The sequence below is a fragment of the Anser anser genome (assembly GCF_964211835.1).
Source record: "Anser anser genome assembly, chromosome: 1".
NCBI classification, from domain to species: domain Eukaryota; kingdom Metazoa; phylum Chordata; class Aves; order Anseriformes; family Anatidae; genus Anser; species Anser anser.
Window position 1 is genome coordinate 26,787,488 of NC_139720.1, and position 144,179 is coordinate 26,931,666.

Sequence of the window (144,179 nt, forward strand, 5' to 3'; positions counted from 1 at the left end):
CTAATGGAGGGAATGAGCAGTGTTCAGCACAGCAGCTGCATCCTGTGAGTTGTGGACATCCCACCTCTGTGTGCCAGGTCTCTAATCATAGGAGAGGAACACATTTAAAGCTCAGCTCTAAGGCCTGCTCCTAGGCTTGGCCTTTCTTTCTGCTACTCAACACAAGAAAACTGGAGCAGCAGAAAAAGAGTAAATTACCTCTAGTTTGCCAGAGAAAAGCAACTCCTTTGCCCTACTGTAGTGATAAAATTATCTGTAAAAACCACTGGCAATTTCTCCTGCTAGCAAGGCTCTGGCTTGGCCACGCATTAAGATGTTCTATTCCACATAGTACAGGCATAGCAATGATAGTGCACTATGGGAGCAGTCACAATGTCATGCTGTCCCTCTCTGAATTCGCGTGTTATGTGTGCAGATGTTATACTACTGAAGGTGTAAAGCCAGTTCTGAGAGAAAAGATGTCGGTAGCACAAACAGAAACCAGAGAATAAGTGACACCTTGTCCAGTGATGCAGCACTAACAATAAAGAAAAAAAACACTTCCTAATAGAGAGTTGGTCCCAAGTCCGAAGCCATTCTTCATGCAGAAAAATCTCAAAGACTTTAGGGCCCCACTGCCATCACTGACGCAGCAATGATTGCTACACTGCATGAGAATCTACTCTCAGTAGCAGCTAGTAATATTCAATATGGATTTTAGTGCTCTCATGCCACCAGTATGTCTTGTTGCTGTCATTAGGGGAAAGAGTTAAGAAATACAAACATCCAGTAGAGGCTCATACAATTACAAAAATCAATAATATTTTCAAAATGTTGAGATGATTAATTTAGTGGCATAAAGAAATCTAGATCATTCCTCCTTCAGAAGCACGCCTGTCATCTTTTCGACCACAACAGTAGGTCAAACTACTTCCAACACTTCGACGATGTGCTGGATATTAGTTGTCTGGGGGCGGACTTTTAGTTGAAGTGTTGCTGGTCCATCTATCCTATTAATTTTTGTTGGATGAGATCTGAGTCTTCCACCCCCTTCTCTCTCAGAAATCATTTCTAAATTTATCTTCAGATGAGGAAAGAGAGAACAGTTTTCAAGCCTGAGATGGTAAGCTGTGACTAATCTAATATGCATTGTTATTTTGATAAATGTACACTCAGTAATTGATAAAATATCAGTTAAACCAGAGTTTATGATCTCAGCAGAGCAAGAGATAAATGATGCATCCTTTGCTACATTACTGCTGTGATGCAGATGGAGTTAAAGAATATAAAACTTACATGGTATGTCGTGTGAATGCTTTGTACCAGCTCAGACAGAAAAACACTTAGGTAACTGTGATGGCGAGCAGATGATTACAACACAAGTTAAACAACAGGGAAATATTGGCCATGATAATGGTGGACAGGATTCAATAAAAGATACTCTCAAACCAGTTAAAAAGCTAAAAATCATTTTGGAGTGGAGTAAATATGATGATATCCATATGAAACAAGTGACTTTTCAATGAGATTCTCAACGGCAAAGCACCACATACTCTTAGAACTTTATATAAATAATTAGTAATGTATGGTACTTTGCTCTCAATAAAGTAAGCAGTGGCAATATATTATGAAACCAACTAAATGGTATTAGAGTTCTGGGAACTGAATAAAATAAGTAGGTTTAGGCTCTGTCATCAATGGAGTTTCTCTGCTTCAGCAGTGAAAGGGATGTGAGCACTCACCACAGCTATAGAAAGTGAAAAACTTGAGTAGGAGGAAAGCTGTATGACTTTTAAGGAAAAAAAAAAAAAAACAACCAAAAAAAAAAAACCTAAAAAACTCCTAAACCCAGGGTGCATCTATTTGACTGGAGAGTTTCTGTGCACTGTAATGGATCCTGTACAATGAATTCTGCACTGTTCAGCCTACATTTGTATCACGGTTGTTTATTCCTCTTGTTGCTCTTGGTTCCCCTTCCAGCTATGCAGCTATGTATAGGGGAAAGTTCATATATGTTTTTACATATATCCTCAAATGCAGCATTCTTAGAAGAACATTTTTGCTGACTTTGATCAAGGGAAGTCATCAGTCTCTTTCTCCTGGTCATGGTGCCAAAGGAATTGGAAATAAACCTGAAAGTGAGGTGTCCCTATTAGACAAGGAGACCAGCAAGGCTCCTTGGAATTACTTGTGTTATATGTGGAAGTTATATGAGGTTGTAGAATAACCAGGTCCCAAGTTTGGCTTGTCACGGATTTGTTTCTTCTAGAGAAGAGTTCATTTAGATTTGGCCTATAGCTAGGCAGGTGGGTTCTCATTGAGGGGGAAAAGAGCTGAGGCAAGGCTTTGAGGAACATCTCCTGGAGGAAGGCATATGTTCTTGGGGGGCAGACATGCAGATAGCCTATGGGGTAGTGGGCTTAACATGATGGCCTGAAACTTCCTCTGGAGGGGTTAAAGCAGGCTTTGACTTAGGTACTGGTCTGGAAAGGCAAAAGGCAGCCCCAAGCCAGGATGAGCTCTAGGGCTGCTGCAGGGATGCTTTCTTTAACCTGGCCTCAAAGCACTAGGCCTGCACGAAGGTCCACCTCACAGAGGCTCTGAAGCCACTCCGGCTCGAAAACATGTCTGTAAACAAGGGCTGGTGACAGCCATGTGTGTCCCCCCCTCCACAGGGGAGGCGGTGGGAGAGGTGCTCTTTCCTGTCAGGCCCCCCAGAAAGAGAGAGGTGCCCTTCCCTGAAAGACTTCAGCTGGATCTAACCGGCCAGGTGAGCCAAGCCCACCGCACCGGATCTTCTCTTTCTTTCCCCCCTCTACCCTCTCTTTCCACTCTCCTCCTCCCAAGCCACGGCGGAGGCAGGGAAGGGAAGGAGGCGAGAGGTGCCTGCGCGGGGCCCGGGCCGCGCCGTGCCAGGGGCACTCCCCTCAGCCACCACCGCGGGCGGGCAGCCCGCCGCGGGGTCCCGCTCCCCCCTCCTCCGCCCGATGGCGGGGGGCGGAGGGGAGGAGGGGAAAGCGGAGCTCCCGCTGGCCCAGCGCCGGGATTCGCTCGCCCGGGGCGGCTCGGAGCGGCGGCGGAGGGGTTAAGCTCCCCGCTGCCGGTGGGCTCGGTGCCGGCGGGGAGGGGGTTAAGCGCCTTGGCGGCGGCGGCGGCGGCTGCCACAAGGCTCCGCGCCGCGCTCCGCGCCGGAGCCGTTCCAGCGGGAAGATGGCGACGGAGGGAGCGAGCGGCGAGCCGGGCTCCGGCGCCCGGGACGACTCGGCGGCTACGGCGGCGGTAACGGGCTCGGCTGGGCCGCGGGGGGTTAGAGCCGGCTCGGCCGGCCGAGGGGGTGCTGCGGGGATGGGACGAAGCGGCGCACGGAGACCTGCCTCCCCCGCTCCGTCCCTCCGCCCTCCTTCTCCCCCCCGGGGCGGGACGGGGCTCGGCTGCGGCCGAGGGGCGAGAAGAAGGGAGAGGCGCTGGGGGTCCCCCCGTCCTCCTTTCCCCACCCGAGGGGCTCCCCCCATTGTTCCTTCCCCGCTGTCTGAGAGCGGGGCTGGGCAGGGCAGGGCGCCGGGGTCCCCCCGGGGTCCCCCCGCTGCCTTCCCGCCGCTCCCCGAGCGGGCTGAGGCGGTGACAGCGCCCGGGGCCGGGAGAAACGTCGATCCTATAACCCTCCCCGGGCTGCCGAGCCCGCAGGAGCCTTTTTTTCTCCTTCCCTTCCCTTCTAGCGCCCCCCCCCACGGCAGCCGGGCAGAGCCCCCCGGGGGTGCGGGACGCCCCGGTGCCAGCCGGTGGCGGGGCGCGGGGGCTGCCCGCTCCGCTCCTTTCAGCGCGGGGCTGAGCCCCACACGGTGCCCCCAGCTCCCTGGGGCTCCTCACCCCCCTGCGAAGCCCTCCTTGGGTTGTGGGGGGGCTGCCGGGGGGCTCAGCTCCTGGGCATCGCCCGGCAGAGCCCGGGGTGAGCCCCCCGGCAGCGCCCAGCCCTGCAACCGAGCGCCGGGTCGGGGGCAATACAGCCGAGGAGCTGCGAGGTTTAGGCTGGGTCTTTTCTGAAAGCAACAACCCCAGAAGGCAGGATGGCGCTAGTTTCTGGGAAATTGAGGGTACTACTAGTGTGTGTGTGCCTATATACCCCTATATACCCCTATATACCCCTATATACCCCTATATACCCCTATATACCCCTATATACCCCTATATACCCCTATATACCCCTATATACCCCTATATACCCCTATATACCCCTATATACCCCTATATACCCCTATATACCCCTATATACCCCTATATACCCCTATATACCCCTATATACCCCTATATAGATACATATTCTTTTCTTCCAAGTAGGCACAAATTCTTATCTGAAGCCATGTTCCGGCTCTCCAGTTAATTTCACTTGCACATTTTAACTCCTGCGCTGTCACAGAAATTGAGTTTTACTTTAAAAAAATAAAAAGGTAAACCTTACGAAGTGAATCACATCGCTGTCTTTTAAAACAATGACATGGCTTTGATTTAAAAGAATATTGAGGTGATGATTCATAAAAGCAAAATATCAAATACTTTCAAGTCCTAGTTCTGAGTAAAAATTATACTAAATTCTTTAGTGTTTCATGTTCTTACTACCTTCAGAATTCAAAAAAGTAGCTTAATCAAGTACTGCTTTAATATTGTCCTGTTAGGCAATGCAGTATGAGCTGCTCATGCAATCTGATGTTCTCATTGTCATGAAGGAGTGACAGCTCTACACTGCACGCTTTTTCCCCTTACTATTAGAAATGTTAAATTGTCGATTTAATTTTATCCTTGGTATAGGGAAGTAAAAAGAACACTTACGGGCAATGAAAAGATTCCTAAAAAATATTTATACAGTACTCCAGTGTTCCTTTTGAAGGGTTACTGTGAGTAGCTTATTTTCTGTCTTCAAATTCAAGATATAAAATTATGAATTGGATCATCTTGCTTACATTTAGGATGACAATAAACATCTAGGTGGCTGTCTTGTAAGTCATGCTAAACTCAAGTTATAGTGAAATACTGTTTTCTGTACAGTTTTAGATTTAGTTCTCAGAATCCTGATTGCACAAATGGTGCAATGGAAAACTGTAGGAATAGCATTTGTAATAGTAATGCACTAATGTGCAATTTTTATGGTATAATCAGGAACTGTACACTGCAGGACAATACAGTAGGGTATCTTCATGCTGTAACTCTTGTATCTTCGTACACTGTCAGGTACACCATCAGTAACATCACTGGGGGAAAAGAAAGACTTGGTTTTTACTGTTTTTAGAAGCACTGTAGAAAAGGACAGAATGTGTCACCCAGCTTTCCCCCCCCCCCCAACCCATCCAAGAGAAAGTGATAGAAAAGCCTAGGCTGTTCTGTAGTGTTACATTTAGGAGCAAAGCTGAGAGTCTTGTCCTTCTGAGTTCCCTTGGATGGAGCACAGCTCTTGGTAAGCCCACCAAGTGGGCTTTCTTTCTTGCAAAATATTGGTATTTTTATTGTGATAAGGATGACAAAAATGGGATGGAAATGGTTTGGTCCTTTTTCATACCTGTACAGCTTGATTGGCTGAGCCAGTGAAATTGTGGTGGTGCAATTTGGACTAGAATTCAGGGAAAATATGCATGTGTTTTAAAACATCTTTGAATAACTTCCATCTGCATAATATCTACCAGTAATAATTATATAAGAGCAAGAAATAATTCAATTTGACCGTCTGTTTGTTGAAACATTGAACACCAGTCTGCTGTGCATGGAGGGCTGTCTTGTCACACATTATTGCTTCAGTGCAGGTTTAACAAACAGCATGAAAAGCCTCTTATAAATCAGAGAATTTGTTAAAGTTATTCAGTAAAATCTCTGGTTTTGATTTTGCTTGACCAGTGATCAAAAGCACAAACGGTATTTTTCTCCAGAAGGCAGTAGTGTCTGCTGGCTGTAAGGCTGTATGTATAGAGCACATTGGTGGAATGATATCTTGACTTCTCTAAAATGAGTAGGGATCTTTCTGTTGCCTTCATCAGTTAAAAGTTCATTGAGAATGATGTTTACATACTTGAAAAAATCATTCGGGGTCAGTCTGGGTTGCTGTGGATCAAGTAACAGCATAAGAAGTTGCACTACAGAAAAAAATTGTCAATATTAAGTGGATTAAAAATTGATGACTAAACAAAATAAATGGAGAGAAGTTCCATGACACTTTATGGTGACATGTTAGGAGGATTTTATACTTAGCTTGGTGTATTCAATATCTATCGATCTGCAAGAACGTTTGTAGTAGAATTGCCATTGTGGGCAGTGTAGTGACATGCTAAACGATGGTTTGATCAGGTCAGTTATACTGGCTGATGTAGATAAGTTGGAAAGATTCTTAGCTGAAAAATACTGCATGTAGCAGAAAATGAGACCATAACCCTTGAAAAGCAAAGACTGAGTCTCTTAGTAGGGACTGCACCCTGGAAAATTATTTCTTCCAAAAGGATTTTGATTAACTACCACGATCCTCATCTGACTACAGTGCAGTGGCAATGTTCAGAGAAGTTATTTTCCTCTGGTCAGATGCACAGTGCTGTTGGGGTGTTCCAACAGGTAGGTGAGATGCAGACACAGCACGGTCTGTTTCAGTCCTGCTACTGCTTTGCATCTCTACTGTAACGAGTGGCTGGTAACGATCCATCCATCGTGCAGTGGTAAAGTTCAAGCCTTGCTCCACAACCTCTTTTCTGCTCTGCCTCCCACTAGCCCTGCCTACATCCTGCCTTTTCTGTGCTGCTCAGCTCCACGGCTGGCAGCACGGCCTCTCTTCCCTTGTTGCAGGGGTCTGGGGGAATGGAAAAAGAAAGCCAGTGAATGTCGTCCACTTTGTAAATGCTCCTTTCTTTTCCAAACATGGGCCTGTCACGTTGCCTCTTGCTAAAGGAGAAGTGCAGAGGGGCAGTGCTGTGAGCCAGGTAGCGGTGTGGAGGGGCAAATCTGTGGGATTTAATACATCCTGCTTTTTTTCCCAGCTGCTTGGATGTTTGTGCAAGCGTAGGGAAGAGAGGCGTTGCTTTGGTCTCAGAGGTGGTATAGCAAGACAGGATGAGATGGAAATGAAGAAGCAGAAAAAGTAAAGAAAGAGCTCATTTTCGGAAGACAACAGCTGGAGGTCTGCCTCTGCACCCACTCCTCCCCAGAAAGGGAGCTGTAGATTTACAAGACCAGTGTCATCCTTGAATATGTAAACAGGAAGGAGTCAAGTAGGCTTAGGGAGGAGGCACTGCCTGTGTGGTGTGTGAATTATAGGTTTCCTGGGCATTGGGGTTTGGTTCTAACATAGCACAGGGAAAGGTGTGAAATTCTGAAAGGTTTAAAAATAGTTCTAAAGATAACTTGAAGAATGTGAACCTGTACCTGGATCAAATCATGCTATTTGCCTTAGAAATGGCCTTCAAGTACGTGACTTTCTGAACAGGAATTCCCTGTCAAGTTTAGTACCAGTTTAAGCATGGTCATCGAAGGACTGTTGTAAGCCTAGATTGATAAAAAAGACTTAGGCATCTCTTTCAGATGATTCGATTTCAGTGCAAGTTAGGTATCTAAGTACCTTTGTGGCTGTTCATAGATTGAAACATGTTTTAACAGCTATGAGAATATTTGGGTATGTGTAAAGGTCAGTGTCTTACTAATTTTGGAGGGGCTGTGGGCTGTTTGTTTTTTTTTTCTGTTGTTTGTTTTGTTTGTTTCTAAAATACAGTTCTCAGTTCTGAGGTATATTTATGGTTAATGCTGGAGCTGTTAAAAGTTTTGCAGTTAGCCCAAGCCAAAAAAAATCCACAGCAGCTAAACAAAACCTCCCCCATGCCTTTTAAAGAAAGCCTTTGAAAAAAAAAAAACAGAAAGCAAGGGAGCTGTGCTTGGAGAAGAGAGGAGCAGTATAAGCTGGTAACTTTGTGTGCTGAACAGTCCAATAAGTCAATGAACTAATGGATGGGCGTAATTAAATGCATTTAAAGTACCCTCAAGGTCCCTGAGGTGTGACTGTATGACATTTTGTCTAAGTCCTGGATGTTAAAGTTGGGTGATATTCTTTTCAGGAAGAAACTTGGTCTGAGTTTAGGAGCAAGTTCCACAGTATTGCTTTTCCTTGAAAGATATTTCTCTGCCTTCATATTATTTTTTTGTTGTTTTTGTTGCCAAGATCATTCCTATAGGTCTCATCTTACTTCTTAAGTTCATTTTGGATGGGGTGGGAAGCGGACATGTATTCTTCCATCAGATAATTTCTGGAGAAGCATGGCATCACTCTTACTCTGGTTTCAGCCTAAAGAACAGGCCTTCCACAGCCAAGTCAATAAATCGTGCTTTCTCTTAAGTATCTGTGAATGCTGTATGGATTTTGTAACTACTTCTTTCACATTTTCTGTTTGCAGAGTTTTCTTTGCTACAAGAGGGTTAGGATTCATTTGAGCGCATCGCCGTGTTTGCATTGAGCTAGATCTTGAAACTTCCATTTATAGTTGGTGGAAAGAATTAAGTGGTTACAAGGAATGATCTGTTTTGGAAACATATCTGTGAAATTTCTCTGGCTTTAAGTGAAGTGGCTTGACGGATGACTCTTGGAGGTATTGGTGGGATTCAAGGCACTTAAATTTAAATGTTTACATGTACGCACAGTGTTAATTATCCTATTACAGCGAGTGGAAATCCGACCGATACTGCCAGTGGAGCCTTGAGCAAATAGTTCTGGTGGCTGGTAAGCTGAACAGCTTTCTTGGCTGTTTTGACTGGGCTGATCGGTTTTCTGTTGGCAATAACGGGAAATTCATCACCTCACTCACATACTGACACCTGCCTTTCGGTGTCTCAAACCTGTCTCAGGGGCTTCCTTAAGTGATCCACAAGCATGCTCTGGGTATCCCAGCTGACTTTCTACCAGCCCAGATGGTGTGGGTGATTCTTCTAAGTTCTGTATCATATCTACCTGCCTCCAAAAGAATCTCTCTGATCCCCAAGATACCTAAAATTGCACCAGATACTTACATGTAGGTAACAAAGTAGAATCAGTTGAAATGTGCTTATACTTGGTCAGGTGAGTTCTACCTGGTGGACATCAGGGTAGTTGGCAAATTTGTCATCAAATGTGTGAATCAGGGTTGTGTTTCCCTGGTACAAGTATTTCGTGGGTCTGACAGCTGTGAGGCCGTCACGATATTAAAAGTTTGCTTTGTACGACCTGATAAGTAATAGGAAATCCTTTTATTTTTAGAAGCTCGTCTTGGAAGTCTGCTTTGTGAATCCTCAGGAGGATTCTTGTGTGTATTTAATGGAACACCACATAAAATATGTAACAAATGTGGATATGTACCTTTTCCCTCCCTTCTGAAAGGGCTCCCTATGTGTTTTCCTATACACCATTTTTTCTTCTTGTCTTTTTAACTTTTCTTCCCCTCCTGTCGTTCCACCTCAGCCCTTAATCATGCTTCACAGTTTTCTTTCCCAAGTCCTGGGCTACTACCCATCTCCATCTCTAAAAAGGCCACCCAGCTGCTTTCTGAGCAGGAAGGAGATTGTTTTCTCTGGTCATCTGTGATTAATCCACAGCTTCTGTGCTTTTTGCCCTGGTTCTGCTTAGGGAAGGTACAAAGCTGTGTCTTTCCTGCTGCCCCTATTCACACTTGTGCTGAAGGCAGCACAGTTTGGAGCAGCTGCCCTGGTAGCACAAGGAACGACACCTTTAGCTCCTGAAATTGCCAATGGTATCAGCTGGGCTAGGTCAGTAAAACCAAGATATTGGTACTGCCAATCCCTCACGAGAAACGTTGTTGTTCTTGGGGCATGGTGGGGATAAATCTAACATTAAAGACTTTTTTTTTTTATCTCTGGTTTAAATAGCTCTGTGTGTGGGAAGGAGTCCCTTCTGTTCTTGTCTCTTGGTGCTCTTCCCATTCCATCCCTTTCTGAGTTTTCCTCTCCAGTTCAATCCCTGTGTCCTAACTCAGCCTTCTCTTGTTTGGAGGTTATGCTTATGTCATCTTCTTGGCTCATAGTAGAGCTCAGTTTATCTTTAGATGGTGCAGGTTAGCATTTTCCCTATACTCTTGTGATGAGTACACGGGTATTTGAGTTTTAGCTAATTAGCAGTTTTCTCTGTTGTCAGTGTGCTTGCTGCCAGGCAACACAAACCCCTTACAAAGTTGGTCTGAAAAAATAACACGAAGTTTTAGAGACATAGAGAACTGAAAAGGACACAGTGTTTTTCAGATATTTTATCCTTATAAATCAAATAAACCAGACATTTTAAAATCTGGAAGAAGGAAAGAAAAAAAAAAAGGCTATGTTCTGGTTGTGTATGCCAAATTTCACCCTGGGGCAACATATTCATGTATCTCTGTTGTAAAACAAATATAGTGGATGGCTTGGTTATATAGTTGTTAAATTGTTGGTTAAATTGTTACAGCTTGGCACTCTACCAGAGGTATTGTAGCTAAACCCCAGATGACACATAAGCCATGAGCTACTAATGGAGTCTTTCTTTTCTGGAGATGTAAGTGTTACTGCTCCTCTGGAAGATGTTAGGAAGATTACTTTCCTAGGCCTAAACAACAGTTTTCTCTGTAATACAGGCCAAAAATGTTCCATCTGGATGAGAGAACTTCACGCAAGCCTGCCATGACTGACACCTTGGTCCCCAGAAGGTGGCAGGGAAGTGTTTAAGAGGAAGATTAGTTTTATTTCATCATATGCCAAAAGTATGTTTAATAAATCAGAAAGCATCCAACAAAAGTGGCTGATGGCAGACGCAGCAAAGTTGGTGGTTCTTCACACAAGCTATGCAATGAGCTGCAGGAAGGCTGTGGATTCGAAAATTACATAAAGATTCAAAAAGCAAAGGGGCAGATTCACAAAATCTATGTCCTTCAAGGGACTACTATGTGCAAAATAATAATTTATGGCTCAGAAGGTGAAAACTGCTGGAGGCTGGAAGAGTATTTCTGGGAAGTATCATTATGTGCTTGTCCTGCTCTGGTGCTGATTTCAAGTCATCCACTATTGGCTGCTTCTGGAGACAGGACGCGAGGCTAAGTGGGCTTTTAGTCTGACGTGCTAGAGCTGTTCATGTATAAAGTGGCTTTGCTAGTTCTTATTTTTCAAGTCAAGTTTTCAAAATGAAAAAAAATATAAAAATTAAGCTGTGTACGTCATTGGTATGACTTTCTCTTAAAATTTTTTGTCTATTTATATCTAACTTTAAATTAACAGAGAGCACTTTTGAATGGGGCAGCCCTGAGGGATGAGAGGCTGGAGAGCAGCCTCGTGGAAAGGGGTCTGGGGGTTCTGGTTGCCAGCAGGCTGAGCATGAGCCAGCAGTGTGCCCTGGCAGCCGGGAGGGCCAACCGCACCCTGGGGTGCATCAGGCCCAGCGCTGCCAGCCAGGCGAGGGAAGGGATTGTCCTGCTCTGCTCTGCTCTGTGCGGCCTCACCTCGAGTACTGTGGGCAGTTCTGGGCACCTCAATATAAGAAGGACATAAAACAATCAGAGAGTGTCCAAAGGAGGGCCACAAAGATGGTGAAGGGTCCAGAGGGGAAGACATATGAGGATTTACTGAGGTCCCTTGGTTTGCTCAGCCCAGAGCAGAGCAGGCTGAGGGGAGGCCTCATGGCGGCCTGCAGCTCCCTCACGAGGGGAGCGGAGGGGCAGGCGCTGAGCTCTGCTCTCTGGGGACAGCGACAGGACCCGAGGGAACGGCATGGAGCTGGGACAGGGGAGGGTCAGGCTGGGGGTTAGGGAAAGGTTCTGCACCCAGAGGGTGGCTGGGCACTGGGACAGCCTCCCTAGGGCAGTGGTCACAGCACCGAGCCTGCCAGAATTGAAGAAGTGTTTGGACAGTGCTCTTAGACGTAGCGTCTGATTTTTGGGTGGTCCTGTGTGGAGCTGGGAGTTGGACTCGATGATCCTTGTGGATTCCTTCCAGCTCAGGATATTCTATGGTTCTACGATTTTATGAATTGCTCATTGTTGCTGTCTTTTCACATGCTCTAGTTTGTGGTATGTACTTGAGTAAGATTTACTTTAATTACTTGATCAGATGGTTAGTTTAAAAAGCTCATCTTGCATCACATATGTTGAATTATGCCTCTGGTTTGTAAAGAATGTAAAGGTCTTTTCGTTTATGTCTTGTGGAAGACTGTAGGAAAGAAATGTTTCACCTGTGATGTACAGTCGGTCTTCTGACAAAGAGCTGCCCTGGGCTTTACCTCCTGACAAGCAGAATTTACTGACTCAGAGAAAAGAGTAGGGTCATGTTTCTTGCACTGTGCTTTTGTGGATGCCCCTCTTAACTTTGGCTGTGCCTATCAGAAGTCTTGGGTGCCTTTTATTTTTTTGTCAGAGGAGGCAGGTATTTTTTTGAAAGGGAAACCACTGAATGGAGACTTAAGGCTTTTTTACATTGCTTTCTGTGTGGTTTGGAAAAAGTACTTGATGTCTCTGCATCAGCTTTCCATCTGAAAAACAGAGATGGTTTTTCATGTATTAAAGGAAGTTATATGAATAGATCCATTGTTGTCCTTCAGCCTTTAGATATTATGAAGTAGTCCATACAAGAAGGAGGGTGGATAAGTGGGTCTTGCTATCTGACAAATTTAGTGGTTAGAATTGCAGAGAGTGAAATCTGCTGCAGCCTATGAGGCAAAATCTAGTCAAATTTCATGAGGAGCTGCATGCTTTCAGTAACTGCACTTCATGCACATCCATTGATTGCTGGGCCATGTGGAGCACTGTGAGAGGCTGCTGCAGCATATGTTGGGAAAAAGCCTTCAGAGAAAGAAACTGGTTGTTTTTCTTAAACATGGGCATGAAGGATCTTTTGTATCAGCAGAATAGCTGAGCCAGGCAGCAAAATTGGAGGATAATTGTTGGTGGAGGATAATTGCTGGTCAGTCTAGAAATATTGGTTGGAGTGGATGGCTCTGTCCCAGAAAAAGTTATATTTGATAGAAATCATCGGTCTTCTCTTGATCCATGTGGTTCAAGTAGATGAAGAAGCTTAGCCCACTGTACGTTGAATATGAACAGCTAATGTTCTGGCACACAGTTCTCACTAGCCATTTGTGCACCTGTGTTTTAACTGCAAAGTAAAAAAAGGGAACCCGGAGTAAATCTAATATAGTTAGGGCTTTGGGGTACTTTTGATCCATCCCTCTAACCAGAGGGAAAGACGACTGTTTTCTCTCTTCTTGCCTTGAGAAAGAGGAAATGGTACCTTAATTTTTATTGGATTTTCCTGAGAGGAAGCTAAGCTCCTGGGTAGCTGAACTCTTACATTTGACTTCTTCCTCCAGGGAGAGTAGACTCTATACCCAGATAGGCAGTTAGCTAATTTGGCAGCTGATTACTTCAGACTGAAGATAGATGAGTGTCCTCATCTCGGGGCTTCACTAGAAGACACGTCTGTGTCATAGCAAGGACTGTAGTATTTCCCTCGCAGTGAACAGCGTATGGGAGATCACAATGGTCAGCTGAATCTAACACATGAACTAGATGCTGTTTTTTTTCTCCCTTAAAATGATCTCCTTCTAATTTCACTGTTTCCTTCTGTTAGCATTGTGGAGTTTGGTGAACAAAACCAATTCGTATTCACCTTATCCCCTACCTTTGTAATTTGTATCAAGAGCAGATCACTCAGAGATTGCGTGGGGGGATACAAATCTTGAAGATTTCCACCCTTGTGGTCTTTCCTCATACAATAGTTACTCCTCCTCTCGTAATCCTTTTACCTGTCCAATTCCTTTCCTGTGGGTGAGAACTTCATGCAGTAAAGGATCCCCTCTACCCACCTGTCTGTTGACAGCCTTTCAGGACCCTAGCAGTATGAGGCAGGAACTTCATTTTACAGGAGCCATGCTGACTTTCCAAGCAGACAGTGTTTACACGTGCTCAGTGATCTTATAAACTCATTCTATTGCCTTTTCAGAAGTGGAAGTCAGGCTTATAGGAAGCTTGATAACTGCAGAGTGAGGAGATAATTGTTGCTATAAACTGTTGTTTGTCAGTGCCTCTTAAACCTGAACTATATCCTCCAGTCAAAAAAAGGGGACTGTGAATTAAGTGTACAGATAAGATTTCACGTCTTTTCTCAAGCTGTGCTTCGAAACTTCACATACAGTCCTGTAATTTGGTTCTGTCATCTTCTCTTGCCTTCATTCTTGATGTGTTATTTCAGGTCTGCTGAAATGTTTCTGTCACTGTAAGGCTGTATATAGGAACAAAGTTAATTTTTTTATCATTTCACCCTTATCAATTATGAGACTTTCAAGGGTCAGTTTCTTGCAACAGTATAGGATTTGAAGCAATGCCATGCTGGTGGGCTTTTAAGTTCTTCACCTTAAATGAAAAGAAACAGACTATTTATTTTGACTTTGTGTGCTACAAAGAAAGCCACCTCAACTTTGACAGTCACGGATGTTTGAGTAACCCATAATTAGGATGCTGATATGTCTTCATTTCATATCTACAGTAACCATTACAAACATTTAATTAGTGTGTTCATTAGTGTTTTGTTTGTTACAGAAAAAAGAGTTTGATGTGGATAACTTGAGCAAGCCAGAATTGCGGATGCTTTTGAGTATAATGGAAGGAGAACTAGAAGCACGAGACCTTGTAATTGAAGCTTTGCGGGTAAGTTACAGGGTTGTTGTGGTTTATATATATATATATATTTTACATTCTCTTTTGCCAATTCTTTTGTACTGAGCATAGAATGTTATTAGTGGAAGAATAAATTATGATTTCTAAGCTTTAGGTTGACTAAATCTCAGTAATCACAAAGCATGTTCTTGTTTAATTGTTGTCATTCAGTAATTCTGTATAATTTTGGTGTAAAATACCAATAAAGTTTCAGTGAAAGAAGTGCAAAAATGTGAAAATGACTTCCTCTATAAACTCTTTTATGCTGTAGAATCTGTTATTTGTGAAACGAAGGAATGACTTCAACAGAGAATTCAGTCCATTCTTTGTTTGTTCTGATGTTCTATATATTTGTACATCCAATCATTCTGTGAGACAGGAGGAGTGACAAAGTTGGATGGTTATGTCCAATTAAGAAAAAGCTTTTTTTTTTTTTTTGGTTAAAAAAAGGGAAATTACAGGATATGTATTCTAGCAGCACTCACAGGTGCTTGATTAGGTGTTTTTTTGTGTGTGCTAGGCACATGTGAAGGTTGGTTTCTGCTTTGAGAGGATGCAGTCTGAAAGTCAGCTTAGAAAGCTGACTGGAAATGTACAAACAACTGTATTTTAATAATAAGATGATACATTTTTTGACTGTAACAAATTTAAATTTTATTCTGTTACCGATCAATTTAAGCAGAGCTGCCAAACAGAGTGCAGGTTTAGGGGGAAAACAGTCTTACATGGATTGAAAATACTTATAGCTTCACAGTTGGATAGAAGCAAATTATGCCCTTTAAGGTCTCTTAAAGGAAAAGCTGAATGTAATAAAATATATTAATACTAAATATTAGTAGTATATGCAATGATAACCAGGTAACGTGGGAATGTTTTCCATTTGTAATGTCACAGTAACAATTGCAAATGCATTTTTATTCAATTTTAATTTGTTTTGTGGTGGCTTCACATCGTGATGCAAATGGACCTTTAAAGTAGCTGTCACTGATGCACCTGCATTAATAACTAAAGACTTTATAAGTATAAAACTCTATTATAAAATACAATTTTCACTTTGTACTGACAATAAGGTGCTGGAAGCAATATGATTCTGGGGGATTACTGCACTTTGAATTCATTGGTGTTGGGCCTTCATGTGTGTGCATACATTGAAATGTATTGCCTTTTCATCAAGCTGCTTTACAATTTCACATCTCAGTTGTCCAGATGAGAACCTTTTCTTTTCTGTGACTGCCAGTTAAGATTTTGTAAAAGAGGGAACAACGTGTACACCTCCATTCAGAATGGTTGTTTTTTTTTTGTTGGTTGGTTGGTTGGATTTGGCTGCAGGAATGCAAATATAATATTCAGACAATTTTCTTTACTACATGTTCATGGCCAAGCTACTACACTGCACACCAAATAATGGATGTATTGAGATTCAATAAAATAAATAAAAAAATAAAAAACCAAACAAACACATTTAATGAGAGTAAATGCTAAAAATGTGGAGTGCAGTCTCCGGAGAGAAAAAGTCTACATTGGATTCCCATGTACCTGCTGAAATGGGCAGTATATTAGTATGTACATGGTAGTTCTTGATAGCTAATACAGATCAATATTAAAAATTGCTCCATTTCACATATGGTATATAAATGTTGAAAAACGGTGGTGTTTCTTTTCTTTTATTCTCCTGCATCTCAATTTCCACTTCCCGTGTGTCATACTAAAATCCTCTAAACAAAATCCATATGGAGCTCAGTCTTCCAGGCAATGTGCCTGGTTAACTGTACCAGTACTGGGAAACTTGGAAGTTGTACCTGCTGAAGATCTGTAGCCTGATATCTTGGAATATGATACTTTGGGATCCTCTGGCTTCTTGAGAATCATTTACCACAAGTCAGCAATACTAGTGGATAGAGCCTCTAAGGGACCCTCCAAAAAAGCTGCTAGATAGTCAGATATAGTTCCTTTTTTTTTTTCTTCTAATTTTTAAAATAGAATAACGAGATAATGCTATTGGAATTGTGTTGAATTTAGTACTGACTTTGGTTCATTTTGACAAATGGGCATACATTGTGTATCCTTAAAGCCATAAGGAAATGCAAATGACTTTCTGTTATTTCAGAAGCTGATAAAGCTCTATTTTAAAATTAGTAATGTTTGGGGGTGGGTCTTTTTCTGTGGTTTTCTGTGTGTGTTTTGTTGTCTGTTTTCTTTTTGTTTTTATTCTACTAATACTGCAAGGCTTTTGTTTGAAAGACTAATTTCTTGGATAGGTCAGAACTGGTTAATTTCAAGCCATATAGTAGACAATGTAAATTGTCTTTTACTCGTAGGTGATTTTCCTGTCAGTTTTTAGTTTCTGTGATGTATACATTTATTACGCTATTTCATATGTTATTGATCTTTTTGTAAGACTAAAGAACTGGGTCTTTTAATCTCCTCTTAGAAAGTAACTTCATCTTTGTGGTTGTCATATCAGATTTTTTCTCTATAATCGCTAAAGCTTAAATACATTGTTCTTAAATATATGTGCCCTTATCCATACACATTTTGCAGGGTTTCACTGAGCATTTGTAAAATTCGTGCAATCAATAGTGTTTGTTTATACATCTATTGGAAATGTCTGTCCTGGAAGATTCGGACACTGGAAAGAACTGTTTTTGACAGATCACAAAAGAACTAGTAACACTGAATATAATTAAAGACTGACTCAGGTGGTACTACTCATAACCTGCCTCTAGCATTAAGATGAATCCATTTTAACAGGACCTGCTTGAGGCATCTGTTAGTCTGTCCTTTCCCCATTGTATGTGTTCTTACGCTGACCTCTTGTTTCCTGCTTCACTAATTTTGTGTGAAGCCATATCATGTGCTTTACTGAAAATCTGAGACAGATCTAATGCACTTTCTCTGTCTACAAGGCCAAGTATGTTTAAAATAGATAAGTTTCAAAAAACACCTTCAACATCCATAGGTGGAATTTCTTGTCAAGCTGACTCTTACAGGAGCACAGTGCCAAATGGTTTCTCTTGGTATACGCATCATATCATCACAATCAACACCTTATCCACTGTATTCCCTGGTGGAAAGGAACAGAGGTTTCTTTCAGAGTTAAGGGGTAAGATCTAAGGAGCAGAAAAAATCTTCTTGGATAAGATATGGGTTGGAATTTGTGCCTTGCTGTTTTTTCTTATTGATGCGTTTATAGTTTATATGTGTTAGGGAGCTATCGCTTAAACCACTTAAAATCTTGCTTTAAGTGATTTTTTTTGGCTTATTTTGGAAATTTCCTTTTCATGATTGCAGGTTAATTCATATTATGTTGTAAAAGTGTAATTTGCTTGTGTGGGTTCTGCTGGATTAAGCAGAAAACATTACTGACTTTGTTTTTTGTGGACTGAGCCACAGTCATGTATGGAGAAAACTCTACTACTGAATAGCTCCTAGAAACCTAAAATAATAATCTTTTGAATGTGTTCTGTTTTCATAACTTCTGTTTTTTCTTGGTTTCTCTTGTTTTAATGAAAATAGCTGTAAAATTATGCATGATTTGAGGAGTCAGTGAAATAAATTAAACTCCAAAATGATATCGTGTATCTGTTAGTGCTGCTGTAATATTGCTTTTTGAAAGGGAGGAAATGCCCTTGGATTTCAGGATTGTGCTGTCTTCAAATGCTTCTTTTTTAACTGTTCATTTACACATACTCATTGTATCACAAAAGAAATTCATATTTTATGAGTTTCAGTTTAATTTCCTATTGGTATTAGTAGGCGTCAGAGAAGATGGCTACTAACTCCTCATTTAACACTTATGTTTAGGATGTTGCATAGACTTTTTTTCCAGAAATTTTCAAAAAGGTCTAATCAGTGGAAAATTAAAAATTAAAAGTGAGAAAGGGCAATAGTTTGGGATCATGGGAAGAAATCTTATTAAATTAACTACTCATCCCACTGGGAAAAAAAAAAAGGAAATTCAGTAAAGTTAATATTATTGGTGTAATAGATTTTATTAAGGCACTTGAATTTTTGCCACATGATTAATTAGAGAGAACCAAACCCAAGGTGTCATATATAATAATTAAGTCCTTTTATGGCATCTTTGTGCATAATATCTTGTTTAATGTTGAGCTTCCATTGTGTTTTATATAAAGTTTTGATATTTGAAGTCTGTTTTGAAATGAAAATCAAACTTCAAATCCAAACTGCATTCATAAGAAATAGGCAAATGACATCTGTATATGTCTGCTTTTACAATACATTGTTGTTTTTTTATAATATACATAACTGCAGATACATAATGACACATAGCATTCCTATTTCTAAAAAAAGGGCTGTTGTTTCAGTTGGTGAAGCAGGAAGCATTATCTAACTGGGTCAATGTCTCCTATTATTGCTGTAATAAAGTAGACTGGTGTTTTGATATAAAGAAAAGCTATGGGGTTTCTTTGTTTGTTTGTTGTTTTTGCCCTTAACATGTATAGTATAGTTGTTGTTAGCATAGTATATTCTGACTTTTACAATACAAAAGCCTTGGTATTTTGCTCAATCAATCTCTATTAGAACCCTATTTCTTTTCTGGGGAACGTTTTTGGGGAACTCTGGAAGCTGGAAGTCAAAAATTCAGACTTAAAAACAGTTATAGTTACTATCATCTAGCACAATTTAGGTTGCTGTAGAAGGTCAGTGCTGTGAGGACCAGCATCCTTGGAACAACAGACCTTTGTGACACTCAGGTCAAATTTCCAGATTTATTCTCCAAGTGAACAGTTAATTTTCTGTGTAGGGCAACATCAGGATTCACCTCAAGGGAGGTGATCTTTCTATAAATCTTTCTAATTAGCTCTCTGGCTTTGTAATAACTACTACACTGATAGTTCTTTTTGAATCTGTAATTTCTTTATTTTAATAGGTCCGTGGTGAGGTTTGCACCGCGATTAATGGTTTAAAAGATAATCTGATCTTATTTTTAAAGTTATTTTGTTAATAAGAAATAGCATAGTCTAATTGCCATTGTAAATGCATATAGTTAAAAAAAAAAAAAAAAAGAGGAAAACTTGACTGTAGCTGCTTCCTCCATCTTTGTCAATTATCCAAATAAATGGTCTGCTTTAACAAGGGGATAATAGGGATAATATATTCCTAATGTGGAGGTGGTAAAGTGGTCACATACGGCGTGGCACTGGCCACACACAGCTGTGACCTCAAATACAGCATTAATTTGTGTGGTTGGTTTTGTGTTTGTGTTGTTTTGTTTTTTTTTTTTTTTCCTCCAGCCATAATATGGTTACTGCATCTTCCTGCTTTCCAGAGGAGATTTTTAAAGTGCACTGACCTTCGTATGACGAAGTGCTCATGTTAGCTGTCGAAATGGACTTAGAAAGTCCGGATGCTGTTTTTGATGGTGACTCTCATGAAGTTAAATCAGTAGTAGTTTGTTTGGTTTTTTTTAATTTTAAAACCCATCATAGTTGAGATTTTTACTTAATGTTATTCTTTTAATTGTTTTATTTGGATATGTAAAATTCAGTAGGTAGTGCATGGTAAAGTGAAAAATGTTTATCTTGCTTCTAAGGTGTGTGCTAATTAGTGTGACAAAAAATGCAAATACTAGATACTCTGGGGGAAAAATCCCTGTTGAAATTCAAAAAAAATTGACTATAAAGTTTGTCAACACCAACAACAGATATATTTTTGTTTAATCAAAGGTGACTACAGTATCAGTGACATTGGTTTGGGGCGGTGTCTTTTCTCCAAGCTTAAGTGAGCACCGAATGAACAGGTGCTATGTATGTGACGGCAGGATCAGGAGGGCAGTATGAGAATAGCAAGGTGAATTTGGTTGTAGGTGTTTCGTCAGTATTATAAAGCCCTATTGTGTTTTCTTCTTTTCTTTCATGTGTGGAGTTCAGACAATACCAAAAAACCTTAGTGTATCATATTTTGTTTGTGATGACAGTATACTAACAACTTTTGGGTTTGGTAGGTAATCTAGATTGATAGTAGAAAATTTGATACTTATAATTATGCTTAGTATGGAGACTTTCATGCATGGTTCTGCATTTCAGTAACGAATGAGCTATTCCTTGAAGGGGTGGAGGTGCACCTCAGGTAAGTAATAAGCAAAAGTTTTGGAAAGGGAGCTGCAGAAACTTGCAAACTGTGTTTACATAATTTGATCTGTCTGCTTCCTGGTAAATTCTGTCCAGTACAAGAACTTCCTTCAATTGGCCAAGGCAGACTTTTGCCTATTACAGGTTGAGGTTTTAATCAAGATTTTTTTTTATTTTTTTTTTTTAGCTAGAGATTTTGCATCCTTTTTACGTTAATTACCTTCTGCATGTTGTGATGGGGTGGTACTGCTTTTTGTCTATGCTCTGTAAATTAAATGTTAAAATAGAATTGTCACTTGCATTTGAATAAAGTTTTGATCATGGACTACTGTGCAAAATCAAAGAGTTGTACTATAAGACAACACTTCTAGAATGAACTTTGGAGTTAGAGGAGAAGAAATCTGGGAGCTCTAAGAAAAGGGGGAGTGAAACCATATAGAGTTTGGTTGTTCACAAATAGGCTGATAGGGAGGAAAAATTACATTTATATTAAGTGTGATCTGCCAAGGGAAACTATGCCACATATACATTTTGAAGAATCTTACTTGCACTGATTGTGATAAGTTGTTGCAAATTTAAAATTCAAAGGTGAACTTCCACGTGAATCCCACTCTTCTGTACCAAAGAATGGAGCTGGGAGCACACAGGAGGCAGCCTCAGAGGTTTCTGGCAGCCAGTAAGACAGACTGTTTTGTAGCAGGTGTCTTTGAAAAATGGTGATTAGCTAGAAGGAGGAGCAGATGATTTTAAATTGTGTGTAACAGAAGGTTATTGTTGTAGACAGTATGATGGTAATCGTTGGCCTTGGTGGCAAAAGTGAACTGTAGAATAATTAGGTAATGCCTTGCTTGTATTGTCATTTTTGCGTGTTTGAATTTCTTTTCAAAAATTTAATTTTTACTGAATATTTAGGATGTAGTGATCTGTAGTTTGTGTCCTTACTCATCGGATTGTTACTTTTAATAAGCAAGCATAATTAAAGTTTCAGTATTTCAAGCTATTTCAGATTTCTTGATTGTAAGAAAACTATGAAGTATGAATAAATCTCAGGTTAATAGATGAGATGGTTTTCAGTGCTTAGTTTTGAATGTTTTCTTTATCTGTTATTTATTTAAAGAGGCCAGAGGAAGTGCCCGCTTCCCAGAGGAGGGCCACGAAGACGATCAAGGTGCTGGAGCACCTCTCCTATGAAGACAGGCTGAGGGAGTTGGGGTTGTTCAGCCTGGAGAAGAGAAGGCTCTGGGGAGACCTTAGAGCAGCCTTCCGGTGCCTAAAGGGGGCCTGCAGGAAAGCTGGGGAGGGACTCTTTGTCAGGGGGTGTAGTGACAGGGCAAGGCGTAATGGCTTTATACTGAAAGAGGGAAGATTTAGATTAGATATAAGGAAAAAATTCTTTACTGTCAGAGTTGTGAGGCCCTGGCACAAGTTTCCCAGAGAAGTTGTGGGTGCCCCATCCTAGAGGTGCTCAAGGCCAGGCTGGATGGGGCTTTGGGCAACCTGGTCTAGAGGGAGGTGTCCCTGCCCATGGCAGGAGGGTGGAACTGGGTGGTCTTTAAGGTCCCCTCCAATCCAAACCATTCTGGGATTCTATGAAACAATGCAGTGTGTTCTTTGTTCACCTAATTTAAAAAGTGTTGTTATACACAGCCTAAAAGATGTTCAAATCTCCCAAATCATGGGTTATGTCTTGTATCTTTTGTAATTTATACTATGCAAGATAAACTTTTTTTAATATAAATTTAAGTTTTGATACTCTGCTGTATTGCTAAATATTTCAAGAAAGTAGCTATCAATTAAGTAGTTATCTATTAAATAGTAGTTAATAGTAGTAAAAAGTAGTAATCTATTAAATATCTATGTGAGCCTCATTTTTTAAGAATTGCATGACTGGGTACAGTGCTAGAAAATAGCTTTTGTTTGTCTCATTTAAAGAAAATAATCAATATGCTTTGGACAGCGAATCCTAACACTGTAGTTCAGGAAATGTGTAAAATGTTCGAGATTTTACATTTTTATAAAATGTGTTTGTTTGTTTTTAAATCAAAGGACAGCCTTATACCTTATTCTTGATATTGCCAGAGTCTGTGTTTCAATAGTTTGAAAATACTGTTTCCAGTATTTGTAGGTTGGCTTTAAATATTAATATCCTAGGTAAAAGATGAGATATTGGAAAAAAAAAATTTGTTTGCCTGTCAAAGTATTTACTTTTCTTATATTCAGTGGTTGTGGTTTTTTTTTTGTATTTTTTTTTTGGTAGTACTGGCTTTTTAAGTGTAGATAATTAACAGTAAATGCTTTTCTTTTCATCGTGAAAGGTATCAAGTGGATTTTCCCTTCAAGTATCAGCCTTAGATTTGGCACTTCATTATGAATGGAGCCACGTTATGCCTTTTCCAATAGATGTTGGGGATGTAATAGCAGCAATTACAGGATTCATTAGCTTTGATCTGAGGGATCCTGGGTGTTGGTTTTTTGTTTGTTTTTGACATCTACAAAGGCCTCTTCTGGAAGCCACTGACAAAATAAGTTTTTAGTAGTGTTACATTACTTCTTCAGTTATTTGCCCTTAGCCAAAGGGAGATAGTAAGCACTGAACAAAGAAAAACAGTTGTTAAATGATACAAAAATACTACTTTCAGTGCGTTGTTACTAACCTTAGCTTTACTACTCAGGCAGACACCCTTATTCCAGGCTCTCCTAAAATTGGAGACTAATAGTATGAAAGTAGTATAAAATTGCTAGAAACTGTCTTTTTCCAGCAATGACTGTTAAACTGATAATATTCTCTTTCTGTTTTTGACATAAGATCTGAATAACTTTATTGTTGCCAGGCATGTAACTACTGATTTAGCTGAAAGTGTTCTGCTGGTTGCTTATCTGGGTAATTGCTTTACCTTTCCTACTTGATTTGCCCTATTCCCATTTGTGGGCATGTGTAATCCAACTGACTCTAGCAAGTAGAGATGCACACATTTTTAAAAATAATAATAAAAACATCTATCATTGTGTTGAAGTAACTGTTGGTTTCTGTGATCTTTATAAATAATACAGCTGAGCCTTCATTGTTACAGTGACTTATTTAACTATGTTTTCTCTGGCTGCCATCATTACTCTCATTGCTGACAATGAGAAATGTAACTGGGACAGCCTATCTGTATTGTTATATTAACTGTAATTTTCCGTTTTTAGTTACGTGGACATACACAGGATGTTTCCTCTATGCCAATAAACGGCACAGTTAATTTTGTTGATGGCAATACTAAAGTGCAACTGATACATAATGCTTCTTTCCTTTCTGTGTGCATCTCTCATGTGTGCAATTTATTTTAGTGCTTCTTCCTGTTACTGTTGCTGAAGAAAAATATATAGGGTTTGTTCTTGGATCTTTCAAATTAAATTATGATACTTGTTTATAAAAGTATTTTCATTACTGTGAATAAGAGATTTGAGTGGGGTGACTTTCAAATATTCGGAAATATTCACAAAACATCAACTACTTCTGTTACATTTGGGTCTATGTGTCCCTGTGCTTTTTTCCCTTTCGCTCTGTTTTGATGCTGTTCTGCCTGGTGGGTAGGTCTTTCCACCTGCAGTTCTCCCAGAGAGACATCTGTCTTAGCAGCTCTGGCAGAGTGCTAAAAATACTTCGCGCTAGGTCTGTTATAAAGGCCAGCATTCCATTTGTTTAAATAAATGGAAAAATTGAGAAAACAGAGCAACAGTGATTATAGAGTTCTCTATGAAATAGCAGAGAAAATTTTAGCTAGGTTCTGCGGAAATATAAGCTGTTATATGACTAATTTAAAATCAATAGTTTAAGTATCGATAAAGAGAGTACTAGCTGGGAAGGTGCCTTAAATTTTTAATAAAGGGTGTCAAATCCAGAATGCAGATAAGGATTCTGTTTACTTTAAAATGTTCCGTTCAAGAAATCAAATGGATTTAGTTAGGTGTATTCATTCATTCAACCTCTTCTCCAGGGATAGTGGCAAAAATAAAATTGTCCTTGGATGTAATACACATTACTCTCCAAATTTTTTTTTTCCAAATGGATGCTGGAAATCACTTCAAAACTCTGAAATCTTATACTTTACCTCAAGTAAATCCATACTGTTAAGCATTGTAAACACACAGTTTGCTGACCTTTTTAATTAATTAGTCTTGTAATCAAGTAATTGCCATGCAGTAATATAGGATGATATTTTTACTAATTGCTATACAGTAATAAGAGTTATATTTTAACTGAGATTTTGATAATCTGAAAATATTAAAATCTAAATAGGAAAAGAAACAGACTGATTTTAGTTACAGCATTTCGTTATATCTTTAGTATGCTTTGTCTGTTGCTGTGCGAAGGAAACTTCTACCTGCTAAGTATGGAGGTTGAAGTCCTGTTTTCTTTGGTAGAGGTGAAATCAGAGTTCCTTCAGTACTTCAGAAAAATGACTGTCAGATTTCCAGACAAAGAATTCTGAACTGATTTGCATCAATCTGAACTATAAATTTGAACGTGCAAAGAAGTGTAGATGACGTGGCTGTGTAAAGTAATCAGAAAGTTTAATTCTCTTCTGTCCATTGAGACTCAATATCAGGATGAAAATCTGTATTATTTTCATAAATAATAAATGTCTGGGTGGTTAGATAATCAGAGCATAGAACAGTGATACTTCCTTACAAAATATTGGCCTATAACTTTCAAATGTTTAAGCATCAGACAACAAAGCTGTCATAAAACAGGCCTAATGTCATCTTTATATAGAACATCTGGATGATTATTCTCAATTAAAAACACATGTTGTTCCATGATTTGAGCTTTTTCTTTTTCTGAATGTCAAAACTCAGTACGAGGCCTGAGTTTCACCTTCTACGTTTGTTTAAAAAAATATATGTGTATATGTGTATATATATATTTTTTTTATGTTGACTGTCTTGGTTTATTTGTGTTTTTTTTTTCTTTTAGTACTGATGTGTTAGTAACTGATCTTAGCTTTGTAATATGGCCTTTACATTTTTATATCCTTTTCTTCTTCCAACCTCAAAACAGGGGATTTTCATTACTCTAAGGGGGAAAACTAGTAAAGAAGAATTGGAAACATATGTCTATCTGTTCTGTGTGCGCCTCTTTCTTTCATGGACGTTTTTGTCAGGTAGCAGGGAGAAATGGAAGTAGACTCAGCAATACTGGGGTAATAGTAAATTGGTGATACCAGGGGATGTTCTCTCATGCAATCAGACCCCAAAGGAGATTCAGGCTTGATTGTTACCTTGACTGTAAGCTGCTTCTTCAGTGCTTTCTGTTAAAGTGTAAGTCAGGTTTAAGTGTTAATTAAGCGTCTCTCTTCCTGTACATAGAGACTTGATTAAGAAGTGACGTTACTGCTAGGCATGTTGTACTTCTACTTAAAATCAGACTTAACAGAGAAGAATGAATTGTACAGCTTTCTGTGAACCACTTTAATATTTGGATACTTGGCATGAAACGGAGAAAGTTTAGTTTGCCGCTGTTCTCATCAGCCACTAGTTAAGGTTTGACCTTTTGTGCCTTAAAATGATTCTTGTGTGTCTTCTTGAATGAAGTTTACTAAGGATAGCGTTGTAGAACAACATATAGTCATCATCCATCCAGAGCTTTGTTTTTACCCTGAAAAATTCTTTTTAAAAACTTGGATTTAGAGCTATGCAATTCTGAGAGAAAGGGACACTTTGCAAGTTACAAATTTTTGGAAATTTCTATGGGCTGTTGTGAATGAGAGAATAACACAACTTTTTGTTGTTACTTTTATTTTAATGGTTCATGCTTAGGATAACTTTTCTGGAAAAACTGATTATATCTCCACTTTCATGCAGGCTACTTCACAGTTGAGTTTCATTGATTTATCTGGATGGCTGTGAGTAGGCAGTCTTTGGCTGTCATGGGACACTGCCCCAAGACAGTTTTGAATGCTTTTTATGTGTATGTGTACCTTACATTAAAAATTACGGAGGAGTTATATTTTCCTTACCAGTACCTCTACAAAAAGACTCTTTTATGATCCTGATCAGTGATCCATGAAGAGCACTTTTTTTAGTAAGAAGCAATTCTATAGTCCTGTTAGTGTAATCAACCTATACATTGGTTTTATTTAATTTGCCAATTGTCATTTATTTCTCAATTTCTTCTACTGTTTTCACCCCTTTTGAACTAGCAGCCTGTTAAGCTCTTTGTTGCTCTTCAGAGATTTTCCATTTTTTTCAGCCCCTGTAACATCCAAAAAGTGTACATGAAAGCTTTTGTCTTAGGGTATTTGACAGTTACTATGGAAACAGTTTGAATTTATTGGTCAAATATTTTTGGCATTATATTGAGCTCATTAAAATCTAACTCACTTGTTGAATTTGCATAGGTACACAGTATTATAGTGCCGAAGAAAGGAACGTAAGCTGTAGTTAAGGTTCTAAGGAGTAATTGAGCATCACATGTTCATTGACAAAATCATGCTGCAGGATTCTGTTTCTTCAGCAGTCATTGACATTTACACTTTTCATTTGCTCTGTAAAATGTTTTATGCATAAATAACATCTCGTGGTACTTGGAAAAAATTCACTTACACGTGCATTAAAAAAAAAAACCCAAACCCTCAGTCATTCTTAATTACTCATTGTAAGATCATAGTAAGACACATTTTTATTTACCAGGTATCTCTGAAAGTACTGCTTTTATTACGATTATGTATTCATTGATAATTCTTTTTGGCTCAAACAAGTAGCCTCAACAACATGTTCTCTTTCAGCCAACTTCCTCTTTTAAGTAGTCTGTTATCTTTTCAGTTTTGTTCAGAATCAAGATGTCACACACACACCCCCTCCTTAATGTAATATGTAGAATAAGCTTTTACTGCCTCCTATTCTGTGCTGGTTAGTGTCAGAAAACTTCTTGCCACTCCCCAATACATATGGCAAGAGAAAATAATATGAACCTATCAACATCTGCTGAAACAATTTTAGTATATGTGGAAAAGGAAATTAATCAGAGGAACAAATGCTTTTGAAAGGAAGGAAATTTTGTTTAAGGGTTCTGGAGCAGCTTTAATTCAGTTCCATTGTTCCACAGCAGTGTAGGACATGCAGTCCTATTTTTGATGTTTATCTTCAGTTGCTGCATGGAAGACTCGTTGAACTTTTAACTTGGCAAGTAAGTGAAGAGGAAACTCAGAAACACGTTGGGGAAAAAAGTTCAGTATCAACCTTAAAAATATTACTGCTTGTATATTCTGCTACTAGTTATATAAACTGAGTATGAAAACTTATTTCAGTGATTGTGTGCAATTAATATCAACTTAGACTGTTACCAAGAGAAAACTAACAATATAGTTTATAGTGTGATTATTTTTTTCATTTTTTTCTCATTGGGCTTATTTCTTGCTTATATATTAATTGGTCATATTTGTTTTTCTTTATTTTGCTCTGCGTTAAGCTTTAGGTTCACAGTAAGATAGGTATTGTGTGAAGTTACTTCTCACTCCCTTGCATTCTTCTTTAAATAATGGTGGACAAAAAGAAATCTAATTAGACTTTGTAATTCTAAGTCTAGTCACTGAAAACACATATTTTGTTCCCTGAAGTGCCACAGAAACAAATAAGCAACTACAGACCAGTGCCTGTGCTGGATTTTCAGCTTGCCCTGCAGCCCATCACCCAGGTACCTCCATGCCTTTTGCTCCTCTCTCTACACATCCTGCTGCCAGTCTTCATCCCCAATGGATAAATGGGATCAATGACTGGAAAGGGTCAACTTTAGAGATGGAAGTGTCCAGGAGGGAACTGGCAAATAGGTGCACAGGAGTGACTTGAATAGTGTGAAAACAGTTGGTATAGGGGGAAGTGAGGTGTCTTGCTGTATGTGGTAGGAGTCAGACCAAGGAATGAAGTAGTTTATTTTACAGCTTTGTCTTTCAGATTTTTGTTGGCTGCAGACCTAGGAGGGAAGACTTGAGAGAAAACCTTCCCCTTGTGTTGCACAGCTGACAGTGCTGATTTTATTATTTTTGAGAGTATGACAGACTAAAAAATCTGCTAATTTATGATGAGTATTTTCAAGATTCAAGGCAAGAAATAAGACCTCTTCTACCAATAAGCATTCAGTTGTTTTGCTTCCTCCAAGAGCTTATTTCTTTTGTTTGTGACTTGAGTTTCTTGTAGATATGTTAGCAAAAAAAAAAAAAAGACAGTTGTAGAATAAATCAATAATTATGGAATAATTTAGGTTGGAATGCATCTAGAGAGAACATTCAGCCCCGTCTGCTGCTTAAAGCAGGACTGATGTCAAGGATGGATCAAGTTGCTGAGGATCTTATCCAATCTAGTCCTGGAAATCTCCCAGTGGCAGGGGTTATACATTTTCCCTGGGCAACATGTTTCAGTGCTTTTCTGTTCTCACTGAAAATAATTTGAGTCCAAGTGGTATTCTCCTCTTTTCATCATGGGAGGACTGCTGCTTGTCCTTTCAGTGTGCAGACCTCTAACATGTTTTGTCTCCATTATTGTCATTGTTTAACACTGAAAAGCCCTATTTCTACTTAGCTCTTCCTCTTAAAGAAGACATCTTGACTCTTTTTTTCCCTCTCTGAAGATGTTTTTCAATTCTGCTTTATTTTTTTGCATGTAAAATCATAGTCCATCCTTGATCTGACAAAAAGCTGTAGGCCAGCCTGCCCATAGATAAACTTCAGGCTCTTGTTCTATAAGTGGTAGCTGCAGTCTTATTTTAGTCTTTTGCTTCAAACCCTGTGTAAGGATTTAAAAGTTGTGTATAAATATGATGTTCTTTTTGGACTGAACTGAAAAGCTATTGTAAATCTATCTAAGCTTTTGCCCTTTTGCAGTAGTGAATTTCTTGAATTAATGATTTAAAGATTTTTTTTCTCTGTTTTTAGATATTTTCTTAATTTGTATATGCTTACTATCAGTTTCAAGAGCAATTCTCCAGGTGGAGGATTTATCTTAAGATACCATTTTGCATAACAGTGGCATATGCCGCAAATAATAGTATTTCCCATGGACACCTTTCTATACCTTTAAACAATTTAATCTTAGCCCTCTAATTAAAATATTAGTTAATGTGCAAATGGCTATGTACAGGAGAATAAGGTTGACAGTTCATAAATTCATATAACACCTTTCACAGTGCAGCAGTCATGATTAGTTCCTGTAGTGGGTGCATATTTTTTCTGGTTTTGAAAATTTGCTGTTTGAAAATACATTCAGTTAATTATTCACAAGCAGACATTTAAAATGTTATTTTCTCTATCTATTTTTCTGCAATTTAAGTTAATTTGAGACACTGCTAATGCCGTTTTAGCACAGCCACCAAATTATGCAGACTCTTTTAAAGAATTAATTACCCTTGTGACATTAGATTGTACATTCCTCAGATAACGAGTGCCATCAAAAGTAGGTATCTTAATATTTCGACTAGCTCCTATGACTTGAAACTCAGTACTGAAAGATGATGTAAGAGAGAAAACATTCCAATTCTAGCGTTTCTGCTTCTCACATCTAAGGTATCGGTGAAGTGTGACAGAACAGAGCTATTATTTAAGGGCTAAAGGACCAATGTACAAAAAAAAATGATTATACATATCTATTATTAGCTTCATGAGATGGTGTTTGGTAACAATGCTAGCTTAAGGTATTCTGATTTATCTCCTTTTTACCTTTTTTTCCCAATTTGCTACTGCATTGCCCTTCGGTGTATTGGCACATTCGTTCATCAGCTGCCCTGTGACTGCCCTGTGAGAAAAACTGTGGGGTGGATCCTGTGGAAAAATAACCTAGGAAAAGAAGCCTGGGGTTTGTCATCTGCGCTTTTTCCTCACCCTGGTGACAGAGCTGTCCCATGGGAGCTTTCCCAGCCTCAAAGAGAGAGTGCTACGTGGTGATGGGTGAACGAGCAGGACATCAGTACTTTTATCTGCTGTTACTGTGGAATATTTTGCCTTGTGGAACCAGGGCCTCATGGAGTCAAAAGACACCTACGTTTTTACGACCTATTTCATTCACATACCAGAAGTTCTGCTCTTTATCATGCCCAAAGGTTCTGCCACGTTGGCTGAGGCAAATGTATAAACAAGCACCTGGCTCCAGCATTCACAAATTAGGTGTTTTTACCTCTGAGATCTCCTAAAGCAAGATGCCCCAGGTATACTTCAGACAGTGTTACACTGAAAAGTTTTTATTTCCACAGAAAATAGATGATTTGCACTCAAAAGCATGTCACTGAGAAAGAACTGAATGTGGTACTTCCTTCTGCATAAAAACATAATTGATATAAATTCAGACTTGTGTTTTAGGTATTGTCAAGGAGATTTTGTTCCAGCTTGCTGCTCCCTTTTCATTTTATAGCTCTCCTTTTAGCTTTTAGTAGACAAGCATGGAAGTGGTATTCTTTGCCTATGTCAGGCCATGGTTATGCTTTTCAAAGCCTACAAGCCATCTGACAGAAGAGAAAGAGGTAATGTTGGGGAAAGAGCACAGTTGGTTCTTTTTTTTCTTTTTTTTCTTTTTTTTCTTTTTTTTCTTTTTTTTCTTTTTTTTCTTTTTTTTCTTTTTTTTCTTTTTTTTCTTTTTTTTCTTTTTTTTCTTTTTTTTCTTTTTTTTCTTTTTTTCTTTTTTTCTTTTTTTCTTTTTTTCTTTTTTTCTTTTTTTTCTTTTTTTTCTTTTTTTTCTTTTTTTTCTTTTTTTTCTTTTTTTTCTTTTTTTTCTTTTTTTTCTTTTTTTTCTTTTTTTTCTTTTTTTTCTTTTTTTTCTTTTTTTTCTTTTTTTTCTTTTTTTTCTTTTTTTTCTTTTTTTTCTTTTTTTTCTTTTTTTTCTTTTTTTTCTTTTTTTTCTTTTTTTTCTTTTTTTTCTTTTTTTTCTTTTTTTTCTTTTTATGTAATGCTCTAGCAAGTATCTACGTATAGTAACTACTGCAGGAGCCCAGAAACTTATTCTGTGGGACAAACTCTGCAGATTTCTGAGAATAGTGTTATATGTATGTTAAAATGTCAGTGGTTTTCTGTGTGTGCTAATGGTATAATTTCTGGAAAACTAACTTCAAATGAATACCCAGTGACTCAGCAATGTTCCATGAAGTTCTGTAGTTTATTTCAAAATATCCAGATTGTCTTTTCCTTTAAAATATTTGGGTTTTAATGTGAAGTAGGTATTTGTCAATTTACAAATTTATCATAAATCAGAATGTTGGGATTATAATAGGCATTTGTATGTGGGAAGAACTGTGATGCTTTCAGTTTTGATGGGTGTGCATTATTTATGTTTATTCTTCTAGGTTTATATACAACATTTTGATGAGAAGGTGATTTATTATATTAAACACTTAGTATTAATATTCATCTGCTTAAATCTAACCATGATAATCACTCAACATGACCTTCTGCTGTTCCTTGCTATTTGCATTGTCAGTAGAATGTATTGAAAGCTAGGGTTAGCATGATTCAGAAGAAGTGAAAATAGCATGATTTACAAGATTTTGTATTAAATTCTGTCACTTAAAAACAAAACAACAACAACTAGAAGCTTCATCAATATTATGATGTGTTATACAAAAAGATATGTTTTTGCAACTATTAAAAATTTTTCAGTTAACAAGACAACACGAAAGGAAAGTCGATCTGAGAAAAATGTTCATGTTAAAGTTAACAGACCTTTTCAGTTTCCTATCAGACCATGTTTAATTTCTTAACCTCTTCTCTTAGGACCTAAAGGTAATTGAATTTTTTTTTTTTTTTGAAAAGCAGAAAATGCATTAAGAATATTTTTGCAGCTCTCCTCAGTGCAGAATACTCATTTACTGTTTTGCAGTTCCCGTTGTGGAAATGGTAAAATGCCTGCGAAAGCCTCTGGTGCTTTCGTACACTTGTTATACTGTCTTGGCAGCCTCAATTAGTGTTTTGACATTCTTCATTCAGTGTTTTTCTTTTCAGTATTTTTTTAGTATGTTCTTTTATTCAAAGTGTCTATAATTAAACTACTTTCTATTTTTATTTTTCTGTGGCACGACAAATTCCAGAAATACTCAATAAGTAATGGGTTTCAGCTGAACAGAGAACTGAGTCTCGTGTGCAACGAAGGGCTTTATCCATGCCTGGTGGCCATTGCCACCTGTTCAGACAAGAGGAGGAGATGATGGAGACTACTTTCAGCTCTATTCACCCCTTTTGATGTGTTTGAGACTAGTTGGGAACATGAGCAGTGATATTAACATTCAGCTCTGGTCAAAAAGTCATCCTGGATAATGAGCGGATAGCCAGAGGCCACTGTAGTGTCTTTTATTAGATGGATCTTTAGGACCAACACTGTGGCTTCTAAGATAGCACGATAATAACTGAAAATACAGACAAATATTAATTGATGTTGCTGTATCTACCAAGCCTTCATAATAGTCAAAATGGTGGTGTTCTCACCTTTCTGTTCCAATTATTTGTTTTTACACGAGCTATGTACAATATCATAACAGCCAAACAGCTTCAGATTTAAGGTCCATCTAGCCAAATATTCTATGGAGTTACTGGATGCCCCCCAATCCTTGAATTAGATAATTAAACTGTAACCCCTTACTTATCTCAACTGTTGCCATTCATAACTGTATGTTTAAGGCAGATATTTATATCTTCTCATTTTCTAAGCAGAAATTCTCTACCCAGGATGATCGTTTCTAATGTGGCAGCTGTTCTAAACTTTTGATTGTCTTTCTTGTCCTTCTTTGGTCCTGCCACATAACCCCCAGTGTGTTGAGTATGACAATTGCATGCAATATTCAAGATACAGACAAAACATTAAGTATGCATTGGCAACATGATGGCTGCTCTTTTGTTCTTTAATTTTCTCTTAATGGTTCTCAGGATTTGTTTTGTTTATTAAATGATTTCTACTAAGCATTGTACTGAAACTTGTGTGACAGTAAGGCAAAAAAATAAATCATGCTGGATCCAACAGCCTGAGAGGGGCAAGGCTGCTACTGCTCTGTGGCTCTGTGTCCCCAGGTCCAACCAGTAGCAAGGCTGAAGATGTATATGCCCAGCACACACACACATATATGTGATGTATATACGTGATGAGTGGTACAGACAAACACATGAACACAGGGAGCACCAATGGCCTCATCCTGCTCCCCTATCTGTCTGGACAAGCTGGAATCCACTAGTGAGAAATGGGTGCGTGTGTATTCATGTGTGTATGTATAGGTGTGAATATACATGTAATCGTATATACTCACGTATACATGTACAAGGTGGATACCCCTCCTCAGTGTGCCTAGTAGTGAGTCACAGCTGGTATCAGGATATGGGAGCCCCTGGAGGCCCCTCCCCACGTCAGCTGGTGGCACAGACCGTTGTACAGACATACACACCGCTGAAACGATGCCCCTGGTCCCATAGCCAACCTCTCGTGCTCTCACTCCTGGAGACACACAGGTGCTCTCACACCAGAGTTGGCCCTTGGAGCCCCACTCACGCCCTTGCTCCCAGGCCCCTTCACTCACTCGTGGGCTGGGCAGGCTTCGCTTCTGCTGTTGATCACACACTGGCTCACACACCCACTCTAACTTCAGTCACTGGCACCATGGAGACACAGGTCCTCAGCCCCATGGTCTGACCCCAGCTGCTGCACTCACACCCCATGCACGTGTGCAAACAGAATAGGGAGCCCTCACCCAGGACAGGGTTAGGAAGGAAGTTAGTAAGACAAGCTGGACTGTGGAGATCAGGCACAGGGCATGACCAGGTACTGACCAGCAAACGAGTTCAATGTGACTGCCCTTTTTATCCATTTACCACTCTGTCTTCCCACTCTTTTTCATCCCAAAGTCACCCGAACCTTTCCCTTGCCCTGCTTTGGTTTCTTCTCTAAGCATTTCACTGTAAGTCCTGTGTGATCCCAAACTGCTATTCCTTACACCCCATGTTATGTCAGACCCCTAGGCAGCAACCCGTAGAGGTGCTCCTACTGACTCAAAGCAGCAAGTTTCACACCTGGATAATTCTGGGCTGATGGCTTTGCTGGGGCAGCCCGGGCCCAGACAAGGAAGTCCTTGGTTCAGGTTCTCCCCTGCCACTGCGTACTCCAGTGCTCCGTTGAGCTGTGGAGACGGCCCTGTGGTGGGCCCAGCAGGGTTTTATTCAGGCTCCCCTTCTGCTATTGTCTCTCTGTGCTCCTTTGTGGGTGTGCAGGTGAGCTCTGTCACCTAACCTAACAAACAGTATCAGTTATAACTCAAACATCGTGTATTGGGAACATGGAATTTTGCATCAGTCATCCCAAACCACGGGCTGTTCTAGACTTCCTCATTTTTCCACAGTCGTTAGCTTTCAGATTTTCCTATAGCTGCTTTAATTCTTAATGTCACAGATCGATGTGATTTTCATTCACCTGGAGTCCATCCTTTCTGTACAGCTTCATCTTTTCCTTAGTTAATGAATCTGAATACCCAGTCCCTTTACTGTTTTGCCTTTGCCTCTGAGATCCGTTAATCGACTTTGCTTCTCATCTTGCTGTTGGTCTCTGGGTTTCAGGCTGGAAGCTCTGGTGGCCTTTTTTTTTATTTACAGCTGAGCTGCTACCTCACTGTCACTTCCTTTACTTTGATGTCAGTCTCTATATATAAACAGAATGGCTTTTACACTGCCGATGATTTATGTATGGATTGTGCCTTCATCTCCATTTAAATTCTTAACCTGCTTGGGTTTGTCATCTTGTTTGCCTGCTTAGCACTTCAATCCATTTAGAGTCAGGTTTTTGGTTTTGATTGTTTCCTTTATGTGAAGGTTGAATTCCTAAGCTACGTAATGTCCTGTAATTCCCGGGTATAAAGCCAGGAGCTGCAAATATAGCCCCTCCCCACTATTTTATTTTATTTTAAAATATAAGATAAAAATTAGAGCTTTGAAATCTTAGGCTAATTAGAGGTTATTTGCAAAGCAATTTATTAAAAAAAAAAAAAAACTTGGTTCTGTAGGCTTATTTTTGTCTCTTCAGCCAATCCCTATCTGACTTTCAATCCCAGCTAAACTTTCTGTCTGAATGAACTCTGGGAGGTTTTCTGAGCTGTGCTTTTTGTTTGTTTGTTAATATTTTCAGCTTCTATTTATGCTATCAAATTGGGAAATAGACTTAAAATATTTCAAGCATCAGAATAAGTATCAGAATGCTCACTTGCATCTGCTGCAGTTAAATTCTCTTTTACCTTTCAATTTCCTGCAACATCTCGGTTTTGTGCCCTATATATAGGCAAAAGTTGGGCATTCGCTAAGGTATGTTATTTGTAGTTTGTCTCTGGAGAATTTTTCTCACATGGTTCTTACTTTCTTCTTTGGTTTCCCATGCCCTGAATATGTGTCACCTTTTATGACCTTTTCATATGTTACAATTTTAACATCAGGCTTTTGGAATGGTCTCCTAACCTATCTGGTTAGCCTGTTCCTCTGCTTTTACACCTCAAAATTTGCTTATTCTTCATCTGGTTTTGCTTGTTCCTGAAAACTGAGCTTCCTGATTTTGAAACAAATCACACGTAAATAACTCAGCCCTTATTTTTGAGGGATTCCTTTTTCTGATAGTATTTCTCTGCACTGTGGTTTTTGTTCTGATTTTTGAGGCGTACTTGAAGGAGTTGCTCTGGTGGTTGGCTTAGTTTTAAGGTAACAAAACTTCACTTTCCTCCAAAGTTTGTACTGCAGTGGTTTGGCTCGCTTCCTTATACTTCCTGTTACATATGCAGGCACAAAAACACCATAACAAAATCTTTAGAAATCTTTCAATAGTTCTGTTGTTTGTTTGTTTGTTTGTTTGTTTGACAAATTAGATGAGACTTAAGCCTGAGATTATGGAACAATATTTTCTATAAAAAGCCTTAGAAGTCGGTACTAATATGTGGCCTTTTCATGTACTGTGTACTAAATGTATAAAAAACCTTCTCTGAAACTGATCTCATTTACATGTTGGGCTGAAGAACCAAAAAATTATCAAGCAAAATTGCATCTGATCTTTATTGTGTAATATTTTTGTTTTGCTAATAAAGTGTGGTACTGTATTTTGGAAATATAATTGTGTTTTTAAATAACAGCTTGTAGAAACGCATGATAATGAAGTTCTTCTTGAGCATAGATTTGAGAAGGGTCTTAATTTCAAAGAGCCTTGGAGGTATTTTTGCTCTCTGCTTGTCTGATCGTTGCTTAAGCTAATCTCTGTATGTGTAAAGATGCTGTTACTTTTTTATTTTAAAAATTCTTATTTTGGTACTGCAGTAAACACATGAAACATGTTTTCATGTCTTTCACTAACATAATGTTAATACACTGAAATAGAAAAGTGTTTTAGAATGTTTTTCTTCCCTTTCTACTCTGTGTATCAGCCAGTTTACAAGATGTTATTTTGTGATATTTCTGAAACTGTTCCAAACTGAAATTTCTGTGTTAAAATGAGACGGGGAAGGATTTTATGTAGCAAATTGTATTGACAATGGTGAAATCTGTGTGCAATGTATCTGTCCAATTCTATTAGAAATTGGAAATACTTAAAGAAAGCATTTTAAAAATATGTGTAAGTATAACTTTCTCAGTGATTTAAGTCTGTTCTATGTGTAGATGTACTCCAAAGAGTGCATTTACTTTTACTTCTTTATCTATTGTTTTACGTTTTGTTTTTGTTTTGTTAGGCCCGGCGCAAAGAGGTTTTTATCCAGGAACGATACGGAAGGTTTAATCTGAGTGACCCATTTCTGGCTCTGCAGAGAGACTTTGAGGCAGGTGCTGGTGATAAAGAAAAGAAGCCAATCTGCATGAACCCTCTCTCCATTTTAGAAGCCGTTATGGCTCACTGCAGGAAAATGCAAGAAAGAATGTCAGCTCAGTTGGCTGCTGCTGAAAACAGACAAAAGAAGGTACCCTGCTACCAGTTTTCTTTTTCCTTTTCCCTCTCCCGATTTGTTCTTTCATGATATGTTTCAGTTTGCTCCTTTGTCTAACTTGATTATCGTCACGAGTGTTAATTTTTTTTTCCATTTAGTTGTCATATATAGTGAGGTGCTAGTTTTCTGGTGATATTTTGTGGTACACATCATTAGTTCCATGAATTTAGATCTACTTATGGAATAAATGAAGTAGAACCATTACAAGTCAATGCACTATATAAATAGACAGGTTAACATGAGCTAAAGGAAAGCATTGTCACTATATATTTTTAAACTAACTCCATTGAAACCTAGAGGAGCTACTGTTATTTTGCATAACCTAAACTGCCTAAAATAAATAATTTATTTGTTTTTCTTATTAGGTGGCTCTATTTCATAAAACAGTAAGAAAGTAAATTACAACTAAAAAATATTTTTTGAATATTTAGAACATTTGGTGTAAGGAGAAAATTATTTTGGTATAAGTATGATGCCAAAAAATAATAAAAAATAAAAATAAAAAAGAAAGAGAGAAAGTTTCATATTGAAAACAAAACAGTGTCATTTTGAAAGTGAATTCCTGGGCAATTCCTGACATACCTACAGCAGGTTGCCCAGGATGTGTCTGCTTGAGCAGGGGGCTGGACCTTCAGAGGTCCAACTTTTAAGCTAAACTTTAAAGAACTACATTAAAAAAAAAAAAAAAGTATTGTTTTGAAAGTGTGTCACTCATATGCTAACTTTTTTGCTCCTTATAACAAATAGGGATTTTGAGTGAAACTCATGTGCATAACTCTCTACAGAACTTGCATCTTTTTTTTTTTTTTTTTTTTTTTTTTTAAGCCAATTTGAAAGGCTGTTTCAACAGGGCACCCTCTTAAACTTCTTGGTTTGTAGAAACTGATGACATTTCTCTTAACCATCTCCATTAACCTCCACATAAATTATTCTTTCAGTGTTTTACCTTCCCTTAGTTCCACATTTTCCTGTCTATTCTCCATCTCTGAAATCCTTCTGTGGAAGAGATTAATGAAAGTATTTTGAGGGATTTCTTGAAAGGTTCAGCAAAATATGGTGACCCTGCGTAAGGAAAAAAAGTTAAGCCCAGACAAATGTGACCTAAATACAGAGCCAGCTGTACCTCCTCTAGGAGTGGTTCCTCCTTCCCTAGCTGTGTGATGCCTCTATCTTCGTGTTTCAAATTGCCTCAGTATCTCACTCTTGCACTAAGTGGTCAGGTCTGTGTACAGCTCTGGGGACTATTGTCTCTGGATATCACTAGACTCAGACAGGCTCTGAGTGAGCTCTTTTTCCTGGAGACTTATTGCCTATGAATATAGTGACCCTGAAGGTATTCTTTAAATAAAATCATTACTTGATCCTAAAAAGTAAGTCATAACAATGTGCAGGAATGTAGAAAAATGAAGAGGTGCACAAATGACTGTCAGTTACGGGCTTACTTTATACCAAACACCTAGTCCCCAGATGTCATCTGCTTTGTGTTAAGTTTCCAGCCCCTTCCATCTCTTCGAATGCCATCCCTGGAGTTGCTGACAAAATTCATTTTGAAGTTTCCTGGAAACTCATAACCAGACCATCAAAATGACAGTTTTTGATCTGTCAAGTGTTTGCAGATAAGTTAGTATTGGGATGCATGCTCATAATAGGCATGTTGGTTGGAAGAAGCCTGTTGATTCCTGGGATTTAGTATAACTTTGTGCTTAACGCAGATTATTACCAGCAGTACATTTGGTCATCCGTGAATTTGTCTAGCTGAGTCTTGAAAATCCCCAGGAGTGGCAATACCGCGGCCCTCCTGCACTACCATCGTTGTGAAGAATGTCTTAAGGGGCAATTTCTCGTTGCCCTTTTGTTACGGGGTCCCACCTTCCATTGCCAAGAAGAATTTGGCTTTGTCATTGCTGTAAGAGCCCTTAGTAGTAGTATCCTGCTATTAGATCATCCGTCAGTCTTTTTTTCACTAGTCTAAGCAAGGTCCCTTGACCATTTCTCACAACACGTGCCCTCTGTCTCTCACTTTTAAAGGGCCTTTCCGGGTCAGTTCTTTCCTGGTCCCTACCAATGTTCTCAGTATCCTGCTGTATTGCCTTTCAGAGCCTTCTTGGGCACGTTTCCAGATGTTTACGTTACTGATATGATTTAGTGTATGCATATAGTACACTTCACAAAAACTCACCTTGTAGTTAGTTCACAAACTCATAAATAATTGCAACTAGTTCCAAATCTGTCATCTAAAGGAAAAAGTAGTGTAAATATTCATAGATGTGGTTTTTTTGTTTGTTTGTTTTTTTAATTCAAGCAGATACAGACAAAGGAAAGCGATGAGGGGAGATATAGGAGATGAAGTAAAATAAGAAACTAATGCTGCTCTTGTCAATTTGCGATCAAATACGGGAACATATATATATATTTATATATATACATATGTGTATATATATACGTTAGGGATTCTTGTTTTATATGCAATGCTTACAAATAAAATAATAATTTGGAAAACCAATTTCATCCCAGCTGTATGTTAAGATCTACTTGTAATTTTTTGAAAGTAAGATAAATTATCTTACATTTCCCATGATTTTTGTACCTATTTTTGAAAAAAAAATATTATTGGGTGCACCATTGTTACTGACTAGTTGTGTTTGTCTGTGAGGGATGGTTTTGTGAAATTTTAAATAGACAATGAAATGCTTGAGAAAAAATCATGATTTTCTCCACTTTAAGAACTGTGAATGGGACCACTCCTAAATACAGTATCATCATAGTATCTTCTTAAATTAGTTTGCAGCTGTACTGTCATTAACATAACTGAAGAGGAACTGTTGCTGATATCGTTTATTTAGTGATGAAAAGTCATACCTTATGTGTTTTGTTTTATATATATATAATATATATATTATATATAAAAAATATATTATGCATATTATTATATTATATATAATTATATATATTATTTTTTACTTTTATTTTTATTTTATTATATTTTATAATTATATTAATATATATTACTATATATATTATATAATATATATAATATATAATATATATATTTGTTACTGTTTTTTAAGACAGGTGAACTTGGTTGTGTGAATTGAATTACACAGATTGTGTTGGTTAACCTGGGATGAAGCTGTAAAACCACAGTGGAGCTAACAGTTTTTGATGTATTTGAAACCAAGGTGATGTTTACAGTGTAGATATAATTTCCCATAATAATTTCTTTCTCTTAGTTCACTGGATGTTTATTATAATGGTATGATTTCAGGAAGAAATTTTACTATTACTAAAATATTTCACATAAATGTTGCCACCACCTGTTTATGCTTTTTCCCATTCTTCATAAGAAAACGGAGGAGAAATTTATATTCAGGTAACATTATTAGCAGTGTTGGTAGATGGAGACACACGTTCAACTAGAACAAATTCCTGCAGGATTTGTTGTCTATGCCCTCTTTGTCGTTTCTCTTGCTTTACTTTTTCATCATTTTCTTGTGTTTGAATTCTACTTAACATGTGGGGAAAATTTATTTCGGGGACAATGAGCTATAGCGGGTGGGATTTATTTCTGTTCAAACTGCAGTCTGTCTCTCTTGAACTCATCCCTTGATAGCATGAGTTTCAATTCTTCTATATGGTACAACCAGAGAGTAACAAAGCTCTTATTTTAAGATGTCATTTATATTACTTGTAATTTAAATGCAGTTTAATTTAAAATTAATTTCAGACACATCTACAGTGGTGTGAAATACATTTCAAGAACTAAGAAATTTCATCTACTGTTGTAAAGGAGAGGGAATAGTGTGCTGTAGCAGCAGGCTTCTGGAAAGCTGTTGGTAAAGCACGTGGCTGGTTTTGGTTTTGGTGGGTTTTTTTTTGGAGGGTGGGCAGGGGAAGCTGTTAGTTTTTTCCTTTTTTAGTAGTTATTGGTGGTGTTTTTTTCTTTTAGCAACCAAGACAAATTTTAAGCAATGAATGAGAGAGAAGATATTCCATACCTATTACCTTAGGCCATCTCATTTCCCACATTACTGTTTACAGAAAATATATGCACTGTACTATAGTGTCTTAAGCTCTGAAATCAGTATCAGTTTGCCCAGGATACTAAAATCTGAACCTTTACTCTTGATATTTCTCCAACTACTGAAGTGAAACATTTATTCCAAGTAGAATCTTAAATATATTGCTATTTGCCACAGCTTTCACCAGAATTTTTTTTTTAACACTGAAATGTTCTCATATCACATCGTAGAAGCATGAAGCAGTTTCCTATTGCAGTCAAAATAAAACTTACATGAGCACTTGATTTTTTTCTAGGTACCTGAGAGTAGTTTTCCAGAATAGTAAAAATTCCCACTCAAAAAAAGCACTTTATCAGTAGAGTTCTGAATTGTTCTTCCTGTATAAATCTCTACATAAGTATTAAGCAGAATTGATAATTGACAAAAAGAGCACAGGAGAAGGAATAGTCACTGTCTGTTTTTATTATCCAGATGAGTCATACAGGAAATGACTGCATCATTATGTAAACAGAGTAGGAAGAAAGAAGCCAATTTTTCTTCTGTTGTAGTTTGACATGTGTAAAAGTTTACCTGGGAAATTGCAAAGTAATTTGGTATGCCTTACTATTAGTAATTATTTTATAAAACAGTGCGTTAACTTGTATTTTTCCAGTGCTTTTCTATGAGACAGTCTTTGAATAAAAGAACAGTTAGTGGGCAAAATGAATTGGTTAGAAGCGTTGACTGTATGAATGAGTGGAAAACTTATTCTCATCTATTTTCTGCACATAATAGGTAGTCTTTTGTTCCTAGCCTACAGCATAGATTATACATCACTGATGTCAGCGAGACATTCTACTGTTAGTAAGTACAGGAAAATGTTTGTGACTACACCAAAAAATTGCTCTCTAAAATGAATGTATTTTTATGAATGTTAGTAAGTAAGACAACTGCTGTGGGCATGGACTGTGTTTTTCAACATTAATCTTCTTCAGTCTGAGGAAGGCCTAGAACTTAAACTTTCATTTCTGGGCTCGAAGTTTTTCTGCAAAGTTCATTTCTTAATTGTGGCCAGTTCCTTTACTGAGAAGAGGACTCTGTCATGTCATTGAATCAGGTGTCTAATTTCAGTGCTTGCCTAATTTCTGGAGAACAGGCAGCTCCTCACTCAGAAATCACGAGAATTTAATCAATTTGTAGAGTCTTTGTGTTATCGATAGAGCAAAGTAGATAGTTTTACTTAGTCTCTGCATTGCTCTTCAGGGATGCCTGTCTTTTTCTCTTGCTTATAGGCACTTGCATTACATACCACAAATCACTTTCCTGGGCAGACAGGTTCATTTTAGGCATACTCTCAAAGGTTAAAACATTAATGTCACATTAATACTAGGTTATGTTGAAAGTCTACATCTTGCTAATGAGAATTTTTCTATATGTTTTCTTACAGCTGGAAATGGAAAAATCTCAGTTACAGAATCTTGAGCTGGAGCACAAAAAGCTATCTGCTCGTCTTGAAGAAGAACGTGGCAAGAACAAGCATGTAGTATTGATGCTAGTGAAAGAGTGTAAGCAGTTGTCTGGACGAATAGTAGAAGAAGCCCAGAAACTGGAAGAAGTGATGTCAAAATTTGAAGAGGAAAAGAAAAAGGCTAGTGAATTGGAGGAGTCTCTTGCAGCTGAGAAACAAAGGAGTACACAAATGGAGGCTCAAATGGAAAAACAGCTGTCTGAATTTGACACAGAGAGAGAACAGTTGCGTGCCAAACTTCATAGAGAGGAAGCACACACCAGTGACCTCAGAGAAGAAAGAGATAAAATGATAAAAATGATTGAGCAATTAAAGAAGGAGAATGACAGTAAAACTAATCTTTCTCTTAAAAATAAAGATAAAAATAAAGATAGGAGCCTTGTTTCTGTTTCTGTTGAAACAGAAGAGCTGAGTTCAAGAACTATTGCCTGCCAAACGGATCCTGTAGTTATGGACAGTAGCACTGAGAATACTAAGAAGTTGCCTTTGACTGTATCTGTGAAGCCTTCCACAGTGAACCCGCTAGCGTCTGGCAATACAAAAATGAATGTGTGTGCCAATGCAGCACTTGTGAAACCTGTTATTGATAAGCAGTCTTCACATAATGAACTTGTCCCTCCTGCAACTCCTGTTCTTACACAGAGTCAAAACAGAATTGAGGAAAATGGACCAAGTACAGGCTCATCACCTGATTTACCAAGTAGCACTTCCCCCTTTCCAAATAGTACTTCCCTTTGCACTCCTTCCACACCAACTGTCACAACTCAGAATTACTCAGTAACTTCATCTATGCACAGTTTGCATTCACCGTCTGCCAATGCTACTGGCCATCCAGGCCTAAATCCACGAGTCCAAGCAGCTAGGTTTAGATTTCAAGCAAATGCTAACGATCAAGACCAAAATGGAAACACAACCCAAAGCCCTCCCTCAAGGGACGTATCTCCTACTAGTCGTGACAACCTAGTTGCCAAGCAGGTAGCTCGGAATACTGTCACCCAAGTCCTTTCAAGATTTACCAGCCCTCAGAGCGGCCCTCCGTCACGGCCTGGGACGTCACATTCAGTGGAAGTTGGCACTTACCCCCCAGTCGGTAAAATGAATTTAAAGACGCCTAGTGTATCGAGAATTGACAGAGGAAATCCTCCGCCTATTCCTCCTAAAAAACCAGGGCTTTCGCAAACTCCTTCTCCACCACACCCACAGCTTAAGGTTTTAATGGATAGTAGTCGATCCCCAAATACAAGTGTAAAAACTGACAGCAAAACCGTGACCTCACCTCTTTCAAGTTCACCACAAGGAATCAGGGTAATAAATGAGGAAATTATTTCTAAGTCCTCACCTCAGCTGCCACCAAAACCTGCTATAGATTTATCTGTGGCACCTGCAGGCTGTGCCATACCAGCCATAGCCACATCTCAGGTGGGTGCCTGGCCTTCCCACTTCCCTGGACTGAACCAGTCTGCATGTTCAGAAAATTCCTTTGTCATTCCCACCACCATTGCCTGTAGCTCCTCCATAAACCCTGTTAGTGCTTCATCCTGTAGACCATGTGATTCAGACAGCCTCCTGGTAACAGCATCAGGTAAAGGGATTGATATGCTACAAACTGTCTCCCTCTGAAGTAATTTATTTTTTTTACTCTAAATTTCTCATTTGCTTTATTTACCTTTTTCTTTAGTTTCCTTTCTAAGCACTGAAATTTCCATTTATATTTTTTCCACATTCCAGGGGTATGGGAATTCTTTTGCATGATTTAGTAATGTCCTTAATTAGTTTGCTTCCTCAAGGAGGTCTCAAAATTGAAGGTGTTTTTTTAAAGGTAAATAGTTCTAACGTCTAGAGCAAATGGGCAGTGGATTATGAAATATTAAGAAAATTACCTTTTATTAATATTGTTATTTTGGACTACAAAATGCTTTCTTAGTCTGAAATAATGTTTTGAACTTTTTCTGTGCTGATGATCTTCCATGGAATATGTGTTCCTGTTCATTTCAGTGCTTTTTTGAATCTTTTAGAAAATAGGGCATAGCTGTATTCTTCTTCTATGGCACTAAATGCTTGCAGCTTAAGGTCCATTATTGCCTGGCTAACAGTGCAGTTTGAAATATAGCACTTCATACCTACAGAAATATATTGAGGTTTTATTTCCTTTTTCTGTATTTTTTTGGTAGGTATTTATAGTTGTAAGCTTTATTAATAGCTATACGTGGCATCTCACAGGTTCTCTTCAACTGATATCAGCAAAGGCTTGATGTTGGAGAACATTAAAATCTAAATGTTATGTGAACAGTCCAAGTCTGCAGTCAGTGCATGTATCTGCTATTCATTTTGCATTGTGCTGAAGACTTTCAAGCCTCATTTGTTACCAGCTTCAGGATATCTTCTTGATGACAGCTAAATGAACAAAGAAGGCCCTGATCTCCTTTTGAGTTAATTGCAGATCTCCTATAAATTCTTTTCAGCATATGTACTTGCTGGGATCAATAGCACTGAAAGATTAGGTAGAAGCCTTTCTTCACCCTCACTTGCAGTGCAGTAAGAAGATGGTTGCAGAGTTGAGCACTTTGGACACAAAAAATCTTTGTTAACATTGAAGAATGTTTGAAGGACATGAAACTGTTGGAGAGTGTACAGAGGAGGGCTACGAAGATGGTGAAAGGCCTGGAGGGGAAGACGTACGAGGAATGGCTGAGGTCACTGGGCCTGTTCAGCCTGGAGAAGAGGAGGCTGAGGGGAGACCTCATCACAGTCTACAACTTCCTCGTAAGGGGGTGTCGAGAGGCAGGAGACCTATTCTCCATTATCACCAGTGACAGGACCCGCGGGAACGGGGTTAAGCTGAGGCAGGGGAAATTTAGGCTCGACATCAGGAGGGGGTTCTTCACAGAGAGGGTGGTTGCACACTGGAACAGGCTCCCCAGGGAAGTGGTCACTGCACCGAGCCTGTCTGAATTTAAGAAGAGATTGGACTGTGCACTTAGTCACATGGTCTGAACTTTTGGGTAGACCTGTGCGGTATCAAGAGTTGGACTTGATGATCCTTAAGGGTCCCTTCCAACTCAGGATATTCTATGATTCTATGATTCTATGAATGATCTGAAACTTCATACAGTTGTTTTCAGTTCAGTTATGGTCCTTTAGTCCCTTTTAACTTGAGTATCTTTATCTCATCTATAGGGTATGAACTGCCCCCCGCAGTTGGTGTGCTTCCATCACACAGCTGACCACTTTCTGGTGGTGGTTGCCCCACGCAGTTGGCAAGTTGGTAAGGCAGTTGGACTAACTCTCTAGTCTTGGGGAAGCTGTTCTGACAGCACCATGGGGCAACCTGTATCTGTATATATAGGAGATTCCAAGGTTTGCATTATTTAGGAATTTTTATTCCCATTCCACTTCAATGAAGACTTTCAGCACGTTTCTGAAGTTTTAGTATCTTTTATTTACTTTTTTTTTCAGAAAATGTTTGGAATTTCAATTTTACTTTCAGTTAAATCAGACCGTAGTGAAATCTTACTCATATAGTTATGCTTTTAACATTTGCCTGTTACACCATACTGTCAGAATCTTCTCACCTTTCCGTAGTATGACACGGAAATGTGACCTCAAAAATCTTATCCTCCATTTGTCTACTACATCTCAAAGTCATCAGCTGTGGGATTTGATGGCTGCCTCTTAGTTTATTGTTTTTCATATAGATGCCCTGAATTTTCAGCTTTATTTTTTGATAGTCCAATTACCATGTCAGATAGTTCATTAGTCTTCCAGTATTCCAGATATTATCTGAACCTCATTTGCCTTCAGGAGCTGTTAGACTCCATAATGGAATTATAACTTTGTAAAGAATTTAAGATTCTATTAATGTACAACAAATTAATTATTGGGAAAATCAGCTTCAAAGTTAATAGTTTCTGCGGGCTAGAGGCTGTCTTGCACAAACCCTGCCAGTGTGAAATAGACTGTAGATTTCAGTTAGTTTTACATTAACTAGATGATCAATTAAAACAGTTTTTGATTATTCTTAAAAAAAAAAAAAAAAAGGAAAGGAAAGAAAGAAATCTTCTACCTTAAACATATAAGTTTACTTTACCACTTGACTTCATAACTGCACGTACTAGTTTGTGCTTCTAAGTATTAACATTTTTAGGAGAACAATCATTCTTTAAATAGGACTCTTCCACCAAATAGTAAATTTTTTGCTTGTGAAATTCATGACAGTTCTTAAAGGCAATTCTCAAACATGAGATTTTTGTCAAAAACTGTTGTTTTTTTCAATTGTACTGTTTTATGTGTTCAGATTGCCTTTCGTAACTTAGGCTTTGCACACTCTTCACTTGCTATTGGAAGGGATAGAAACAATTGGGACCATTTAATCTCATAATCCTTGTTCTGAATATTTGACACTTAGTGTTTTGTAAGTGGCATTGCTTTTTGTGAATTTTCACAACTGAAAATGGGAAACATATCCCATAATCAGAAGTATGCAAAAAAAGATTGCTTAAACTGTAGTTGGTGATCTCCTGTTTTATTTTGTTAATTTTATCAAAGCTGTTATTTTAATATCCCTCCTTTACTGACCTCCAAAATAAGGCCGAAAGAATGTTAGTAAATTTGTCTGCAATATTCAGGTGGATATTCAGGAGCTCCTTTGACTTTAACCCAGACTAACACTTGATTGCGTTTTTCTACAATCCAACCCTGTTTCTTTTTTTATTTGTTTTTAGGGGAACTTTATCTATTTGGGCCAAGTGTTCCTGTGAGCTGCACTAGAACTAAATAAACCTTGAACAGTAGACATTATGCAATTATGGAAAGACATTGTCCTTGAAATTTTATGCTGAGGAAAAAAAAAACAGATTTAATAAATCTATGTGCAAATTGACTTTGCCTTAGAAAAAAGCTAGACCAAGCTCAATAACACTGTTTTAAGTAAGATGATGTGGCCAGTAGTGCCTGAATTAATGTCACTCGCTTTCTTTTTTCAGTTTCTTTTTTTGAGTATGATCTTACTGAAACCTCTTTCCCATATCTGCATTTTTCATGCCCTCTAGCCACAGATTCAGTTAGTTTTGCTAATTTTCTGGTTGGCTTTAATCTATTTTATTTACTTTTTTTTTCCTGAAAATGTTTGGAATTTCAATTTTTCTTTCAGTTAAGGCAGAACATAGTGAAATCTTATTCATATTTTATTGTACAGTAAGTAGTAAGCAGTAAGCTTCAATCTGAATTTGTTAATATTTTACAAAAATGTGAAAAACAGATTTAATGTTGAAAGAAATTGAAAGAATCCTCAACTTTAATATTTTTTGGCTTATCAGTAAATTCACATTTCTTTCTTCTTACTGTGGAGTCAGAAGAATTGGCAATAGCTTAGTCACTAAAGTATTCCTTTTATTAATTTGAAAACTGTGTCCTAGTTAGGTCAGATTGCTTTTATCAATAGGATGATTTTCAGTAAGGGAGTGTCTTGGTTCTAGAAAGAACAAGTATTAAGAGAAAACTCAAAATATGAGATCAGATAGTTTCAGTTACATGTTCTGTTAAATTAATGCAGTGATACCTTCTTTTAAATGTGGGGCACTGTACTGTGTTGCTCTTTTCATTCCTGGTAAGAGAAGACACCAGCTTTTGTAATTAATGTTGAACAGACTGCACATAAAGAAATTACAATGAACATTTATGGCCTGATTCAAAATCTGCGACAGTGTTTTCATTAATTTCAGCAGCCTTTGAACTGGTGCCAAAGTGCTTCTGCTCTGTTTGGATTCCTACATTTCAATGGCTCTAAGACTTCAAAATGGAAATGAATCTAGGCAGTTGGATTTTCATACCCCTGGGATTTCTGCTTTCACTTTCTTCTTGGTTTTGTGCTTTTTATGTCACTTTTCAGTGAAGTATGTTTTTTTGTTTTGCTCATTTCTATAGTGATTTCTTTAATTATTCTCTCTATTCAATTGGCTTAGAATATAAAAGGGGGGGGGGGGGGGGGTGAGGCACTGATCTGGGCTCTGAAATTAACCATCTCCACATTCTGAAGCTGATGCCAGAAGCTGTTTTTGTCTATCCCTCTGCCCTTCATCACTGCATGTCCTACAAGCTTTCACAGATGCTTCACGTTTCCTAACTTTATGCATCTGTAATGATGTACCTTATTTATTGGTATTTCCTAATATTGATGTATTTATTTTCTGTTTAAATGCAGCCTCATTGTATTCATCTACATTGATAATAGAAGCCAAACTTACATATATCTTATTATCCAGTTTCTGTATCTTTCTGTGTAGGAAGATTTCATCCAATGATAGCTACGTATAATGAATTTCATCACTGAATTGCCACAATGTAATTTCAAGGTGTTGGAACAAAAATTAAGATACCACGTACGGCACAATAAACATTCTTTCTTTTTTTTTTTTTCCCTTAATGCTTTAAAACAACAATAATAAAAAACCTACCTTGCACTATTTTCAATATGGAAGAATTCCGAGCAATGCTATTCATATTATGAAATAGCTTTGCAGAGTGGACTTCATGGTTACAGCTTAGAGTCAGTCTCCCCAAACTCTCCCAAATCCAATACGAATCAGATTTAATTTCTAAAATGAGGAGGAAGTTTAAACCAAGACTGTTCTGGAGTGCCACACAAGCAGCGTCCACTATCAACTACCATGTCGAGACAGTAAAAAATACATATCAACTGCCAGTTAAAAAACATTGATGTATGTACTAACAACAGCAGCACAATTAGTATCAAATAATAATAGAAAATCAGAAAAATAAAGGCACTTTTATAATGGAGAGGATGAACAAAAGTTATTCTTAAGTTCTTTGGGGATTTTTTAAGTCAGCTGTTCTCAACTATTGGAGCTGTAAATGTAGTATATTTTATCATTTAAAAGATGTTGTTTACTTTGCATCTTCCTTAGTTGTTCTGCAAACTTTTGAAAACCTTCAAATTTCTTCATTAAAAATTTTGGAAAAACAAATATTAATAAAAGTATTAGTAGTCAAAAGGTAACTTCAGAAATGAAGTGATATAAAGATGGATGGAGTTAAATTTAGAGTTTTTCATCAGTTTAAAGCTGAATTTATAAGGTAACTTCACAGCTGTACTGATAACTTTTAATACTCTATAAAGTAAAAGAGTTGAATAATAAGCTAACATTGTGAAAATACTGCAAATATATTTCCTTTACATACTAAGTTTGTAAATTTAATTTGAAATGATAAATTCAGGGAGCTTTTGAAACAAATATAACAATACTCAGCACATATTTGTTTGTTGTTTTGAACTGGGATCAAGCTATGCTCTCTTTATAAGTGCTGCTCAGCTGATGGTTTCTGATGTAAATATGGAACTTAATTAAAATTTGCCTGGATCTTGCAAGGTTCCCAAATCTGTTACATCCATAGAATTCTCTGGGGGGAATTTTCATATTTAATTTTCTAAAATGTAGAGCTTATCCTAGCAGGGTACTATTTTGGTTCTAGGTGTTGAAGGTTGGATAGCACTTAACCAGCTTGATGGAGCTGGAGGTAGTGCCCTGCATCTCCTCTTCAGTGTTGAGTGTCACAGAGCTACATTAAAATCTAGTCAAACTTTCCTTGTATTGTCAGATTTCAGTCTGAGATAATATCTTGTATGTGGCTACAGAATATGAATAAACTTACTTATTCAAGAGGGAAACAGAGAATGTGTAATTTCCAAAGGTAATATACAAAATAAGAAAAGATCTTTCTCCTATTTTCTCTTGCAGTCCTTGATCAAGGAAGAATGCACAAAATTTTTTATGCCTTATGCAGCAAACTTCATATTCTTAACAAACTCCCTACTAAAGCTGAAAAGTAATGAATGCAACGTTTAACCAAGATAACTCCAAAGCTTTCAAAGCTTTGGGTTGAATACTGTCTTTGAGCTGCATAACTTGAAAGCTTTCACTAGTGAATTTTATATAACCTTTATTCATTCACACTGGAACATTTATAACATATCATCTAAGTATTGCTAAGTAAAATGGTCATTACCTTAAGGTGTTGCTCAGTATTTATTTCTGCATTATTTCTGCAAATTATTTTTTTCCCACAAAGTTATTTAAAGTCATTTGAAGTTATTGAGGGTTGTCTGCATTATTTGTCTATATAACTACGGATGAGATATAAATACTGAGGTTTGGGCTAAGACTGTAAGGAATAACAAATTTTCACATAAAAATAAGCACATTTTGTTTTGGAAATCTTTCCTTAGATACTTTAAAAAAAAAAAAAAAGCCTTCCCAGGATATCTAATTAAAACTTATAGAAAACTTTCAGTAGTTTCTGAATTTTATTAATATAAATTTTGAATTTTGTCAGACATCCAGCCACTACTACAATTTATAACAAGTTTTACATTAACCTGTTGAAATCTTATTTGTTTGCATTAACAGCTTGTCACCCCTGTACAAAGTTTTCATTCTTCAGATTATGTTCTTGCAGATAAAGCATTGTCACATAACTTGTGCTAAACTAACGAATTCTGTCATTTTGAAAATCCTTCTTAATTTTTGAAAGAGCACAGAAAATGCAAAGCTTTATTTATTTATGTGACTTCCTTCTAACTTCTGTTGCTTTAACTCACAGGCTGGTCTTCCTCCCTAACCCCTTTGTTAACAAGTGGTGGTCCTGTCCCCCTGGGTGGCAGGCCCACCCTTCTTCACCAAGCTGCTGCCCAGGGAAATGTCACTTTATTATCAATGCTGCTTAATGAAGAAGGACTGGACATTAATTACTCTTGTGAAGATGGCTATTCTGCCTTGTATTCTGCTGCTACGAATGGACATACAGGTAAGTGATTCCAGGTTTTTTTACAACATTCATGTGAAGTCTTACTTCATTAGCTTTTAATATTAAATTAATCAAATGCACTTTTTTAAAAATGAAATTGAAACTGAGATATATAGTTTACATGACAAAAGTCATAGTATAGCATATAATATAAGCAAAACTTCTAGAAAAAAAAATTGGAACACAGAAAGGCATTCTTGCTTGTGGTAAAGTTCTGCACGAACATCCATTCTAATTCTCCACTCCCTTCCTATAAAAAGCCACCAGGTATCTTCACACCAAGTTCTTTGACAAATTTGATTATTTTTTTTTTTGTAACAAAGGCAAAAACTTGAAAGAACAAACTTTGCTTTACAGTAAGCAAGGCAGAATATGTCATCACCACTCTTTCTGCAGCAGCATTGAAAATGATGGAAGATGTTTTCAGAGTAGTGTGTTACTTGGGAAATCATTAAAATTAACTGTCTTTATTTTTGAACTAGATGAAATAGCCTCAGTTCATTCCCTACATTCTACTGAGGTAGTTAACAATTTTCTTTTTCTTTTCTCCACTTTTTCAGCCCTTAGTCTTGAGGAGGTAGCATCTCTGAACCTTCCAACAGCCAGTCTTCATATTTTTTAGGTACCTTAATAAAATGATTTAAAATTATATAGTAAAAGATACTAATTTTGTTGATACAAAGTCCAAGCAACGATTTTTACACCATTAACAAAGGCTTTTGAACAGCAACTTTCTCTAAATTTCTCTAAATTTTAGTGAAATCGGGATTATTTTTTACAAGAAAAGGTGGAATGTAGTGCCTTAAAAGCCACTGCATTCAAGACTACTTTGTTATTTTATCTAACAACGTATCTGTTAGTGACATAATCCCTGATTCACTTATTAAAATAGTATTTGGAGAAAAATATTCCTTTTTTTTCTGAAGTATTTTTAAAATCAGAGTGTAAAGCTAGGTTCCAAAATCCATAGCTAGGCAAATGGTATATGGTTTTCTGATAAATTCAGGGTTAATTTTGCTACCAGGCATGAGGATAGGAGGAATTTTCCCTTTGTTCAGAATGTATTTTGTCTTTCTTTGCTAGGTGCTATGATTTATCTCCTAGTAACATCTGGGCCTTTTCATCTGACAGATTCTTTGCTGTTGCAATGACCCTTATACTATTGCAAAAGTCCTTTATTTTATCTACTTCCTTTGGCACTTAGTATTTCTTGCAACTTTTTGTCTTCAGTATTAAGGGTCCACATTTATTATACAGTGGGGAATTTTTTTTTCCTCTTACTGAATGGATGTTCTGTAGATTTTCCTAGATTTATGTCCATTGGTGGTGTTTGTGGATGACAGTGCTTGCCCCAATTCTTCTTCTCTCATCTTGTATTCCTAATATATTTCCAAGCAAATGCCCTGATTTGCAGTTACAATTACTAAGCAGCTCTTACTGACAGCAAAGGCAACTTGATTTCTTGTTTTCTTGTCAAATTTTCAAATAATAGGCACTTGGAGAAGCATGAAGACAAAACAATACAAACAAGCATACACATATGCATCCTGTAGCTGTTTGGTACCTTTTACTTTTTAAGATAAAAAATATATGTATATATATAACTATAGTTTTAGTGTTGCACTTCTATTTACAGTTGACAGGATGTGAATAATACTTTGTTTTACAAATCGGATCTTAGTGACTAAGTGGATTGTATGAGTTCTTGAATGAGAGAATCACACAGCAGCAACACTGATGTCTTCTTAATATATTATGTGAAAATTGAGAGTGATGCAAACAATTAGATTTATAGTATTTTTGGAGAAAGGTTTTTGTGATTAATATGTAATCCTCTGTTTGTTACTTGCAGTTTGTTCCCAAGTGCATGGATAGATGCAGCTCTTCAAAATGCAGTCTTTTAAGAATAATGCTATGTAAAAACATGCAGATTTAAGAAAGGAATTATAGGGATAAATCTCATACTTTAAAAAGTCTTTGTTACTAGCTTTCTTAACTAAAAAGATGGAAAGAAGTGACACTGATGTAGTTTTTAAAAGGATAAAACCATACTAATTTTACAAAGTTTTTCATTATATTAAGTAGGATTGTCAATGGTAAGTTACTGTCTTTTGACTGATTTCTTTCTTTCTTTCTTTCTGTGGAAGACTTAACACATACGCTTAACCTGGAGGGTGAGAACACCATGATATGATTTATTGGGAATACATTCAACCTGGAGTTAGTGACTAAATAGATACAGCGATTTTAGGGACCCCTTGTTTTCTCTAAGTCAACTAACCAGATTTTTTTCTTTCTCCTGGGAAGTACTTGACCAGAAGAAAAGAGTAGCTCTAGACTTGTTAGGGGCCAGTGTAGTGAGTACCTTCCTTCAGAAACAACCACCATCTTGCAGAGTCTGGGAGGAGTGGAATGCAAATGATCTCCACATGCTTTCAGTGAAGACATATAGTATTTAAGATCTGTAGATATCTAAATAAAGGTAGAGCATACTGTAACCAAGACTGTGGCAGCAGCTGTTGTATGCTTGCAGCTCAGTCTATAGAGAAAAATGACAGCTATACAAGATAAGAGAACACTCAAATATTCTTTCCTAATCTGTTCTGTTTGCAAAAAGGATAGCCTTCCTGTTCAGAAACAGTTGCCCTTTGAGAGCTGCAGCTTGGGTTTTTTTTTCCAGCACATGAAGCTCATAGCAGCTTCTTTGTTTCTGTGCACACACACTGTCCTCAGTTCCATGGATCTGAGAGAAAAAACTTCACCCTAAAAATATACACTAAGTACTTTATTTCTGTTTGAATGGGCACTAGGAAACTGTTGTTATGATTTAACCACTAAATTGGGAGAGCTGAACAGATTGTTTGTCAGGCCATCTCGGTTTGATCCATTAACAAAACAGGAGCCACTTGAATCTATTATGTGTTTGATAACATGCACAACAGTTCACGTGGCTGATGCATAGAATGGTTTGTACTGGAAGGGACTTAAAGATCATCCAGTCCCAACTCCCTTGCCATAGATCTGGTCGCCCAAAGCCCCATGCATGTGCATACCTGACCAGTGGTGGCAATCCTGACCATTCTCTGCCACTCACGAGGTGGCTCAGAAAGAGAGAATTAAGCAGTAAGAGTTCCTGAAACAGAGATGTAAAGAAAATAATAATATTATCCAATAATAATATCCTTTGGACTCAGCTATGTGCTAATCACATGCTTTTTTGGTATAATCAATTTTCCTCTACCATGAGTATTTGGATGCTGTGGCACCATCATTGATAGGAAAAACTGGAATGGTTTGGGAAGTAGAATGGGGTGAGATGCAAAGACATAAAGCTACATGAAGTCAGCTCTGCCAAGCCACTGGATATATCTGCATGGTGTTTGCCAGCACTCTGGAGGAACTGACTACCCCGCTTTGATGGAGAGCAGTAAAGTCTCCAGGTGTTTGCTAATGAACTTCCACGTTTTATTTTGACCAAAACCTTTAATAAATGATGACATCAGTGTCTGTCTTGTACCTGCCCTTCTGCCCAGTCCTCCCCGCTGCTGATTACTTCTATGGCAGACAGCAGTGAACTGGAGTTAATGAGTCTGGATTGACCTCAATTATTCTCATCCAAATCCCAATTAAAATCCATCCAGAGGATGCAGGCTTCTTGGAGATTATTGCTCTTTTATGTGATGTGCTACCAGAACAGGTTGTGTAGACCTTGCTAGCTCACATGGTATGCCTTATGAAAGTAGCTATGCTTCCTCATGCTTGCACCTGGCCTGGAGAATAAAGAGCTCATTTCAGTGATCTTCATCAGAAACACTATTTTCACATAGATAAGCTACTACCTGAATGATCTGCCAATCAATAATTGTGAGTTAACTGTACCTTTCTGGAAAGGTGGTCTTGTTCTGTGCGTTCTTCGTTGCTTTTGCATGGCTAACGTATGCTTTGTGAAGAAACTAAAGAGTATTCTTGCCAAATACTTGAAACTGCTAGAAGAAAAAAAAATCAATATCCTTCAAAAACTTTAGAAGTATTTTAGGATAGCAAGCAGGAATCCTTTTCAATGTAAGACTGGGATTGACATTGGAAAGAGGTAAAAATGATGTCAACGTTAAAGTATTTTTTCCTGTTGCAAAGTGATTGAAAATATAATTTGCTTTTAATTAGTATTGTATTACATGTGGAAATACTAGTTAAATTTAGTTGACGGAGAGCTTCTTCATGACTTAAAAATACTACAGGTTAAATTAGGTAGTTTATCTTGACAAACAACTTTAAAAAAGAGGTGCCATTTCAAATCAGATTATGTATTTAAGAATCTTAATTTGCGATATAATGATTTTCAGTGTTTTAGAATCTTACTTCTTAATTTTAAATTATTTATTTAATCAGCTCCACAACATCTGCCATTAATATTTGTGACAGCAGTGAAAACATTCAGAAATGTTTCAGTCAGATTTCTAAATAATTCTAAAGGTATTTTTCTGGTGTCTAGAGATGAACTTTACTATTACAGCTTGGTCCAGGATCTTACTCAGTGCTGTAACAGGATGCATTAAGCTTGCTCAGAAACTGGGCCAGCAGTTTATAACTGGTGTTCAAGCTGAGCTTATTTTCAAGGTAGTAGTTTTAGCTACAAAAGATTTGTTTTATCTTGGTGTAGAAACAATTTTAAGAATATAGTGGAGATTTAGTGTTTTCTTCAAGCTTTATTGAATTAAATGATATTCCAACATATGTATGAACATCAGTATAATTACTATGTAATTAATTGTCTTAATTTAATTTAGCTTGGTGGAGTCAGGCTGCTATTATTTGTACCATGTTATTCTGGAAACATCTGAATAGGAAAAGTTTTGTTTTTTCTTTGCTTTTGTGATCTTATTAGTCATTGCAATCCCATGTCAAAGTGTCCTAAAAGAAGGTTGGCCAGCCTGCTGTTTGAGTTCTGTGCAATTTGTGAGCATTTCCACTGTGGCTGTCATTTTGGGGACTTGTCACATGGCTGTCAGTGGGACTGTGCTGCCATTGGGGGCTGCTGGTTAATTCAAATTTCCAGCTTCAGAAATACCTAAATTTAGCTAACACTAACAATGGGAGTTGCCATTAATGGGCATGTTTTTGGATCTCAGTAGAATCCAATCCAGGCCCTTTTTGCAGTAGAGCGGTGGTGCCCCGAGGGAGCAATTCTCCTCATCTCTCTCCTGCAAATTCTTTCCTGAGCTTCTACTTTGGTTTGCTATGATGTGTGGCGTATAGTCATAAAGGCTGGCAGCTATTGCTCCAAGATGATGCTCCTTGAGCAGGTTTCATTTTCTGGTAGTTTTAACCACTTGTTTTTGTTGCATCAGTCTATGTTTATTATCAATTTGTAGATTGTGTGAGATTGCTGCTGACTGCAGAAGCACAAGTTGATGCTGCTGATAAAAATGGCTTTACACCCTTGTGTTCAGCGGTTGCTCAGGGACATGTCAAGTAAGTGAAGTCTTAATATTTTTCTCATCAGCTATTACTCTCTTTGTATTCTGTTTACATTACTTTATATACTTTCCTTACATTGCACTACTATTGCATTCTTAACTGTCACTACTATTGCATTCTTAACTGTAAGTGCATTTAAATATCATTTACTGAAAGCAACCACTCAAATTCATATTCATATACTGTTCTGTTTTCAATATTTACCCATTTTTTTGTTTCCAGTTGCAGCTCTCAAGGTTGTTGAACATGTGTAGTCTTAGTAACCACAATGTGATGCTGGTCTACATGGTAGTCATACCTTTGGATTTCTTAATTTTCTTCATGTTCTCAGCCATAATACAGGTTTAACAGAGGAAGAAGGAAAGAAATTATTTGTGCATTAAATTTTTGAAGCATAGAGAAATGTGATGTATCATATACAGAGACAAAAGAACATTTATCTAAGTTTTCTTATAAGTGGTGGAATCAAATACTTTAAACAACCAAAAGAGTTTTTTTAATGTCTAAGTTTTTGTATCAGTAATTTTGAAAAACAGAAAATTATGTATGAGTCAAAGAATATTTCTAAGAACATACAGTAATTTCCTTTTATCTTTGAAGCTACTGTTTTAGAAAGATTGGTGTTTTATGACAGCGTGGTTTGAGAATTCTGTCATCTCTTTATATTGAGAACCAGTACACAACAATTCATCCAGATGATTTTTTTTCCTCCCTTTTCTTTAAGTGGAGGAGCTGAAAGCTAACCCCGTGTTTCTTTTTTGCAGCTTTACTGTGTATCATGGAATCATAGGAAATAGAACTGAAAGTTGGAAGCAGCTATTAGATAACATCTTCCAGAGCACCCTTATCCAGAATAAAGCTATTTTACAGATGCAAAGATGCAACTGTATCAAGTACATCAGTATGAGTAGGGGTCTTTATTACAGATGTTACATTTGTTTTATATATGTTTGGTTTTGTTTATCTTCAGTTTTTGATTTTATTTTTTTTTTAGTTTCAGATTTTAACATTTGTTTTTTTCTGTGATACAATAGCATATAGGAGTCAAAGTCTTAGTGTTGTTACACTGTGATAGGCCTTGTCCCACTAGGTTGTCCCTATCCTTTCTTATGATCTTCCATGGGTGTATAAGGAATATCAGAGATTGTTGCCACTTGTTAGAGAACTTCAAGCTTATCAACTAAGGAATACCTTTTGCTGGAAGTCTTTAAAGCAGAAACACCCCAGTAGGTGTTTTGAGCACAAAAATACATATCTAATGAAAAGTTTCAGTGTTTTACATAGAATCTGTAAAACATGTATGTGATTTGATAAGATGAACCAAAGGTACAACTTATTTTCTCTCACTAAAATAAATATCTTAGATTTTTTGGTTTGTTTCAATAGGAAGCTGTTTATGACTTAGCCTCACACTTTGTTTTATATTGTCTGCTGTTATGATACTTCAGACTTCATATTCTTTTTCTCTTAGACTTATTATGTAGCATGAAATCCCGAAACGCTTTTCTTCCTTTGACTTTCTTAGATATTAAACATGAACCAAATCGTAAAAGTGAGTGTAGAATAATAACAGGGCCAGATGAAAATATCAGAGAGACTGCAAATGCTTCTAGCTGTTTTTATTTGTTGATCACTTGAAATTTCTGGCTCAGCAAAAGTCTGTAATAGGCAAAATCTGGGGCAGTGTTGTAGTTTGTTTTCATTCGAGTGTTCTGTTGCATAGTCGGTGGTACTTGTGTTTCTGCAGCAGTAAGAATCTGGGGTTATTGACAACAATAAACTACTATCAATTACACACTATTTGTCTGTGGTAGATTTGCTAGCCAGTCCCCTGTGACAGACATGTCACTCGTGAACTGGGACGATATTGTTGTTCCAGCCATAGTTACGGACTCAGGAAAAAAATTGACAGCTCTTTGGGGTTGTTTGGTAATTCAGAAAATGCTCTCAAGTAAAACTTTGAAAATCATTTCCCATATGGTCCAAACCAAGCTGACCTCAACTGCTCTTAACGTAAAAAGTGAGCGTAGCATTTCCAGAGTCATCTAGTCCCCCAGGGAACACTGTAGGATATTCAACAACGTCTTCTTGAAGCTGTTATTTACGAACCTGCAATTAGACAGTCTTCCTTGAAGTGTCAGAGAATTAGAACTGCTAGATTTTTAAGAACCTGCTAGCATCATACAGTACAACAGCTTGAATACAATGCAAAATGACAGTACAGGTATTTCTGACACAGCAGACTCAAAACTCAATCTGCAGGTGCTTTATGGAGGTGTCTTGCTATGAGCCAATTTTAACACAATTTCTTTGTGATGGTATGTTTAGGGTGCATGTTCAATATATGATAAAGTAGAACATCAATTTTGTTTTCTTTCAGTTTATTTGAACATTTTCAGAAAGTGCAGCTTGATCATTCACACTGCAGTAAAAAAAAAGTCCTTATTTCTGACTAAATAAAACCCTTACTAAGAGTAGGTTTTTCTAAGTGCTTCTGTTTTTTCCTTTGTAATTTCTTACATTCTCATGTATATGTAATATTATATATATATATATATATATATAATATTGTTTAAGATATTTTGTCATCCTGTTTACTCTAGTATGGTCTCCTTACCTTTAGTTATATGGCATTGCGTTAGTTGCTCTCAGGCTTCAATGTTGCTATCCTTTTATTTTTATAGACTGATAAATACCGAACAAGGGAGATAGGGAGTTATCTTACATTAAAACCTTTTTGAACTGCAGAGGGAACAGGAGAGAATTAAGATTTTTGTAAAGTCTTCAGAGTTGCTGAAAACCTGGGTTTGGAAAGGGAAAAGGGGACAACCCTGTTATAAGAATCAGGAAGCGAACTGGACTTACTGCTACAAGGTCATGAGGAAGTACAGGATCTTGGATCCAAACTCAGGCCCCAAATGAGTCTCAAGTTCTCCTCAGCACTGCACCTCCTCTTCTGTCCTCCCTGCTCCAGTAGCTGCTGCCAACACACCCCAAACCATCCTGCCCCTTTTGCTGTCCCTTCCAGTTTGCTTCTCATTTGCTGGTTTCTAAAGCTAGTGCAACCAACAAACAAAGCTCCCAGTAATTTGATAAGAGGAATGGGAGTTGCTGTGTTTTGTTTGTTTTCTTCTTGAAACTATTTTAAACATCAGTAGTCACAAAAGAAATGCTACTTTATTGCTCAGCTGTCATAAAGTTTTTTATTTGCCTTGTGAAATTGTTTTAAATAACATTTATATAATAACAATAAATACATCTACATTAGTTTAAGATTTATGGGTTTAAAGTAACTTGATTTTCCATCTTTATTGTACATTAGTATAAAATTATATACATATGTACATATGATGAATAAAATCATGGGTTGATCTGTATCTCTACAATCAGTACTTTACCCCCCCCCAAAAGAAAAAAAAAAGATATTTAAATATTGTAAGTTTTAAAGTTTTTGAATGTCAAATATGGGATAATTGTACTAACTTATTGTTTGCTGTAGGTGTGCAGAATTATTAATTATGTATCAGGCTGATATTAACCATGCTGCTGAAAGAGGACAGACACCTTTGTACCTGGCTTGTAAAAATGGAAATAATGATTGTATTAAGCTCTTGTTGAAAGGAGGAGCAGATCGAACAGTAAAAACCAGTGTAAGTGAAAGTAGTTTTTAAAGTTAAAATACATTGTATAATCCTGAATAATTACAAACACCGAGGAAATATTTACATTGAAGTATTTATTTAAAGTTTTCTTTAAAGCTGGACTATGTCATGTCATTTGAAATTAGTATTATTTTCTTTTCATCCTACTTTCTTTTTTTTGTTAAGCTGTGTGTTTTGTCTAAAATCTCCTGAGGTACATGACTTCCATATCATTTTACATACTTCAGATTCTGTCTGCAATTTGCTCTACAGACTATTCTTCAGCACGAGACATGCAAAACAGGACTCTTCTGTTTTGAATTATTTTAAGGTGGAAAGGTGGAGATAAAGATGTTTTTTCCACCTTTTATGTTATGAGGTATTGTTGTCTTTGAGGGACACCACCCCCACCCCACCCCCCAGATTTGCTAGCCAGTATTGTAATGTCTCATATCACAAATGACAGAATATGGCAAAAAAGAAATCAAGCATGCAGGAAAAAAGGAGGAGGACTGTCTCAAAATTAACATCTAGCTACTATCTGGGTACCACTCTTTTCAGGTAGTTTCCTGATTTTTTTTCCTGAAGATTTTGAAGTAAGCATGACAGTAAATGTGGGGTATAGGCTGTCCAGAAACAGAAAAGAGTGTTAGCTTCACAGTACATTTTGCTAAGCATATAGGGGATTTTTTGGATTCATTTATGATGGGTTTCAAAAGTAAATATTTTTTTACTTGAGATGAGAGAAAGTTGTGATGTCAAACACGTGAAAATATCTGGTAAATTGATTAATGCAATATGATACAGATTATTGAACATTAGTCATGTTAATTTGATACGTAGTAAGGAAGCAATCTTCTAGCAGCAAGTACAGTCCTTTATTACTTACACTGTTCTAAATGCCTTGAAGTCTCCATCCATTGCCCTGTCCTTGTAGAAAACTGTAAACTTAGTGTGCTACATTTCCTTCCCTCTCATTCCTACACCTCAAACATATACAAGTAACTCCATATTCCCCAAAGATTATGTTGTCACTCTTGCCTATCTTGTCAATTTCCAAACGGAGCATTCCATTCAGATTCATTGCTGATATGAGTTCTGCAGACATTTTCCTATGTGTTTGGTGGGAGTGTGCTTTTTGCTTTTGTTTCTTCAGGATGGCTGGTCACCCATTCACGCAGCAGTGGATTCTGGTAATGTTGACAGTCTCAAGCTCCTGATGTACTATGGAGAGCCAAACAATGAGAACTCTTTACCTGATATAGAGCCTAATTCAGACTACTTTGATTTGGAGAAGACAGAAGATGGCTGTAGCAGTAGAGGAAAACCTGTTGTTTCTGCAGACCTCATCAACCATGCTGACAAAGAGGGTTGGACTGCTGCTCACATAGCAGCATCAAAAGGCTTTAAGGTCAGTCTATGTGAACAAGTTACAGTAATGTGCTAGAATTTAGGCAAGATAAATCCTTTTTTCACTTTGAATACTTTGAATTTCACTTTGAAACATGAATACCTGAGATTCAGACTTTCAAAGTTAAGCTGAAGTGAATCCCACCGTAAATGCCAGGTTATTGGGTGACATGTATTTAACAAAGATGTTAAATGGATATAGTTTACAGTTGCAGTTAGGGACAGTTTAACTACAAACAATTTCCCTGCAGCAAAAGAAATATTAATCACATCTGTGCAATAATACATTATTTAATTACTTATTTTGGGCAGCCTTTTTATCAGGCAGATAATAAGCTTGGGGGCAGGAAAACTGATAATATGGAGACATCTGACAGGTTTAACTGATTACACACAGGAACGTTTCTGGACACGGAATAGTGTTCTTGACTATTGAGAAGATTGATTTATTTATATGACAGCTGTCAGTCAGATCTTACTGTGACACTTTTACCCAAGGAGAAAATAAAGAACAATTACTAAACACAGAACAGAGTGAATTAGGATAATGCAGTGCAATATTTCAAAAAGTATCTTGTGATTGCATGCCTAATTCAATATCTGCCATTATATTTGCTTTTTTCCTAATAAATTTGCTATGAAAAATTCATAATAGCCACAGATTTGAGAGTTAGTATATTAAGATATGTTTATTTATTTTGTTAAATGCATTTTTTGACTCAAGAAAAATGTTTGGGCTATTGAGAAGCTAAAGAATGCTTAATACATCTTTTAAGTACTATTAACAATTCATCTCTGTTCTCTAATCCTTTATCTGTACTGCCTCTGCTGTGTCCTTCATGACACTACATGATAGTTGCATGTAAACAGTTCTGGCACTTGCACAGCAGTTCAAGATTGTTAGGCGTAAGACATTCACAGGTGAATTATTGTAAATCAGCTGCTTGTTGCTGCTCTGCAGGTCAACAAAACTTCTTATTCTGCTGAGGAAATAAGCTTCATTTTTTGTTCTTTCCCACCTCTTTTTTTTCCCTTCTTACTTCCTACTTTTAGCCTCACAGTTCAATCCTCCCCATTCTGCTATCTGCCACTTATTACATTCATTTGAGAAACACTTAACTTACAAACCTGATGAGAATATACAGGATGGTTTTGTTTTGTTTTGTTTTGTTTTTCTTCCTCCTGTTTATTTTTTTATGGAGAATTTAGTGAGCTAATTAATTTTTGAAATGTTTAGCAAGTGCTGGAACTGCTATATAGTAAAATCTATCTCATGGGAAGCTAGGGCTTAAATGACTGAAATGTGTCAGAGTATCATATGTACTGACAGATTTCTTTCTGTAACAGCAGATACAAAACAGGTAACAAAAGCCAAACTTGGAACGATTGGAACATTTATAAGCTGCTTCTCTGTATTTTTGAGATTTGTTTCTCTGCTACAATTAGATTCAGAGTTTAACAATATAATAATAATTAGTATCATTAGCAATGGCGTATTTTTTGATTAGGATATGTCCTTGAAGGCATGTCTGAAGATGACAATGCTTTCATGCAGGCCACCTCTATTGTTGTTGAATGGGTGATCATTAAAAATCAGGAATTAATTGGTCTTCTGACCACTGATTTCAAATCAAAATTTGAAATGTATTTTTGTGAGCACTTTTTTTTCCTAGTTTTGAAACACCCATATAATTGATTTATTTTGGTTACAGTATGATTGTACCAATTAAAATTTATCTGCTTGTAGCTTGTTTCTAATGAACTATAATGATTTTTTGCTTTTGTCAACCGTGCCCCTCTCTCTCTCTGTCTCTCTCCCTCTCTCTATATATATGTGTGTGTGTGTGTGTGTCTGTGTATATATATATATATATATATATTCAGTCTTCAAAGTTTAAATGGCAATCAATCATGGTGTTGGTATCGACACTGTATGATCTACAAAATGTTTGTGCTCTGAGTTTAGTATAAATGCATTGTTATTATTTCACTGCATCGCTACTAAGCCTGGAGAAATTTGGGTTTATCTGCCAAAGGAGAGGCTTGCAAGGTGATTTTAAAAGATTGTTTTTCTTTTGCTGTGTACCAGTAAGATGTCAGGCATGATGGAATCTTATACTTGCTGAAATGGAAAGGGAAAACTGGTTCTATGGATTCGTTTGAATAGTTTCCTGATTTAGTCTTTATTAAGCTTTAGAATTGCCTTTTTAGTATTGCTTGAACATCGAGGAACAGATTTTCAAAACAGGATGTATTGAAATGTCTCTGTTGTATTGTATTGTGATGTAGGGCTTCTGTTGCCTTATGTGAATATCTTAACTAGTGGCCAGATGTTAAGAACTGCTCATTTCAATGGATCAGCACTTGATGCTTGAAGACTGTAGAAGCCTGGTTATGTTATGTTCTGCTTTTTCAAAATCTTCGTTTGAGACTTTCAAGACTGGTGTATAAAATATTTTTACACCTTGTTTTCAGCTCAGTGAGGAATATTGCTTGGACACTCATATATAGAATTTCTGTAGCTGATCTTTGGAAATGCATGTATGTGAATTTCAGTTAGGAGTCTTAATTACATATTGGTAGAACTCTGCAATGCAGCAAATGGACAATTAAATAATACAGCTCTTACCTTTGCAGAACTGTCTAGAAATCCTTTGTAGCCATGGTGGACTAGAGGCTGAAAGAAAAGATAAGTGTAATCGAACATTGCATGATGTTGCTACTGATGATTGTAAACATCTCCTAGAAAACTTAAGTAAGTAATTGCTATCAATAATGTATAAAAATCGTTTTAGTAAAGAACTTGTGGGTTAAAAAAATTTGTCACCACAAAATTTTCTTACTTCAGCAAGTTACTATTCTCCAAATTTTGCAAAAGCGTATGATAAAATTTTGCTGGAGAGTGTCACATGATTTATATCTTCATGTTTTTGATCCATTTGAAAAGATGGTATATATTGTACATACGCAAGCATCCATATCCTTGTAAAATTTTTGAATTTAATATTAGTAGCTAATTTTTCTAAAGCTATTATCTTCTTTGACCTTCATTTTCATCTTTTAATCAGATTCTTGCAGAAAAAATCACTGAGTGTTGGATAGCTGTCATATTTCCTCAGGCTAAGACAATCATCTAGTCTTTAAAAGCACAGTTTTATTTGTCACTTGTTTATAGTGTTAGGGATTGTTTGTTTATTATTCAAAGCAAGTCTTAGAGAAAATTTCAAGCAATTTCTTCTTACCCACATGAATAACTTCTGTGAGAAGATTGTTCTTTTCTTGGAACCTGTCTAATTCCTTGTCTGTAAGTTTTCTTAAAGTTCAGTAGAGCTGGCTTACCCCTGTATTTCTTGAGTTACAACTTAGTCCATCCACTCACAATTTCTGTTTTCTCTATTTTTCTGTATAGTCAGAAGTACCGGCTTTGTAGATTTGTACGCTTTGATTTATTCACTTTATTTTGTGTTTGCATTGTGGGATGTAGGTCTGCGATTAGTGAAGTTCATTGATTATCAACAAACTAAAGAAGCTTTCTCTGAGCTGTTTTTGATTTTCATCTTCAGCTATTATAACATCTGGGTTCCTACAATTTTACCATAGGTGCACAACTCACTTTATGATAGAAACTTCTCCTCTGTGGTCTACTTCTTTATCAGACTGAAGCTAGTTTCCAATGGCTGAATCTGTAGCCTGCTAAATAGATGCTTGTATTATTTTCATCAGTCCTAATCTCCTGTCAGTCTGGTCAGGCTTATCATGAATCCAACTGCTTTTATCAGGTCAGAACCTTTGCGCTGCATTTCCCATATGGTTCATTTGTTAAGCCTGTAGTTCACATCACCGCAATCATAATTAGCTCCCCCCACACATGCACACACAGTATCTGATCTGTAGAAGCTTGGAAATAATTCTGTTGGATATGGATGTACACCTCACCGAGCCAAGACTGCATTTGGGGTAAACTGGGTATGTGCCATCCTCTGCCTTCCTCACAATCCAGTAAGGTTTTCACTGTAAGGAGTTATATGCATGTAGGACACTTAAGATGTGCACCGACCTATCTGAATGACTGGGGGCCAGGATTGCCAGCTACTCTGTAGAGGTCACCTGCACTGAAGTTTTGGCATACACTGTAACTCCATCCTAGGGGTCTGTTCCCTTGTAGAGAACCCCCTCTGTTTTTTACAGTCATTACTCATTTCCATGAAGTCCAGACATCAGAAGGGCAAGTCTTTGATACATTTCTCACAATCCTATATCTGAAGGATGCCCCTGAGTGATCTTTTCCCTATGGTTGGCTAATGTATTTAAATCAGAGCTTTTGTGAAGTCAGAAAATCCTCATTGGTTTGTATCAGCTGAAGATTTGGCTTCTGAGCTCAAAACCAAAACTAAGATAATATTGCAAGATTCCAGGATAAGCTGACATCATTTTTTTGCATTGCACTTATTTTAGATTACATGAATAATTTCTGAAATGTACTGGTTTTGCAGTAAGCTTGAAAATAGTTTCATTTTCATTTTTAGTAATCTGATTAATCTATACAGATTGCTGCTTCTCTTGAGTTTTATTCCAGTTTTCAAAGAGTAAGCTTCAAAATAACTAAGTTGATTTTATTGTATGTTTCTTGTATGTGGATGTAAATTTTCTACTTTCTTCTTTTAAAATTTTCTTAGCGTTTATTCAATAGCAAATCAAATACACAGTTCTAAGTTAATTTTCTTACATTTTATTTAAAGACATTTGGCCCAACTAACTGTGTTTTCCAGTTATGCACTAGAGCCAATGAATTCCTTTCTGCATTGATAATAAAATGTGCACAACCACAATAAACTGAAATATTAGGAAGCATGCTACTGTCTTAATTTATAATAAATTAGTCTATGAAGAGGAAAACAAAGATTAAGTAAATTTCATCTTTCCCCTAATTATTTGAGCATGATAATACTGATTTTTTTGTAATAGACACCTTGATATTTATTTTTCATTATTGCTCTGATTTTGTGGTGGTGACCTGCACTCTGCTTTTACATCTGCTCTTCTGTAGCAGGAGTTATGTTATGGCTTTCCTTTTAAATATGAGGTGTTACTGGTCTTTAATAATGTAATTTTTATTGAGTTTTACAGTTTTTCTCATTTTTGTTTTTCTGTTTTTCAACAGATGCTCTTAATGTACCTGTAAGGATTTCAGTCAGTGGCATTGAACCAGCCCATTGTGGTACAGAGGAATTTGATACAGAAAACACAATATGTGCTTTAAATATCCGCAAACAGACATCATGGGATGATTTTTCGAAAGCAGTAAATCAGGCAGTGACAAATCATTTCCAAGCAATCGCTTCTGATGGATGGAGGAGCCTAGAAGACCTGTCATATAATAGTGCTGCAGAATCCAGCATTGGTCTCAGTGCAAGCAGTATATTATCTGTCAAACTAGGTATGATTATTGGTGTAATAAAAGCAAAAATGAATGATTTTCCTGAATTCGTGAAATCTTATTTCATCCCATAGTTTAAAATATACTAAAAGTTACTTGTGACAGTTGCTGAATGTTATCAGTGCTTTCATGTCTATACACTCGTTTAATAAAACATTTTTATACTCACTAAGTATTACTATAAAGAAGTAGAGTAAGATAAAAATATCTTAGGTTTCTTGATCTTTTAGATGTCAGACTAAGAAAGGCCAATACTAAGTATGAAATTTTGAACATTGCTGGCATGAAAGTATGCTTTTGTTTTAACTGTGTATGGTACTTTAACATCATCTTGGGGACCAACCATAAGGTCCTAGGACATTTAGTCCTTTACTCGGTTTAGTACTCCAGAGGAGGTATCTGTATTACATGTGAAACAAAAGGAGTTAAACCAAAGCCCACACTATCATCTGTACAGTACACCCAGACTGTACAGTAAATCCAGAATGTAAATCATCAGCCTAGGTAGAACAGAACTACCCCTGTTTTATGTAGCTTCACTTATCAATGTATAATATAAAAGTATTTTAAAAGAATCAAAATAATGAGAAAATTGACCAGAATGTGGTAGTACTAACAGTTGCATAGGACACTGAAAATTCATGTATATCATCTTCTCCACCTCTCCCCAAAGAAAAAAAAATACCACCACCAACAAAATAAATCTATTTCTATTTGACTATGCAAATTATGTTCTTTTACTTACAGGGTAGTGTATTACATGTAAAGATGTAAAGACAATCTAGCTATTAACTTGTCTATTAATTGGCAGAAAACATCAGTATCATCAGTCATATATCAAATAATAGTATAATTTAGTACATGAGACTGGTCTATTTGTCAAATTGGTCAGTGTATACAAACAATTTGTAAGTAATTGTATATGTGTAAGTATAGGATACTTTACATAGATGCAAAGAATCTCTCGTTTTTTCTTTTTGATAGGAAACATTTCATGGTCAACAGGTCAGATTTTTTCCCAACCACCATGGGACTTTCTGAAGAAGAACAGAGCTGAACATATCACAGTGTTTTTGATTGGTAATTTTCAATTCATATTTTTCAGTTTTGACTGTTTAAACACTCCATGAAATACATAATTTGAGAATCATTTACTGTTGGTTTTGTTCTTCAACATTACTCAGTCCTTAGAAATATCATATCCGGTCAATTGTTTAGCTTGATTTGAAAGGGCTTACAACATTTAGAAAATATGGTGGCACACAAAAGCCCTACTGTCTTTTTTGATTGTATGGTAGTATCCATTTTACGTATGTCATGGATAACTCTGAATCTGTGTAGCTAGATGCCTTTCATTTCTTTGTTATTTTAATTTGCATAGCCTGTAATTTTAGGAGGTCGCTGTAGAAACAGTATAAAAAGCATGTGTATCCATTATACATGCTTATCAACATGAGAGATTTAGAAATGTTATTTGCTTATCTGTTTTTTAAAGGACCTCAAGAAGGCTGCCTAAATAGTGTGACTTACGCATCTATGATCCATCTTCAGACTCTTCAGAATTACCTCCGCCTGGTGAGTACCAAGCTAACTTCTCTCCACATGCTATTCATATGTGAAATTATTACATTAATAGAGGTGACTTTAAAAAAGCCTCCTACTCTAGGAATGTCAAGATTTCTAAAAAATTAAGTAGGATGAAAGCTGCTACTTTAAAATAAAATTCCCGCTAAACATTCTCCCAATAATTTTAGTCATGTGAGGGCATTCCCTTCATTCTTTAAACAATTGCCATCTGATTAACTAATGTTTAAGAAAATATATTAAAAAATCTTTGATATCTTATTTATTTCCAAAGTGATTTCATTCTACTTTTTGAGGGAAAAGTAAATTAGAAATCATGTAAGCAATTATTTCAGACTTTAATTTTATTATCAGCTTATATACATAAAAGATATCTGTGTGTATATATGTGTGTGTGTGTGTGTATATATGTGTGTATATATACATATCCTGTAACTCCTATAAGTTATTTAATATCTGAAAATGTAGGGATAATTGGGTAATGTGAGTTAACTTTCTTAGATCATTTGTTTTAATATTGATCATCAAATCGGAATTAGTTTAAAAAACTACATAAATTCTGCTATGTCCTAGGATAACATTTTAGGTTGTTTAGAAGAGCAGTTGTATGTCATAGATTTCTGCTGTGTTCAACAATATTGCACAATGATGTGTGTGTATTCTCTTAATTACTTTTTATAGATGAAGTAATAGTTCATCTATCTAATAGTAATAGTAACAGTTAAGATAGACAAAATAATTTTTATTCTGCTACATCATAATTTTATAATTAACCCATTTCAACTGGAAATAAAGTCCTTACACTAAGTCCATAAGTCCTTTGCAGTGACTTAAACTACTCTTTAATGATTGTAACATTATTTTGATATATCTATTCTAATGTGAATCAAGAAATGTGATTATCTGTGATTCCTAGACATGTCCTTCCTACATGAATATTCAAGTTAATGAAAAGAATATTTTTTTTCATATGGTTTTACAAATAAAGATATAAATAGGAACTTCCCCTTTGAAAATATTGTGGTATGCAAACATTGTCTATTTTATATCTTACATAGTAAGAATTATCAACTCCAGTAGTGCAAAACAAAGAATTTCATCATTTATTAGGCTCTGATTCTCATGTGTGTAAAAGAAAAAAAAAAATAAAAATCAAGTCTATGAACTTTCAAGAATAACGTATTGTCCGTATGTAGGTTGAACAATACCGTAACGTCATCTTCCATGGTCCAGAAGGAAGTTTGCAAGACTACATAGCATATCAGATAGCGGCCTGCATGAAGGTATTAACACAAACATATATCGTAAATCATTTTGCAAATTGGAGTATGTACCATTTCACCAAATCTATACATTTTCAACACAGCAAAAACAGGTGGCTGCAGGATCTACATGTGATATCGTTAAAGTTGAAGTGGATGCTGGTTTCTCCAAGGAGCAGCTTGCAGAACTGTTCATCAGTAGCGGTAAGCTTATTTCAGCAGATTGACTTTGGTAATTTGTAGGAAAGTTTTTAATTGTACAAAGAAAATAAATACATTAAAACATTTTGCATAGTGGGTGACATGTTTTAACAGAACTCATGGTTTTCCATGATTTTACTTGGGGAATAATGGTAAGTGTCTAAACTGAGGTAGAAATAAATACCACAATCCAGTAGGGAGCTCTGTCAAAAGTTCATGATATTTAAGTAAAATTAATAGTTTGCTATATGTTTTTTTTTCTGTTTCGTTCCTTTTTCCCTTTGTTTGTGGGCCTTTAAGTTGATTGCTATGGTTCAAACCTACTGAATGAAAAATGAAAGTATTATTGCCTTATTGTAGCTGTTCAAATGTTTAAATATATTTGGGAAGAGAAGTTATAATTACTAGTTCTTAAAAAGCCAGATCACTTGCTTTTGATATATGCTTGTTTACTAGATACTTAAGTGAGGTTCTGTGCCCAATTTTTGTCATCGGGGAAGGCGAATGTTAGTGTGCTTGTATTCTGTATCCTATTATTCCAGGATAAAGTTAAATTTCTGTTAAAATGAATAGTTTTCTTTTAATAGATGGGAATAATTACTTGTAGGCTAAGTTCCCTTTACTTGGGTGCTCCACAATGAAGTATTCTCAGAGTGCTCCATAGGTTGTACCTGTGTATGTTCACAATGCATGATTGATAAGAGTGAAAAAAAGGTCACAGTAGCCAAAGTAGGACGACAGTGAGAATGGTCAAAATAAGTGTGGAACCAGAAGAATAGAGACACATGGATCAGTCAGATGTAGCAAGGAGGACATAAAAAAAGTAATAGAATAATGCTAGAAGTAAAGGACCAGGTAAAATTTTCTCTGGAGGGTTTGTTCATAAGCAGGTTGTACTGCATTCTGCATACTCATACGTTTAAGCTGGGATTTCTTTTATTTCAGCACAGTATTAACCATACAGTAGTAATAATAATAATATATAAAAATAATAATATATAGCAATGTATATGAAATATAAAATAATTTGTAATATATAACATATTACACACAAGGTATTAATGTAAGAGCCTGAAGGGTGATAGGACGCTTTTTCGTCTTTGGTACTGTCCAAATTAATTTTGGCTCAAATACAGTTTTGCTGTTTGAAAGCAGTTCTCAGCTATGCAGCTGGTTTCACCCCTTTGAAGTCTTCTCCTTTTTTTTTTTTTTCCCCATTACTGTTTCATAAGTTTTTAGTTATACTTTTTGTTAAGAAAAAACAGCAATATAGTTTGAATCTAACCTTGGTAGCAAGACTTAATTTTCATCCAAAAATGCTGGGCCTTTCTTTTATTACTCTGGCTTATTCTAGAGTGCTAGGATTTAAATTTTACCTTTCATCCAATATGTTCATTCACGTTAATAATAAATGTGACGTCATTACTTTTTGAGATAGCCTTGTATTTCACAAGCTATGAATTTTATGTTTCACTTTCTCTATTGAAAGAGCCTGGGTTTTAGGCATTTGAAATTGGTATGTCTGTGGATACAGTCTCATATTCTATCACGGTGAAACTTTGAGACAGAGCTTTGAGAGGATCAGCCCCTAACTTTTCTTTCTCAGTATTGGCAGACCTGTGTGCAGTTCTGGGTGCCACAGTATAAGAAGGACATGAAACAATTGGGTGTCCAAAGAAGAGCTACGAAGATGGTGAAGGGTCTAGAGGGGAAGACATACGAGGAGCAGCTGGGGTCCCTTGGTTTGCTCAGCCCAGAGCAGAGCAGGCTGAGGGGAGGCCTCATGGCGGCCTGCAGCTCCCTCACGAGGGGAGCGGAGGGGCAGGCGCTGAGCTCTGCTCTCTGGGGACAGCGACAGGACCCGAGGGAACGGCATGGAGCTGGGACAGGGGAGGGTCAGGCTGGGGGTTAGGGAAAGGTTCTGCACCCAGAGGGTGGCTGGGCACTGGGACGGGCTGCCCAAGGCAGTGGTCACACCACCAAGCCAACTGGAGCTCAAGAAGTGTTTGGACGGTGCTCTCAGACACAGGGTCTGATTTTTGTGTGGTCCTGTACAGACCCAGGAGTTGGATTTGCTGATCCTTGTGGGTCCCTTCTAACTCAGATTATTCCATGATTCTGTGATTCCTGGTGTAATTTCTGTCTATGTCAGTTTCTGCTCTCCCAGGAAATCCCAATCACAGCTGGGAGGTAACGTGTGCCAGTGATTATTCCCACATATCATTTTGAGTGCCACCACATTGCTGGGAGAGAAGAACACCACTTAGAATTCAGCTAGGCTTTGGTGTTTACCCTGCAGGCCAGAAACTCATTCATGGTCTGGTTTATTTACTAGCCTCTGCATCTGTAGGAAAGCTACTTTTTGAATGCTTTGCTCCAAGTCAGTAACACACTTTTCTTAATAGCCTGTGCTTGCATTTCAGCTTTGTGCAGCTGTCTGAGTCTGTTCTGATATCTGTTTCTTTCCCTATTGTTTTGTCACATCTTCTCCCCTAGGAGAGCTCTCTCTTCCTCCCTCAAAATGGTTTCATCAGACCCAGAGGATTGTATTTAGGACTTGGTAAACCTGTCCTCCCTGCTGCCCAGCCATATCCTCTTAGTAAAACAGGGCAGTAATAATCAGGAAATTGCAAATATGTAAACAGCAATCATCAGCTATAGTCAGTCACTGCAGAAATGAGTATGGTTCAGTGAAGGTCATGTAGGATGGGAAACCAAAGTATTCAGTGAGCCAAAACTTCAGGGAATTGCCGGTTGGAAGAATCTTCTTGTCAAATCTTCTTGGGTGTTTTTTGTTTGGCTGTTGTTTTTGTTTGTTTGTTTGTTGTCTTTTTGACTTCTGGGATTTTGCATGCAACCTCATGTCCTCCTCATAGAACTTCAAAAGCTTTCCAGACCCATAAGAATGTGGTCTCTTGGAAATAAAAGAACATTATAGGTTCCAGAAAAGCCCTCTTGGTCTTGGCTTCTCCTTCAGTGGCATTGAAATATCTGAAGATTTCTTTATGATCACCAACAGGTCTGACATCAGTGTCTTCAGTTCAGCCATAACCTAAATATATTCAAAGACTGATCTCAATCTCCTTCTCACCTAGCACAAACACTTAATGTGTTGCTGCCCAGCTTTAACATGTGAAGAAGTGTATATTTGTCTGCTGGAACTCAGTCAATTGCTTTCTTCTGGCAAATTTCATATTTGGAAGTACCGTTACCTTTAGCATTGTAAATACCAAGCAAGTTCAAGCCTAAGTGATACAAGTAATTAGAACTGATCTGTTTCTAATATTCTTAATCAACAGAAACTCAGAGAGGTGTCAGTTTTGCCCCTAAGTGCAGGTGATTAATTTAGGTGAAAGTGAAGAACAGTGAGCGCATCACTGAATTCAATGCCCAGGTACTGCAAGCAACTATCTTACAGTTTCTTAACAACATATTATACATTTTTGAAAACTAGCTAGATCTCCCTACTCATTTTTTGTTGTTTTTTTTTTTCTTGTTTTCAATGAGTCTTTCTGGAAGTCTGTTCCAGACTACATTCCCATGTTTAAAATCTGATTTCCAGCCTGAATTTTTAATGTATGGTTTAAATGTTTGCTCTCTTGATGATTTCTTTTGTTTGTTTATTTTAGCTAGCTCTTTCCCCTCATAACATTTACATCCCATGTATGTATACCATGTATTTGGAGACCATTCTTGTTCTTTATCAAAGTTTATTTTTCCTAAACAAAACAAGCTGAGACTGCATAATTTGATGTGCCTGTTATTTTCCAGACTTCCTGTGTCCTTGCGCTTTCAGTATTGTGTTGAAGATCATGGTACTCTCTGGTTTTCACCCATTAAATTCTTTGATTTCTTTGGGAGTTTTTGTGTGTGTGTTTTGTTTTGTTTTGCTTTTAATGTCCTTTATAGTATTTGTGATTTACATTATTTTTATAACTGATAGCCATTCTGGTTTTGCACTGTTACTCAACATTTTCCTTCATGACCATCTTTTGTATCACCTTCAAAAAGTTCTGAAATAAAGCAAAGGACACTCAGGACAAGTGTTTTGTTTAATATTTGTATTAGAGAAGCATTGTTCTGGGATTTTGTGTTACAGGAATACTTGCAAAGAGAAGTGTTTGCCCAGAGAAGTCATGGATGCCCTGTCCCTGGAAGTGTTTAAGGCCAGGTTGGAGCAACCTGGTTTAGCGGGAGGTGTCATGGCAAGGGAGTTGGGATTAGATGATCTTTAAGGTCCCTTCCAACCCAAACCATTCTATGATTCTATAACAATGGCTATTTAGGCTATAAGGTGTTGAAATCAGAAAAAAAAATAATGGAAAATATTTGAAATGTGAAAAAAATGAAATATATAACTTTAATGCCTGTTAGATTCAGATGCTACTATTTGTAATCAAACTAGCATCAAACTAGCTTTGATTGTTTAGAAGATTCTTAGAGATATGGAGTGACCTTTTGAAGAGAGGATAGTAGCAAATAAATAGTTAATCTCACCAAGTGATTAAGTTTCATATGAACATGGAATGTTCTTTATCCATTTATCACTGCATGGAATAAAGAGTACATGTTAAAAGCTTAAGATGTATTAGCAGCAAATGAAAGAAATGTTTCCAGAGATCTCTGCTATCGTCTTGCTATTTATTTTCAGTGTCCTAAAATCCTTTCTATATATGAAGATTCCATTATAGTCATTTCAGGATTATTTTTAGCTTTTTATTTTTTTTTCCTTTCTGCACAGTGTGAGATTCTTTCCATTGTTTTTATGCTTTTCATTTTGAATATATTGTAGAACATGTTAAAAGGAAAAATAAAATATAAAAAAGCCTTTGTTGCATGAGTAACATTAAAACTGTATACATAAATAAAAATCAATTTTCATAAGTAGACATTAATGGGATTTTTATATTTCAGCTTGTCTTGTCCCAGTTAAACAGCCTCCTGTAAGCAAGACAACCATTGTGATTTTAGAAAATCTGGAGAGAGCTTCTTTATCTGAATTACTAGGAGATTTTCTGGCACCTCTTGAGAACCGTAGTTCGGAAAATCCTTGCACTATTCAAAGAGGTATTTTTAAAGAATTTGGTATGGAGAAATGTTTTTACTATGGTTTTATTATAATACACAACACTTGGAGGGGAACTTGGAGGAGAAAAACATAATTTATTCAGTTTTTGTGGTTTATTGCAAAATACGATTAGCTAAAATCAGCATGTTAAATTTTAAGGATAATTTGTGGTTTGTTTTTATCTTTCTAATAAAAACAAGACACAGTTACTTAATACGAAATCAGGTAGTGGCATTTGGGTATTTTAGTAAAATGTTTTATGTTTCATTTTTAGCAAATGGAGCTTCTGGTGCCTTTTACTTTCATGAAAACTGCTTTTTACTGGGGACAATTGCGAAGTGTCATCTTCATGGCTCTGACTTGCTAGTCCAGCAGCATTTCCGTTGGGTTCAGCTTAGGTGGGATGGGGAACCTATGCGTGGTTTGCTTCAAAGGTTTTTAAGAAGAAAAGTTATAAACAAGGTAAGCACAATTTGAATCAGCTTCACTGATTTTGTTTATCACTAAGTCTATGAAATATGTACAGTGGTAATGTCAAAAGCTGATCAGATAACGGAATTGTTTCAGGAAAAAATATATTTCCAAGAATATTTGGGCTGCCTGTCTGTAAATGTCATGCTTGACTTGATATAGGAAGGTATGTAACTGTGGCATAAACACACAGGTTGGCTACAAGAATAACTGCATGTAGTTGCTTATCCACCATATGAAATCTCCTTCAGTAATTTTTTTCATCTTCTGTGTGAGCATGATAAGGAAGAATCTGTTCAGCAAATATTAAATCCCTTTCTCAATAAATTGTCTGTACATCTAAAGTAGGATAGTTATATGCCCCGTGTGTATTGTCTAAGCTTTAAGCAGCAAAAAGAGTTTTCGTAAGGAATTCAAACAGGAAAGAGAGGTGAGAAACATTAGTAAGGAGGTTGTTTTGAGCCAATAGGCCTGCCGAAGTTGGAACAAAAGACCAAAAGAGAATAAAGATGGGAAGCCTGTTTTAAAATGAGTAAATAAATGGATAGGAAATGGGAGAAGAAAAAAAAAAAAAAAAAAAGAAAAAAAAACATGGGCAAAAGCAGAACTGGAATTTTGAACGTTATTTGGAAAAAAAACATTCCAGTGTAATAGTAGCTGTTGTAGACAGTTAGGCAGTGTTAGAGAGGGGGAGGGGAGTTTAATCAGAACAGCTGCAAAGGAAGATAATCTTGGCCACAGAGTTTTGGACATGCTTAAAAAGAGAGATTGTTCTAGGAATAGGAAGAACTCAGTAGTACAGAGTCCTGATCTGGGACAGCAGACCTAGTGTTAGTTCAGAGTGTACAGCTGTACATATCTTGGTTATCCTTGGGGAAGTCATCTTTCGTACCCTGTGCCATCTATCACAGTCTCATTTATAAAAGCTTACTGATTTGTAGAGATTGTAAAGATTAAATTTCAGTCATGATAGTGAGAAAATTTTAAAACATTCTTAGATATACTTTAATAGCAAGAACAGGAATACAGAATATAAAGAATAAAGGGGAATGTATCAGTTGAACTCTTACCAGATTACTCCTCTTAGATTACTTTTTACAGTTTCTTTTTTTTCTCATGTTTACTTTTTTTCCCATAAGTTTTAAATCTTTGAAATCGTTATGAGCGGTTGTCTGGTTGAGTCTGAATGATTTCCAGAATCCTTGCAAAGGATGGAGGAGAGTAGCAATTGTGTGTAGGCAAGAAGGTAGGATGGTTGAAACTTCTGTCTTGCGAATATGCCGTAGTGCTGGAATGAGATACAGACCAGAGGACAGTGCAAAAGTATGTATCAGAATTCTCCTTCATCCTTTAAGGATAGAGGTTGTGTTCTCAAGCCTACACTGGAGAATATCTAAAGTGTGATCTAAGGCCCTTTATGAAAGGACAGGAACACTTCGATCCTAGGTCATTAAAGATCAGAGAGAAGGACTTTTCTTCATTTAAGTACAAGGCCAAGAAATACAGCAAAGCAGGCAGTTGCAGAAGCTGCTGTATTTTGACTTGGTCGTAGGCATGGGCTGGATCAAGCTGCTTTGACTACCTGCAGCATTGTGTAACATGTCATTTTCAGGCTATTTTGTTTAGTTTAACAGCAGTCCTTAGTCTCACAGGTAAGAGTCTAACAGTGTAATAGGTTCCTACCTCTGACTGAACTTGAACAGAATTTGGGTAATTGGCTCATTTTTTATTTTTTTTTTTTCGGTAGAGCATGTCTGCTGATGGTGGCTATTTGGAGGAAGAAAAAAAAAAACACAAAAAGAAACAGCATGTCTTCTTGTATCTTCATCTTAAATAATAACTATGAATGCCCAGTGTATTAACATGGTTTTGGTTTTTGTTTTTTAACATGTGTACGCCAAATGATTTGGGCTTTAAAATAGGGGAGACCAATGTAAAAAGTAGAAGAAAAATTAATCTGTTTTAAAATCTAAGGGAAAATAAAAGCACCTTCATTGTTTCAACAGTACAACAGTAGACTATTTCATAGATACTTGCTCTTTATTTTAATAACTTACTTGTGCATTAATGTTCATGTTTTCAGATTAAAAGTTCTTTTTCTCCTTGTTTTGGAGATGTATTTGGAACAGTTTAAGCGTTTTTCTACATTAATATTAAATTGTTCACCTGTAGACTCTGTTAGTTGTTCAAGAAGCTCTGGCTTCAATGCTGGCAAATACTATCCCTAGTGCATCTTTTAAAGCTTCCTTTAATTCAAACTGTTCCAGAGGATAATCCTAGGATTAGGATGATGAAGACTGTAATTTGGACTCAGATGAGATAGAAGATCTTTTTGGCACCAAATAATTTTCCTTTAACAAGGCATACTAAAAATGTAAGTCTTACAGGAAGGCGTTTTTCCTTCACTGCTACTAAATATAAAACTAAGTTAGAAACCCACTCAGTATATGCCTGGATCAGACATTCCTGCTCAGTGTGATGGTATATTCTTTTATGTGCCCTATTTTTATTACACATATTGCATAGGATATGGTAAATGCGTCTTGTAATTCAAATCTTAAACACCATATAAAAAGCAACGCAGTCAAATTTGTGTCTCAGTTTCCCACAACAAAGTAGGGGCATGTCAGTTCACTGATAAGGAGTCGTAGTTGGGGAAATAAGGTCTGATACAAGAAGACTTCAGTATATGTCATAGAAAAGTTTGACCAGCTTTTGTCTGTTCTGGTTTTCATGACAGGAGGAGGAAAAAAAAAAAAAAAAGGAAAAAAAAAACAGGCCTTCTTGGTGCTTCAGTATAAGTGTTTACAGCAGAGATCTTGCATTGTGTCAGTCATCTTTTCTCTCTCTGCAGTTCAGAGGCAAAGTACCTCCTCCATGTGATCCTGTGTGCAAGATCATAGACTGGATTCTTGCTGTTTGGCACCAGCTGAACTCTTGCTTATCACGTCTTGGAGCACCTGAAGCTCTTATGGGGCCAAAACATTTCTTCTCTTGTCCAGTGGTGCCAGGGCATGGCCAAGCAACAGTGAAGTAAGATTTCTATTTCTTGTTTGACCCTGTTCAGTGCCAATCAAATATTTCCTACCAATATAGCAGTTATGTTTCTCCCCAAACTCATCTGACTCAGCATCCTTGGAAGTATTTTAGCGGAAGTTACTGAAAGCTTTAAGACTTTTGTTTGGTATTTAATTACCAGAAGGGCAATTTTGAAGGACAGAAGTGGGAACTGGGTGTCTAACACTGGTTGAAAATCAGTCTTTTGTTGTGACCTTTCAGTTATTTTCCAACACAGAGTTTCTAAAATAGTGTGTGTACGGGAATGGCTAATTTTGCTCAACCGTTTAGGGGTTCTGTTCTTCATTCCAAGACAGTACTGTAAAGAAAACTTTTCGTTAGGGAACAGATCAAAATAAGAATCAAGAATTCTGAGCTTGAAAAGTTGGTAAAGTTTCCTTTTGAAGCTACATATGAGAGAAATATGGAGAAGTAGAATGCTTTCTCACCCTTTCTAATGTCTGGTATCATTTCTAAACACATACAGTTTCACGGAAGTATTAGCTTAGTAAATAAAGCAGATACATTCTGTGCACATGGTTAGATGTCCAGTGAAATCAAAGAAGAATGATGAAAATTTGTCTTTTCCTGCCTGGTACGTATTGCTTGAACATCTGCTCACATTCCAACCTCTGCAAATATTAGCAAGTGAAACAAGAAATACTTACAGAAGTTTAAGGTATATTGATTTCATGATAGGATGTTTGGCTATATTAGAAATGTAATGAGCCCTAATTAAGATTCAGACTTACTCAGAACTCAAATGATGTGCTTTTTTGGGGTATGTGACGTTACTTTTCTCACCGTGTTTCACAGCATTCTCCTTGATTGTCCCTTCTGTTCCCTCTCTGACTTGTCTCCCTTACCAGCTTCTGCTCACCCTTAATTCAAGGTCTTTTTCTTAGCGCATACACTAGCTTTCTCACCTTTTTCTCTGTCCATATCTTGATAAATTTTGCTTGTTTATTTTCCACCTCTTTCTAAAGGGCAAGGTTTTCTAATATCCAGAGTAATTATCAAGTTCTAAATGTGGATTTAGCATTGGCTGAAAATGTTATGGTTGCTATGAAATAATAAATGAATAAAGTACACCATGCATTTATCTCCTGTCTTCCTCTTGATCCGTGTCCACTGAAATGTCTTAATCAGTTATTTATTGTAATGGTATCAGTAGAGGGCAGAAAACGTGTTGCTTAGATACCTTAAATATGCATTTCTCAGTTTGGATTTGTCCTGAGTAACCTTGACTAGATTCACAATGCAGTATTTTGAGGTAATTACCACAACTCCATAATACCTTTTACAGTAGTGATATGCCAACTGACTCTTCATTTTAATGCAGTTTTTGTGTACTAGTAAACAATCAGAAAGAGCAGCTGTAGTGAGCACTTACTAGACACTTCAGGTTTAGCAGCGTGATGCCTAATGGTGTAGTCATATAACTAGCAATAAATAGGTTTAATTAACAGCTCACTGGTTGGTGTTATTTCAATCTAATTAGCCACTCCTGTCCTCTTGCCCCTCTTCTCCGCTGCTATTCTGCTGCTTTTTGTATTTGTCAAAGCCTCGCTGAGTCAGTTCAATTCATTAATATAGTAGCCAGCTGTCTGGAAACTGAGTTTGTTCTGGGCTGGGTGTTAGCGCAAGGTAAGTGGTAAAACCAGGCAACTGGAAAGTGAGAGGGAGAGGGAGAAGGCATAACAGGAAATTGTTTCATGCTGTGTGCTGTTTCATGTAGCTTCACATGTTTTGGAGAGTAGACTGAATAAATGAGGAAAATTTTAGCTGCATTTTTTTGTTTATGATCTAGAAAATTAATGATGATGTTCCAATGGGGAAGAGTTTCTTTTTACAGCTCTTTTTCAGGGATGAGTGATACTATATCTTTCCAAAATATTGGATACATCAAAGAACTGGGGACTTGATCAAAATGTGCACAAATGAAAACCAAACATAGGACTGAATTTAAACACCAGGCTGGAATTTTATTAAGAGAGGATGGCACTGTAAAGCCCATCAACCATTAACTGTTAGATTAAATGGGCTAAATTAATTTTAATCTCTGCAACATTCATTTCTGACTATTCCTACTAGCAACATTGCAGACTTTCAGAAGCTTACATAAGCAAAAAGTGAGAGATATAGTTCAGCAATTTATAGTAAACCGGTGTTTACTTTCATAGCTTAAGTCAGCTAGCAGAAGCAAACTGTGTCTATATGGAATGTATCTACAACATCATGCTAAGAAGCTTAAAGGAACATTTTAAATATGCATTTTACAGCTTATTAACTGTACTAATTCTTTTGTGAACTAATACAACTTTTACCAAGCTTATACAAGCACTTTAGAGTATAATTATACGTCACAAAAATTCAATCTATGCTTCATAACTAATAAAAAATATATATTAAATGACTCACGCATTCTAAATTTAAAAAAAAAAAATATTTCTAACCAGCCAAAAAGCCATCATTTTGGGTGATAAGATGGCTTCTGTGTATCAACATATGAAGAATATGGTTCACCTCAGTGAAACAGACTTTTTAGTCTTCATTTTTTCTGAATGGATTTCTGCGAAGCTGAAACATCATTATAGCCTGTAATTTCATATAGGCCTTTGATATAATCTATGTAGCTCTAAATTTTACTCATCTACCTCCCACAAGACGGTAATAAGGAGGGGAGAAAAAAAAAAAAAGTTGTATTTGATTTTAAAAAGATTGATATAGCGTGAAATAAGCCTTAGTCCTGAAACTGCTAGCCTTTCTCCCCTGAGAACTGTAAGCTGTGACAAATACCACTAATTTCATAGAATCACAGAATCATAGAATATCCTGAGTTGGAAGGGACCCTTAAGGATCATCAAGTCCAACTCCTGGCACCGCACAGGTCTACCCAAAAGTTTAGACCATGTGACTAAGTGCACAGTCCAATCTCTTCTTAAATTCAGACAGGCTCGGTGCAGTGACCACTTCCCTGGGGAGCCTGTTCCAGTGTGCAACCACCCTCTCAGTGAAGAACCTCTTTGTGATCTCTAGCCTAAATTTCCCCTGCCTCAGCTTAACCCCGTTCCCGCGGGTCCTGTCACTGGTGTTAATGGAGAAAAGGTCTCCTGCCTCTCGACACCCCCTTACGAGGAAGTTGTAGACTGTGATGAGGTCTCCCCTCAGCCTCCTCTTCTCCAGGCTGAACAGGCCCAGTGACCTCAGCCGTTCCTCGTACGTCTTCCCCTCCAGGCCTTTCACCATCTTCGTAGCCCTCCTCTGTACCCTCTCCAACAGTTTCATGTCCTTTTTATACTGTGGTGCCTAGAACTGCACACAGTACTCGAGGTGAGGCCGCACCAGCGCAGAGTAGAGCGGGACAATCACCTCCCTCGACCGACTAGCGATGCCGTGCTTGATGCACCCCAGGACACGGTTGGCCCTCCTGGCTGCCAGGGCACGCTGCTGGCTCATATTCAACTTGCTGTCTACCACGACCCCCAGATCCCTCTCTTCTAGGCTGCTCTCCAGCGTCTCATCGCCCAGTCTGTACGTGCAGCCAGGGTTTCCCCGTCCCAGGTGCAGGACCCGGCACTTGCTCTTATTGAACTTCATGCGGTTGGTGATCGCCCAGCTCTCCAACCTATCCAGATCCCTCTGCAAGGCCTTTCCACCCTCATTCGAGTCCACAACTCCTCCAAGTTTGGTGTCATCAGCAAACTTGCTCAAAATACCTTCTGTTCCTACATCCAGATCGTTTATAAAAATATTGAAAAGTACCGGCCCTAATATGGAGCCTTGAGGGACCCCACTGGTGACCGTCCGCCAGCCTGACACAGCCCCATTTACCATAACCCTTTGGGCCCTGCCCGTTAGCCAATTGCTCACCCATCGTATGATGTTTTTATTTAGCTGTATGGTGGACATTTTGTCCAGTAGGATCCTATGGGAAACCGTGTCAAAAGCCTTGCTGAAGTCCAAAAAAATCACATCAGCTGGTTTCCCTTGGTCCATCATACGGGTGATTTTATCATAAAAGGAAATCAGGTTAGTTAGGCAGGACCTGCCCTTCACAAACCCATGCTGGCTGGGACCAATGACTGCTTTGTCCCCCAGGTGCGCCTCAATAAGTTCGAGAACCATCTTCTCCATGATTTTACCAGGCACTGACGTGAGACTGACATTTATTTGCTAATACACTTAGTTTTCACTCCTGTGCTAAAAAGGTGTAATATTTCTCTCTTAAGCAAAAATCCCACAAGAACCACATCCCATTGAATCAATTTTTTTGTAATCAGACCCAGTCTCTAAACCAGACAATCTGGAAAATCCACAGCATCCTGGAAACACAGTTCACCATAGACCAAATAAGCAAAAGGAGAGAGAGAGCAAGGCAGCTGTATGAAAAGAAAGGTCATGCAAGCTGGATGAGTTTGGAAATGGAAGAATACTAGAAAGGGTGCAATCAGGACTGAATAGCTCTTTTTTCCCACCCTGGCAGCAAATATGCTATGAATGAACACCTGCAAGCATGGAAACTTTTCCATGTTCTGGCAAAGGTGAAGGAGAATTTGTTTTTGGTTTTGTTTTGGTTGGTTGCTTGCTTGCTTTTTTTTTTCTTTTTAATATACACAAATACTCATTTTTCTGGGACATTCTTTCTTTAAGCTTTAGAAAGAAAATGATGGTTTATGTTCTCATTTGAAAGAGGAAAAGAATCAGATGGTAAACAGTTTGCCAAAGCCATCTGAAAAAAAATAAGTCAAATAATTGAATATAAAGCAAACAAATAAAGCCTGCCTTAATAAAATCAGTTCCTTGCTGATATTGGGTACAAAGGGATGTCCAAAATATATGTGCATCCTGAAAGCACAAGCTCTGATGTGTTACCCAAAGTATTACCCACAAAATCTGGAGGGTTGATAATTTTCTCTGAGGCTGAAGGATTGTTTGTGCACCTACAGGTGGATGTCCAAGTTATGGAATGCTGTGATAGCTCCCAGAGTTCAAGAAGCAATACTCTCCAGAGCCTCTGTGAAGAGACCGTCTGTACCAGGACAAACAATAGCCAAAAAAAATCCCAGTCAAGGTCAACAGGCTGTTGTTAAAGCTGCTCTCAGTATCTTGCTAAATAAAGCTGTTTTACATGGCTGTCCTCTACCCAGAACAGGTAAGAGTGAGCAACCAGAAAGGCAAGTAGTAGTATATTGCCAAAGCGGGGCTTTTAACTGTTTGGTTCCTTTTGCAAGACTTCCACAAAACATAACAGAGTTGTACAAATTAGTCAAAGAAGCACCATTTGCAACAGTTCTTTCTAAAATTGTTCTATTTTTGTTTCAGAGTTAGATAATTACATAGCAGATTTTAAGGGTGGAAACTTTCCTTTATCCATGGTTTCAAGCTACAAAAATTGTGGTAAGAAAAGAGGAGAGAATGCTTCTTGGAGAAAAGTGAGTACAAGTCCTCGCAAAAAGTCAGGCCACTTATCCTCCCAGTCATGGAATAAGCAGGAGACAAATACTGAAGGTAAAGTTTTCTATTTGAATTGTGGGGAAACAAAAAAAAAAAAAAAAAGTGGGGGTTTAAACTGAGTAGATAGGAATATATCTTTTTTTCCACATCATGAATTAAAAATTTGCTACAAAGTAGCACTTGTGTTTATGTTTACTCATTTAAAAAAATGACTTTTTTTTCCCAAAAAAAATGTTTCTTTTTCACTATGAGGTAACCTAATCAATTCCTTTTTTTTTTTTTTTTTTTCTTTTTATAATGCCCTTCCTGTTGTCTGATAATGAGGTAGGCTTTGGCTCTGATGGTGGAAGATAGAGCAAGTTACACATCATACTGCTGAGAGTGATGCTCTGTCATTCCCTTCCTCACTACTGGCTGTGAGGAAGCTTCATTACTTGATTGCTTCCCTCCTTCATCCCTTAAATCTGCACCTGATTTAGAGTACACACACAATGTTTTAGAGGGTTGTCTTGGTTTTTAAATCTTTATATCATGTAAGGCTTTATGTCACTGGGTTTATGGGTGTGTATAAATGTGGAAGCTCTACTAGTAGCTGACACTTTTGAAATGTGTTTTCACCTCAACATCATAAGCCATCTAACAAGCAGTTAATTACAAAGAGATATCATCTGGATATATGTAGAAGCAACATTCATTCTTTTGCAAGTACACATCTGTCTAGAAGGGACACTTTGGAATGCTGTAACCAAATGCCATATCGAACATGAAAACTTCTAGAGGACAACACCAAATTACTTGTTTTTGCTTTCTGAAAATGAAGGTAACTTTCCTTTAGACAGGAGAGTTAGGGAAGAATTTAGAGGATTTTTTTTTCCTTCATTTTAAAAACAGGAAGATTTTAGTCTCAATTGCCTTATACATAAAAGACTGAAATACCTGATGCCTGGTACTTTTTAATGTTAAATTGAACTATTCATTTCTTCAGCTCTTGTTCAGAAAGAAACCTGCTTTTGCTGAACTACAAATCTAATGTCCCAGTTCTGCTTTCTAGTTCTCTGTTTGAATTGTGAACAAATCTAATCCCACTAAGATTAATCTAATCCCACTAAGATCCCACTATGATTTGGAGAACTCAGATGAACATAAACTGAAGTAGGATGGTTAGCACTGTACTTTGTACGCAGAGATGCTTTTGGAGTCGAGTTAATATCTGTAAATAAGTTGGTGTTTTTTTTTAAATAAAAAAGCATGATGAGTTTAATTTTAGCAGCCTTTCATTTCTGCTCTGTTGTTCCTATTAAAAGTAAGGGCAGATTATTTGGGTTTTCTTAAATGAAGTTGAATCTTTTCCCATTCATAAGTGATTTCTGTTTGAGAGAACCAGAAATGGTGCTTTACAGAGAAATCTGATGTTCTGACTTCCACAAAAAGGCATCACTTTTGCTATTTTAGCAGTTCCATATGGTCCTGATGCTACTCTGAACAGTTTCAAGGGACGTATTCTGAACTTTGGAAGACTTTATTGATGTAATTAGCCAGTAAATGGGAACACATTTTCCCATTTATCACAGATTTTTTGAAGAATTCAGCAGACATAATAATACACTAATAAGTCAAACACTCTTTTCTGCAGGTGTAAAATCTAAGACTATGTTGCAACCAAACTGTAAGAAAAGAGCTTCTCTTGCCACAAAGTAAGTTTTAATCTTTGATATTTGTAACAAGTAGAAAACAATAAAGATCTTGAAATGGTGTTGTAACCCAGCACCTAACAATGAACGGATGAAGAGTTTGTATTTGATAGTGTTTTGTCTTTCCATCTGAATAAAAGAAATCTATTTAATTTTCATATCTGAGAGAAAATAAAATTTGTACACATAGGTATAATTTTAGAATCAGTTTCTGTAATTCAAACCTTGCAGCTCTTTGTGTTCTTTTTATGTAACAGAATAACGTATGACTTTAGAGTATTATGTAATATTTATTCAGCCATAAAAAGCCAACCTTATGCTTTTTTCACTTGGCATTGTATTTTAAAAAACAAACGAACAAACAAACAACAAAAGAAAAGCTCCTCTGGCTGTTTTAGCTTACTGAATGGCAATTTGAAGTTGTACCATACCTGCGCTTTAGTCTAAATAATACTGAGTTTCTCTAAGAAAGGGTATGAATTAGTCACATGGAACTGCATTTGAGATTTGACTTTAGTCTGAAACCTTTATGCCACCATATTCACAGGAACAGAGAGCATAGAATACTTTATACTTCCAGTATGCTGGCTTTTTAAAATCAAAATGTTTGGAATTAAGTCCAATGAAGAGATGAGAATAAAAGTTATTACTCCATTAAAAAAAAAAAAAAGGAAAGTTTTTGAATACAGTGGGCAGAAGAATCCTTTCTTAGAATTTCAGGTTAGAGAGAATAATTTGAATAGACAGGAGGTCTAATATGATAAGAGCAAATATTTACAACTGTTACTGCCAAGGAATTAGATATTTTTCCTGTTTGTAGTAGTAAAAACATTTGGAAAGAAATTACTATTTTCCAGGTGTATATAGTATTTATTTTTTTAATTCTATATCTTGGTTTGTTTGTGCTTTGTTTTGGGTTTGGATTTATTTTTTATTTTTTTTACTAGGTCTTCAGAGAAGGATCAATTGAGAACATTAAATCTAGAGCAAAGGCTGTCCCTTGGTTCTGATGATGAAGTAGATCTTGTGCAGGAACTTCAAAGTATGTGTTCCAGCAAATCTGAGCCTGATATAAGCAAGGTAAACATAAGGCTTTTAAATAATTTACATAATTACCATATGCAGCTGTTTGCTACGTGCTTAAAATAAATTTTTAATTTACAAGCACTGCTTGAACTGAAAAAAAATTGTAAAGTTAGCTGGCAATAAACCAAAGTCAACTAATAAATAATACATTTGAAGGAGAGTGTTCTGGTTTAATACACATTATTTTAAATTACACCTTCACTGTCTTGTATCACAGAGCTTTTTGCAGTAGAGGCTGAAATTTATTAGTTCATAAGCGCTGCAGACAATAGCCTTCTCCGCATTACTGTTCCCCATATTATCTTTCATGTTATCGTTGCTTCCTCTGGGAAACTTTTTTGCAGTCCTAAAGACAGAGTAAGTTTTTCTTAGTATGCATTGCACATTTTGTTTTTTTTAATGTAATCTCGTTAGCCATCATAGAACTGGCTCAAAGCTCATCTGCTGTGTAGGCAAAATTACGTTTTGCTGCACCATGCAAGAAAGAATGGATTGGCACAATTCTTTTTTCTGACAGAAGAGGGTAAACGTGGCTTGCAAGACTCATAAGTCTATGACTAAGTTCTATGCTGGAATGGATTTTGGGGTGTTATGGGAGGCCTGTTGAGCAGAAGGTAGAGATGTGGATCTTTCTCACTTTTCCTTCCATAACAAAAGCATCCAGATCTCCCTGTATCTATGGCTATTTTTTTAATTTTCCTTGTTTTTCTCCTGGCACAGCTGAGGTAGATGTCTGTGACAGCAGGCTGTGTTCAGACTGGAGTAGTTGATCCATGTCTTTGGAAACACAGAGAGAGCAAGCACGCTTCTTCAGTCCTAGGCTGTTGTCTAGTTAGGCCATCCATTATATCCTCTAGGATCTCCTTGAACAATAGTTTCATTAGTTTTGCTTTATTAAGTATTCTGTTTATCCTTAGAAGACAAACACATTTTTATTAAGAAATGCTATGTTTGGGAAGATTTTTCAATGTATTTAATTAAATCCTTCATTGTGTGATTTTTGTTTTGTTTTGGTTGGTTGGTTTTGGGGGGGAGTTGGTTGGTTGTAGTTTGTTTTGATTGATTTTTTTTTTAATAAAAAAAGTACTTGCAATCCTTGGATGAGTCACATTCTCCAAGCTGGTCAGCTAATCACTAAGTCAGCTAACAGGGATTTACGGTATCTGTCCTTGAAAGAATGGGATGTGCTTAAAGAAATGGTAACCAACTTAAAGTTGTGTTTAATAACATTTAAAACGTAATTGGTTGTTGACAATTCAAGGAAATGTGGGTTAGATGAGGAAGGAGATAGATGTCACTGTCTTTTGTTCGGTTTCCTCATCATGGGTGGAACCATCCATGGTTGTAATTTCTGTTAATTCCCTAACTGCCTGGTAGAGGCTTACGGAAGTAAGGGTGCTGTTGTATGCTTGCTTTGTGAGATGTAATTTCAGGCTGCCATCAAAATAAGCACATCAACTTTCTAATTTGCGCTTTCACTGCATGTTCCTGCTGCCTCTGTTATGATGGGATTGAGTACTTTTGCAGTTGCAGAGTGAATCGGGTCACCATGCCCCAGGATAAAATACCTAGTTTTCAGCAAGGTCAGAAGGCTGATCAGATTGTATCTGTTACTTCGTGATCATAAGTTTTGGTGGAATATAGCAGAAAAGAAACATGGCAGGAGGAAGAGAACAGGATCATTCCTTTCTGTGACATCCCTGAAGCTTGATAAAATGTAACAGGAAACTGCCCTTAAGCTCCGCTAAATAGTATTGCTCTGGAAAAGATGTTCAGTCTTCTCTGACAGTGGTCAATGTTAACACTCTCTCTCTCCCCCTCTCTTTCTCCTTCCCTCCCTCCCCTTTAAATTCTGTCGAGAGTAAAAGGAAAGTTATTTTACTTGTTCTTTGGATATTTATGCATTGCTACTATATATTCTCATTACGCAACTACATGAAAATCAAGTCAAGATTCCAAAATTTGGCAAACAGAAACATAATTTCTTGTGTGAATAATAAAGAACTCATCATTTTCTTGTCTTTTTTAGATTGCAGATTCTAAGGATGCACTACTGATGTTCAACAACTCTCAGAACAATCCTGTATTTTCAGCAAGTGGTACTAACCCAAGTAAAACAACGAAACAAAAGGTAGGTGAAGAGTTTTGTAGTAGTAGTGAAAGTTTCTAGAGTTTAGGTGTCTCTAAAATCTGAGTTCCTGATTGGATACAAAGAATGAATGTTCCAGTGCCCTGTTTATTATGAGAATAAACTGTCATGATTCTTAGGAAACTCGCTGGGCACACCATGCCAAGTTTCTTCCATGTGTCTTAATGGAAACGAAGATTTATTAAACAGTGGATGTATTTGCTACACGTTTTTCATGTTGATATGAAGCCATCTCCCTAGGCCAAGTATTGTTAACATTCCTGCAACATTGTAAGTTATTTGTATCAGATTTTGAGAGAAATAAAAGCTCTGGTTTCTTTTTTTTTTTTTTTCATTTTTTAAACCAAGTAAATCTATTTTAAAAGTTTGCAAAAGCTGAAAACTTTTTTAAATTCTTGATGTAAAATTGCTGGCTCATGGTTTATTTTTGTACCCACTTTTGCAGTGATTACCAAAATACGTAAGATTTCAAACCAATATTTTCCTAAGTGTTTTTATCTAAGTAGAATTGAGTCACTCTGATGTCAGAGCTCTCAGTGGGTAAGATTCTAAGAAGGTATATAATCAGAGTTTTTGAAAAGTAGGATTTTCTTGTTTAAAAGTTTTATTTCTCTGCCTAGCTATCTATTGCTCTATAGTTGTCTTGGCATATTATTTATGAGATTCCAAAAGCAACACGCTGTTATAAGGTTGGTGGCTCTGCAAAAAAGATAGTCTAAGTGTGAACAAACTTTACTACCTTAGGAGCAGCTTCAGAGTGGGAAGGTACACTGAATACTACTGGCATATATATCAGGTCCACTATCTGCTCTTCTTTTTTGCAGAAATTAAAAATAATTGTTTAAGGGTTAAACAACCCTACTAAGTGTAAAGATGTACTATTTCCACCTTAGTTTTCATTCTTTGGATGATAATTCCATTTTCTTTATTGTTTTTGAACATTGAGAGTACTTGTGACCATACAGCTCAATTAACCTTAGCCAGCACAGAGTCTGTTGTCCATATTCTCTTAATAGGCGTTCAGAGACTTGGGTTCCTCTAGAGATCAACCCAGACGCTGTCTGACTGTGGTAAATTGTTTTTTGGAGGTACACTGCCTATTCTCTGCCAGTACAATGGCAGCCCTGAAAATAGTTTAACTTGTGCACCTAAGCATTAAAAAAACTGAAGTTAGATGAGATGACTTAACACCCTGACCATCATCTTTTTTCATATTCAAATATTCAAAATACTAAAAATATTGTCTGTAATTTTACTTGAAATCCAAAGAACAGACTCCACTGAATTGAAACAATTTTAACATTGCAGATCCACATTTAGGTATACTGCTTTTGACTGTTTCTCTAAACACATTAATTTCAGACAGCCCAAATCAGAGCTTTATATAGTAGCCATGCTTAGATAATTTGGCAAGTCAGCTGACCTGCTCATTTCCACTATAATTTGTTGCTAGTGAATTTATTTTACTTTTAAAATTTCCTTCTAACAATGTAAGGCATAACTAAATGCCCATTTCTCCCTTTTAGCTGTGGCTGCAGCTGCCATTTCTCTGCTATGATGAAAGAAAAAAAAAATGTTACTTTGAAAATTGAGATATTTGAGAATTAAATTTAATATTTTTAAATGCCAATGCAAAAACCTCATTGACTTTTCTTCTTTGGGTATTTTAATATGCTCATGATATTTCCTTTCAATCATAGAAGGAAAAAAAAAGCCGTAGTTAGTTCACCAAGTAGTAACACACTGTTGTATTAAACTGCAAAGGATTGCAAACAATAAAGGTTTTGTAGGGGCAGAGGGTTGGGAGGTCGTTTTTCAGGTCAAGTTACAATAATTATTTATACAAAAAATGCTTTCTTTTATTCACAGGATGGAACCCGTCCTCTCAGCAGCAGTCGAACTGTAGAAAGCAGCAACAGTAAATCAAAGACAGAGCTGGGTGGTTCAAGAGTTAAATCGTTTCTTCCTGTACCTAGAAGTAAAATCACCCAGCCTTCTCAGAATACTAAAAAAAGCAGCAGCAGTAATACAAGGCAAATAGAAGCAGATAACAACACAAAAAGAGAGATTTGGAATTTGCACAAAAAAGAACAAATAGAAAAATCTAATAAATAAACCTGCCTACCATACAATTTTCTGTGTTCGCATAATGTCTATTGCAAAGAACCAAGTACTCAAATTTGTAAATACTTTTTTAAAATAAACTGTTTCTCTGTAATGTAAAGTTTGTACAGGACCACAGTTTTATTTGTATGTAAATCAGCTGGAAATTATATTGTTTTAAATGTCAGAAACTGGCAGTTTTGCCACCTTCATAGATCTCTTTTTCTGTTATGAAAATGACTCTTGTTTAAATGATAATATTCAGGGGTATTACCACAAGATTCTGTTTGTGTATATACTGTACATAAATATATTCTATTAAGTTCACGTGCTAAATTGCATTCAGATGAGTTGCACAATATGTACAGTACTGGCTTAAAGCTATTGTACATGCATTTTAAAGACATGTTTTTATCTTCGGTTAATGAAAAATTAATGGAATGTGGCAATAACTAAAATGATCAGAAGTGCAGATCAATTAATTTCAGCTACAAGCCATATTAAATACTTTGATTTCCCCATCATCTGCCTGCTGAATTGCAATTCTGTTTCTCCCAAGCTTCTCTTCATCTTAAATGTCATGAATTTGTGTTACAACTTCTATCTTTCAAAAAAAGGAAAGAGATTGAGAAATTAAAATGCAATAAAAGTTATTTTTCTCAGACTCTTATTCTTTGATAAATTGAAGAAAATGTGGTCATTTATTAACTTAGTTTTTCTTGTATACTGTAAAAAAAATTATATGCTTCATTAGTGTTTTTTAAAGTACCCAAGAAATAATAGTGTTTTAAAGAAACAAATTTTAATGGAAAGGAATTTGAGCACAAGCTTAACTACAGTATTACGAGAGATAACGGAGTAGCGATAACATGAGTTACTATGTAATTATCAATTTCTATTGTGGATTTAAGATGTAATTGCTGTGAAATGATACTTGAGTTGCAGTGAAAATGAAGTCTTTTTCATTTTTCCCCACTACAGAGGCAGAACATTTTCCCAGGACAGAGTCTCTATGAAGGGAATATTTCCCCAGTCTCTCCTTATGGTAGTACAGTTATTTACTTGTGCATTGTTATAATGTGGCAATGCTCGCTGTCTAGAAACCTCATTGGGTATGTAGAGAAAAATGTAGAGTTATCTTGAGGTCAGACTTAGTTGCCTTCTGTTGAGTTATCAGGAGATGGTTTTGAGAGCTATGGACATGGTCACGCCTATAATTTCCACAGTAGCTTTTTTCTCAAGATAAAGCCGAAAGAGGAAAAAATGACAAAACTGTTTCCTACCAGTTCACCTTTATATGTAAAACAGTCATCCCAAACTCATGTCAATAAAATTTTTGTACTGCATATTGTCTATCTTTGTCTCTTAGTTTGTGTGTTTGTGTTACCTCTATAGATACAGTATATTAGAAGTTTATTTCTGTAATTGTTTCCCTCATGGTATGGGTAGAAAGCATCATGATTTTCAGTAACCACTGTTTTATTAACACTTCAATACTTTGTGCAAGAGTAGTAGTTACATTCAACTGAATAAGGGTGATTGCTGTAGAGGCTGATTTTGGTAGTAATTTTGGTGCTGGAAAATGGGATGCTGCTTTTACAGTTGATTTTACAGCAGAATGAGTCAGCTGTGAAATGCTGTAGGTCAGAGAAATGGCTCTCAGAAGTTAGCATCCTTTATGTGCAGTAGTTACCACACAAGCTGCAATATCAAGATTTGTAATAGCAGTAAATGTATATATTTTTAAGAGCTATAAGGAAAAAAATATATATATGAATTCAAAGCTAGATTTGTTCTAACTTGAAGATACACCTTAGAAGCCCCATTTAGATGAAAAGTTAGCAGTGTGTTTCTGCGTGAGACCGTCTTAGGCACAGTGTCCTAAAGCCTGGTTTTAGATGTATTTTCAGACTGTCTGTTGTCTGTGAGAATCAAAAGTCTTCTGTGCTGTATTTTGAATGAAAATAAAATCTGCAGAAGACTGGGTAACTTTGATCATCTGCTCATTGTTTGAAAGTCTCTGTTGCTAAATTTAGCATTGCCTTTAAATCCTCTCGTTATCTTTTCTTTCCAGCCTGCTGTCCTAATCCCTGTCCATCTGCATCTTTTACCTGGTTGACTTCTGCCTGATATCATTCCGTTTGTCTGTCAGTTCACCGCAGTCTGTGATCTTCATACACCTTTAATCACATGGTATTTTGCAGATCTGCTAATTCAGTCTTCTCTCCAAACTGCTAAGCTCTCATTAGGCTGTACCAGTTCCTGCCCTCACATAACCATGAAATAGTCTGGATGCGAGCCTGGCCTCTCCAGTGCTTTATTATTGGGATAGATCGTGCAGAAGCAAGGCAAGGCTCTGTTCATGAGTTACAGGCTTCACTGTCTCCAGTTTCTTCCTGTGATGCTGCAAACGGCATATCTCATACTTCACTTGTAATTACAACTACTCTTATTTTGGGTTCACAAAAGGCAAAATCTTTCGTCTCCATGCCTTCTTGTGTCTTAGGCATAGAATGCTAGTGAATAAAATTAGAAGTAGTATTGTTTATACTAAGAACAGGAAATTGTTTGGTGGGGGATATGATGGTTTATAAAGGAAATGTGTTAATGTATTGCATGTTGCTAGCTTTGCAAGATTTTTAGGCGGCAGTTAACTGTCCATTAATGAATAACTGTACCCACAGTCCTACGTGGCTTTTTTTTTCTCCCCAGTGCCAAGCAATGCTAAATCATAGCCGAATTGTGGTAGAGCTAAAACACGAAGCTGACAGAAAAAGGAGAAAAATATTTCAAGATTATTTTCTAGATATAGTAAGTAAATAAAATGCAACAAATTTTAAACAAATTTTAAAGTTCTGAACTGACCTCTAGCAATAAGCGCTAATTCAGAATTAATCAGAAGTGGTTCCCAAGGTTCCCAGAACTGCCACATTTTGGGGAGCCAAAGGAGTGCGGTGTGGTCCCCCAAAGCCCAGGAAGGTGGGAATGGGGCGTTGGGCAGTTCTGATGCTGGTGGGACAGGCAGAGGGACGCAAGGTTTGTGCGAATAGGAGAGGTGGAGCTTACAGAGAGATTCTGGAAATATGATATTTCATGCATAAAATGCTAAAGCTGGTAAGGCACCATTTAAGCAACTGTGAAAGCAGAACTGGTTTTTGGAACAGCAGACTACTTTGAGCCCAGCGAGCAGTTTCTGCTAATGACGATGATCAAGCTGCTTTGTGTAGTTATTTTGTATGTAAGATTTACGAAGATGAGTCGATGTGTACATCCGAGTTTGTTTAGGCTAACTTTGGGTGGCCTTTGCTGTCCTAAGAGGTTCTTGGTGCTGAGCGAGCAGTTTGGCCGCCCTTTTCCCTTCTCCTCTGTGCGTAAGGAGGGCTACAGATCCTTTGCGGGGTAATTTCACTCTTTTAATCTTTTTTGGCTTCTTCATAGCAGGCTGTAAAAGTAGTACTGTAGTACTAGAGTCAGCACGCTCCTTGGCATTTATTACACATGTGCGCAGACACACACCCCTTTAATAGTGTAGGTGTGTGCTTTCAGTTACAAAGTGCTTTGGGAGGGGTGCTCTTTTTTTATGTCTGGTTTGTTTTATCAAATTTATATGGAGTAAAGCACATAACAGAAGAAAAATCCTCTTAAATAACATTCAGCCTGTGCTTATGAAGGTCATTGTTGTTCATTTTTTTCTTCCACTATGTTGGATTATATTATCCTTTCTGTCCTTCTACTGTGCTCTATTTTCCACCAAGAACAGTGTGTGCAGCTTCCCGGCTTGGGTTCAGGCAAACAGCCCTGGCAGCTGTTACACCACCAATGGCGAGTCCCAGAATGATTTTTCTAGAAGATAACGTGCTCTTCTCAAACCTGTTGGGGGCCAGCTTTCCTCCTCCTTCTTAGGGAGGCAGGCACCAAGGTATTTCCTGCCGCAGCCTGAGTACGGTGGCTGGAGCAGAATTTTTGGACCTCCCTTGGAGGGCAGGGAGAGAACAACTTCTGCAGCATCTTGCCAGGGGGCTTTGGGAAGCGGGGTGCGGTGGTGGTAGCCAGGACCTGATGGCAGAGGGGCCTGCTGGGCCCTGGCTGGCTGGGACATTCTGCAGCGCCCTAAGGGGCAGGGGACAGGCAGCTGGCGATTTATTTCACTCACTCGAAGCATCCTCTCTGAAATGTATCAGCAGCGTCCATGTGTGTCCCCTCTGCTGTACTTACCTGTCTCCCTAGCCCTGGAAGAGACCTGCATGATCTGGGGGCTGCTGCTGGGAACTGGTAGATGCCCAGCGAGAGGGTAAATGGGAAGTGGGGAGCAGGGATGGAGCCTGGGTGTCAAAAGCCATGCTGCCTCAGCACGCTGTTGGCTTTGTTTGGCCATGAAAGCTAAAGTGGCAGCGGGACAAGGGCATGGCAAAAAAAAAAAAAAAAATCAAGAAAATAATAGTTCCATAGGAGCGGAGGTGGTTCATAAATGGAGCCAGTCACAGAAGACCTAGTTAAATCAGAGCTCAGCCCTGGGGCCGGAGTTTTGCCAACACCCGCAGTAGCCCTGTGTCGGGACTTAATGGTGAAGAGGAAACGCAATGCGTGGGGCTGGCAGTGCTGCGACCCTCTCCAAGTGCTCAGGGGACACCATTTCCTTCCACCGTGACCCTCTCCAGAAGCTCAGGGGACACCTTCCAGGGCCCCAGAGCACCACACAGGCCGGGTAGGGCCCGGGCAGGGCCGCTGAGGAGTGGGGCCAGGGCCCAGCAGCAACACCTGGCGCCTGGCCGCCCCCCGGCAGCCCCAGGTGGGCTCCCGCAGGGGAGGGCCCTGAGGGACGCTCTACGCGTGTTTGTTTTTTCCAGTTAAAGAAAGTAAAAATAATAACAGAGGTCTGTACCGCTAGTGCACAAAGACAGCATGGGGCAGGGCCCGGCCTAACTCTGAAGGTGCGCTTGTTCTTGACAGCGGGGTGTGACATCGAAGACCAGTGGCAAAAAAAAATAAAAAGAATGCAATCCAAATATAAAACTTTTTGTACAAATATATTTTTTCTTTATAGTACATAATCACTTTGAAAATACATCATTTTCTTAATAAATGTTTGCAACAATATTAAAATAAATAAAATATCCTAGAGAAAGTTCAGTTTCATCACAAAACTGCAAACCAGAAGAGTATAAAAATTGATTTCATTATTAAAGTCTACTTCAGAGAGGTTTCTCCTTTATTTTTATTTTTTTTTAGGCCACAGTAAGAAGTAAAGGTGCCAGACCTACATGTGCAGACTGTTAAGAGTTCCTCTGCTAGGAGTCCTGTCCTTCAGCGTGCGCTGCTGTCAGCCTGCGGGTGTGTGCAGGCTTGGGCCAAGCCTCCCAGCTTTTCCAAGGAAATCGCAGTTCTCCTGTAGCTGCGGAAACACGGCAGATGGTGACAGGCTTGCCAGTCAATCTCCTCTCTTCCTTCATTATCACCTATGCGCATGGAGTCGTGCACTGCTATGAGAGGGCATTTGGCCTTTTCTGCTAGGTAGGAACTGCCGTTGCTGCGTGAAGAACAAAGAGGAGGGAGTATGCTGTGCGTGTGGCTGATAGTGTCTCTTAATTTGTTCGCAGGAAGTGAATCCAGAGAAACCTTTTACATTTTGATTTTCACATTTTCCACCCTGGTTTGATTATTTTTCTAACATTCTGCCTGCTGCCTGGACCTCTCACCCCAGCAAGAACATATCTAAAAGTTTTCTGAAACAATTACATTGGGCTAAGCAGGTTACTTCTGCGTGCCACCTAGTTTGTACCGAATTAGAGCAGCTTGTGAAAGGAAGTCTCATTTTACCGTTAAAAGTGGCATGTCTTCAAGGAACACAAGAACTCGCACACAGAAGGGAAGTCATTCCCAAATGCACATGCAGTCACTGCAGCGAATGCCTCCTGCAAGGGTACATTTGTGTGCAGTCCTACAAGTTCAGAAGTGCCGGTCCTGTCACTGCGGGGCACTGCTGAGAGCTTGCTCCAAAAAGAGGGGTGCCCGCACCACATCTCACAGCCTCGTCTCCTGCACTTCTTCCTCTGTCTCCTCCTGCAAGGCGGTGATTTTGGGTCTAGGCTTGTGCTTGCTGGAGTTCCTGCGATTTATCGGGAGCAGCTTAAGGCGATCAGCATGGCTGATGGCTTGCCTGAAGGAGCTCTTTTCATTCAGCAGCTTCTGAATCGATTCATATTGCTTCATCTTGTTGTCCTCGATTACCTGAAGAAACATTTCACTCCATTAGATGAGCAATGCCAGTGCTGACAGAGTCCAGCTAACACAGCTAACAGAGCAGCGGAGAGACATGACAGAGAGCTTCTTATACCAGGATAAGTCTAGTTTATGGTTTGAATTTTCTAATTACAACCATAAGAACAGCCGTTAAAAACGCAACATGTGGCAAAGGTGCCAACTGCTCAAGTTACAGCGTGCCATTGGGCTGGTTGGTTTCTCCTGAAGACTCTATTTTTAACACTGAAATAACTTGCCAAAGTCCCCAGGTACTGTGGTATTTCCCTGGCACTGCTGAGATGATGCAGTTATGGAAGTGTTAACTGCAGGACTATTACAACAGAGTTATCTCACAGTGAGAGGGAGACGGCTGCCACCAAGGTGCCAGAAATCCTGCTTCGCTTTCTTCCCAACAAATAAGGAAAAGACAGCTCTCCTCTGCTTGGAGGGACAACAGGTTAGCCCAGTGAGGCTGTGCCAGCCTGCACTGTTGGAAAGGAAATGACAGGAGAAAAAGCCAGCTTCCCTCGCTGGCATGGCACTTCCAGCACAGGTCGGATGAGAAGGAGCTGTTTGTTGGCAGCTGTTTGTTAGCAGCTCTGCTTAGGCTGTTCAGAAGGTGGGAAACCTCCCGACACCGGCTGCAGCACAGCCATGCCCAGCACGGGCTTCGGGTGTTGGCAAAGGCTGAGGCTGAGTGCCCAGACAGGAGCAGGGCACCCAAAAGGGTGTGCAACCTGCTCATTAACCAGCCCGCTCCAGCTCCAGGCCTCGTGCCTCCCGCTGTGCAAGTGCACCCCATCAGATATACTTGGAAAAAGGTGTTTCAGTCTGCTAATGGAATGAAGATACTCTCACGTGGAAGAGTAAACAAACTACAGAGAAAGGAATGTCGTTTTTAAGAACAATTATGTAAGTTGCATTTTATTCCTTTGCTAACAATTTTTATATAACAAAGGAAATGCCCCAGGACCTTAATGCTTTGCCACCTTGATTAAACAAGAAAGGAACATTCAAGTGGCTTTATGAAAGAAATCAAAGACTCTGATCATCGGCTATTTTCTCGAGAAAGCCCTCTTTCGTCTGTACCCTCCTATCACCCAAGAACAAGTGCAGCTGGTTCTGCTTCTGCTGTTCAGTCCCTAAGCCATTCGCCAATGCAGGGCACCAGGATCAGCAACCAGCTAGCCTGCAGTGGTTGAAAGGGAGGATCCAGCGCTTCCAGGCTTTGACCCAGCTCATCTGGACATAGATGGCTATGACAGCCCCTGGGGAAGAGCAGACAGGAGCGTGTTGTTCTCATGCAGGTGACAAGGTTGCTCAGCTGATGGATGATGCCCACTGTGAGCTTGGAGCAGCAGACTTCATCAATACAGCCATTGCCATCAATTCTGCTCAGCACATGTTGCTCATTTGTCAAACATAATGAAATAACTGTCCCCAGATTACGAGAAATGCTCACCAGAAACCGCTGGCACTCCAGTATCGCTTCCAGCCTGTGCTCAGAGAGTATCACAGTGCAGTCTGCGAATGCGTGCTTCAGAGTTTTTCTAATCACTTGGGAAGTTCTGAAAGGCAAATAATCATCGGGGTTCAGACTGCAGCATACATGCCCGCACCATCTGTAACTTTATTCACAGTATTTAATCATCTAGCTGCATGGTGTAAAGCTGACGTGCGTGTACACCAGCACGTAAGTACAGTTCTGCAGTGTCTCGGCACGCTGCACTTGTGCTGTGAAAGCACCCATCAGCTATAACATGAAGGCTGTAACTAAACTTCTCTGATCCTCCATGCAGAACTACTGAAATGTATCTCTAAATATGCTACACAACACGCACATTCTTCCAGCCTAATTTACATTCTTGCTGTCTGAGCTGGAGATAAGTCAGCTCGGAGTGTTGAATTCACTCACTGTGAAATCCCAGTCTGACATAAGCTCAGGGGGACGGAGTCTCTTTCCCTCTGTTAATGTTTACAGTGCCCAACATCCTGCAGTTTCAGCGCTTACCTTGCATTGCGATGGTAATAGAACAGCAATGCTACAGCACTGAGCAGAGGTGGAGGAACACCCAAAATTTTCAAACCCTGTTTTTGAGTCTGTCTGGCTTTATGGCCTCGCAGGGCTCCCCTGAGGCCACTTTGGGTCCCACCAGCTTGCATTAGGCAGCAGGATGTTGGGCTCTCTGGTAGAGCTCTGTTTGTTCCAGGCTAGCTTGCAGCACGAAGCATACACCCCCGCAGGCATGCAAGGGTGCAGCGGCACTGAGCATGGCCAGTGACCTGTTTGGCCTTTCCCTATGGACAATTCAGCATGACGCAGATGGGTACGGTGTATGTGGCTGCACATCCCACCCCCACCCCACATCCTCCGGTCAAAGCAGGACAGCCTGCACGGCCAGACTGCTGCCAGCAGACTAGGAATGAATTGCTGCCCTGACAGAAACAGCCTCGGACTGTGTTCTTCCCCATAGGCACCCTCCGAGGTCGCACACTTTATGCCTCCCTTTTCACCAAGGTCTGTTCCTGAAGCTGAAATTAGATTTAGTACCAGACCAGAGAAGTTACAAAAGGTCTCTTTAGGGGGTGCTGCCTGACTGGTTTTCTTATTTCGTAAGAGAAGAAATGATACATACACAGGATCTAGGTGAGCACTCGGTTCGTCAAGCAGCAAGATTTTAGCTTTACTGAGGACTGACCGGGCAAGGCACATTAACTGTTTGTGCCCGTGGCTGAGGACACAGCCGCCATCCACAAGAACGAAATCCAACTGGCCTGGAAATTGCTCAATTACAGACTTCAGCCCAACCTGCCGGAGAGAAAAAGGAAAAGTCGGTGAGGTACAGTTACTGCTCATTGTGGGTATGACGACCAGTGCCTTTAACTTCCTTGCCTTTCACTTCTAACAGTAAACAGAAAATATAAATTGATGAAGACAAGTATCTGTCCTATGAAGACTACAAGCTGGATGGTGTGAAAAGCATTGAAATATTTGAGCCATACAACGTGCTAGGATTTATGTTGGGAAGCTGAGAGTTAATGCTCTGTTTGTTTGTCACATACAATGGCTTCTGGCATTTTGACCAAAACCCTCTGAGTTAGAAGGCTAGGGAAAGCAATGTATTTTAAACTTTTTATCCAGAAGTGACGTGCGTCATTGGTAATGTTAAGGAGATTTTTGAAAGGAAACCAGGCCTCTTTGGTTACTAGGAGGGTAAAAAGAAACAAGCAAAATTCACATGCTACATTACATCAACAGAGAAAATAACCCAGGTCACCATGGCGGTTGTCTCTATGGCTCTGAGAGCGTTTCCATCTGCTCCTTTTGATCTCTCAAAGGTCCTGTGCATTTTGCTCAGCCTGAAGGCATCACGGGCTTTCCTCTGGCACCGATGGCAAAATGTTGAGAGGGGTGCTTGGGATGGGAAGCTGCTTCACTTGTACCAGAAACTGAAACCCAGCACAGGAGGTGTTTTCTGGTTGTTTCTGCCAGAGCTCCCATCAGGAAGTGCATTGTGTTCACCCCAAAGCTTTGCATCTTCCATGTGTCCAAACTGGCCATGCTCTTTGGCATTTACAGAGAAATGGTTGTAAAATATGAGAACTAGAAAACATATGTGAGTTGCATTGCTCCAGAATACATTATAAAAGTGCAATGCAACCCTAGTGGATTATGAAGAGCCCCGCCTTGAATTTTTGAAATATTACTGATCTGCAATTCATTTTCATTCCAAGGCAAAAAAAAAAAAAAAAAAAAAAAAGGAATTATTCCTTTGTGTTTCCTTTTTATGTGAAAACCATGTGAAACTGTGGTGCGTGGGTACGTGTTTTGTATTTTGACAGAGTTCATGCGTTTATTTATAAGCAAATCAAGGCTGCTGCATTGTTCTTCACTCCTCTTTCTAACATATATGCTGCCCTTTAATGAAATTCTGCAACAGGTTTTCAGCTGGAAAAGTTGCTTTCTTCTTAAAACTGCATGAGGATCCTCTCGGGTCCAGCCCGCTGCCTGCAAGAGCACAATTTAGCCCCCAAAGTCTGACAGATTCAGGTGTTGAAATATTGGGGCAATGAAAAATGAAACATCTGACATTTGTCCAGACTACACCTTGCTCTCTGCAGCTGATTGCAGGGAACGTCAAAAGCTGCTGCTGATCTCAGCAGCACTGTCTAAATCCTCAGCAGCCACTGTGGATCCGGGATAAGCTGGAAGTCAGCTTTCTTTCTGTGCCGCGCTCCCAAAGTTACACTGACTCATTGCCTCTAGCCAGCCAAATTTCAAGAGCATGAACTTTGTAAACAATCAAATCACTCCTACTAAAAAGTATTACAGCTCTTTTTCTCTTCTATTTGCTTTGCACTCTCTTGCCTATTAACTGAAAAACTCCGTATCACGTACAGATTTGCCAAACTCCCTAGTGATAAACACTTGAAAACAATTTTTTTCACACAGTTACAAATACAGTTTAGCTCTTTGAAAACACACACACACTGAAAACCACCCTCAAAAGCAGCAGAACTCGTCTTTTTCGAGAGAGGGAATGTTAATCAACATTCAACTTTTCCCCCCAGTCTCAGGAATCAGAGAGTCACAGTGCTGAGTGCTCCCTTGTCTCTGCTAGGACTGGCTGAAAAGCTCCTGTCATTTCATTTAACCAAAAATGTAGGGATGTTTTTATTTAACAGTAAATTATGCATAGAGAGTGTCCACTTTCCCCTTTTCCAAAGACAGGAAAGAAATGGTACAAAGCTCAGACTGAGAGCAGAGACAGAGCTAACCTCCTGGATGGGAAACGAGGAAGCTTTCAGATTAACTCCCACACTTGTAAGCATTTTATGATACTTGAGACTTGCTATGAACAAGGAAAATGGCACCAATTCATTGCTGAGTCTGTATTAATTATGTCATCTGTAACTTGGAAGGAGACACCTGCTTTCTAGGCTGCAGCACTTCCCCTCCCTTAACTCTCAGCAGCGTTTTCTTTGGGCACGGTATACACCCATGCGATTTATTAAACACTATCAGAGCCAATAGGTGGCATCTTACAACCATAATGCGTGGTGTTTTATCTCTAGATGGAAACAGAACTGTAAAAATCTGGTTCCTAATCCTGAGCAATTTGAAAACAAAAATGTTGCTAAAACCTCAACATAAAATTAAATTAGAAGAAAGAAAACCTTCAGGTTCAGAAAATCCAATAGTCCCTGATTCTTATCCTCCGTGAAGGAGGCAGCTGCCTGTGACACAAATTGTGCATAAGCCTGAATGCAGTGTCAGAGAGAGCTCCTTCTCCAGCTCAAAGTTGGCCCAAGAATTGCAATAACTGGAAAATCTTTTGATGAAAGGTTTTTCTAAGCTGAGTATAAATATTTCCTATTGCAATAATACCGGTCTTACATCTAGGACAGGCCACAGAAATTCCCCGCTTTTTTCTGGCCTCCAAAATGTTTGCTAGTCATCGGTACACGTTTCAGTTGAAAAATACTTTATAGAAATGTCACATGTTTGGCAAAGCATTAAAATAACATAAAAATATAGGATTTTTCACTGTCTCATCTTTCTCCGTGCTTTTTCTCTCAGGGTCAGCCAGCGGAGTCATACATAAAACCTCACCTATGCTAAATCACTGCATGAATAACTCAGACTGTGCTGTGCGGAAGTTTATTTTATTTTTTTGTAACTCTGACAAAGGCAACTTTTTTTATTAGGCAATAAGGAAACACGGTTTATAGCCTAGCATTATCTTTTCTCAGCACTTTGTTGAGATATGCCAATCATTTGACCTACGCTGTACTCCGCTGTACGCACTTCACCAGAGGGACACAAACAACACTGAATGGTTTTACCTCCTCTGCAACTTTCCATATTTCTTCATCATTCCATTGCCCATAAGGATCCAAATTCTTCCGAAAAGTTCCGGAAAATATAAACACTTTCTGTGAGAAAAAAGACATGCAGATAGATAGATAGACATGAAACATCCTGTAAGACATTTTAAATTGTAAAGCATGCAGAGAAAAAAAGTCACCTTCTCCAGTTACCAGCTGAAGTTTATTGCAGATTTTTAAAAATTATGGAAAACATTGTTTAGAAAAAAAAAAAAGTGGTTTCAAAAAAACTTATGTTTAGTTTTTAGCAATTTTCTGTTAGAACTTACCCAAACTTGACCGAAAAATGTTAAAAATACCATTTCAGCAGTTTTCAGAATAAAAGTTTTTCTGTATTTTAAGTTCAGAATAAGTCTTTCTAAAATCATTTTGATTCTTTATTATTTGAAACATAGAAAAGATCACTAACCCAAAGTGTGCGTTTCCACTATTTCACTTTGAGACAAAAAACCTCATGGATATTTGGCTATATTCAAGGACACTGTCTTAAGTCATTCCTCATCAGTGAATTTGTCTTTTCCCAGCCACCTGTAGTCCAACACATTTTAGCATCTTCCTGTTACCTGACACTTCACCATGTCCCAGTCCTATCTGCAAAGATGTTTTCAGTCTCTCTCCCGGTGTCACGTCCCTGGGATGTGACACAGCACAACTGACTTTTGAGCGCAGCACCAGCTGGCTGCTCGCACAAGAGGCAGCACTGATGGATGCTACATCCACTGTGATCTTCCTTCTCTGTCCTCTGCCTTCCTGATGCCACGGAGGATGATGAGGATGCACATTTCTCAGCACTGAGAGTACATCCTTCTTGCTCTAAAGTTTACTACTGAATTCTGCTTTTTTTCATCAGTTTAGACAAAGAGATTTAAACAAACATCCCTTAGATACATGTTTTGTGGCTTGAAAAGCAATGACTCAGACGAAATTAAATATTTGTTTAATCTCTTTTTACATGGGGTGGGTGTGTCAGATCAGTGGAAATTAGGTTCTTCAAGTGACACTGAGGTTGCACAACATTTCTTATGGGATAACACTAAGTTGCTGCTTTCTATGCTGCTCGGTACACCTGCTGCTTACAGCAGGGAGAACTCGCTCTCAAAGAATGTAAAGTACCGTGTTGGGAAATACTACCATTTGCATGCTCTTTCCTTGTGCATACGGAACAAATATCAAGAGGAAGGATTTGAGACAATTATTTTCCTCTCCTTTTGTCTTCCTAAAATAAAATATTTATTTAGAGATGATATGTTGAAATGCAAGTAATTCACAGCCAGATAATTTCTGGCTGAAATTAAAACAAGTCTTGGTAGACCAATGCTACTGAAAGCAGCGAAGGACGAGCTGCTCTAGCAGAAAAGGGCTGAACAATATAGTTAGGAGATACTTTCCCAGAGTGTGGCCTGTCAACTACAATTTCCGTCTGACCTAACCTGGGAACTTGGCATTCTTTCATCAGATTTCAAAGTGATTTATACACACGTTTACATTAATCATTTCATTATGATTAATTAGGAGTTTAAAAGTAACAGCTTAAAATAAATCATTCTAATTAATTTACTTAATTAAGAGATGCAGACCATTGCCAATAACTTCTGTGGTGTAAGAGGGAAGAAAGTACCTCGATCAAGAGAGCAGAGGAGAAAACCAAGCCCAGGATGCTGCCCTGCAGTCACCGGAGGTGCTTACCTGAGACCCCTTCACTGCTCCACGAGCAAGAACCCAACTGAGCCTCAGGGGAGGCAGCACAGTGCACAGCTAACAGGCATCGAGGTACCTTCGGCAGATACCAGGGAAAGAGCAGTGCCTTTCCTTTATGATCATCATTACCCTAACACTGAATGCTCAGTGCGTGCAGCACCGTCCTTCCCCCTGCCCCGTGCTGGTGAGTCGGTGTGCGTGGGGCTACGTGTGTGCAGCAGGACTAGGGCCTTCCAAGCAGCACTTTCGGCCAGTGCGGTGGAAATAAGAGCGCCATGGAAGCAGGGTCAGACATGGTTTTGTTCGCATGTTGAGCACCATCCACTTAACTAAGGGAATAGGTATTTTCAGTTCTCACTGGTGAAGAATAGTTAACTGAACAAACCAGTTTTAAAGAAGATAGGTCTGAATAACATTCCTGCTGAAGTGCAGCAAGGAGAGAAATAAAGGGAACTACTTTCTTCAGAAACTGCTGTTATTCCTAATAAGTATGCTTTCAAGAAGTAGGGCATGAAAAGCAAGCTATTCCCCAAAATACATTTTTTTTTTTTTTTTACAAGGTAAATATTTAATTGTCCCAAATTCTGGTATTTTCTCTATTCATTTCAACACCTCCTTCCTCCCAGCTCATTAGAAACCACATAGGCTTCACTTGAGTAAATATGGTGTTAGTCACATGGGCCATTTACAATCCATTTAAAAAGAAGCAGAAAAAGAAAAAAAAAAGTTATTGAATGCTACAAGATTAAAATGAAAAAAAAATAATAAGAAGAAGAAGAACGAGGAGGAAAGTGACTCCATGGGTTTATGCGTCATTTATAAATATGGAAGAAGTTGGAATAAGGAAAGTGGTGGAAGGGGAGCTGGATGGCTGGGAAGACTGGCAGTTAGGTCTGGAACCATTTCCTTCTCGGTCACTTGTTCGTATTCGCCCAGAATGATAATGGGTGTGATCACACAAGAAATAGTTTCTCAGAGCTGACACCCATCAACAAGCAAAAAGGCTTAGGAATATAAATACAGTCATGTTTATGTTCTGCCCACCCCAAATATTGTAAATCAACCCCTCTAAAGGGCACTAATCCCCCTCAGTGGCTAGAGCCTCTGCATATTGGTTATGGTGTTGGGTACACACAGTTTGTGCAGATAAGCTCCCTAAGTGATTTAAGTGTTGTGTAGAGAACCAAGACCCTGACATACCTATGGAAATGCATACAGAAGAGTCGAGGATCAGTTTACAAGAGGCTGATAAGGAGTGAAAATATCCTGGCTGTGAGCAGCTGCTGTCACAAAGGCCCACACAAGCCCTGAGCCAGACCCATGGGCCAGCACCCCTCGCTCTGCGCTTCTTGTGAACCCTTCCTTGTTCCCCTATGCCCAGGGCTGGAGAGCATGTGCAACCTTAGCAGGACCGTGACACCAGCTGCCCACACAGAAAGTTAAAGTAACGGCCATATCACCTCCATGTTGCCTCCTCCAATTCGTAAATATCATGGCAACAATATTAACACGAAAGAAAAATGAATTTTTTATCTGAATGCCTTAGTATTAGGTACGGAGATTTTGTTTTTGTAAATGTCCTTTAGTGACTGCATTGACATTAAAATATTTACAGTCAACCATAAGAGCATGTGAGCAATGAAGATCTATGGCAAATTTTATGGAACCAGTTCTGTAAGGTTCAAAGCTCTCCTGAAGGTACTAAAACCCTTTCCTCCCACAGGTGCTGTGCTCCTGGAAGCACTGGACCCACATGCAGAGGATAACTGGCACAATGTCCTGAACGAGCACGTGGGGTTCTTACTGATCTCCACTCTTACTGATTTTCTGTGCATGGGCCTGGGGCAGCAGATGCTCCCAGGTGTGGTGATGCTGACATGCCTTGATGCCCTGCAGGAATCCAGACTCTGCAAGACCCTCACATTAGCACCTCCAGGGCGCTGGGCTTCCTGGCACAGGAGTGACTGGGGATGGTACAAAACAGCCACTCCTGCAACTTCAAAGATGGTGGTGGAGATGGACAGACAGGCAGATGTAATAAACTAAGTGAGGTGGCTACTGAAAAACTGGAAGTAAATAGGTGAAAGTTGTAAAATGTCACTTCTTAGGTGAAAAGAAGGAACAAAAGGGGGTTGGCTGGCAATCCACTAACAAGAGTAATCTCATTCTCCATACTAAGCTTGATTTTAACTCTATATGGAATATTTACAGGTAGAAAATGCTGTGAGATCTGCCAGGATGATTAAATGTCTAAATATGAACAGAATAACACTCAAGGCTCAAGGAAATATCCACTCTGACACCTTATGGATCTCAGGTTTCTCCTCTTTTGTTTTAATGGGAAATTGGCTCTAGATCTCTTGTTCTCCCTTCAAAGCCAAATTTCTGAAGGCTTTTTCATCAACCTAGCTCCATCAAATACTTCAGGACATAATCTGCTTGAGGACCAGTATGCAAAAGCGCTTCAGTGTGATGAAATTGGATGCAGCTGGCTTTCCTCACCAAACACGCTGGAAATGTGGTGGGGAAAGTCTTGTGGAAGAAGCATCAGAAAGGGCTGCCCGTAAAAAGGGATGATGGGCTGTGATTGTGCTTCCAGCAGCCTGTTATCGCTGAGTTACTGTTTTACATGAGAATTACAAACATCCTGTAGGAGCAGAGCTGTGGTCGAGGCTGTGCTTAACCAGCGCCAGCCTTTGATGAGGTGCAGGAAGGAACTTCCTTGTGGGTGCTCCAGGAAACTTGTTTTATGTGATTTACCAGTTCGTGCACTGACAGCTGCATTTGATATACTGAAAGGAGCAGATGGATCTTTGCCTTTGCTCTGGCTCAGTGTGAGCCCTGACTGCCTCTCAGGCTCTTTCAGCACCTCCTGCCTGGAGCAGAGTGCAGTATGTGCCGCTGTTAGGACACTGTAGGTGCTATGCAGACATCTATTGATGACATTCCTATGGAGGAAAAGGTTTTTTTTCCTTCAAATTACAAAATTTAGGTGGAGAAGAACAACGCTGGAAAATTTTCATGAGGAAGCATGCCTCAGGTCAAACTAGCTCCGTTCTCTTGTTGTTAGTGCAGCCTCTCTCCTGAGGCTGTGAACATCCATGTGTTGTTATAGGCCAGCCTCCCAGGAAACGAAAGGTGACTTTCTCTTTTTTTTTTTTCTTTTTCCATTCTGAAGCTGCAGGTGAATGGCAGAGAACAAAAGGCACTCTTTGTTCTGCTGGGAAAGGCGGAAGGCATAAGTAATTTCTCTTCCTTGCTGGGAAAATACTGGTGAAAACACTATTTCATTCTGTATGTGGGAGCTTTTGAGGTACAATGTGAGGTTCCTCAGAAAGAGTTTTGGACAGAAGCTGCAAAACGAAGCACGGAAACAGACTGGCAACTCGTGATTTCCAGAGAACACAGGGCTGAGATTTTTTGGCATTGATCCATGTATCATGGACTTCCAAACCGAATTAAATGTGTAACTTTAACAACAAACAATGTGTCTCACTAGCAGAAGAGCAAGTTACATTGCTCACTTAATTAACATTTCTCACATTTGGCTGATGGCTACAGAGTGATGTTTTCAATACCATCAGTGATTCTGTAGAGAGTTCTCAGCTATGGGAATTATTAAACATAGTTTTCACTGTGACCGCAAGGCTACTAGTTACAAAGCATTCAGTTTTCTCTTCAGCTCATGCATTCCCAAGGCGAGCTGGAGATGGAAAACAGAAACCTGGCTGGGCACCCACATCCCAAAGGGAAGAAAAAGGTGAAAGCAAAATGATGATTATGGGAGAGACAGGGAAGCCCCTTCTCACACAGAAAGTTACACTATGTCACAAAAATTTCCCAATGGAGACAACTTACTCTCACAAAAGCACCCTTCAACAAGTCATATAACATACCTGTTCTACAAACTAAACCATCAAGGCAATCTTTGCCAATCTAGACACAGGTGTATTTACAATCTGCAGCACAGCTACCTTGACCTGAAAGGGTGACTTGTTTTTCTTGCTTGCACCCAAAAGTCATGCTGACAGCACTGAACCAGAAGTAATAAAAAAATAAGTTTACAGGACTAGACAGAAATGAAAGAGTTGCAGAGCAGAGAAGAAAGGGTGACAGATCAGCTGCCACGGGGCAGCCAGCCAAGCAAGGCCTGGCCAGCTAGGCTCGGCCTGGTGGGCAGAGCTGGGCTGGGAGGAGAACCTGAGCAGTGACTGCCTGGTGTAGCTGGCAGTGAAGGAAGGGATTGCTCTGGCAAGGCCAAAGTGCTTAAAAATTGCTGCCTTTGGGGGAATTGCTTCACCCTCAGCAACTTTGTGAATGACACAAAGATGAATGATGCTGGTGATGTGCTGGAGGGAAGGGATGCCACGCAGAGGGACCTTGACAGGCTTGAGAGGTGGACCTGTGCAAACAACATGAGGTTCAACAAGGCCAAGTGCAAGGTCCTTCATCTGGGTTGGGGCAATCCCGAGCACAGATACAGGCTGGGCAATGAGTGGATTGAGAGCAGCCCTGTAGAAAAGCACTTGGGGGTACTGGTGAATGAAAAACCGTGAGCCAACAATGTGCGCTTGCAGTGCAGAAAGCCAACCGTATCCTGCACTGCATCAAAAGCAGCGTGGCCAGCAAGGTGAGGAAGGTGATTCTCCCCCTCTGCTCTGCTCTTGTGAGACCACACCTGGAGTACTGTGTGCAGCTCTGGGGCCCCCAGCACAAGAAGGGCATGGAACAAGTCCAGAGATGGTCAGAGACAGGAGCACCTCTGCTATGAAGACAGGCTGAGGGAGTTGGGATTGTTTAGCCTGAAGAAGAGAAAGCTCTGGGGAGACCTTACAGTGGCCTTCCGATGCCTAAAGGGAGCCTGCAGGAAAGCTGGGGAGGGACTCTGTGTCAGGGAGTGTAGTGATAGGAGAAGTGATAATGTTACGAAGAAATTCTTCAATCAGAGGGTGGTGAGGCCCAGAGAAGCTGTGGATGCCCCATCCCTGGAAGTGTTCAAGGCCAGGCTGGATAGGGCCTTGAGCAACCTGGTCTGGTGGGAGGTGTCTCTGTCCATGGCAGGGGGATTTGAACTACATGGTCTTTAAGGTCCCTTCCAACCCTAACCATTATGTAGTTCTATGAATTTCGGGGCATGACTCTGGAACTCCACAGGGAAGAAATTATTTTACTTCCCACATGCCAGAAGTCCTGCAGGCATAGATAGCATTACATGTCCCCTTTTACGTGCACCATGACAGGGTAATAAGAGATGACAGCTAAAAAAGTGAGGATTCCAACTTGAGGATCAGTTAATGACTAGTTCTGCTACTAGCCTATCAAAGAAAATAACTAATGTATAGTATTCACACACTAAACATAAAACATGATGGTTATAAAACAGGAGGTAAGAGCACCACTGACTGTATTTTTTTCTTTAGGTGGCACTATCTTATTTTGAATCAACGTGAACCATTTCAGAGGCAAAGAGATAAGCAGGCTCTGAACACTTTTGTTTGAGTGTAACTTCTCATTTTCAGACGAGTTCTTGTAAGAGTAACAGAAATTCTCAAAATGTAGCATTTTCTGCAAATTATCACTTCCATCCCTCCAAATTCCCTTTTCACAAAATCTTTGCCTTTTTTTTTTCTACTTCTTATCATAAAACAACTACCTTTCAGCCTAAAGGTAACTTCATGTATATGGATATACAATCAATGAAAATAAAGGCACACAATTGCCCTTTTGCTGCCTATAAAATATTTTCATTACCTGAGGGATCACTCCAAAGGCCTTCCTCCATTGCTGCAAGCTGACTGTGTTCCAGGAGATGCCATCAATCTGGATATCCCCTTCTGTATTCAGCAGTCTTAAAAATGCAAAAAGTAAAGTGCTTTTTCCTGAACCAGTTCTTCCTAAAAGGCCCACCTGCAATGCAAATTCATAAAAGCAAACACTTAATCCTGCTCACATATTAACCACAGCCCAAGGCAGCGACACTTAGAAATCTTAGCAGTGGAGAGCAACCCAAAAAGATCTCAGTGGGATGGTGTATGTCATTCATTTGGGAATGATAAAAGCCTACACCAAGGGCTGAATGAAACACTGCACCAGGCTCTGTTTTGCTGGTGTAAACCTTCAGAATTAACTAGGGAAGAAAATTCATTAGTCTATGCTTAGCCAAAGGACAGAAATTTGTTTATATATTATTTTTTATTCTGTAACCACCAGCCAAAGCTGCGATACTGACTTTTTCAATAGCTGGATTTTATATAGCTAATCTGAATGGTGGGCCCCAAGTATGGGCTGTGTTTGTATGATGACAATATAAATGTGAAGGTGAGGTGAGGACTCTTCCTGCTGCCTGGCATCCTTTGCATCGCAGTGCCTCAGACCAAACAAGACAAGCAAAGGTCTATGTTGTGTGTCACCAGCAACCTCAGCAGATGAGAGCTCTCCCCTTTCATGTTTGTTTTTCCCTTGCTTCCCTATAGGACAGAGACAAATCCTCTTCAGTTTAAGGAGCATGCTCCAATTCTGGACGCATTACCTGTAAGTGCAGGGTTCATCAGTGGAATTGGATAAAATGTCTAAATCATAGTCATCGTAAAAGGATCTTTGTTTTAATTGCTCTGCCCCTCCTCTGTACAGTACAAAAGTATCTTTCATTCCCATTGCTCCTCTGCTTCAATGGATTTTCCAGGAAGTAAATCAACCACACTGCAGCAGCACCCACACCTCCAAACTCCAGGAATCACAGGTTGCCTTTTCTCCGAAGGCAGAGTGGTTTCAGGATGGTGCTACTAGAAGTCAGACCCCTCGTATCAACGTTTTGATGCCCTCAAACTTAGCAGATGAAATATTCAGTTCATGTAAACTAATACAGATCTATGAAATCTGGCAGAGTCTGGTGCTATTCAAACTAGGAGCTTAGAGCTGCCTCATGGCAAGGCCAGGGCATTGTCGCTGAACCTGTTTTCTCATCTAGGTGACAGAGTTAAAATTGGCTCTTCATCCATACAGCTGAAGCGCAGGAGATCTTGCAAGTCTTTCTTTCCACCCTGCTGGGGATGATACTTCAGTGTGAACCTCAAGCAGAGTGTTCAACACCTGCCTAAATGCTGCCCTGAAAAGAGAGCTCTTTCTTGAATGTAACCCCACAAGATCAGTTAAGACTGCACAAAATCTGCACAAAGGTTAGCTAGGGGGTTGTAAACCTTTTAAAGAATAGAACTGTTTATTGTTTGCTATATAATAATTTGGCATAGCCTACAGCACCCGTGGAACACCCCTCTGACCGCCGAGCCGCTGGTGCGTTGATACCCTTGGCACACCGGCCAGTATTCTTTCGTGCCCTGTTCCACCTGGGTCAGTCTGCCCCCAGCATCTGTGCTCACTTGCACACTTCCCTGTCCACAGGAGGAGAAGGAGACAAGCTTCAGGCACTGCAAGAGGACTTGGAGAACTGCTGCATATATATTTTACATTTTTATTCTGCTCAAACACCCTCACCATGCTTCACTGAGGTGTAAATAGCTTAAAGACTTCTAGGATAATTAAGCCATTAATGATTTTCCTTACGATTTTTGTCCATAGCTAATAATCCTACAGATGAGCTCTTTTTCAGACATTTCTGTCATTCAGGTGATTTTGATGATTACTTTGTTCTGTTCTTCAATAATTTCATGTTTCCATTTACAAAAACTTACTGAGTCAATAAATAGGTTTATAATGACACCTCAATAGTTAATAGAAGTCAGATCAAAGACAACAAAGCAGTGCCTCACCGTCTGCCCTGAACTTATTGAAAAGGAAATGTTTTCCAAGACGGCAGCTCCTCCTTCAACGTATCTGGCCGTCAGGTCCGTCACAGTCATTTGGCCCCCGGATGGCCAGTTCTTCCCATCCTTTGCATGCCTGTTTTCAATTATAAGGGCATCTGAAAACTGATTATTCTTCTGTGGCTTAATGTTTTTCATCTCTTCTGTTGGCATGTCAATAAATTTAAATATTCGGCTGACAGACCGCATCTAGGAATCAAAACAAACAGTATTCTAATTATATTTAGTTATCAAACAAAACAAAATTAAATTATTCCTAATTCCTAGCCAGAACAGTGAGTCTCTTTTCTATGTAAGTTATACTGTGATATAATTTTAAAAGGTAGGCTACTTCTCTTATAGAGCTCTAGATTCTGTTTCTCTTGTACTCACAACACTGGCCAAGCATGTGATTCCACTTGCTTTATTCTAAAATGGACACAATAGTTGTTGTTGTTGTTGTTTTCCTTTATAATGTATTGTGAAAACTGCAGATGAACTGTATACACGAAAGCGAACTATTAACGTGAAAGAAATCCTGGAGTCTTCAACTCCTTCATCCTGTAGGGCGTTGCCCTGTCTGAAAACTGAATTTCTTTGAATAATGATTAATCTTCAAAGATCAGCAGAATGCATGGAATTTGAAAGCTGCAAAGCTTTATGATCAAGTAAAGAGTATGGTCATCAGACATCATTTTAATATTTCTGAGAGATTATCTACAGATTTTTAGAAAAAAAATGCAAGGAAGTTCCATCATAATTATTTTTACATATGTAATTGTGCATATTATGTGAAGTTATCAAGTTCTGTAGTTCATGGACTTCAGACACAAGTTGCTATCTGCTCATAGCTGTCTTGGTGAATTTTCAAAGAAGCACGGGACTAGAAGGGATCCTCCTTATCTCATACACAATCTTTTATAAATGCGTCAAGTATCAGTTAATAGACAGTTAATTCATCTCCTTCATGAGAACTTCACTGCTTAGGCCATCATAAAACATACTTTTAATTCTATGGGCAGGTTTGTTCTTGGGCATTTTTAAATTTTAAATTCTAAACAGTTCTTTTTTTCCTAGCTGCATTCCCCACCTATTTGTGGAGGGCCATCTCAGATCGAGTCACCCTTTATTCTCCAGGACTAAAGAAAATCCAGGTTTAAGCCTCTTTCTTAACATACGTTCTCTTTCTCCAGACATCCCACTTGAAATTAATCTTTCCTGTCTGATCGGAACATATACAGCATTCTGAATGATGTTTACAGGGACGTGGTACAGATGCATTGATACTTTCCTACCTATATTAACCATATCTCAACACATATTCTTTACTTCACAATCACATCTTACAGTCATCCTTTGATCAAGCAGTGGTCGGCCAAGCTTTCCTCCACCTCAGGCATTTCTAACTGAAGAGATCCTTACTTACAAGAGAGGTTATTCTTAGCAGTCTCTAAGTTAAGCCTTTGCACTTTGTTTACTGAAATCTGTTTCATATTTGTCATCTGAGGTCACCTAATACCTTTTAACTCTCAGTGTTCTTTGTGCTGACACTGCCCTTCAGCTTTGTGCCTTTGGCAGATTTCTTCAACACAATTTTTTTTTTCCTTTGTTGAGAGCATTAGAAAAAAAAGATTAAAACTAGCTCAGTCACAAACCTAATCTTTGTTGAGTAGCCTGTCTACAGCTTAATACTTACTGCTTAATGCCACTTCCTTTCTATCCAATTCATTAACTAGTTTACAGTTTTGTAATAATCCTGATCTCCCTTCATTTACATAATTTCTGAAACAGAGCTAGAGCCAATGCTTTCCAGAAGACAGATCAGATCAGATCTACTGCATTACTTTTGTCTGGAAAATAAATCATCAAACACAGTTATCAGGTTAGTCTGACACAACCTAATTTCAGCAAACTTGAGTTTATTCCCTCTGTAAGCACTACATCTTTGCTTACTTCTTCAAACTAGTTTCTGAAGATCCTGCCATTGGACTAACAAACTGATGGTGGCATCAGTGACTTCTAATCTCTCCTTCTCAACTGAAAGTACCGTTTGTTATTCTGTCATGTGCCACCACTGCCGGGCTGGTGGGTTCATCTGAAGTAGCAGTTACTAGATCTCCAGCTTCTCAGACAGTCCTTTCTGAACTCTGCGGTGAACTCTGAACCGGGTCCAGTGCCACCCAGTCTGGGTGCGTTGATCTGCATTATTCCAGCCCAGTTTTACAGGTTTAACTGAAATGCCCAACTGCAGAGCCCAATCACGTTTAGTTAAAGACTCCACTTTTAGATGGACCAACTCACTGGTGATGTATGTAACTCTCCACTGACTGCACAGGAAATTTAGGGAGACCAGGATTATACCTTAGGTGCTTACTTGCATTATGCAACTACAACTAGGCTGGGTTTTTTTGTTTGTTTGTTTTTGGTGTTGTTGTTTTTTTTGCATGTAATTTCCCGTTCAGAGATTATAAATCCCATTCCTACCTTCCACTCCAATTCCGACTCCCAATATTAAACACTGTCATTACTGAAAACTGAGACCAAATATTTATCTAAAGCTTGGGCCATTTGCAAATCTAACTCTGATTTTGTCAAGTTGTGCTTCTCTTTATGCTTGTTGATCTCCAATGCATAGCTTGTTTTGGTTCTGTGGAGACTGTCGTTACCAATATGCTTCCAGAGAATGTTGCTAATCCCAGTGGTTTTAGAGTCTCCGTAATTTCCTACTGCTATTCCCATGATATACAGGAAACAAATTCCAATCCCTCACTTCAAGAAGACATGAGTTTCTTCTACAACCAGGTTCCTATGCACTTTAGTTCACCTAACTTAATTAACTACAGTCTTTATTTTGCCAAAATTTTACTTTTGAAAGCAAGATTAAGCTATAAGACAGTGTCAATTCTTATTGGTCATTAAGTCTTTAACAAAATAAGTAAGTAAATATATACACACATTGGTACTGCATCCAGGACTATTTGGGCCTTATTATTAGCATTTGTTCTCTAATCTGTACTCCCAGATCTCTCTCTTTAAAGACATTATGGAAATCCCTTTGTACATCTTTGACCTTATTAAAATGTTTTTGTATTCCCTCTGTAAACTCATGCTACTTGATGTATTATCATTCCTTCCTGCTCTTCGATCCAGATTGAAATATTGTTAGGTGGATTTTCAATTTGGAAGCAAATATAAATAATACCAGGAACTATTAGGAAAATTGCTTACATCTCTCATCACCTTGAAACAAAACTGTGACAGAAGTTTTGAAAGGCATGCTAACACCCAAGCCTATTGATCACAATTTCCATCTCAACTAGCGTGCAAGATGGAAAGGCATGGTAATCATCATGTTGACAGTTGAATGTCATCTCATTTTGGTGATACAAACAGAAGGACCTTGGACGAGACTGATGATTGTTTTCCTGTCTGACTGTATTTAGTAAACCCCCACAACGAACACCGTGCATTTATTTTAGTTGATGTTATATAGTACTTTTTTTTTTTTTTTTAACCAGAAATCTTATATTTTTAGAAATATCACAGCTTCAGAAATACTGCATCTTCTTTCCTGGCTTTGTCAAGAGCAATGAACTTCTGTCAGTGCCCCGAAGATCCTACTACTAAACAATAGCTAAAATCTGCTAGTAAGACATCTGGCCAACAAGCCTTATCTTATAACAGAAAGTTTAATCTCTATTTCGAAGTTCCCCTGACAGATTTATCAATCACTTCACACTTGAGGGTATTTTAGACAACTTAATACTTTAAATCAATTCAGAAGGATGCTTTCCCGATTCTGTAATTTGCATTATGATTTAGATCTGGGCAGAATTCAGCATAAGTGTCAGCAACATTTTACAATGATATCCATTCTTCCTTCCACTGGTAGATATCTTCTGTCATTCATAATGACAGGTAGAATGTAGATGACAGCAAGTTTCTTATCCATTATTCCTATCAGCAATTTACCTGCTATATTCACATTCTCCAACTAATGCTTTAGAATAAAAGAGTATATTTACTACTTTCAGCTAAAAATGTCTAGAGCATAATACACTATTTTAAGCCTTGCCTAATTGTATTTTACTGAAATTTTAATAACATTACAAATAACATTACAAATTCTAATTTTCTCATTAATATCACTTAAACTCTTCTTAACGTTGGATGAGAATTCATAATATAATTATGTAACCTATGTTTCCAGAATGTGGAAGAAGTAATTCTTTTACAAGTAATCTAATACTATTAATTTCATAAGGCCTTATATTCTTCTGCTAGAAAGAGTAGTTACTTTCTCCAAACCAGATAGGCACAGTGTTTAACAACAGTGTAGCACACACCATCCCCTCAAAAACAGGCCATCCACAAAATGTCCAATGGCTCAAGTTGTGAAAAACAAACAAACAAATAAAAAATGCGCAGTTAGTCACTGTGAAAACTGGGTCGGTGCAGACAGACCATATGTTATTACTAAGGTTTCTTATATTTTACTGTTATGTTTTGGCTGCACTTACAGGTCATATAATCCTCTTCCAAACTGCAAAATTGAAATACTTAGTTCAAACTTCTGATGATATTTTTACTCTTTCTCATATTGCTTTGCAGACAGAAAAGAAAATGTTCTCACAGATTCTTATTGATTCTGTGCCCTTCGAGATGACCAACCCTTCATTTTGAGAACTGTCACTCTCATGCAGATTATACAGTCAAGTATTTAATTTTTAAAGTTTTACTAGACTAACAGTATTCTCAGGTTTTCTGATGACCATAGTAAAATGAATATTGTGATCATTTCCTAGTTAAAAATTACCAATTAAACAGGTTCAAAGAGAAATAGCATGGAAAAATAAAAGCATGAAAACCAGCTGTAAAAGCAACATTATTTTTCACAATCCTATTTTTTTCTTTGGTTCACTTCTGTACCATGCACTATAATTCTTCAACATCGTGGTGTACAGGATGGGGCACTATGAAGTTTAGCAAGTGTGTTTTTAATATCTCTTTTGGGGATTCTTTTTATATCTTCTTACATGAGTGATCTTGGCAACAGTGAAAGCATGGCAACTTCTTGTTCCCTGATAAAAGGAATTGTCCTTCCCAGTTTTAGTGCTGTTATTGCAGGATACACATCAGTGAAAGAGGAGGCTATAAGCATTAACATTCCACTGGGACTAGCCAATGCTTATCTGTGAAAGCATCATTTAATGAAAAAGTTGTTTTTTATTTCCTTATGGAGAAAAAAAAAATTATATATAATATATATAACGAGACTGCCTGTTGGGATAAGAAAAAAAGTGAAAACCAGCTAAAGGGGTTTTAGTAGAAATGATCAAAGTGAGGAGATAAATCTAGCCTAACTGGTAGCTTTAAATGAAACAATGGATAGTTGTCAGAGTGACCAACATATGTTTAAAAAAAAAAAAAAAAGGAGAAAACGAGCAGATAAAGTATCAGGAGTTGAGAGAACAAAATGCCGAAACCATTATGGGGTATTAAAAGACAATGGGGATTTTTCAGCTAGAGCCAAATAAAGTTCAACAGAAATCACTTCAAAGAAGAGTATATCTGTGCATGTAAAACAAAAATCCAGAATCTAGAAACTCGCATTGCTTGAAAATGTATGCCAGCATCACAGAAAGCCCTAGAAGGAGGCTGCATGAAATTAAGTCAAATTTGCCACCTACCAGTCTCTTTGGCCAGTATTTCTTCTAGTACATTTTTTTCCTTCTTCACACGATCCTGTTTACCTATTCTCCTACCCTCTTATCCTTTTGTCTGCACTTATTTCTCAAATGTCCCATATCTTGCATATTTTGTAAAAGAAAAAATCAGCACGAGGTTAATGTTATGTACTAATTGCAGCAGCTGTGTCATCAGCGATGGGTTTCAACCCCTTGCAGAAAACACCAGCTTATATGACAACCGAAGACACCACCTACAACTGTGAGTACTCAGGCACACTCGTGTGCCGGCTGGTAAGCATGGATGTCACAGCTGCTCAAGGAATGGCAGGAGTAATGTCATTGAGAGCAGCGTGTGCATATGTGTAACTGGAGGCACAAGGAGATATGTCAATTCTTGCCAATCAGGTCCTGTGGGGGGCTTTGGAGTACCCCCTGGGAGAAATATAACCAAAACAGAGCACTACGCCAGGCTTTAACCAAATGACTGTAAAAGACTTTAAAGGGGGGGAGTTTGAAATATAGACAATATAAAGTGTAGAAAATCATATATCTGCATCACCCAGTGAAGAAGTATTACCTCAAAACCATGAAGCTGTTCTTATTTCCTCAAACACAAAAGCAGCTTTTGAATGTCAGGAAAAACAGGAATATCTATCAGCCTGGCACCTGGGATACTTAAACATCCATGGGATGGGGGTGGTGCCAAAACAAGTCCAGAGCATCTGTCTATAAACTGAGGCAACTTAGGAGACTGTCATTAATAGAACCAGTGCTCCAGCACTCTGGTTTGTCTTAATATAGGGAAAAGAACTCACAAACTCCTAAGGCAAATTGCAACTTTCTTTTGCTGGGGAAAGGGAATTAATTTACTTTTATATTGCTATTAATGGATGACACTTTAGCATCAGCATGTTTTAGAAAAGATGTTTTTCTTTATTAAAACACTAGTGTGTCCAGCACCCTCCGAATCCTACAGTAAGATTTTCAGTTGCTCTTGTGTGAAATGCCATCAGTTTGCATTAACCAGTATAATAACTAAACATAATTCTCATACAGATTGTTGTATTTCAAATGATAACGTTATGCCTTATGGGGCTAAAATACTATACAAGAGAGTTGTCTGAATGTTACTGTCACCATCACGCCTTACCAATGGCATGTTTTACTTTGTATTGGTCACAGAGCTGCAGTTCAGCTCCTCTTGCAGTTATGGCAAACAAACTCTTGCACAAATTGCTTGCCCTTCAAGACAGGCTGTTCTAACAACCCAAGGAAGAATCATCTTAAAACAATTGGTGGATAGGGAAAAAATGTGTCCCTGAATGGCAGTCAGCTTTCTGGACTATCACTAATCATACACGTAAACAAGAGATTAGATGTTGTAAGTGGTTAATTCCCAGTTTTAGCGCTCTTAAGGATTTCCTTCAGGATGAGGGTAGTTGAATCACTTATTTAAAGAAATGCTGAACTAGCAAATATTCCCTCACTGTCACTGTCTGCCCCGTTTCTTTTTTAAACAACTCATTTCAGCTAATCAGGATCTAATGGTCTCCAAGATCTGCTGTAAAAGCTATTTGTTTCCCAGTGCCAAAATGGTTGGCTTGAGAAGCTAATTTAGGATTCAGAGGGGGTATGACTGGATGTGGGAGATATTTTTTTTCTCACAATTTTTAATAGATGTAATTACAGTTTATATGACTTCTGAATTTTGTTGGAAGAATTCTTCTGTCCAAAATGAACCCTAGAATGCCTGAAGTGTAACTATTAAATTCAAAAATAACATACGAAACTTTCATACATTTAAGCTCATGCATGATGAAAACTGCAGGAACAAATGTATTCTTTTATGAGTTTCCTGTCTGCCTCTCACATCTCAACAAATAAGTGATGATGAATTGACCATGTGAAATATTCTGCCTTAAAAGTCAATCCTAACTAATGAACTAAATACACAAATTAAAGAGATAAACAAGAACAACTCCAAAGCCTTGTTTCATAGGTTATTTTAAACAAAACCAGAAAAAGACCATAAAGGAAGTCTAGGAAAAATGTATATCACTATTGATTTTGCATGAAAGGAACTTAAACACATTCATTATGATCTGCTGTGCAAAGCACTTAAGTGGACCAAGTAAGGTTTGGTTAGATATATAACCATAACAAAATGCCAAGTCTTTCCGAAGTTTTCCCATCACTGCTACATATGCAATCTGAATCCTTAAATGCAAGTATTTGCTGTTCTCTCTTCTAGTCCAGGAGCATTTCTGATCATAGAAAAACTTGGCTTGTGCTTTGCCAAAGCCAGTAGGTAGCTGCAAAAGGTATAAGGAGAATTTCCCTGACACATTTGATTGACATACAAGTCTGATAATAACTCAGTGAACATCCACAATCAACAAAATAAGGCAATTTCTCAACACAAACAGAGCACAGCACAGCACAATTTATGCTTACCAAGCTATCCACATCTATGCTTGAGTTTACTGCCCACTGCAAGGTTCCCATGATGTTCATGGCTAAAGTAAGAATAATGCCAACTCGGCCTGGTCCATCACCTACAGAGAGAAACATATATTCAATATATATGCAAATAAAAAGCTAATAGAGATCAGAAAATTAATATGGATATACCATATACAATACATAAGATACATATAACATCTTAAAATACATATTCAAATTCTCTCTTTTATTTGATGCAGAAAACATGGGTTTGTTGATTATACAAAAAGATTCACAGTTTAGTCATCAAACTCCTGAAAAAAATGAAGAAAAAAATATGTCAGTTTTCCAAATAAAAACAGGAACAAATTAAAAAAAAAACTACTAGGTCTTCAAAATAAAAAACTAAAAGGGGAGATGAAATATTGTTTCCCTATGAATTTTAGAGGAATTAAAAGTCTCCTAGGTAACAAAAGTATTGTAGATGCATATTTTCATATAGAAAGTATGTGTTTTTTTCTTTTCCCTTCCAAAAGTCATGAGAGCTCCCAGTACAGTAAACAGAGGATAATATTTCATACGCTATACAATATTGGATGAAATGTGCACTTTTATATAATTCCTTCTCAACACTGAAATATGATCAAATTACATTTGGATGTTGTTAGAATAAAAAACCTCATTCACAAAATCAGCAACTCCTTGTTCATCAGCTGTCATAGCAGTGAAACTATATCCAGATCCTGAACAAAAAGTTCCGTGTAAAACTGGGGAAAAGGAGTATACTGCCAGAGAATGAAGATTTAAAAACAACAACAGCAACAACAACAAAAAACGTACATAATGAAAGCATACTGAATTAAAAATTGTATTAAAATTTATTTGTAGCTAAACCTGCCGAGTTTTTCTACAAAACTGAACTGTTCCGACACATTGGGAATTCTCAGCTCCTACTCTGCTTGCCAAAGACTGGCTTCACCTGGCCCAGCCACAGACAGCATTTCAGATACGAGCAAGACAGTAAGGTATACAGCCTTTCTCTTTTGTCTTATCTCATTTTGATGGGTATTTTGAATGGAATTTGCAAAACTTCACATCAGGAAAAAAGTCAGTGGGTGGGAATTAGAAAACTGAATGAGTACTTCTGCTATTGATGCGGTTTTAAGAGATCATTAAAACTTACCATGTCTTACTCAGCCATTTGCAAAATGAGAGGAATATTAACCTTGATTTACTGAAAAACTTCAAGCTATACACATGGTAATCACCATCCAAACATTTCGGTACACTCATGTGGTTACATTAATGTGGTTTAGAAGCCACAAGACTACTTTTATAGCAATCATAGTCAAGAAAAGAAAGTTCTGGCCCCTCAGATATTATTTGCAAACTAATCCTTTCTATGAGTCTTCTGCAACAGCAGATTGCACACAATATTGTTTAATTTCTATTTTAAGTAAATCATATTTTCCGTTTTCTGACATACTTAAATCAGTGAGTCCAATGTATGCTGGAATATACAATGATGTATTTCCATCAGAAGTGTCTACAGCTGAGCTGTTGAGCAGAAGCAAGACTTGCATTTCAGTATTCCAGTAAAGTTAACTGTACCTGTAGTTATGATAGAGATGAATGCCACAGCACTGAAAAAGACAACAAAAATCATTTCTATCCTCATCTGGAACCAACGCAGCGTTGACAGGTAGAGGAACCAGTTTGCTGTGTGTAGGTTCAGAGCTTTGTGAAATAAGGTTTCAAAGTACGGCTGCCGCCCAAAGGCTCTCAGCGTCCATAGTCCTTTTAAGCTTGTAACAAGATGTGTGAATATTGGACTCCGAGCTGTAAAGTGTTTAAATAAGAAACATCATAAACACTTGTAAGAAAATACCTTTGATGTAACAAAAATACACAGCCCTGTGCTTTAACTCTCAGCAGTGTAACTATTGTCATTGGTTTAATTTATATTAAGTAATCCTAGCACAGGATATACAACAACAGCATCTGTGGGAATGGGTTGAAGTTCCATTCACTGGCAAGCCAGGAAGACACTGAATGCGTCTTCTAATTCCTCATATTTGGCATGTTACTTGGGGAAACTCCTGGTCTGCTGTAAGATGTCACAAGGGAAAGAAGGCTCCTCCCCAGCCAAAATGAATTCCTACAGTTCTGCAAACTCCGTCACGTAAAGGTTGTGCCGTTTGTTGTTGTTTGCTTAGCGCAGCTAGAGTACTTTAGTGCCCTGGATTCCACTCTACTGACACGGTGGTAACTTTAAGCAGATTTTGCATGATCTGTTTAAAGTGGTGAGACAGTGCTGGATCTCTGTGAACATTAAACAAATTTAAATTTATATCTGAGGAGCTTCTGAGTTATGCATGAGTAAAAGTGAAGATGATCATCAGTGTTTAAGATTCACAAATAACTAACTGAGGATCTGCCAGTTTTCTGTAAAGCCAGACCACAGTCCTGATCTGCAAACCCACACTTCAGAATCATTTTTTCCATTTTATTGGGCACACGTTAGTCTCATAGTAGGGGGAGAGGAAGAAATTTAGTCAAATAACTTATTCAGAAATAAGAATTATATGCAGCCATAAAAGAAATATACAGACATTGAATTTTTTTCTTATAAAGAAAGAAACTCTTGGCGCACATAAAAAGCCTGACCACATTTTTTCACATTAAGTTTACTATCAAAAAACTGTATGTCAGGACTTTATTTGTTTTCAGCTGCAGTGGTGATAAAGCCCAGCTTTAAATAGGTCTTCTCCATCGCTCTTTGGCAGCAGAGCACTCGGTATTGGCTGGATCAGTAACAGCAGTGCTTTTAAGGAGATATGTGTTCTACTCGCAGAGACAATAGCATCTTACAAGAGAAAAGGCAAAGAAGAGGTGAAAGGGTGAATCACTTCTCAATTGATTTGTTGCAGATTTAGGAGTCTACCAATTTTGCTGCTCATACCTTCAGATTCCAGTTGTTTCAGCTGCTGAGAAGTGTGGATGAAGTATGCCCTTAACACAACAAAGGTTGCTATCACAGGCACTGATGCCAGGAAGATGTAGGGTTGTAATATTGAGACTACTGTTATAGCGCCAATCACAATCAGTATTAACTGTAGAATGAAAGAAAAATACTATTGATATAGTAAACTTGTCATTTGACAGACTAGAGATTGATGATGAATCTCCTTCCCATGGCAACTGTGTATTGTTTTGAGAACCACAAAATGCTAACCTAAGTACGACTTGCAGCTGAGAACAAGCCTCTGTGAAAAGATCAAGAATAACTGAGACCAGATCTATGACCTAGAGGAATGGCTGTCATCTTTTCTAATACACAGAAGAAATGTTTTCTGTAGTACAGCCAGTATTGCAAACTTCTAAATTATGAAGCCACACTCACACACAAAACAAAAAAAAAAAAAAAAACAAAAAAAAAACTATGCACTCACTCTCCAGTTAAAATTGTAAGAATGATAGTTGCTGTATCTGCAGCCACCTCCCAGGCCTACTGAAGCTGTCCCTGTCTTTCCTAGGCTAGGTGTGCTAGATTGTCAGAAACTGAGACCCAGTCTCCTGCAGATTCTGGGACAATCATTTTTTCTGAGGATTAGAAAAAATGGGAAATAGTACATCAGCACCTGTTCCAGGGACTGTAACCTACATATGAAACTAGTGATTATAGTCATTCTGATCAGAAGACAGGAGATAAGTCGTAAGAGAACTTGTGGTATTACTTAGAAGGGAAAACAAACAAACAAACATGTTTTAAGGAGACATAAGACTCAAACAGAAAAAAAAAAATCATTCCAGAGTTAATCTATTTAACCCACCAGAAAGTACTACCATTCTCCTAAGACCTCATCCTCAGTAGCTCTAAATCAGGTAAATTAGCTAAATCAGGTCTTGGTCTTTACTCTGGAAACATCTTAAGCACTAGGGCTGTTTCTGTCTTATACCTGAATTGGTGAAAAACAGATACATCCATGTATGCAGAATAGCAAAAGTCTGCTTTATATAAGAGTGTTACCTTTCACACTAAACAACTACTTCAATCTGCAAGCTTATCATCTGAAAACAACTGCAAATGGACAATTTTGACAAAGATGAATATCACATTGAAACATCACTGTAACTGACCAGCTCACAGAACCACAGCATGGCTGAGATTGGCAGGGACCTCTGGAGCCTACTTGCTTCAACCCCTGCTCAAGCAGATACACAGAGGTTGAGCTTTCAGGACTGGAATGGAGGCCAGACCAGGAGACATGTTCCAGTGCTTCCTCTGTGTCATCATTTTGGAAGTCACAGCTGGTGGTAGAGACAGCAACTCAGCCAGCATCCAGAGTGGCAACGACTGCAGCAGCCAAACTGGTTAACCAATGGTGGTTTATTAATTTAGGGGAAACACAGTCAAGACCATAGCTATAAATGCCCAGTGAGTTCACTATGATTTTCTGAGTGAGTCTCAAAACTTATTTTATATATATTATATATATATGAAATATATATATTATATGAGATATATATATATATATTTAAACCCTAGGGAATACCAATGTGTGCTAACAGCATCTCATATGAAGGATTTCCAAAAAATTATGACCCCCTTGTAAGAAGACCCCTCCTGTCTTCTACCTGCACTGGTAGAAGACAGATAGATGTTTAAGCTGGTTGCAATGCTACTGCAGTCATTAGCTGGCTATAACTCATACTCAAAATGTATGGAAGCAGGCCAGATGGCTGTCAGAGAAAACATCACATCACACATGCTCTCTCTTGCAATTGGTGTAAAATTAGTAGGTTTTCTTCCTTTTTGCATAGCTGGGTGTATCTCAGTGACTGAAGAGAAATCCTGGGGCCTCATTTATCCTGGATGAAGAACCATCATCCGTAAAAGGAGGATATGTCTAATGCCCACAAAAGTCCTAAGAAAAAAATGTATCATGACATCCACTGCTGCAACAAAGAAGGAAGCAGTGTCCTTAAATATGAGAGTCATGTGAGTCATCTCATTCTCATAGAAGAGGGAATGAGAACCAGCTCTAAAATTTTGTGCCAAATTCTTGGGAAAAGCTCAGAATTCATTTGCATATCCCAATGACAAACTTAGGCAACCATAAACTGAAGGCTAGCGGACAGCAACTTTCCATCTCCATCAGACTTGGATTTGGGCATCCCAATAGACTTAGAAGTCTTTTTTTTCCTGTAGATCTCTGCACCTGGGAAGGAATAACCACAAGCCACAGTACAGGTCGGAGACCGACTTTTCACAGAAGGTTCTGTGGGTCCTGCTGACCATGAGCCAGCAATGCATCCCTGCAGCAAAGAAGGCCACATTGCCTGAAAGTCAAGGAAAGTGATCTCCCCCTTCTCTTCAGCACTGGTGAGACAGTAACTGGAGTGGGCTCTCCAGTATGAGACATACAGACATACTGTATTGAGTCCAGTGAAAGATCATGAAGGTGATAGAGGACTGGAATATCTCACATATGAGGACAGACTGAGAGACTTGGGATTGTTTAACTTCAAGTAGAGAAAGCTCAGAGGGATTTTAGCAGTTTGTATAAATACGTAATGGTATTTAATCTCTATTTATAAAAAATATTTTTATAATTTATGTATATTTAAATGTCATCAGGTATTTGGAGTGGAGTAGAGAAGACAGAGATGGACTTTTCTCAGTGTCACCCACTGAAAAGACAAGAGGCAATGGGCACAAGTCAAAATTTACAAAATTCCACTTAAACATAAAAACTTTTTTACTATGGGATGGTCAAACACTGGAACAAGTCACTCTGAGAAGCCGTGGAGTCTTCACCCATGTGGATATCCAAAATCCAGTATGGCTGCAGTTGACCCTGCTTTGAGCAGAAGGATTGGAGAGGTCCCAGGCCCTAGGTCCATAGGTCCCCTCCAACATCAACCATCCTGTGACTGTGATAATCAGCATATAAAGAGAAAGTCGTACATGTAACTTCTCTGTATCTTTCAGATTAATCTGACATTGTTTATTGCAGCGTCCCTGGAAGTCAGAAGCTGCCAAACAAGTCTGAATCTACAGAGGTCTAACAGAAATGTTTTATAGGGGATGACTAGTAAAAAGTGTTCAAGACAGTGGGTAGGTTCAATGATCTTCTCCAGAAGAGTGGGGGAAGACAGAGTGGCTTATGGTGCATGTCCAAGAACCTCTGCAGTTGAGACTTAGGAGACTGAGGTATACCTATGAGACCTTAGACTATAGGTTAGCTTCTGAAAGGCATCAGAACAGAAAAGCCAAATCTAGGGACTTTCCTTATCATTGAAACCTGACAAACTAGTCAGCTTCTTGTACATGGTTTGACACAGAGACAGACTAACAAAAATTGGTTTGGAATATCTCCTCCATGGCAGATCCAAAACATCAGAAACAAAAAAGCCACAGCAGAAAAGACAGCAGTGAATCCTGATTGCACTGAAGATGACATCAACAACTCAGAGAAGTTCTCAGTGTCCATGTATACTGATTCAGCAAAGCTTCATGACTTCAGGTGGGCACAAAGTAGTGCTGTAGTTTTCTTGAACCTCTTAAGGTAGAGCTGCACTGTCCTCTCTAAAGTCACAAGGCAAATTTATCAATTACTGACGAAGATATAGGGAAAGGGACTTGGTTTTGAACAGATCATCATGTTGGTAAGGACTGCAAATCAGAGCAAACTCACAGATGGAGTCAAGCAGACTGTGCAGCACAGTGTTTGTGACAAATAAACCTGACTTGCATATTTCCTACATAAATGTAGAGAAGAACAGAAGTGCCATGGATAATTTTCATTTTATTTTTAAAATGTTCCAGGAGCTAGCTCTATTTGAGGAAAAGCTGGTGTTGTAGCATTAGTGCTACTGAGGGGTTCTGGGATCCATATAGGGCCACAGAGTCTCAGAATAGGCAGGATTAGGAGCAAACAAAGGCAGCCTCCTTGAAAAACACTGGAATTTCTCTCTGTATTTCATCAGTGTTCTCTTCAGAGTGAATGATTTGGAAGGTCATTCAAAACTCATCAAGATCCTACAATGCATGGAGTTTCCCATGAATTATGCTGGAAACAAGTGTTTCCATCAAAAAAAAAGAGACAAAGTCTGAAAGTCTGCAGTTCTACAACTCTTAAGACATAAAATTCTTCCAAAGAATTCCTCCTCCTGAAGCTCTCTTTCATCACACACATCTAGCTCATGCCTTGCAGACTTGGCTTAAATCACAGAGACAAAGGAAGAAGGAAAAAGGGAAAAAAAAAAAAGGAAAATAGTGAAAAAGGGAAAAAAAAGAAAATGGTAAAAAAGGAAAAACAATTAAAGAAAAAAAGGAAATAAAAGAGGAAAAAAGAGAAAAGAGAAAAGAACAATAAAACAAAGAAGGGAAAAGGAAAATCAGAACTGCCCAACTGAGAGTTGAAAACATATTATCATGGGTGAAACTTCCAAATAAAGCAGGCCAAGAAGAGTTTCAACAGAAGATAAGAGAACAGAAAAAATGAAAATACATTCAAACAAGACAACAGGTAAATTAATTTTGATGCTACCTAACTGGGAACAGAAGAGACTAAGAGGATAATATCATGAAAATGACTGGATGCAATCAAAGGAATTGCATTAAAAATATTAATCTTGAATAAAGATAACTGAAAGAAACCAAGGAATGCCTTTTGGAGCTGAATGTGGAAAGCAGCAGGAGTACTTGTAGTGAAGAGAACTGCAAGGCAAAAATGTTTCTGAACCTGAGTACTTACAAGTGGTTTGCACAAACAGTGGAGGTAGACAATGGGCAAGAACTCAAAAAAAGAAGCAATGAAGTTGACTAACAAGGTAAGCAGCTATGTAAACAGAAGTACAGACTGAAAGAGAGTGATGGGATTTGATTCTGGTCATTAGTTCTTATTAATATGATTAAATGATATATCACATCGTTATTAAAATAATAATTAATATTTCTTTTCCATGATTTACAACTGAAACTTTACAGTGCTATAAGAGCAAAATCTAGAACTTTTGTTCTACAAACCTGAATGAGGTCAAATACTGTAAGTGGAAGTAAATCATCCAGTATCGCCGTATCTTTTGAGAATCTGTTAAGTATACCACCTATGCATTAAGAAAAAAAAATAAAAATAAAAGTAAAAAATAAATAACACATTTTTAACACTCCTTAAAAATCCTACATTTATTACCTTAATCAAAAAAAAAAGAAAGTGTTATTGTTGTTTTCTGAATAAAAAATACTAAGGGTAAATACAAGATTTATATTCTAGTACAAACAATTTCATTACAGATTAATAGAGCTACATCATGGATGAATTTGGTTTCATAACGTCTGTTTCAATTCTTCAAACATCAGAAAAACTCCAGAAAAAAATGTAATAAGAACAAAGAAACAAAATTAAACAGGACAGAAACAGACACAAGGCATAAGGTCTGTACCTCCTATGCAGCAGACTTTGCTGAGGCACAGATAATCTGCATATCAGCATTTGTATGAATTTGTACACCATTATCTTAGTTTCTGAGCAGAATTATTGTGTTAATCACCAAATAACAACAGAATTAAGAATATAATGGGAAAATGAAGAAGAAACCCTGTGTTACATTGCCATTTACCAATGCTCCCTTTAATCTAGTATGCACCAGTAAGTGCATACTAGTATGGGAAAGGAATTTCACGTACAGCAGCAGACAGAACTTGTTGCACCAGTTATATAATGAACTCTGTATCAACTCCAGAGACAAATTTGAATATGAATACCATTATTCACACTAACTGATGTTTTATGACATTTTAGTAGGACTACTCACGAAATACAGCACTATTTATCATCCACTTCTGACTCCTTGTCACTCACCACATAGCTGACTATATCTTTTCTATCACAGTTTTAAACAAAGGCTATTCATTAGAACCTCTTCTGGTTTTATTGTCTAAGAGTTTTAACAGTGCACTTTCTCTTTATACTCCAACTTAGAAGGTGATATTTCAGAATGAGAACTGACAACTGAAATATGCCATACTTAAAGTGCAACCAAAGCTCATTATAAGATTCACAAATTACTTTATGTAGCAAACTTTTACCATTCAGCTTGACTGACAATATAAATGGAAAGCAACAGTATCCTTTAACAGAATAAAAACTGTTTAATTAAAATAAAACCCATACATGAGTCAATCAGTTCCCATCCTAGTTACCTGCTTTCAAAGAGTTGAATGCTGACATAGGTGCATGGAGAACTGCATGCACCATCTTCTGATGAAGAGTTTTAGACACTGTTATAAGTGTATGCACAAGGGGCAAGCCTCTGATGACTCCCATGGCCAGAAAGCTGTCTGCAACTCCCGCATAAATATAAATCATGTAGTATCTGCTAGTGTTGGTGATGATCACAGGGGGATTGTCACTGGTAGTGTTTTCTGGTTGTGTTGTATTTACTTTTTCAGCTGTGCTGTGTGATGGAAATAAGAAATAAATGTATTGCCAGAAATTGCAAGTTTCTTTCTTTTATTTTCTCTAATAAACGGCAATGTTTTTAAACATTTGTTTAAAAAGTTTTTTAATTATTTTAATGATTAGCTATATGCTTTTCCCATAATTTTTAATAATATCATGTATATATAAAATATAAATCCTGATCTACCTCAAGTGCCAACAAGGCAAAGTTACTGTGTGTGTGTTCAGGTGCCAAGGCAATATTTGCCATATTCTTCTCCTCAGACATCTTTGGTGATGCTGGTGCATTTGTAATACTTTCTAAAACTAGTTGTTGTTGTGCAATTAAGTGTTTTTACAAAGATAAAAATTAAGCCATAGGTCTGTAACTATGAATCCTCCAATAGTTTTCTCCAAACCACTGTGAAAATATACTGACTCTAAATCTATTTATTGCCCGTTTAATCATTCACAGAACTTCTGTTAACCAGAAAAAAAATAGCTTAAGTGCTGATAAAGGTGAATTATTATGAAATAATAAAAATCAAATACCTTAGTGACTTACTCTAAGGGGACATCAGCAAAAATTCCCCCTCAAATCAGACCTCAATCACCATATGCTTCCTATGCTCAAACATACAGACTTAGTGCTGGAGGACTAAAATATGGATCAAAATCATTAATCCAGGAAAAGCCATACTGTTGCTCAACATGTTTTAACCTTCATCTGCTTGACCCTGCAACTTTTGGGAATTTTCATAATTGAGCAGAAGAAATTATATGAATAGGGTCTCGTAGAAACAGTTCACTTCAAATATTCCTAAGCAAATATCCCATATTGCACCAGTGAAAGACAGTGATGAGCCACAACGTGTTCAGGAATGTCAAGTCCACACATCTCTAGAGTGAGCTGACTCAGGAATTGTTTTGTGTGCATCACCACATATCTAGTAATAAGGCACAAACCATTTAATTGTTAGCACTTAATGAAGTACCAGCTTAAGATAATGTCTACATAAGGTATTTTGATCACCCATTTAAGAACCACTTTATTAAATATAAGCTAGTGCCTATCCACATGGACCTCTGGCAGAATTTATTATTTACAGTGAAAAGCAATGTAAAGGAGTCCCCATTCCCTCATTAAACAATCATAACTACTCACGTTTGAAAATACAATAACATAACAAGAGAAGCAACCACCTGTAATGAGAGAAAACAGTCAATTTTTTGTCTTGTCACATTATGTTCTCCTCACTTATCTTTTTTCACTAACATTACAATTGTTTGTAGAGAGAGGATTAGAAACGGCTGGAAATCAAACTTCCCTGAAGCAAAAACCTTGTCAGATCTGCTCCTCCCTCCACAGAAACCATTTAGCGCATCCCATCAGCAAGGTACATTTAGACTTGTATGACAATCTGGCTCTAATATTCCCTTATTGTTTTTTACCATACTATTACCAAAGGCTTGCTAATGCATTCCTAATGACAAGGAACATTCAGTGTAAACTTTAACATATTTTAAGTTTTTAAGACTAATGTTTCTTGATAGCCCCAAAAGAGCACGTCTCTTTCCCAATATATTCAAAAGCAGCTATTCAAATACGAACATCAAACCTTTAGCATTTCTGCTCTTGTATTGCTGTTCTTGCCAGCTGATACCTAAGTCTGATAAATCTATTTGTCTGATCTTGTTTGATTGCTAGTTTTACATAATTCTACACATAAACTGTTTTAGTGATTTTTTTTGTTTGTTTGTTGGTCGGGTGGTTGGTTGTGTTTGTTGTTGTTGTTGTTTTTTAATGTGAAATTCAACTTTTTTTATTGTGAGATGCTTCAGTGCCCAACAGAAGTTTCTTTTATAACACATTTTCTTGTCTGTCCACCAAGCCAGTGGAAATCTTCATCTAGGCCACCACATATCAGTCTGGCTCTTTTTCTCCCTATGATTTCTTTTCTAGGAGTCTAAATGTAGTTTCCAGGATCCTCTTACCATATATTTTATGGTACTGGTACAGGAATGTGTTATGATAATACCTCAGCACATAATTAACATCTTCAGCTTGGGAACTATTAACTTTTGCAGGTCTTATAGTAAATAACTAAAGAGTAAGACCATGATAGCCTGAATTTAAACATTGCTTTTACTTAAGCAATAGTCACGCTGTGGAGTTTAACTTAGATGGATACATTTTTTGTCATCAGATTTGTTCTTCAATGAGAAGGTGAGGCTTTTAAATTATTTTAAAAGGTTTTAGTCTAGTTTCAAAGCAAAAATCTGTAATTGATATTGGAAATGTGCACCAAATATAGAACATAAACCTGATGTACCTTAAAGTTAAAATTTCCTTTACCCCTGCAACTCACATTTAGCTTTGCTGATGTAGCTTTATACTGCCATTTTCCACTACCATGAAAATAAAGCTGATGTGATAAGAACAGCTATACATTAAAATGCTCAATCTTGCATTTGGAGATGGTTTAAAAATTTGGAATCTTAAACTAGACTCAAGCTCCAGGCTCTATTTCTGGTCCAGAAGAATAATATAGTCATCCAGAACACAACTTTCGTGTAAAGTCAGAATATCATGTTCTCCAGTTATGATGATAGTAGAAGTTTGAATGCCAACTGAGAATTGTTAAAAACCCTGCACTGACACAATCAGCCAGAAACTAGTCCTATGTTCCTAGTGGATTCTTCTTCCAATCTATGTTGAAATATGTCAAGAGAATATGGTATTATATTTTATAAATTGGCCTATGAATGCAATCCCATTAATCTCACAGTCTTTTCTCTTAAACTTGTACCATCCCTCAGGAAAACAAACAAACAACAAAAAACTTAATTTAGGATATTAATCATAAAATAGGACACTATAAAATTATGTAGATATGTTAAAAGTCTTTCTTAAATTGAGACAACACAAAAAGCAGGAAACTTCCATTACATGGAAAATAGCCTTGCACGATCAGGCATATGATCAGGCAGAAGTTCTTCAACATGTGTCCTGACAGTGCTTTCCACTGTACTTGGAAAAAGTCTTCTCTGCACACTGCAGGAACATCTCATCCATCTTTAAATGCCATCACAGGCATTCTCACTCCCCACCCTTCTTTCACTAGGAGAAAAGCTAATAACTCATTTTGGAAAGCAATTCTCCAGGATTTATGTATGCGTTCTTTGACAGTTTTCTAGTACTTATTGTTATTAACCTCCCAGGGATCTGCAAAGATATCTTTTAATGGAAAATGGAAGATTATTCACATGTGGACAAGAGACCTGCTCAGGACAACAAGTCTTATTTATGGTACCACTCAGCAAGTTATTTCAATTGATGGGTCTTCTGTTACCATGTACTAATCACTATCTCTGGTGAGCAATGCTCAACTAAACAGCAGAAAAATGATATCCAAAAACATCATTTTAACAGCAGTTGCCACAAAGTAATGCATACATGAGCAAATTGATTTATCCCTTTATATTTCTATTGCAAACAACATAATTTGAACAAACATCGTAGTAAAATGACAGCAGGAAATTTTCTTACCTCAAGTACGAAGATAGCCACACACAAAATTAGTACAAAAACCAAGCTTTTGTGGGTGGTAATGTATCTGAAATAAGTATTCCATGTGGTAACAGTACCCATACTTTCAGCATCATCACTAAAGCATTCCTGGCAAAGAATTGATAAGATTGTATTTAGAATTATAATAGTATCCACATATGAGAAATACTGACACATGAATGCCATCATTCTTACTGCTAACTCACGACTGCTGTCATTCCCTCTGCTGACTGACTCCAAATAATTGAGCTGTAGCATTCAGGCTACAGGCATAGAGAGTTGAGATTACTTAGCCTAGAGAAGAGAAGACTCCAGGGATATCTTATGGTGGCCTTCCAGTACCTAGAGGGGGCCCTACAGGCAAGATGGGGAAGGACTCTTTATCAGTGAGTGCAGTGACAGTAGAACAGGGATAGTACAAGAGGGTGGGTTTAGGTTAGATATAAGGAAGAAATTCTTTACTGTGAAGGTGCTGAGGCACTGGAACACTTGCCCAGAGAAGCTGTGGATGCCCCATCCCTGGAGGTGTTCAAGGCCAGGTTGGATGGGGCTTTGGGCAACCTGGTCAGGTGGGAGGGGATTGGAACTGGGTGGTCTTTAAGGTCCCTTCCAACATAAACCATTCTGTTTGAACCACCTATGATTCAAATTGGATGATAATGGCTAGAGAGGAAGGTACTGACTGATTGAATCATCTTTGCTATAACAACACAGTTTGCAGATAATTTGAAATTTTCAGACAGCACTGAAAGATACAACCAAGATTTGTCCAGCATTTCTAGAAGTCAAGTAATAGTTAATCAATAGCTATTTTCTTTCAATGTATTTTGAAACATAGATTATTAATGTGCTGTTAGAATACATTCATAAATAATTTCAGGTACTTCATTCTGTGGAGACTGATAAAGCAAAAGAAAAGATGGGCAGTGCTTCAGCAAATTATGAATTTACAAGTTTTTTCTAGACTCTTTTCCACACAGGAAACTACTTTAGAAAAGTTTCCTATCCTGTGAAAATCAACTGTTGTTTTTTTAAAATAAATTGGGGGGCAGTGGGGGGAATTTTAGAAAGGAAAGTAGTTTATCATGTAAAATTGATAACTATAAGAAAAATGAATATTCATCCAGTTACTGTTGTAAAATGCAAGATTAATTGCGTATTTTCCAGAATATTCATTCTGCTCTAAGGAACCTGCTTTGGCAGGGGGGTTGGACCCGATGGTCTTTCGAGGTCCCTTCCAACCCCTACAATTCTGTGATTCTGTGATTCATAAAAACAGAGTAAAAAACAGTTTACTCCTCTATTCATTACCCGTATCAGAACATGAGCTAAGCAGTCTGACAAACTTGTCAAATTTGATCAAATTCTAGTTTTAAAAACTAGGCTAATACTTCAAACATATATTTTTTTCATGGCTTTTGACATTTAAAATGTCAATTGTACATAAATGTTTTAAAATAACATTCTTCCATTTTACAGTTTCAAATTGTAGTGTAAATGATCCAAAGGTGAGATTTAAGTCTATGAGAATCAAATATTCTTTACTTAAAGCCTCTACAGACAGTATTCAAGAACTATTAAAAAAAAAAAAAAGACAAAATAAAATTTTGAGGATTTCAAGTATTTCAATATGGTATTTGAGTTAAAAAAAAAAAAAAAAAAAAAAAAAAACAGATACTCCTAAAAGGTATTCCACAGAGAAATACTGCATTGGGAGTCATACAGTCAGGCAAAAAAAGATATGAGGATTCTATTGCACAAAATCATCACTATATAAAAAAAAAAAAAAAAAGATAAATGTAAATCAACACACACCTTCAAATCCTCTTCATTAATTTCATCAGTTATGTCCAAGATGCTGTCTCGAGACAAGCGCCTGGTGTACATGTCTATCTCAGAAGACAGGTTTGTCTGAGGCACCATGGACATTTTCCGAAATGTTGTACTCCCCTTTTTAGAAAAGTGTGGTCCCTGGTTCACAGAGGATCCTGTCATCAGGTTTAACACAGATTGCCTCCTCCGAGCTTGCAGCATATGGTCGGTGTTTAACATGTTAGTCCGAGGCAGACCTAGGTCTCCCTGTTCCAAGTCAGGTACCAGTGAGATCCTCCTTTCTAGTGGGTCGTTGTGGCCATCTTCCATCCCGTTGACCTGTGTCCCATTCTTCTGCATTATCGAGAACTTCCTGCCTGCATTAAGTGGGTTAATAATTATGGAGTTCTTCCTTTTGTCATTAAAATCTGATGTTTGTTTAAAAGATTGCTTTTTTACTTCATTTCGTGGTCCCATGCCTTCTCCTTCAATGGAAAATCGTCGGAGAGTCTCAGTTATAATTGAATTTCTTCTCTCTGCACTGAATTGATCAAAAGAATCAAATCCCATCAGCTCTGAGCTGAAGTCTGGCCGTTGACCCTGAAGTTCAGAAAAAGTTCCATAGAAATAGCAGCTTCCCTCATGTAAGATCAATATTTTGTCAGCAGTCTTCAAATGTTCCAGTTTTGAAGTAACTAAGATCCTAGTTTTATTTGCCATCAATTTGCACACACAGCTGTTAAAAAAAAAAAAAAGTGTTAAAAAATTATATTTTTCTCTTCATGATTAGACATTGCTTTTATCCCTTCCATTTTCAATCCATCCCTCCCTCCCAGTGTGAATGGTCTTGGGTGCTTCCTCAAATTACAGAGGAGGTGGTAAGAGTGAGATGTGTGAAGGGTGAGCACTTTGATGCAGAAGCCAAAAAAAAGGGGAAAAAGCAGAGTTCAACATGAAAATGAAATATATTTTTTTTTCATCTTAGGGTAACTTAGATCTATTAGCTCAGTTTCAAAACTTCAAATTTTTGTTGGCAGAAAACTTTATGGATAGCAGTACATGTCCTTACTGTTTTGAACTACACCAACAGGACAAGCCAGAAGGACAACTTGCTGTCATCCACTTGGTCAGTGGACACTTTCAGGTGACCAGTCTTTCAGCAACAGAAAAAAAATTAGACAAAATACAGATTTTTGTAAAAATGTATACTGAGATAAGTATTTTAAAAAGAAAGATTTTCTGGTACACAGGCACATCAGACATAAAGCTACATGCTCTGGAATTAATAAAATATAGCAGGTTCAATACGTAGTGACTGAGCAATAGTGTTTGCACCTGGCCCAGGCCTGTTATGTCCAGTACACTGTCTTAACGTTTTTTTGTACACAAAATACTCACCCACAAGAATTCTTGAACATAACATCCCCAAAAGCTATCATTTTGATCACGTCAGGATTTTTGTATTGTTATTAAATTCTGTACCAATTAGAAGCAGATTTCTGTTCTTGGTTTTACATCGTGCCACTTGATGGAATTCTTAAGTACAGTTTTCAAAATATACAGTACCTTTCAAATATTTCTTTTTCTGTAAAAATGTCTAAATATCCAAAAGGAGAATCCATGAGATACAAATCAGCATCTTTGTACACTGCTCTGAACAGAGAAAATGGAAATGAAATTAAATTTCACAAATCCTATACATTTACATAAATATAATTCAAAATGAGTGCCTTTACAACTTTGCCTCAAAAAGATTTTTCTATAGTATCAATATGGATTCAGAGTTCAGCATTTAATGTGCTTATAAGACACTTTTCAATAAAGCATTTCCTTGCTTCAGACTACATTACATGCTAAATTTTTTGTTAATTTCTGTGCAAAGGAAGCAATATAGCTATTTTTTTACATAGGCTATTCTATAGAGCTGTTTAACACCTGAATCTGACAGTCTCTCTAGGTGTACAATGAACATTTAAATAGTTATTTAGTATCTACTCTAATGTCTTCTGATGCCTGAGTGAACATTACACATATATAAATAAATGCTTGAAGGGACTTAGGTGCTGGGACTTAGTTTTAAAAGTACTTTGAAAAAACTGCTGAGCCAAGTGTATTAGCAAACCACAACCTTGCAAGCATTATCTTAAATGGGACAGTACAATATTTTGAGTTCAGGACATGAAAAATTATTTGTAGATTTAGTCCCTTAAGTCGCATGTGCCTGGACATGGGTCAGTGAGATCTCAACCTATGGTTAAGAAGTTTTTTTATAGATCAATTTCAACAGCAGTTCAAAAAAGGCCCCTTGCCTTCCTCCGTCAGCACGAAAATAGTGTTGTGATATGAATCAGGGTATAATTAGTAAAGAAAATTTGGACAACTGCATTTCAGTACTTTTTAAAGTACCTTCCAAATAAGTTTTAAAAACATTATGTTAAACAATGTGAAAATATGTAACCACCAGGAGAAACAGCCCTCAATAACAGTAATTATATTAATAAACCAAGCAACTTTATCAAAAAATCCTCTGTTGCGCTTGATTTCAGTAACCATACATTATGATGAAGTGGCTGCACAACAACAAAGTTTGTACTGTTCTTGGCACTTTCATCAGTAAAAGTTTGCAGTTTGTTTCCTGGAATAATGGTAGCACTGATTATGGCTATAATTTGTATGGTGGACTTATTAGCCACATATGACTGACTTTAGGGTCCTGGGCCAGGGAGATAACTCAAACCTAGTGCATGCACTGTGTTTTTTCATGGGCCTTTCTTTCTCCCTGTTGCAGCTGCAGGCACCGACAGTGCTTCACTAGAATTCTGCACTCAGGCAAGCTGCATCTGCTTCTCATGACGGGTGGTTGATGGCACTTCTAGATGAGATTCTGATTTAATACGACTTTGTATAGAGTACACCAGACACATTGATGCAGGCAGTCCAAGCAAATAATGTCCAGTTTATCTCCAGTGCAGATGGGTACAACCCAGGTCTGTAATCCTAAATTTTCTCCTCTAGCTTTCATAGGCCTTCATCTGCAACCCACATACCTGCACACCTTGATGTATGGTGAGTTTAGACTAGAGCACAAACAAAATTCAAAGCAGATACAACTACTGCTTCTGATACATTTAATTGTTCATAAAATAATTATTAAATAGCTGACAATACACAATATCAATTGTATAACACTCCAGTAAATGAGCTGTGATCATCTGAAAAACAACAGACAGGATTACTCATAGAATCTGGGATAGAGTTCATGTAAATTTTGGATGAAAATCTGAATTGATTTTGATTGATTGTTGTTGTTGTTCTTGTTTTGGTGTTCCCTGGAATCTTTGCCCGCTCCTCCCCCTTCTCTCTTGTCTTACCACATAAAACAGAAACGGCCATATCCCTTTTCCCCTCTCACAAAACCACTATTAAGATTCACACTGAGAGCCTCCCTATTTTAATGAATTCATTTTAACCTTACACAGGCACGCACATCTTTCACGGGATGCCAGCATGGATCACCATAACTGATTTTACCTCTAGCAAGCATTTCTGAGCATGGGAACCAGCCCAACTTGCATTTGGCACAGAAATAAATGGGACCATTTACAAATTAGAGCTATCATTAGTGGATTTTTGACAACAGCTAAGTGAACCAGTAGAAACACAGCTAATTTGTAAGAAAAACACCTATGCTGTTCTTCTATATATCTTCAAAATTATTTACTAGCTTTGAAAAGCCCAACAGACAAGGCTAGACAGTTACTCATAGGTACCAACTAATGATTGTCTTCCACTTCTTTTTCCAAAAAAAAAAAAAAAAGTCCCAAACTAGTAGCAACACATTTTGAAATGTGGCATTGTTTACTTTTTTGTTAACTATGGACAGAGAACATGTCATTAATTGATATAGAGACTGCATTGTATAAGTGACATAGCAGGGAAAGTTCCTGGAATGCTACTTGATTTATACATTTGCATGACAAGTGTTTCTTTGGTACTTAGAAAGCTACACTTGACATTCTGAATCTCCCAACAGTGTCTTTCATCAGAAAGGAAAGATTCATCTTCAGCTAAGCCATAGCATGTGTCTAACAGCAAACTTTTAAAATTCAATGAATAAAAATAGATGTATCATAAAAAAAATTGCAGAGTAAAACTCAGATTTCTGGTAGTAAAATGAAGTTCCTGATACACTTGGGGCATATTTATATAGTAGAACTTAATCCACATGTTTTTAAGTGCTTAGTCCTAACATTTCTCCCATATATGAAACATTGAACATATGAAACATTCAAATAGATAACATAATACTCACCTTGCTAGTGAGATTCGTGCTCGCTGGCCTCCACTCAGAGTGATTCCACCTTCCCCCAGCACTGTATAATCTTTATCTGGGAACTTCGAAATATCCTGTTAACAATTTTTATTTATTTTTTTAACAATCAGACACGTATTTTCCATATTCAAGAGACGTAAACTACAAACTGAATGGAGGCATAGTATACAGTACTGAACAGACAGCTTAGAAAGAAGTATTATAAGAAAAATAAATACACAGGATTATTTCTTTATTTCTTTCACCTGTTCATGTAATCAGAAATGGTGATTAAACAAAACATATCATTCTACCTCAAAGAGCAATCTCAAGGCACAAGATCTCAAGAACAAATATTTGTCATAATTGCTAAATCTCTATAAAAGTAAAGAATGCACCTTCATACAATATCAATGGTAACCATTAGATTTTCCTCTCAAATAACAATGATAAATGCACTTGCTATTAAAAGTAGGGAAAGCAAGAAGCAAAGTCTAGATGTGAATTAATCTAACCTCATAGAAATTTATAGTTCAGACACTTTCATTAAAAAAGGCTCGCACAAAATTCCCAGACGGGTATGCCAGGAATGCTCAAGGTTTGCAAACAGTTTAGGAGCCAAGTTCTACATTTTAGGCTGTAAGTTACTTATAATTTATGATTATGCTAGGAGTGAATCTTTTGTCAGTGATGAAAACGGGGAATACCATTTCACCCTTATGTGAGGCAGAAAAGGAAGCCAGCAGAGTTCTTTATGCCTCACTGATGGAGGTGGCCAGGAGGTTTTTTGAGTATAAGTAGTTAGCACAGATCCATGCAAACCACAATAACTCATGGAATTGCCCCAAAGCCAGGGAAGCTGACCCAGGATACCAGAGGGGATGGCACATACAAAGGGCACAGGCACAGCAGAGATGGCCTCCTGCTGCTGCTGGAGGAAGCTGTGCCTTGCCCAGCTAGAAAAGTTTTTCTTCTCTAGTTTAAAGTCAGAACTGTGACTCAGGCAAAGCAGGGTTTGCTACCTTTCCTTGAGTAAGAAGGAAATGTTAGAAAACATGCATGAAGCTTTTTTATAAGCATTACTATGTATGAAATCAGAAAGCTGGTGCCTGCCGCTTGACGGAAGAAACAAGCTTATGTTGTTCTGGAGGTTATCAAAATCTTTGCCCAGTCAGAGAACTAAATTGACTTTTTCTACTAAAACAGTGGTGGAGATGATGTGTAATAAAAGAGAAAAATATAGAAGAAAAAAATAATTTCCCCATGGCAGAGTCAGAAAATCTGTCATCTTGTCTGCAACGAGCTAGCCCAGGACTCCCGTTTTCGGCAGTGGTATCTGCATAAGAATAATCCGTTCCAGCTCTGCACATGCAATTCGCATCATTCCCAGTGTGTACAGAGAAGTGCTGGGACACCAAGACTCGGTCTCGGATGCCAGGCTCCCCAGACACCCAGGGCAATGAGATCTAAGCTGAGCTGCTCTCTGGGAGTTAACGTTTCATATGAAGTCAGATATAATACAATTCTGATCACCTCTACTCAGATTTGGACTGCTGATCATTCTCTTTGGGGCATTGCAGGCCCCTGTGGTTTTCCAGAGCAAATAAATAAATAAAAATCTTGCCAGATAAATGTTTCCTTCTTCCTCCCCTGTAAATTGCCCTGACCTCAGGAACAGAGTGAACAATGCTGCTCAGCCCTGGATCAGTGACAGATTAAAGTCCAGCAGCTCAAAGACTAGAAATTGACTGCCTGATCCGCCAGGAAATGGGAGATTCTCCCAGTTCTCTTATTTGATAATAGCATTTACTTCCTGGCTCAGAGGAGTCTGACCTTAAAATCAAGAGGCTCTTATGTATGGAAAAGCTATTGCAGGTGATTTTCAAATGATTCTAATGTTAACTAGTTACTTCCCTCTTGTAAAAGGAGAGCCACACAACAAATCCTTGTTACTAATGTGACAGCTAAGGTATTCGCAGACAGAAGGATGCAAAGAATCGTGGCAATATGTTTAAAGCAAGATTATCTGAACATGAAAAAATCATCATCATGAAACATTTAGAGAGAACATATGAAATTCTGGCATAAAGGTTTTAAGGCATTTATTTGAGAAAATGTGCTCAGATCCCTTCTGGTTTCACTATCTATATAGGAATCGTTATGCATCTCTACATTTGACATTTACTCAATGTCTTCACCTGGATGTTAGGATTTCAGTGGTTACATGTCTAGACATCTAAGCTGATTTCAACAGTTTCCCATTTCTACTAGTACTACAGCCTGCAAATGTGTTGGTGTTGTTGCTGGTTCCTGATTCTACTGTTTCTTCAAAATATAAAATAAAAAAATACAAAATAATTAAAAAAAAGGGGGGGGGGGGGGGGGGAGTACTGAACCCAGTATACATCCCCCTGCAAACAAGGTAAAATCCTAGTCCTACTGAAATTAATTTCAGAACTCCCATTGTTTAATATGGTGGTTGAATTTTGTCAGATATATTTCTTTGCAGGTGTGTCAACATGGAATTTTAATCAAACTTTTAATGAGTTCCCCTTCTGTTCTCTTCTACCCTTCACCTCAGGATAATATATGGCATGGAACAGACAAAGAACTTTTCAGGCTGTAATTATAATAATTAAAAAATGTTTAGCAATTTCTTTCAATGGAGTAAACAGAGTGAAGAATTCCAATAGACGCACAATGCTATTTGTTGGAACATGTGTTACCTATTGTAAAAAAGTACATAGGGCTTGTCCAAATACATCCTTGCTGTCATTTCATGCAGGAAGTGAAATCAAGCCAGGGACAAATCTAATGTAATGATGCTGAACAGCACAAAATCCAGCATACTAATTAAGCATCTACTAGATTTTTTAACACATCAGTTTCTAAATGCTGAAATTGAGAAAATTGTAGTTAACTATTTAGAGAAGAACACACACACAGATCCCATAGATATTAATTTCTTTTGTGAGGTCTTCTAATATCAGCTAACAAATCTCACACCCAAGGCGAAGGTACTCTTTTCAATATCTGTTTGCATTTTTAATGGTGTAAATGTCATATTCATCTACGTCAGCAGCAAACGGTAAGAACACCTGTGGACTTAGTATAGAAGAGTACAGTGTAGATAGTTTAAGGTAATATATCTTTT

The 144,179-nt window shown here is 38.0% G+C and overlaps 2 protein-coding genes across 3 annotated transcripts in view; one reads left to right on the forward strand and one right to left on the reverse strand.

The window, feature by feature from the left end:
• The first annotated feature begins 2,242 nt into the window (after positions 1–2,242).
• Positions 2,243–93,478, forward strand: CTTNBP2 (cortactin binding protein 2). Of its 2 annotated transcripts, none has more exons than XM_083800035.1 (23): positions 2,243–2,749; positions 14,529–14,636; positions 37,431–37,655; positions 43,128–44,790; positions 51,825–52,028; positions 57,401–57,500; positions 61,006–61,156; positions 62,304–62,558; positions 65,195–65,312; positions 67,719–67,994; positions 68,979–69,074; positions 69,490–69,569; positions 70,775–70,861; positions 70,945–71,044; positions 75,956–76,108; positions 76,384–76,571; positions 79,435–79,613; positions 84,587–84,792; positions 84,963–85,148; positions 86,728–86,788; positions 87,733–87,865; positions 89,901–90,002; positions 91,890–93,478. In XM_083800035.1, exons 1-23 carry the CDS (start codon positions 2,633–2,635, stop codon positions 92,133–92,135), a joined length of 5,034 nt encoding a protein of 1,677 aa, XP_083656161.1. In that variant the 5' UTR covers positions 2,243–2,632; the 3' UTR covers positions 92,136–93,478. The 2 variants fall into 2 exon arrangements, with proteins under 2 accessions (XP_083656161.1, XP_083656162.1); XM_083800036.1 differs by lacking the exon at positions 2,243–2,749 and adding an exon at positions 2,820–3,258.
• Positions 93,479–97,131: 3,653 nt separating this feature from the next.
• Positions 97,132–144,179, reverse strand: part of CFTR (CF transmembrane conductance regulator) — an 86,028-nt gene continuing 38,980 nt past the window's right edge. The window contains exons 12-27 of the mRNA XM_083800058.1: positions 141,026–141,120; positions 138,280–138,366; positions 136,717–137,449; positions 134,881–135,009; positions 132,496–132,533; positions 131,093–131,346; positions 129,917–129,996; positions 124,844–124,994; positions 123,493–123,720; positions 121,894–121,994; positions 113,717–113,959; positions 111,702–111,857; positions 104,211–104,300; positions 101,000–101,172; positions 99,826–99,931; positions 97,132–98,351 (exon numbers count right to left, since the gene is read on the reverse strand). Of these exons, the coding sequence (XP_083656184.1) occupies positions 98,145–98,351; positions 99,826–99,931; positions 101,000–101,172; positions 104,211–104,300; positions 111,702–111,857; positions 113,717–113,959; positions 121,894–121,994; positions 123,493–123,720; positions 124,844–124,994; positions 129,917–129,996; positions 131,093–131,346; positions 132,496–132,533; positions 134,881–135,009; positions 136,717–137,449; positions 138,280–138,366; positions 141,026–141,120 (2,871 nt within the window). The 3' untranslated portion in view covers positions 97,132–98,144. The remainder of the gene's footprint in view (positions 98,352–99,825; positions 99,932–100,999; positions 101,173–104,210; positions 104,301–111,701; positions 111,858–113,716; positions 113,960–121,893; positions 121,995–123,492; positions 123,721–124,843; positions 124,995–129,916; positions 129,997–131,092; positions 131,347–132,495; positions 132,534–134,880; positions 135,010–136,716; positions 137,450–138,279; positions 138,367–141,025; positions 141,121–144,179) is intronic.

Bases quoted from the DNA above. Each gene is read 5' to 3' on its own strand.
- CTTNBP2 (XM_083800035.1), top strand. From the start codon at position 2,633: ATGTGTGTCCCCCCCTCCACAGGGGAGGCGGTGGGAGAGGTGCTCTTT. The intron at 37,656-43,127 runs GTACCCTGCTAC...GTTTTCTTACAG, and splicing joins CTGAAAACAGACAAAAGAAG to CTGGAAATGGAAAAATCTCA. The intron at 62,559-65,194 runs GTCAGTCTATGT...TTACCTTTGCAG, and splicing joins CAGCATCAAAAGGCTTTAAG to AACTGTCTAGAAATCCTTTG.